At 44.7% G+C, this 144,179-nt stretch overlaps 1 long non-coding RNA gene across 3 annotated transcripts; it reads left to right on the top strand.

The window, feature by feature from the left end:
- Positions 1-70,064: 70,064 nt before the first annotated feature.
- Positions 70,065-142,025, top strand: LOC138831650 (uncharacterized). 3 transcript variants are annotated; one of them, XR_011373412.1, is made up of 6 exons: positions 83,932-84,021; positions 84,656-84,804; positions 84,924-84,983; positions 87,054-87,119; positions 129,387-129,533; positions 141,585-142,025. It is a non-coding gene; the product is annotated as an uncharacterized lncRNA (long non-coding RNA). The 3 variants fall into 3 exon arrangements; XR_011373411.1 differs by lacking the exons at positions 83,932-84,021; positions 84,656-84,804; positions 84,924-84,983 and adding an exon at positions 70,065-70,214; XR_011373410.1 differs by lacking the exons at positions 83,932-84,021; positions 84,656-84,804; positions 84,924-84,983; positions 87,054-87,119 and adding an exon at positions 106,548-106,716.
- Positions 142,026-144,179: the final 2,154 nt, after the last annotated feature.

Here is a 144,179-nt window from a genome sequence, read left to right as displayed (position 1 = left end):
GATCCTTTACTAGAATCATTATCATAGTCTATCTAGATAAGAGCCTGTATATGCTCATCATGGAATTCATGGCCAGGATTTTTGGAGCCTGTAAAGCCCCTGAAATGGAATTTTAAGTTGCATACCTTTAGCAAGAGTCTAATAAATAAATACTTCTCAAATAAATGAACAAATACATCTTCCTCTCTGCTGCCTTTCAATCCATTGTGATACGGTCTACAGCTTTCAGCAGATCCCAGTTTCTGTGTGACCGAAAGGGTTAAGGAAAGCTGATCCAGGCAGTCTGTGCTTCCCCTGAGATGGGAAGGGAACTGGTTCAAGGGTCCATAGCAGCATAAGGTTGGAGATGCCACAATGCCCTGGTCCTCTGGTAGTTTTAGGAAACGGTTTTATAGCTCACTAGCCAACGCCTCCGTTTAAAGTAGAGGCATTAGTAAAGCTAGTTAGAATGATACAACATTATTTGTCTTAATTCAGAGGCACTTGAGCAGTGCTGTGCCCAATGCATGGATGGGGAGAGGGTAAAAATGTCTAGTAGAAAAAAGAATGCTTAGGAACGCTTAGCATTGGCACTCGGTTGCCATGCTGAGGCATTAGAAGCAACTTCAATGCTGCGGCTGCATTCCATCTTCGATAAAAATAAGTTGCCACTTTTGAACAAAACGCCTGGTTGATTCCTAGCCAAGCTAGGAATCGTGCTCAGCAAAGTGGGGGTGGGGTGGAAAGCAGAAGCTTTCAACATTGGCTCCTAGCAGCCTGTGATGCTTCCCACCCCCCAGCACTTGATTGGAGCTGGTGAGCAAGCGAATATGAACTCTACTAATGGGCTCTAAAGGAGGAAGGCTGCCAAGAAAGCCTTATTCAGGCCCAGTGGGGGTGGGGCGCCCTGGAATGGCTGTACTCCCACACGTGGCCAGGCCACAGCAGAGAGGTGAGAAGGCTCTAAATGTGCTCTTAGCTAACCCCCACCTCCCCCTTCCCCAACATCCCAGCAGGGCCTCTGTGATGCAGATCTTCTGGCCTAGGGAGGAGGAGGAGAAGGAGGAGGGTATTCCTTGTGATCACTGGAATGCCAGCTACCTCTGGGCTTTTACAGGAAAGGCTCAGAGCTGTGCTCAGGGCTAGGGCGTGTGAGGGCAGGCCCTGGGGCCAAGGGAAAATTCAGGAATGTGAGGGTGAAGCCTAGTCACTGCAGACTCCCGGCCTGCAATTATGTGGTTTGCTGATAAGCCAATTCAAATTGTGTCATCAGATCAAATTTCTCCAAAATAAAAGCCAAGAAAACATAGCTACTCTAGGGAAATTATTTGAGTAAAACTTAGGGGTTGAAAGTGATATGGGACTGATTGTATGTATATGTATGTATGTATTTATGTATATTTAAATTGCATTCTTCCTCCTCCTTGCATTATCACACAAATTATGAAGAAAAATGGAGGTTGGAGATGTAACCTGAGAGGCTGGAGATGTAACCTGAGAGGTCATACAGCCCACACATTTAATGGGTGGTGAAACTGAGCTTAGGACAAAGTGTCTTATACAAGTCAACGTTTCCCCCTCAGTCAAGCTCCCATTTTTCCACCTGCCAGTCTAGGAGTTTTTCTCCTATATAAGGAGAAAAACATTTTGAAATATAATCTCCAGCAAGTACGACCATTACCATAAAGATGGCTTTGACAGCAGAGAAGCTGAGTTGTCTACTGATGAGGACAGTTCAGTCCCTGATTTGCGGCACTGTAAATCTCTCTAGAATTTCCTTCTCACTCTGTATACTCTGGGAGGGAAGGAATTTTGATTTCTGATTTCCAGGGTATATGAAGCCTTTTGCAGGAGCCACACAGAATAGACAGCCCACCTCCAGGTCTACCACACCAAACCAAGGGACATGTCCTTCCTGCTTTTGTATAATCTCTAGTCATTGGATATGCAGTAAAAAGAAGACCTGGAGAGAATAATTTTAGTTCCTTAATCTGGCTTTGATCTCAGGACCAGAACACTTGATAAGGATTGCAGTGAAAATGTAAGAGCACGAAGACTTGGAGCTGCTGGCTGTCATGTTTAGGAAAGGGAGGGAAGGAAAAGAATTGTTTTCTACTTTCACATCCCTTTTTGCATTTTGTCCTTCAGTGCTACAGCCTATACAACCTGGAGGGATGTGTAGAGTCAGCTGGGGAGGGAGAGTGATTTATATGGTGAGGGTCGAAGACATTTGGTGGTATTATGAGCTGTTGTGAACACAGGATATGGGGCAGACAGGCTTCAGGAAAACGGTACTTCTATGACAAGACAGGGGAGGGATTTGGAGACCAAGCAGTACTGACTTCTTGGTCAGGGAGAACCTTAGGTAAGAGTTAAGGTTTCTAGGATCTGAAACAGAGAAGACAGGAAGATGGTTATCCCTTTGATATAAGATACCAGGAATTCAGAGGATGTCTTCTTTTTAGAGGGGAAAGGCCAAAGAGAAAAAAATATCTTGTGAAAGAAAACTAGAAAGACAACAGGTTCTAGAAATGGCACAGAGAAGTGATGGTCTAGCGTTTCCTGAGCTAAGGATAGACTTTTTTTTTTTTCTTTTTCAAGTCCTGGGGCCTGAACTCAGAGCCTGAGCACTGTCCCCAAGCTTCTTTTGCTCAAGGCTAGCACTCTACCACTCACTTGAGCCACAGTGCCACTTCTGGCTTTTTCTGCTTACATATTACTGAGGAATTACCCCAGGCTTCATACATACTAGGCAAGCACTCTACCACTAGGCCACATTCCCAGCCCAGAGGCTAGACTTTTTAGTTCAGCATCCAGTGCCTTCCAAAGGCTCCCTGGGAAGATGTTAGAAAGGAATACCAGCTTTGGGAGAATTTTAGCCCTGGTATCACTCCTTACTAATTAATTGTTTTGTTCTGTATGTCCTATATTGCTGTAGCTGTAACATAAAAATCCCAGAGACGCCAGGTGCCAGTAAGCTCACACCTCTAATCCTAGCTACTCAGGAGGCTGAGATCTGAGGATCGAGATTCAAAGCCAGCCTACGTAGGAAATTCCCAGTGAGACCCTTATCTCCAATTAACTACCAGAAAACTGGAAGTGGTGCTGTGGCTCAAGTGGTAGAGCACTTACCTTGAGCTGAAGAGCTCAGGGACAGCACCTGGGCCCAGAGTTCAAGCCCCATGACAGACCAAAAAAAAAAAAAAAAAAATCCCAGAGCCTGGAAAAGGTGACATTATGGCAGGGAATGAAGGCAGTTGACAGTCTGAGGGTGGTGGCCCTAGAGAGAAGGTGGTAAGGTGTGGCAGGACTAAGCCTTAATCTCTGTTGTCCCTCAACCACTGTGGGCAGCTGCCTAACATAATTTATTTGGACATTAGACAAAGTAGGGGGAGGAACCTCTCTTTCGAGGACTTGGACTACTACCGTCCAGCTTTGGCTAAAATCTGTAGGGCCTGTTGAAGGTGCTCCCGAAGCACATTGAAGTGCATTAGGCTGGATTGATAAGGCCCTAGTATGTTTGTTGGCTCCTGAGTAAATTGCCAAGCTGTGTACACATCATGCATATATCCAGCTGCTGCGTCAATCTCAACTGGCTTTTACAATCCTGTAGGACCCTGGTCCTCAAGTTTAGTTATTTGATCTCTCTTTCGTGGGTATTTATTCAACCCTTTATACCCTCTTCAAGTCAAAGTCCTGCATGCAGGACAGACTTAGATTTGATGTCTTGAGTCTTCTCTGTCACCCGACAGAGAGGGTAGAGTCCCATTTTGTTTGCTCAGTGTCAAATGAAACCTGTGTTGATGATCATCAGACTATACTGGCAAGGGTTGGAACCATTAAGTTCCAATTGTCTGCTTAATAATATTTTGAGCACCTCCGATGTGCAAGTCAGAGTTATGTACCTGTTTTGACAATTACTTCCACCACTGCCTGTTGTTAAAATGCTACACTCATGTAAGCAGAGCGGTGACATCATAAAAAGGTCCCCCTATGCCTTCTGTATTCCTCATCTCTTGCTTCTCCAATAAAGCTACAACTCTCCTTAGAATGTCTGACAAATAACTTTGACACCCCAAATATTTAAACAATAAATGAATGAACTGGGACTTAGGAAACTAGGTTTTACTTCTGATTCAAGGAACCCTCAGAAGTCAACGTATTTTTTTCTGAATTTTCCTCGATTGCTTAATCAAGGGGTGGGTTTACTTCTGACTACTCTTGGTGACCACCTCTGGGCAGCCAGGTCAGCCCTGCGGACAACTCCTCTCTGTTGCAATCAGGTGAATTTAGAGGAGTTTTCCCAGGCCTATCTTTATTGATGGTTATTAAAGACACACTACCACATGGCAATATGTGAGTACAAAGCAATTCCCAGGGTAAGGTACGTGGGAAGAAGCAAGATACTGTGCTCTCAAACAACCCTACTGTAATCGCAGCCTGCCATATCTATGTATAGTTAATAAGTAAGATTGAAGCAGACAAGTTCCACCACTGGGCAGCAGATGGGAAGGGTAAAAAGGCCAGTAAGCAGGCCATGTCTTTCCTTCTGAGAGACTGGAAAATGAGGAGGACACTTGGACAGGTGACACTGGTGGACTGTTGCCCAGCAAGTGGTCAGAAGGCAAGGCCTGACTTCCTTCTCCTGCTTGAACATGTCTCAGTCATTGTATTCCAGATTCTCATGGAAGATTTTGTGTAACCAAGAAACAAATAGTAATCATGCTCGGACACACTGGGTTAAATAATTGTCAGTAGAGCCCACAAAACACCAGTTTTTATGGAGCACCCCAACACACCTGTTGTTTTATGATGCTGAATGATATCGGTAAAGGGGGCTATAAAGTTGGGGTGCAATGTCCTCTTATATTTAAATACAGCCTTCCTCTGTGAGCGTCAGTGCTTTGCAGCTAAGATTTGACAGACCCAGTGATTATTTCTATTAGGAATGTTGACCACACATCCACATATAGAAAAATGGGATCAAGTGGCTGAGAAGCAGAGTCCGGATCTATACTGCCTTGGTCCGTGTTCCAGATTTTTTTTTTTTTTAGTATCTAGATGTGCATCAACAATTCTGGACTTTTGTTTTCTTTGCCTACTTACTGGGAAGAAATTCACAATACTTATCTTGCAGGACTGTTCTGAGGACTAATACATGTACCTTGCCTAGAATTTGCCTGGCAAACCATGTGTGCAATATAGATTCTTAAACACTTTATTTTTTTTCTTTATGGTAAATCTTGGATATATAACTACTTTCATCTAGCTAAAAATACCCCATAAGATGTAAATATTCTCCAAGTAGATAGGCACAAAGATGGAATATATTTGACCAGCCAAATATATGAATGAATTTGACAAACCAAAGTGTGAATGGCTTCGGCAGTCACGCACTAATTTATGCATTTATTCATTTTTTCCTGCATTGAAGACTGTGGGTCTAGGAGAAACATTAAGAAGTTACCTGACTCCACCTCTTTTTCCAGGGAGGAGGTCTCTACTACTCACACACTGTGGTTAGACTTTGTTTGCCCACAGATATCATCGAGCCCTGAACTTGGTGTGGCCCTGCCATTTAATTGGAATGAGTTTTCAGATTCATGGAAAGGAGAAGTTTGAATGGAACCAAAGACATTAGCACTGATAAGGGCCTAGACTTCAGGATGTGGGGCACTCTTCCTTTGCTCCACCCTGCCTGGGGGGCCAGGAGGGCCTAGAAGGGCTTCAGAGGACTTTCACACCCAAAGGACAACAAGGGAAGATACTGTCTGGATCCTAGTTTTACTTAGTTGGGGTAAGAGTAGTTGGAAAAGCTGAGTGTTGATGGCTGAGATTGGGACATTAGTGGTTTAAGGCTAGCCCAGACTGAAAAGTTTGAGAGTCCCCCTTCTCAAGCCATGCCTAAATGTAGTGGTGTCAGCCTATCATACTTTCCTAAGCTACATGGATGGCTGAGATTGGTAAGATCATAGTTCTAGGCCAGCCTGAGCAGAAGAGTTCTTAGGATTCCCTCTTAACAGAGAAGCTGGTTATGGTAGCAAATGCCTGTTGTCCACAATGGAAAACCTAAAACAGGCAGATTGTGATCCGGGCATGCATCTATGCAAAAGTGAGTCCCTGTCTAAAAATTAACGAATCCAAAGAAATGCAGGGGGGCGGGGAATGGAAGGGTACTGGAGGTATGGCTCAGCAGTAAAGGGCCAGCCTAGCAAGTTTGAGGCCCTGGGTTCACCTGCAGTCCTGCAGCCACAGAATTTATGGCTTCAGCCTAAACACTTTGAAGGTGAAGTTAGTGCTTTTAACAATTACATCAGGAGAAGTGGCGTAACATGGCACTTGACCATCCTAATTCTGTGGCCTGTGACTGCGTGTGCTAGATGGTTCATCTCTTCATTCTGCCCTTTAGATGTCTCCTGAGGGAAAGTAAGGGACCTGTTATGGAGAAGTTATTAATGTTTTAGTGCCTTCACACCTATGGGAGGTCATGTCGTGGATCTACTGATTCTACTACATTCCACACGTACAGGGCAAGGGAGAAGGAGAAAGAAAGGCCATGATAGTTGTACTTAAAATTATTTCACATGATTGCACCCAGGTGTGGTCCTGGTGTCTCAATCCTACCATGTTGTGTATCTACCCAAACATGGTTGAGAACACCCATTTTTCCCTCAGTGTGTGCATGTGGAAAGGCAGGTGCTCCAACTTGAAACCCAGGCCTTTGTTCAGTGGTTGAATGAGACCCCAAAGGAATAAGTACTTTCCCACCTGAAATATTTGTCCTGTTAGTCTTGAATTTGACAAGTCTTCAGTGGTTTAAAAAAAAATGACACTTTTCTCTGAGAAGGTCAGAGTCAAGCTTTATGCTTTGTTAATTTTATTTTAAAAAAATAGACAAGAAAGGAAAGAAAAATGGCTGGCTTCCTTGCCTGAGTGTTCATATGTGTGCCTATTTAATGATTAATAATCCCTTGTGGGCTATTGTTTGATGTGGCCTCTACTGACTTAAACAGGAGAATACTGATTCACTCTTCAGGCATTCTGGAATCACACCTGTTTACCCTGAGACAGTAAATGAAAGGGGGAGATAAAAAAAAAAAAAAAAATCACTCATGCCAAGTTCTTTGAGTAAACCTGGAGCTAAACTCAGATTTTAGTATTTGATACCTTATATAGGGGTGCTGCTTTCTCTCCCACAATGAAATAATGTAGAATGAACCAGCTAGAGGCTCTTGGGTGACACAAATTTTTCCCTTCCACTTGTTTATAGACTAGAGGCGATTTATCACCCCAATTTCTCTATAGGTGATTCCATACCAGTGTCTTTTTAGGGTACCTTCTCCAAAGCCTTCTGCTTTCTCCTTATTCCCAGGAAGGCTCCTGTAGGAAACCACACAGGAAGGTGGAAGCTTGCCTGAAAGTGGGGCTGGTGGGGCTGGAGAGGAGGTGGATCCAAGAGACCAGAAGGTCTGCACTGAACCATGATGGAAAGGGAAGGTCAAAGATGGCACCAGATCTGTCTGAGCAACCAACTTTAGAACCTTCTCCACAGACTACTTTAAATCAAAACTCCTGGGCTATTTCCTTCCTCTCTTCAGAAAGGCCTAAAATTCAGTGAAAGAAGAAGGACAAATTTGCATTTTCCCTGGATGATCCTTTGACAAAAATGTTTTACTTTGAGATAATTCTGGACATACAGGGAAGGTACGGGGACAGCACATAACTCTTATACTCTGTAACCAACTTCTTCTATGTTAACGTCTCAGGTAAGCATAGAAGGATCATTGGGACTAAGAAAATGATCTTGGTAAAGCGCTATAAAATGCAAACTTGATGTGGATTATGCCAGTTTTTCTATTTATGTCTTTTTCTTGTTGGTATAAAAACAGAAGCTACTGCAAAGTTTTGAGCAAAGTTTGCTTTGTGCTTTTTCCTTTCTTTTTCTTCTTCTTATTTTTTTTTAGGAGGTGCTGGAGATTGAACCCAGGGCCTCATGCGTGCTAAGAAATGCACTACCACACTCAATTGCCCCCCCCAGCCCCTGCTTCAGGTTTTTGAAGAATTATTTAGTTTGCTTTGTGACAGAAAGGGAGGGAGGCAAACAAACCAGTTAAGAAATCATAACATTAAGGCTGGGTGTGGTAGTGCATGCCTAAGATCCCAGGTATCCAGGAAGTAGAGTGGGAAGATCAAGGTCTGAGGATAGCCTGGGGAAAAGTGAGACCCTAACCTGAAAAAGAAACTAAAGCAAAAAGGGCTGGGGATGTGGTTTAAGTGGTGAAGCCATTGCCTAGGAAGCACAAAGCCCTGAGCCCAATCCCCAGAACAAGCCCACAGGCAAAGAAGGGAGAGAAGGAGTAGAAAGAAAGAGAAGAGAAAGAAAAAAGGAAAAAAATGGAAGTAAGAAAAGAAAGAGCCTATAACGTTAATCCAGGATAGATATGTAGGTAGTTTGGACCAGAAGAGTAGCAAAGTAGAGGTGGAATTGAGATCTATTGGGAAGATAGAACTACCACTGCTAAGAAAGTTCTCTCAGGTATGTGTCGTGTCCTGCCCTTCCCTGTGGTGTGGACCATAGGAACACAGGTCCTTATGATCAGGCTCAGCTCTGCAGACATTCACTGGGGCTTTCAATAATCTGGGCTACTTGCTTTCTCTCTTTCCCTGGGCCCCTGGGCCAGTGCACCTAACTCTCATAGTTTCCCACCCTGCAGTACTCTCAAGAGCTGGTCAAGATCCTTTCTGCCCTCCAAGGCAGCTCTCTGAACTTACATCCTAGCTGGGGACATTAACTCAACACTGCTCCGTGTTGCTGAAATATCTGTGGGATCTCAGAAACCCTAAACACAGGAAGGGTGTCTGTACACCATCATCTGGGTGTTGGCTTGTGTGTATTCTGCACATTAAGAATTCATTTTGCATTATACTCCATATATGTTCCTATTCCTTTAATATAAAAGTACTTTTCTGCTTCTCTCTTTACCCAACCCTCCAAGTAAAATTAAAACTATCGATTTCCTTTTGTTGGGTCATTTTGTATCCCTTTAGAGGGGCCTCCCTATTTCTTCCTTCCTTCTTCCCTTGTTCCCTTTCTTCCTTCCATCCTTCCTTTTTCTCTGCCTTCCTTCTTTTCTTCTTTTTAATATAGGACCTCATTGTATTGTCCAAGCTAGTGTTGATCTTGAAATACTCCTGGCTTCCTAAGTGCTGGACTATAGGTGTGCATCACTATGCCTGGCTATGTATTCTATTTTAAATATTCTGTATTTAAGTTAAATCCAATGGTTTAACTTAAAATATACGTACACGTTTAAAATTTCAAGCTATACAAAAGATAGATCTTGAAAAATGGTGAAAAGTGCTGCCAGGCGGAAGTCACTTTTCCCCGGCTCTTAGATTCCTATCCAGGAGCTGCCAAGGAGCAGTCTGGTTCCCAGTAGCAGGTAACTACCCACCTAAATTAGACCGAGGCTCCCAGCACCACACTCCCTAGCGTGGCCCATCTGCCCTTTCTCTTGTTATTTTGGCTCAGACCACCTTGGCCTGGGTTTGTAGACTCTACACTCCAGTGGAATTGGGGTATCTGATGCCACCCTCCCTGGCTTTGGTCTGTGTTCTCACAGGGAGATTTGTTGTTAAGATTCCCCAGACTGCCTGTCATCTTCAGTCTCCCTCAAAGCCGGCCCCTGAAAGGAATACAGCCAAAAGCCCCATCGGGAAAGGGAGGCAGGTGGAAGAGAAGGGTGGAGCAGGTGGCCCCTGTTAGAAGTTTCAGAGGGAGCTTTGTCATCCCTTCCCACTCTGTGCACCTGACAGCCCCCAAAGGTTCACCTGAAAGGCAGCACTCCTCATCTACCTTTCCCGTGGGAATTCAGCGCCACCATCGTAACCCCTGAACTCTGCTGGGCCACTGCCAGCAACTCTCAAGCCTTTTCCTTGCCGATTGCAGTGACATGATGTCATTTTTATTGAGGCAAGATTAGATTTTTTTTTTAAGTTTTCAAAAGTGTGGTTCACATGATCTCTAGTATTTTTCCTATTGCTTGAAGACCACAGAGCTGCCAATTTCAATTTGCTCCAGCTTTTATCATCAGAAGAAGCTTAAAAGAAAAAAGAGTGAGAGAGAGAAAGGGTGGATGAAAATATTTCCCTCTACCCTGGCAATCAGCATGAGGGTGGCAGAGGACACCCGCATCGCCACTCTATTTGTGTCGCTTCTGGGCTACAAAGACGTCAGGAAGCTGGGGCCCTGATGTCTGGCCTGGCTGCCCAACAGCACAAGAAACCCAGTAGATCCAAGAGTTCTCATGCCATAGCCTGGGAGAGTGGCCAATCTTGAGCAATTCGGAGCAGTCCCTGGAGTATCCCACAGAATGCTGATCTACAGGGATATGGGCAAAATGAACTCAGAAAATGTCATTCCCTTTGATTCTGGGGGCAAGATTTCCAGTTCATTTGCTTATTATTCATTTGTTCATCCTTTCAATATGAATGCCTGATATGTATTTAGCTACGAAAGGAGAAAAGGCAAAGGTGGTGTCACCTTTGTGTGTGTGTGTGTGTGTGTGTGTGTGTGTGATGTTCTTGCTTTACTTTTTCCACTCAAGGATGGTACTCTACCACTTTAGCTATACCATTTGTGGCCTTTTGATATCCTCATATTACCTTTTAAAGGAAAACTGGAAGATCACCTGTTTGTCTGGATTATGGTTTTCCAGGTGCCAATGTAGCCCTCAAAATTGGTTCTGTGATAGAAAAAAAAAAGTCTCAAAAAAACCCATGAGAGGTAATTTCATGGCTTTAGTAGAAAACGAGACAATGAGTTCCTGAGCACAGAGGGGCCCGGTAAGAAAATGAGTGCTTCCCACTTCGTAGGAGGAGCCTGAAAGTAGAGACAATATTTACACACACACATCACAGCCATTTGAGGGGCCACCTTCAGACTCCTAATGGGCTGATCCTCATAACAGCCCTCACAGTGGGGTGTGGGGCCAGGGCAGAATATACCATTGCTCTGAGCCTGGTATGTGTGTGCTAGGCACTCACTGAGAGCTTGGATGTTGAGTGGGACTGCACTTTACAGCTGTGAAATTGAAGAAGAGCCAGGAGATCACTGTCCAGCAGCTAGTCAGCAACAGCTTCTCTTTGAACTCAGATGTGCTAAACACCATCATCAAGCCCATTATGACTCCTTTAGGCACCCTTCTCCAGCTTTCTCTACCTTATTGTCTTTCCTTTGACTGGCAGGAAGGAGACTCCAGAGCCTACTTCCTTTATGTTTACAGTGAGTCTTTGTTAATCAGTGGAGGTGAAAGTGACCTCAGATGTGGAAGGAGGTCTCTTGCCTTCTCAGAAGGTCCCTCCTTCTGTTGAGATGTGTTGAGTGGGTTGGACTAAAAGCTAGCTAGAGGGTTCACTTTCTCTGGAAATTCTATGCTTCCCCACCGCCCCATCTTCACCTCCCCCCAATGACTTAGCACTGTCACTTATATGGATCAGAAAAGGCTGGCTTCTAAGCAAACTTGTGAAAGAACTTCTCTCTGTTTGCATCTTATGCCCCTGAATTTTTCTGCTCCAGAGTGGGATGGAAAGGTGCCTGCAGGAGTGGGGTAAATCCCAGGGAGTTTAGAAGGTTTCATGAGGATTACAGAGAAAGGAAGCTACAGAATGGAGCCAGCATTTAGAAGCTTATTTGGCCCCACAGCCTCAGTAAGTTGGAAAAGAGCCAGAAAGTCATTGAGTCCATGCACTGCCTCCCAAGGGTGAGAACAACAGCACAAGCTAAAGGTGGAGGGCTGCATCTGAATGGTGTCCCCTGCCAGGAAATGCAACTGGAGAGTTGTTTGTGGAAAAGGGGGAGTAGGAGGCACGGAAGTCTGTCTTCTTGTGCACTTTACCCTAAGAAGTAGTGCAGGATACTACCCCAGTCATCAGAAAGGACCCAAGTTCTAGTTCTGCCTCTGCTGTAGAGTCATTGTGTATACCCTGATGGGTTGATCCTAGGCATCTCTCTGAGCCTTACTTTCCCTGGTGGTAGTCTAAAGATTTTGTACCATGTCTGGAGTTCCCTCTTCCAGGTGTGTGGGGCTAGGTGGTGTTGAATCCCAGGGTGCCTCACAAACTTCTGTCTTCTGCAGAAACCTTTGGGTTTTGTCAGTATATGCATTACATATCCTCATAGATTTGCTCATAGAAAATGTGCCCTTGTGTCATGTCCAGGCAAGTTCTCTATCCCTGAGCCCTACCCTCAGCCATGTGCCATTGATTTTTGTTTCAGTTAGAAAATCCCCAACCAAGGTACTCTCAAAAGTTCTCTCCAGCTTGAGAATCTTTTTTTTTTTTTCAGTCGTGGGGCCTGAACTCAGAGCCTGGGCACTGTCCCTCAGCTCTTCAGTTCAAGGCTAGCGCTTGAGCCATAGCACCACTTCCGGCTTTTTCTGTTTATGTGGTGCTGAGGAATCGAATCCAGAGCCTCATGCATGCAAGGCAAGCACTCTACCTCTGAGCCACCTTCCCAACCCCAAGCTTGAGAATCTTATGGGTCTTCATGACTTTAGGACTTTGTCTCCTCCACCATGTAGCCATTTGTCTTCAGTCATTGTGTGTTTACTTCTCTCTTCACAGAGGCTCCTTTGTATGGCTGACTGGGACTGGGTACTTGGCCCCTTAAACTGCTTCCTTGCTATCTGGATGCAGGTGAGCAAAGAATTATAAAATTAAGGAGTTTTCTAATATTCTTTTCTTTCTTTCTCTGTCTTGTCTATCTGTCTGTAGTTCTGTCTTTCTCAGCAATATTGGGGATTGAACTCAGGACCTTAAACTCTATCATGAGCAGGAGTTTGGTGAATTTTTTATTTTGGGCGGTACAAGACCTGGGGCTTGAACTCAGGGCCTGGGTACTGACCCTGAGCTTTTCTTACTCAAAGCTAGTGTTCTACTACTTGAGCCACAGCTCTGTTTCTAGCTTTTTACTTTTTACTGGCCTGGCCTGGTTTCTAACCATGATCCTCAGATCTCAGCCTTTTGAGTAGCAAGGATTGCAGGCATGAGCCATGAGTGTCTGGTTAATTTGTCTTTGAAAAATTCTCACATTTCCCCCTCCTGGGATTACAAGTGTGTGACATCACCCTTCTAATAATCTTTTTTTTTTTTTTAAGTATTGAAGTTTGAACTTAAGACTCATGCTTCCTAGGAAGGTGTTCTACCTCCTGAGCCATACCTCCAGTCCTTTTTCTTGTTATTTTTGAGATAAGATCTCACCATCTTCCCAGATAGTCTGGACTGTGATTTTTCTATTTATGCTTCCTGCTGTAGCTTTTTCTGTTCAGATGGGATCTTGGAACTTTTTTGCCCAGGCTGGTCTTAAACGATAAACCTTCTTATTTCAGCTCCCAAGTAGCTAAACTTAAAAGCATGTGCTTCTGGGCCTGGCTCCCTCTATTATTTTTAATCAATAACAGGGACATTGTCTTAGAACTCTTACCCACAGCTAGTATACTTACGACACTCAAAAGGTACTTAGGAAATATTTGCTGAAGGAACAGATAAATGATGAATAGTTTATTTTGCTCTTGGCAGTCTCTCATTAGCTTTGTGGATGCAAAAGATCTCCCCAAGGTGGACAGGAGTTAGATGGAGGCTGTAGGTTTGGTGTTTTCTTTTGATCTGGTTCTAGTTATTAGAAGCTGTCACATGTTATGGGTTAAATTGTGTCATGCTAAAGTGATAGTCAATCCTTGACTTCAGCCTTTCAGAATGTGACCCTATTTAGAACTAAGGTCACTGTAGATGTAATTAGTCCTTAGACAAATAGGATTGGTCATACAAATAGAAGCAACACAGAGACAGATGGACACATGAAGGGAGATGGTCCTGTCATGGAGGCAGACATTAGAGTGATGCATCTGTTGGCCAAGGAAAGCCAACAAGTGCTGTCTATCACTAGAAAAGAGAGAGAGGCAAGGTGGGCTCTCCCTGGCAGGTTTCAAAGGATTTGGGATTTCCAGCCTCCAGAACTGTGAGACCACACATTTCCGTCATGTCAAGACACTCAGTTTGTGGTATTGTTATGGTCAATAATCTCTGGCATACTATTAAATCCCCCTGCCTCTAACATTATGCTTAAAAAGAAAGTCATGAACTATTCAAAGGAAAACATGTTTGGCTTGTCCTTACTTTTTTTTTAAGTATTAATTATGATATCTCATGTGGTTAAAGCTGTAAGTCTCTGCATGTTGGGTCACATGTGTGGCAAGTATTGAGTAATAGAAAAATGAAGAAATGCCCTCGTGGAGAAAAAGCTCCAAGAACTCCCTCTGTCTCCCTATCTTTTTGGGGGCTGGGTGTTTGTGCATGAGAATGAACTTGTGTACCACAGAGCTGTACCCCTGAACGCTGCCCTCATCTTTTTAAAAGTAAAATTTCTGAGAATTAGCAGCTTCCTTCCACCTGAGAGTTGGAACACTTATACAGTCTAGGGGAGTTTCTCCTCCCCCACTACATCTCAGGTACTGTAGTCTGTGAAGCTGGATGCAGTCATCTGTCTCTCCACAGGAGCACTGCCACTTGCCTCTGAATGCCTTTCTTGTGTGTTGTTTCAACCACCCATCCTCCTCAGGACAGATTTCCAGGGCTGGTTCTCCTTGGGTGCCTTTGATGAAACCCACAAATCTAGCAGACTGGAAGCGTGGCCCTCCCCCAGCATCCCCCTGGAGATGTAGGAATTTGTAGGGCCCCGCCTCATTTCTGGTTATTGAGTAACTGGCAGGGCATTGAATGTCAGGGCTGAGAAAACATAAGGGCCTACCTGTTGAACCACATGACCTCATAGCCCCGGCTGTTCTCAGGGTGTCGGCTTGCCCTGTCTGTCAGTGACTCTTTCATCATACTATTCTAACCTAACCTGGTCACTGTCACTGAGCTTACAACACTGCCAGTGATAGTGGCTTAAGGCTCTGATTAAGCCAGGGGCAGTCTTGTATGAGGGATAGGGAGGGTCTTTTGTATTGACCCCTAAGAATGGAAGAAGTGAATGAGGAAAGAATGAAGGGGCGTATTGTGTCTGAATTCCAAATTCATCATTACCCTTTCTTCCTGGATTTCCAGCCTAAGGCTTCACTACACAGGAGAGCAACCCAGCTGCCCTCCTTTCCCCCAGATCTCACTGTGGGACCTCCCTGCAGGGAAGGAATAGTCTGGCACTATTTTCCTTGCAAGCATCATTGATTGGAAAAGGCCTTTAGCAGATGACCCAAGGCTCTCACTTCAGTTGCCTTTATGGAACTGAGAATGGGGGGGGGAATATTCTATGTTATATTACATCTATTTATTAGTTCACATGTGTGTGTGTGTGTGTGTGTGTGTGTGTGTGTGTGTGTGTGTGTGTGTGTGTGTGTGTGTGTGAATCCTGGCTTGCACTAAAGACCAGGGTGCTGTCCCTTAGCTTTTTTGCTCAAAGCTAGTGCTCTACCACTGAAGCCACAGCTCTATTTCCAGCTTTTTTGATGATTAATTGGAGATAAGAGTCTTAGGGACTTTTCTGGCTGGGCTGTTTTTGAACCTGAATCTCAGCCTCCTTAGTAGCTAGAATTACAGTGGTGAGCCTCCATTGTCTGGCTGAGCCCAAAGTGCTTGTGAGTAGTGTTACTAAACAGGAAGAGGGAATCTAGGCTCTTGGTCCTAATGTACAAGATTGGAAAAAGCAAACACAAGGAAACATTAAAAGATGAGTAGCTAGGATTACAGCATGAGCTGCTGATGCCCCACTGTAGTCCCTTCTTGCCTTCAGAAACTGCAGCTAGCCAGACTACAGTGGTACTCCGGCTATTTGTCTTGGATTCACTCATTCCTTCCTTCAGTACCATGTACCCTATTATGTGTCATGTTGAATAAATGTGTCCTAGACTTAAAAATATACTTGCTCCAAAATCCCATCCTGGAGTCAAAAGCAGGTAAGAAATTTAGACCTCAAATGATTCACATCCAGGCTGTGATCCTGATTTCCAAAGTCCAAACAGAATCTGATATAGGGGAGAAGTACATGAGGTATTATCTCTGCCACAAGAAGATGAAGGACACAGAAGTCCTATAGGAGACATTAAGGAATGGGGGTGCAAATTGGAGCTATACATTGGGTGTTTTCATTCTTAGTACTTCCCACTCCTACATTAAGTGATATCAAGTTCATCCAAGCATTCAGTAGCTATGTAATTGACTACCTATAGTGTTCTTCAGCTACATAAAGCATTATAGCAACCAGTCTTGGTTGGTCCCCTGACAAGCTATCATCAAGCACTGGTGGGTAAATAGAAATGGGGAACTTGAGAGAACCACAGCTCAATGGTGATGGCTGAAAGTGTCTAGCTGCTTCCAAGGCCCCTTCACTAAGCTCGAGTTTCCCTCTGGGTAGAAATGAGGCATTCCCTCATGCGGGGTGAGGTGTCTCTCATTGGGGTGATATACTTAGTACATGTCTTCATTGTTGTAGTAGAATGTTGGCTTATTGACTCCCAGGCTGGACCCTAAAATATGAGGTAGGATACTTATATACTGAAAAATAAAGTTCATTTTTACTTTGTAACAAGATAATATGTGATCATGGAAAAAAATACAGAAAAAGTAAAAGATAACTAACCACTCATTGTTATTTTTCTTAGTTTTCTTTATGATTTGACATGGTTATGATCATTAGATGTACAATGAATATGTTGATTTTACAATCTGTCACTTGTGTCATAAGAATAAGCTCCTCATAAACTTCATTTCAAATGAGTGCATACGTTTTCATCATTTATGCACCATGATATTCTCAACATATTAAAGCATAAACATTTTTGTTTTGGTAAGTCTGGAGTTGGAACTAAGGCAGGCACTCTACTCTTGAGACATGCCTCTGGTCCAGTTTTTTTTTTTAATTTGTTTTCCTCAGTATAAATTTGTGGAAGTGGAAATTCTAGTTAAGGAGAAGAGCACACATAGTATGGAATTATTTTTCAAAGGGATACATTAGCTTTTGTTGGCATGGTTTATAGGAGGAGCACACAAGATTAATTTTCAATCTTCTGCTTTATTTCCTGTTTAAAAAATGATCAAAACAATGAATTGAAGTCAGGTACCAATGGATTACACTTGTAATCCTAGTTAGTCAGGAAGCTATGATGTGAGGATCACAAATCAAACTCATCTTGAGCAGAAAAGTCCATGACATTCTTGTCTTCAATTAACCAGATAAAAAGCTAGAAGTATGAGGCTTAAGTGGTAGAGATTAATATTTTGTCTTTAGCTTTAATTACGAATCAGTGCAAAACTACTGAACTGTCCTTGGGATTGCCATTGTCACCGTGTGTGTGTGTGTGTGTGTGTGTGTGTGTGTGTGTGTGTGTGTGTGTGTGTGTAACAGGGAGGGGAAGGGGTCTTTATGTTAGGGTGTATTTTTCTATAACACATTTCTGTAATGATGTCTTGCTGCCAAGAAGCTCATAGCTTGGCTATGCTTGACTTGAGGGCCCTGTAGCCTCATTCCTGTTTAGGGGTGACCAAGTATAGTCCAAGACCACTGGTCAAGTGCATATCACCTGTGAGCCTCACCCGTGCATGGCAGGGCAAGCTTCTAAGAATAGAGAGCTCCCTTTTGTCCCCTGCATTGGGGAATAGGTGGGGCCCTGCTGCTCTAGCCTGTTTCTAAAAGGCTAAAGAATTTTCACTGCAGGAGGAAACCATCCTTGTTTGTTGGTGGGGATGTAGTGAAGGTTGACTTTCTGAGGAAGTGTTACTGCAGTACAAGAGGAGACAGACAACAGGATGGACTGCCTTGCTCCAATGAAGTCAAGGGCTCAAAAGGCAGTGACTGCATTGTAGTGTCTCCTTCTCAGTGATCCCCTTCTGGTTAACTCTGTTCATACTCACAGGCTCCTCCTCTTCCCCACAGGGAGAGGGATAAGGCAGTCTCATCCTATTTCTCCTCTCTGTGTGGGCTGAGGAATTGTAGGTATTGCGTTAGTAGAAATATGAAGAATCCTTTGACTTCTGGAACTATAGATGTGCACCACAGTACACATGTGGCTCACTATCTTTAGTGTTCAGTTTTCCTGAAATCTGGTCCATGGTACTTACTTCCAGCATTTCTGCCATACTTGCATCTCAGGGGGCTTCCCTGGCTCTCTCTAGAAGGAGAACTGGGAGGAATCAGTGAACTAAAAGGACCTAGAGTCAGAGCAAACATTGACTTGCCTTTTGTGCTATCCAGTGACTATTTCCTGGCACTGAGCTGAGTCCCTAGGGTGGAGAAGCAGAGAAGACTCAGCTGTACACAGCAGCTTGTTAAGGTGCTTGTGGCGGAGGCTAGAAGTTAGGGCTATAGGTGCTGGGAAAGGGATAGATACTTATGCAGAATGCACAAGAAGATCAGGTATGGGTGGGCCTAGCTAGAGTCCAAGAGACCACTCAACCCTCAACCCCTACCAGACCTGTTCCTGAGGTGCTTGTCTGTTTTGCCCTGGCCTCTGGGCTTCTAAAACAGGTTGCTTTCACACATAGCAAGTTAAGAGCCTGTCTGCTCTCTTTCCCACCGTTGGATGGGCCCCTTGGGGGCTTCAGTGGAGGGCCCCACCCTCCAGGGGGAAGTCTGTGCTGTGAGGTGCAACAGAACACCTGGGCCCTGGTGACAGTGATTCACTGTGCTCTTGGACAAGTTATTTCACCTCTCTGGTTCCTTCCTCTTTCAGAATTGGGGCAGTTCCTTGCGGCTGTAAAGGTCTGATTGTGATTGCAGCAAAACTGCTCTGTGTGTGTGTGTGTGTGTGTGTGTGTGTGTGTGTGTGTGTGTGTGTGTGTGTGTGTGTGACATGCTGTTTAATAGGGTGCTAGGACGGCAGGGAGGCGATCCCTCCTACCTCCAGCCCCACACGTGTGGCTCTCATTACTGTCAGGAGGCGTTAAGTCGGCCCCATGGAGATGAGAAGAGACCCCTTAATTAGGCACCATTCCCATATCCAGAGAGAGAGACCAGCCTGGGCCTGGCTGGCCTGGCCTTGTGGGGAGCCCAGTCGTCAGGGCTAGAGGGGAGTGGAAGGGGGAGGTTGTGGCCAGGGCATCTGAAGGACTCAGCAGGTTTACACTTCGCTGACCTGATGGATGAATGGGGCTCTGTCCACCCACATGGGGCCTGGAATCTTCAATTATGGCAATTACATCAACAGGTCGGAAGGGCAGCACTTTCCACGGAAGAGGTTCAGGGCTTAAAAGGAAAACCCTAAAGCCACTGAGATTCTCCCCCCCCCCCCGCCCCACCCGCCCCCAACTCTTTTCTTTGAAAGGGACTGAGTTGATTCAAGAAGACCCCCTTCTCCAGTTCTAATTGGGGCACAGCTTCGGTGTTTTATCTGGCTGGCCCGTGTTTGCCCACCTGTGGACTTCAGGCTCTTTTCCCATTCAGCTTTGTGTTCTAGTCCCTAGAGCACATGCATCATGCATGTCACCTATCTGAGGACAGGAAATGGTGCCTTCATCTCCGAATCCCCTCCAGCATGCAACAAAGGGGTGCCAGCCTAGGTGACACTGAACTGGGGCCTGAAAGATAGATGCCTGGGAAAAGTCACTTAGTCTAGCTAGCCCTCAGTTTCCTCATCTGTAAGATGGGCGCAATGCTATCCACTCCCCCTCCCTAAAGTTTCAAATACTCCAGTTGTAACCACATACTGAAACTAACTAGGCATTTCTTCAGTCCACCCTGTTTGGTAGGTGGATTGGAAGTGGGGCCCTTGTGCCTGCAGAATGGATGTTAGCTGGTAGTTTGATAAAAATGTGGATCCTAAGCCCCCTTTTGCTCCAGATCAACTGAATGAAAATTTGTATTTTACCATGCTCCACAGGAAATTGATATGCACATTCAAGCCTGAGAAATACTTTCTTTTTTGGCAGTATTGGGTTCTAAACTTGGGGCCTTGAACTTGCTTAAGCAGGTGCTCTATTGCTGAGGCATGTTGCCAGAACTTTATTGTGCTAGTTATTTTTGAGATAGGGTCTTGTTTTGCGCTGGGCACATGCCTGGGCTTTGATTCACCTATTTTCAGGGCTCCTGTACCAGCTGGGATGACAGGCATAAGCCACCACACCCAACTTCTGTTGAGATTCAGTCTTATAAACCTTTTCTGCTTGAGCTGGCCTGCAACTTTGATTTTCTTGATCTCAGCATCCCATATTAACTAGGATGACAGGTGTGTGCCACTACACCTGGCAATTGATTGGGAAGGGGGTCCTTTGAATTTTTCAGCCTAGGCTAGCATCAAACCACAACCTCAGTCTCCTAAGTCCAAGGTGGCCTTGAATTGTGATCATCCCAGTGTAGCTCAGATTATGGATACAAACCACTGGCTCCCAGTGAGAATCTTCTGTTCCAGACTAAACATGAGTGAACCAGTGGGAGGGAGCCTGTGCCTTTGTCCTCATCTGTAAAATGAGGACAGCAATATTTATTCTTTTGAGGATCAAGTAAAGAGGTGGCTTACAGTTGTGAAGGCATTTTACCTAGTCACCCCCTCATGCATTCAAACTGCAGTTGTTGAGCAGCTATTAGAAGGCAGATTTACAGTTTGTAAAATATACTCTCTGCTTAGGAACAGTTAAAGTGTTCAGTAGGATGGATGTTTAACAGAACTAAGTATGTAACATGTAAGTACTGTCAGATTACTGGAGGATAAGGGACCCAACAGCTGATTCTGGTCAGGAAAGGCTTCCCCGACTTGCTGGCATTAGGCTTCTGTAGGAATGAGTGAGGCCAAGACACCCTAGCAGAGTTTAAACAAAGCCTCTGAGCTATGAGAGGCGATGGGGTGGGGCTCCAGTGTTGGCCATTAGTCCCAGATTCTGCAAGAAACAGTGTATTTACAAATGGTGTCATGAGTTAATGAGTAAATACAGACCAGTAAGGCCTCGCTGCCTAGCCAGGCATCTGTCTGGTTTATGTTAGGTTTCAGTCCTGTGTTAGAACCACCTACCAGTCAGAAAGCTACTGTGGTGCCCAAACTGCTAGTTATCTAAGAGGAAGATACCTTTTTCTTTTCTTTTTAATTGTCATGTACTCTAACAAGCAAGGCTTATGGAAGGTACCATGCCCTTCTCCCTGAGGTTATAAAATGAGTACTGGGGTTAAGGCAAGGAAGGGAATAGGTCTCTTGTCAATTATGTGAATAACTCAGTTGGAAAGACAAGAAGATACCCATAGTGTCTGAGAATTGTGCTGTCACCATGTTTTGCTAATGTCCAAAGTCTTCATTCTGCACCACCAGTTCCCCTTAGCCCCCAGAGGATCCAAAGCATCAGTGATGGGCCTGCAGCTGTCAACCAGAGTGCACAGGCCAGGAGTAAAGAGAATGAAAACTAGAATGCTCTGTCAAGAGACCACTCCCATCCGGGACTAGCTAAGGCAATGGGGGTTGTATCTCTGGAAAGGCCACTGTAACATGGAGTCTCTCTTTCTAGTCACAGCCTGCGAGACCTTGAATGAGAGTGGGTAGTACCCTATGGCTATATGCAGATGCATCACTTCTGGGTATGAGAGCCTGAGCAGGTGCAGGAAGCATCCGCCTGCCTGGTGGGGAGCTTTCACCTCACCTTGTGCTGTTACTGCTTCATGGTGAGGGGAGGCACAGTTGGGTAAGGGAGGACCGTACTGGGACACATGCTTAGACTCCCTCTGCTTGGTGCTCAGCAACTGAGCTCAAGACAAGGACTTTTTGTTTTGCTTGTATTGGACAGCACCCTTGGGTGCAGAATTAATCTTTAACCCGACTTGCACATACAGGTTATGTGTGTCTCTGGCAAGGACATGGGGGCAAGAGGCTTTCTGCACCACTGCTCTCAGTATTCATGCTCATTCTGTGTGGGCAAAGAAGCGAGATGATACCTTATCACCAGCCCTTTTCAGTTCCCTATTGATGTAGGTGGACAGTGTTTCAAAAGGTGACCCCAAAAGGGGACTGTTGCTTTGGGTGAATCTCAACTATAAAGAAGGGAAACAATAATATGCAGTGTAAGAGCTTGAGACTGGCAGCCGGGTTGAGCTGGATTTGAATTTAGGCCCCCATCTTACTAGTTGTGACACTTAGCGAAGTGTCTCACCTACTAAAGAGCCTCAGTTTCTGCTGCGGCTTGTGACTCACATCTATAAGCCTAGCTACTCAGGGGGCTGAAATCTGATGATCCAAGTTTGAAGTCAGCTTGGAAAGGAAAGTCTATGAAACTCGAATCTCCAATTAATCACTAAAAAGCCAGCCGTGAAGGTATGGTTCAAGTGGTAGCATATCAGCCTTGAATGAAAAAGTTAAGGGACAGTGCCTAGGCCCTGAGTTCAAGCCCCAGTGCCAGCACAAAAAAAAGAGGAAGCGGAAGAAGAGGAAGAAGAAGAGGAAGAGGAGGAGGAGGAGGAGGAGGAGGAGGAGGAGGAGGAGGAGGAGGAGGAGGAGGAGGAGGAGGGGGGGGGGGGAGGGGGGAAGAGGGAGGAGGAGGAGGGAGGAGAGAGGAGGGAGAAGGAGGAGAAAAGAAAAAGAATCCTAGCTTTCCCATTTGCACTGCAGGAATGAACTCTGGGTCGTGAAGACTAGAGCTAATTGTGTGCTTGCTGGGTAGCTCTGAACCTGGGTGTGATGCAGGCTCTGCAGTCTACAGATGAAGAATTGAAAGGCATTGAGTTCACAAAGCCATGTCAGTGTCAGAACTGGGGACTAGTGAAGGAACTCAGTGTTAACCCCATATCTACCAGAAAGGAAACTGCAGTCCCGAGTACCTACCCTACTGGGCCCTGTGGCCACTAGTGCTATCTTCAGGCCCACACAAACGCCACAGAATAGGGAGCCTTGGCCCTCATGTGTCCTGGACCTGTCCTCACTCCCATCCTAGGATGTGTGTTTGCTCTCCTAACTCCATTTTTGCCTTGCCCTTTGAACTTGGCCCTTGCTAGTCCTGAGCTACACAGTCTAATCAGCAGTGAATTGGAGCCGATCCGAGTCACAGTGACTCTGAGTAGCTTCTCTCTTTGGAGGGATCCAGGATGTCAGAATGCTTTCTTCTACTCCCTTTCTCTGAGTGCTGTGTTAGTTTTTAGAATGACCTGTCTCCCCTACTTTTTCCTCTTATTTATTTGGGGACAGGGTCTCGCTATGTAGGCCTAGTTGATCTCAAAACTGCTCATGCCTCTGATTGCTAGGCCTTTGACAAAAACTCTTTTTTTAAAAAAAAAATTGTGAAAATACTGTACAGAGGGGTTACAATTACATGGGCAAGATAATGAGTACATTTCTTTTTTTTTTTTGGGTCAGGTCGTGGGGCCTGAACTCTGGGCCTGTGTGCTGTCCCTCAGCTCTTCAGCTCAAGGCTAGCACTCTACCACTTGAGCCACAGCGCCACTTCCAGCTTTTTTCTTTTTGCTTATGTGGTGCTAAGGAATCGAACCCAGGGCCTCATGCATGCAAGGCAAGCGCTCTACCACTGAGCCACCTTCCCAGCCCCCATGAGTACATTTCTTATTAAGCGTTGTTGCCTCCTCCTTTGTTTCCCCTTCCCATCCCTTCCCCTCCCCCCCCAAAGTTGTAAAGTTCGTTTTTTGACATAACGACTTATACATCTCATTGTTGCAATGGGTCCACCTGTATCCCTATTTAAATTATTTGTTTTGCTTTTCCCCTCCACAAATTATACCAACATCAAATACAGTGAGAGCAGAGGTTATACCGTGGGGGAGGGACATACAAAGCAACAAAGAAATCATCTTATAAATATGTTAGAAACAATTGCATGAAAGAAAAAAAACACTTGAATACTTATCTTGGGTTTCATTTCACCTAACATCAACTTATCTGACCTTTTCTGCTTGTCTCAGACATATACTATTTATTGCAAATAAGGAAACCATGGGGCCTATTTTTCTTTGGGCCTGGCTTACTTCACTTAATATAATTTTTTCCAAGTCTTCCCATTTCCTAACAAATGGGGCAATGTCATTCTTTCTGATGCTGGAGGGGATATGGGCAGAAGGGAACCTTACTGTATTGTTGGTGGGAGTGTAAACTTGTTCAACCACTTTGGAAAGTAGTATGGCGGTTCCTCAAAAGACTCCACATAGGGGCTGGGAAGGTGGCTCAGTGGTAGAGCGCTTGTCTTGCATGCATGAGGCCCTGGGTTCAATTCCTCAGCACCACATAAGCAAAAAGAAAAAAAGCCAGAAGTGGCGCTGTGGCTCAAGTGGTAGAGTGCTAGCCTTGAGCTGAAGAGCTGAGGGACAGCGCCCAGGCCCAGAGTTCAGGCCCCACGACCGGACACACACACACACAAAAGACTTCACATAGAGCTCCCCTATGACCTAGCAATCCCACTTTGGGGCATTACCCAAATGATCACAAACAAGACCATACTAAAGCTACCAAGACAACTTTGTTTATTGCAGCATTATTTACCATAGCTAAGATATGGAACCAACTCAGATGCCTCTCAGTAGATGAATGGATCAAGAAAATGTGGTATATATAGACAAAAACTCTTTTACAGCTGTAGGGAGCAGTCTTTGAAGATCTTTTGGGAAAAAAGCAAAGTCCCTGCTTCATGGAGTGGTGGGTGTCAGCAGGAGGGAGAGGGGCACCCTAAAAGGAGGGGAAGACCTCACAAAGGACTCTCAGCCTCTCCCACAATGGGGCAAGGGAAAATTCTCATGACTAACTCGTCCTCCTCTATGCAAGGAGAGTCTTGATAATCGTGCCTCCCTGCTTCAAGCCTCTGTTTCCTTCTCTTTAGGATGAGAGTGACAAAATCCAGTAGACTTCAAGTTGTCATCAGGACCAGGATGGACACTGGGCGTGAAAACACTTGGTGAGCTCTGCTTTGGAAGTACTTCCTAGTCCATTTATTTGCTTATATGTCTAAACATTTATTTGTACATTTCTTTAACCATGAAATGTGCATCACATATGTGCTATGTATCAGAGCTGAGCTAAGGGCCCTCCCTGCATGCACTATATCTTGTTTTAGTTGGGATAAGTTAGGTAATGCTGCATTAACAAATAAGTCCCCAAATCGCAATGGCTGGAAGCAATAAATGCCCATTTCTCACAGATATGAGCTTCTCAAAGTTGCTTTTCTGGGTTAGGAATCCCTTCCTGGATGTCAGCCTGACAGTGCTACACCAATGTATGGTACCAGCTTCTCAACACAGTCAGTAGGAGCTATTGCATCAAGGGAAGAGGGTGAGGAGATTTGTGCACCCGCTCAGGCAGAATGCTTCTGCCTGGAAAAGACACCTATCCCTGCTGCTCACCTAGCACTTCTGGCCAGAAGATGATACATCACCACACCCAACTTCAAGTAAGGGCAGACCAGTGGACTCCTTACCTGGGCCTCTAGGGAAGGAAATATGGAAATAATGTGAACCCCATGAAACTACTTCATTGCTAATCCTCAAACTTGCAACAACCCGATTACACACATGAATAAATGAAGGAAAAGCAGCTCCTCTACATTCCTGTGGGAGCTAAGCTGGGAAGTGACTGCAAAGCCTTTGCTCTTTTCTGTGGTCCAGGGCCCCCTCTGTACACAGAAGACCCTTTTTACATGGTAGAGAACTGCAGCTGAGGACCCAGATCTCACTGGAAAAATCCAGTACCCTTCCTTAAAGAGGTGACCCTTGCTTTATCTTGACTAGGCCATAGTTGGACATTTAGAGATGTCTGCTCTTTAAATCTGTGAGGCATTCTGTACCGATGCATATAGCTTTCCTCCCTTTGAGAATCAGCTGTAAAGTGTGTTTAGTTCATATTGCTGGACACATTTGCACACAGGTCCTTCATAAGAGAAGTCTGGGGGAATGGGGGTGGGGTGGGAGGAAGAGTATTTCTGATTGGTTTGAACAAGCAGCTTTCCTGGAATGGTCCCTGGGGAAAAATCTGACGTAGGGCATCAATTAGAAACAGGATTTGATTGCAGCTTTAGTGCAGCCTTCTTTCCTTGGTCCACTCCTGCTCCCTTCTTCCCTCAGCTCCTGAATTCTCTGCCTGAGACAGTGCTGAGCACTAAGGCGGTATGGGGGGAGATGGTTTGTTCTTGGGGAGGGTGGGGGGTAGGAGGGGAGGGGTTGTCTCACAGTGTAAAGATGGGATGGGTAAGGTTGCAGGGCCTTAGGGTCCCAGTGTTTGCCTAGAAATTCAAGAAGAAATCACCAGTGTGAGGTGGAGTGACCCCATAGAGGAATGTGGGTAACCTGAGTGAAAGAAAATAAACTAGCCACACAGAGCCATGGAAAACAGTGTGCGGGCAGCAGGGGTAGTTTGGGTCTGCCACAGAGGGCCTACGGAGTCAGAAACACAGAGTGGCTTCTGAGAGACAGGGCCTGGCCCTGCCCACAGCTCTGTCCACTCACCAAGCTGGAACACCAGCAGTCAGTGCTCCCAAAGCAGCTGTAACAGAAGTTACCACCTGCTTGTCCTGCCCCCCTCCCCTGCCAGACTCTGGAGAACTCTGGGACTGCCTGTGTTCCTGGATGGTCACCTAGGATACTTTTTTAGTTAGTTAGTTTGCTTTACTTTTTCTCCCTCCCTCCCCTCCCTTCCTTTCCCCTCCCCTCCTTTCCATTCCCCTCCCCTCCCTTCCTTTCCCCTCCCCTCCTTTCCATTCCCCTCCCCTCCCTTCCTTTTCCCTCCCCTCCCTTCCCCTCCCCTCCTCTCCCTTCCTTTCCCCTCCCCTCTCTCCCCCTTCCTTCCTTCCTTCCTTCCTTCCTTCCTTCCTTCCTTCCTTCCTTCCTTCCTTCCTTCCTTCCTCTCTCTCTCTCTCTCTCTCTCTCTCTCTCTCTCTCTCTCTCTCTCTCTCTCTCTCTCTCTCTTCTTTCTTTCTTTCTGGCCTTATGTTCTCCCTTAGCTTTTTTGCTTAAGGCTGGTACTCTACCACTTGAACCACACCTCAACTGGCTTTTTGTTGATTAATTGGATATAAAAGTCTCATCGATTTGCTGCCCAGGCTAGCTTCAAACCATAATTCTCAGAGCCCAGCTTCCTGAGTAGCTAGGATCACAGGTATAGTCTACCAGCACCCTAGCTCTAGGAAAACTTTTTTTTGGGGGGGGGGGTTGGTCATGGGTTTGAACTTTGGGCCTGAGCGCTGTCGCTGAGCTATTTAGCTCAAGGCAAGCAATGTACCACTTGAGCCACAGTCCCATTTCCAGTTTTGCAGTGGAGATAAGAGTCTCACTGGGAATTTCCTGCTTGGGCTGGCTTTGAACCATGATCCTCAGATCTCAGCCTCCTGTGAAGCTAGGATTACAGGTATGAGCCACTAGCGCCTGGTTTAGGAAAACTTTTAAGAAGAAGACACATTCTCAAGCCTGGCGCTGGCAGCAAAACCTATAACCCTAGTTACTTAGCAGTCTGAGATGATCTTGGTTCAAAGCCAACTGAGCAGAAAAGCCTATGAGACTATCTCTAATTAACTACCAAAATATCTGGAAGTAAACCTATGGCTCAAATGACAGAGCACTAGCCTTAAGCACAAAAGCTTAGGGACAATGCCCAGTCCCTGAGTTCAAACCCCAGGAATCACACACACACACACACACACACACACACACACACACACACACACACACACACACACACACACACACACACACACACACACCAAACAAACAAACAAACAAACAAACAAACAAACAAACAAAAACTACGGCATTCTCAGGCTCTGAGCTCAGAAGAATTGACTTAGGTCTGAACCTTATCCCTGCCCAGCAATGGATTCCTGAGATCCCATGGTCCCCTCGAGGCCAGTGGAACCTGGGAAGTACATCAGTAATGTTCTTGGCAACCACCTACAAGTCAATGTATCATTCCCAGTACCGGGATGACTCTCAGAGCCTGCAGAGAGGACCAACACCCACTTACCATGCATGGTGAGCTTTGGCCTGCTCCCTGAATATAGGTCCTGCTCCTTGAAGCAAGTTTCTGCCCAGGCCCCCTTCCATCTCATCCAACGAAGAAGCCTTTCCCTGTGGACAACAACTGGCTATAGCAGCAGCCACAGTGGCCTTTGCCATGCCTCTTGGGAGCCATGAGGAGAGCTGGTAAGCCAGAAATGTAGTCTTCAAGGCTCTGGTCTTCTTCCCTGCTGCCTGACAGCAAAGAGGGGCTCCAGGGAAACAAGGCCAGCCCTCTGTACACATACCCTCAGAATACCACAGGCACATTCATGCACTCTGAGCCTGACTGAAGGGCTGGCTGTCTTCAGCAGGGTTTAAAATCTGGAACATCTCTCTGGATGAATATTTGCATTTTGCTTTCTAAATTCCAAGAACAGCTTTACAAAAAGGGCGTAAATGGTTGTGCCCTAGGTGCCCAGGTCTTTGTGACTGCCAGGGAGGAGAGGGTCCAGGGTGGGCCCTCTGCTGTGCCCTCCAGGCATGCTGAGCGTAGAGAGGGCAGTGGTTCTTCAGAGCTAGTGGTACAGGGACATGGCACCTGTAATGGTCCTCAGATTGTGTGTATAATACATGTTATGTGTGTGTGTGTGTGTGTGTGTGTATGTGTATGTGTGTATGTATGTGTGTGTGTGTACTTATGCATGCCTAGGTAGTCAGACCTCCATATCTGCAGGTTCTATACCTCTGGTTTCAACTGCAGATAAAAAATATGTCCCAAAAACTGTATCTGTATTGGACATGTACAGACTTCTTTCCTGTTTTGTTTTTTCTCCTAATGGTTATTTCTAAATATTCACATTGCACCTGGTATTATATATAATCTAGAGATGGTCTAATGTTGTATTATATACCAATACTATGTCAGTTTACATGTTCCTTGTTTTCTGTGTTGCCCCAGACTGGTTTCAAAGACTCAAATTCAAGCCTCAATTTTCTGAATAGTTGGGATTACAGGTGTCTACTGCGTACTTGCTACTATGACATTTTATATGAGATTTTTGTTTTGTTTTGCATCTATGAGGTCTTGGAACCAATCTCCCACAAATACAGAGATGAAGAGAAAAAGCCCTGATAAAGCAACTGTGGTAAAATGTTAACAGTGGATCATCGGAGCAAAACAAACATAGACATTCTTTGCATTGTTTTTATTTCTGCATTTTTTGTTATTTTAAATGTATTTCCAAAAAAAATTAAAGATCTGAGGGTCATGGTTCAAAGCCAGCTCTAGGCAGGAAAGTCCATAAGACTCTTATCTCCAATACTACTCAGAAAAATCTGGAAGTGAAGATGTGGTTCAAGTGGTAGAGTGCTAGCCTTGAACACAAGAAAGTGAAGGAAAGCACCCATGCTCAGAGTTCAAGCCCCAGGATGGTCAAAAAAATAAAAATAAAATAATTCACTTCAAGTTAGGCACTGGTGGCTCACATCTGTAATCCTAGTTACTCAAAAGACTAAGATCTGAGAAATTCCATTGAAGCCAGCCTGGGCAGAAAAGTCCATGAGACCCTTATTTCCAAGTAACCAGATTTGGAAATGGTGATGTGACTCAAGTGTTAGAGCACCAGCCTTGAGTGAAAAGTCATTTGAGAGAGAAAAACCCTAGTACCTTCATGCTTTAAACAAACAACTTCATTTCTACCATTATAAGGAGAAACTGAGGCATGCAAACTAGGAAGTCAGGCAAGGTTGACAACAAGAACTGACATTTAGCTGGGCCCAAGTTGTTCAAGGCTGTAATCCTAGTGGTTTGAGAGACTGAGAGTGGGAAGATCAGGGTTCGAGGCCAAATTGGGCAAGTATATTAATGAGACCTCCTTCCTAAACCATAGCTAGGCACAGTTGCATATACCCATCATTCCAAGCCACAGGGGAGGCTGAGATTGGGAAGGCTGCTGATCTAAGCCAGACTGGGCAGAAATGTCTGAGAGACTGTCTCCACAGAGGGAAGGTATCCATGGTGGTGCATACCTGTGGACTCAACAAGGACAAGAAGCATAAAAGGGGGTGGGTCTCAGCTTAGACCTATCCTAAAATTAAACAGCAAAACCAGGGCTGGAGCCACAGATCAGTGGTATTGTACCAGCCTGGCAAATATGAGGCTCTCAGTTCAAACTCCTCTATAGGTAAAACAAACAAAAACTGGCATTTAAGCTGAGTCTAAAATATATAAATCCAGAGATGACAAGATGGATACAGGACTCTCCCCGATCCGCCAGTGCCCACTTGTGACTTATTTTTAAAGTGTGTTTTTCCTGTGGAACTATAAGCTCTGTGAGGATAGAACCTGGCTAGTATTGTTCATGGCTGAAACACAAGGGCACATGGTGACCAGAATACAGTAAGTATTCAACAAAATATTTGCAGGCAGGCAGGCAGAAAGGGAGGAAGGAAGGAAGAAGGAAGGGAGGAAGGAAGGAAGAAGGAAGAAAGAAGGGAGGAAGGAAGGAAGAAAGGGAGGGAGGAAGGAAGGGAGGAAGGAAGGGAGGGAGAAGGGAGGGAGGGAGGGAGAAGGGAGGGAGGGAGGAAGGATGGATGTAGGTCATAGATGCACACAATTGGCCATACACAAGCCAACATATTTATGCTCTGATTTTTCATTTCTATTCCTCTGTGTGACATGCAGACTGGAGATGTTAGGACATTGACAGCAGATAACAGGGTGGCATCATGCCTCCTCAGTGACATTGTTTGGGAATGGAGGACCAGGGCCTTTTCCTGTCCCCACCTCAATCCCAAAGGCTCCTATCTTCTGGGTGGAGAACCTGCTCTTATAGCAGGTAGCACCAAGACTCCAGAGACCAGGGGTTCGGAGAACAGCAAGGATGCTGGGTTATAACCACTGTCTTTCTCAAACAAACAAACAAAAGTCTGGTCTGTGTTGTTCATGGCTGAACACTGTCGAACCATCTGATATCATGTCTTCCTGCCCTGGGCCTGCAGCTAGCCTCCCTCTTCCTACTTGTAGGCCAGCAGCCACAGCACAGACCTGACCTATGTGGCCCAACCCTGGGGAATGGAGAATACTGGTAAAAATGGAGAATACTGGCTAAAGCATGCCCATTCACCAAGGAGCTTTTATTTTAGCTTTCCAACACAAAATGTATCCACGTATTCAAAATTTTAAAAATGTAAACACACAATGTTCTGAAATGTTCCCCTTTTCCCGGTGCTCTCCATCCATCCACTTACCCTTATTGATGTTCTTAGTTTCTCAAGAATCTTTCATAATCAAGTGGCTTACACCTGTAATTCTGGCTCCTGAGGAAGCTGAGATCTGAGGATGAAAACCAGCCAGGGCAAGAAAGTCCAAGAGCACTCTTACTTCTAATTAACCACCAAAATAAATCAGAAGTAGAGGTGTGGCTCAAGTGGTAAAGAACCGGCTTTTGTTGTTGTTTGTTTGTTTGTTTTTGCCAGTCCTGGGACTTGGGTGCTGTCCCTGAGCTTCTTTTGCTCAACGTAAGCACTCTACCACTTGAGCCACAGTGCCACTGCCAGCTTTTTTGAGTAGTTTATTGGACATAAGAGTCTCACGGAGTTTCTTGCCTGGGCTGGCTTCAAACCAGGATCCTCAGATCTTAGCCTCTTGAGTAGCCAGGATTACAGGTGTGAGTTACTGGCACCTCGCTCAGAGCACCAGTTTTGAGTGAAAAGTGAGGCTCCAAGACCCTGAGCTCAAGCCCCAGTACTGACACACACATACACACAAGCAACACTAAACCAAAAAAACAAGGCTCATAAAGCAGGAGTGACTAGCCCTGCCCCAATGGGTGCTGATGGCAATGCCAGGGCCACTGCCTCTTTCTTCACTCCTCCCTGCAAAGAATCATCCAGAAAACGAAGACTGCAAACTCCTATCCACTCTCAGTAGAGTCTGCTACAAAGCAGAACCTGTCCAGTGCAGCCCTTCTCCTCCTTTCTGTTCTTTGGAGGATAGGCAATGATGTTTGTGAGCAGCCTGAGGAGGAACGGGCCCAACAGGAACCACTCAAACCCACACTGTCCAGGGCTTCTCCGGTGGCAGATCCCTAGACAGGGGCCTGTCATCTCTCTCAACCTCCAGGGCCAGGGGCCTCTTCAGTCCTGGTCTTGAGATTAGAGTCAGCCCAAGGGAGGCCTGCGGAGCCGGCAGCAAGCATTATAAATCATTCATGCTGCGGAGGGAGAGGCCAACGTGGCGGCAGAGGGGATTTTCATAGTTTATATTGAAAGACTTACAATGGTGAGGGAAAGGATCTGAGTTCCCACAGGGTCCGGTCACTCCTGTGGGGGGCTGTGGGAGCTGGGCCTGACTGCCTCTTTCTCTCTAGGCAGCAGCACACACAAGTTTTTAATAATTAAGTAACTTTAATTGTCCTGGGAAAGCTGAGCTTGCCTTGGGGCATGCTGCACAAACTCATAATTAATGTTACCAAGAGAGATTAGCAAAGGAGAACTGAGAAATGATTCACTTTTTAAAAAGAGCCTCACTCTTAAGCCTTATTATTCTAAGTTTAGAACCTCATTTATCTGCGCAGAGAGGGAGAGAAAGAGAACAAGTGCCAAGCTCCAGAAGCAAATACATGTAAAATTAAAACTCAGTGTTTTTTTGGTTGTTGTTTATTTTTTAAAGTCAGGAAAAATTCAGTATTTATTGAGTTCATCCTGGAAGCTGGGGGGAAATGTTCATACAGAAGAGCATAATAAATAATAATACATTAATAAAACCTCATGCTTTTCAGTGTATCTTTGTTGCTTTGAAACAATCTTATGGGGGAATTCTAGGAAGTAACTTTTCCTGTCTGGTTCTTTATGAAAGATATGCCAAATGTTGTATAACTTTCAGTGATCTTCTGTGGAGTGATACTAGAAATGTGATTGGCCCTTGAGTATTCAGTAAATACTTGATGAATTAGCAAGCCTATGAATGAAAGGATGAAACTGGGATAGGAAAGATCCACGGCCAACATGAAAGGCAACCCCAGTGGACTCTGCCTGAGAGAAATATGATGTTGACAAAAGGGGAGCAGATGGAAACTAGGGAAAAAAATTCAGCAGCAATGATACAATTGGGAGAGAGTGGGGGAGGGGAGCCTTGAACATGAAGATGCAGAACTGCGTCCCCTAAACTGTGGTTATGCTTCCTTACCAAGTCCTAGGGTCTCTGCCCTGGCTCCACCTCCCCCTTCAGACAACAAATATTTGTATCCTAAATTATGAATGTCACAATCTTTGCTAGCATCATTGCAGTACCCTGCCTCCCGCCCCCTACCCCACACTTAGTCAACTAACATTGAATGAATGTTTCCTGTACTCCAGGAACTGTTTTGCCTAGATGTAGATAGAGACACTTTGGGTCTAAGCCTGGATTTATGATTTTTCTTCTCTCTGCCTCAGTTTCCTTGTTTGTAAGATGAGGATGGTAGTACAATAATGTGAACTCCTTGGAAGATAAAAAGATGATAGCAGGAGTTCCTGATACCGTTTTTGTTTTGTTAATTTAATTTTTATTATTATTCTCTTTAAGTAGTTGTACAAAGAAGTTCCCATTCTACAAAACAGTATATGAATACAAACTGTCTGACAACATTGTCACCCATCTCTCTTAACCCATCCCTTCTCTCACTTTTTTTTAAAATTGAGATTGTGATTATGTAAATTTCACATATTTCACAGTATTGTGGAATAGTTGTGACAGTTACAGTCACAAGCACATTTTAACCTTCACAAGGCACATTGTCATTAACATGACCTATAGTTTGTGAATTCTATGAGCTTTGACAATTCAAATTATTTTTTCCACATCAAGTGATGTTTACATTTCTTTCCTTTTGCTTAGTGTTGGCTGTTCCCTCTGTCCTTCTCATTCCTCCCTTCCCATCACTGTCTTTGGGTTGCTTAGTTCTTTTTCTTCTATGTCCAATGCAGCTGATGGGCCCCTTTGTTTATGTTGTTCCATCTTCCACTTATTCTGTTCTTCCTTCTGGCTTCCTCCATTGCATGCATATATCTACCATATACACGGTTAAGAACATGGAGTCATTTAGTAATGATAGGACAAAATGAGTGGCTGTACTTTGTTTTTCGAATACTGTTCACTTTGTCATATCTTCTTGCACTTTGGCTTTAATATCCACATACCAGGGAGACCATGTACCATTTGTCTCTTTGTTCTTGGCTTACCTCACTCAAAATAATTTCTCTAGTTCCATCCATTTCCCTGCAAATCCCAGTATTTTGTCTTTTCTAATGGCTGCATAATATTCCATTGTATATGGGTACCACAATTTTTGGATCCACTCATCAGTAGTGGGGTATCTGGGTTGCTGAAACAGTTTTTCAAGAGAACTTGGTGGAGGAAATTTTTCAGTCCTGGGGCTTGAACTCAAGGCTTTGCTCTCTTGCCTGGCTTTTTTTTTTCTCTCTCAAGGCTGACACACTACTACCAGAACCACACCTCTTCTGGCTTTTTGCTGGTTAGTTAGAGATAAGAGTCTCATAGACTTGTCTTCCAGGGCTGGCTTTGTACCTTGATCCTCAGAACTCAGCCTCCTGAATAGGTAGGATTACAGGTGTGAGCCACCAGGGCCTGGATCTGTGGAGGAATTTTTTGAGGAGGAGGGCTGTGTTTCTTTTCTAGCTTCTGTGTAGCTTAGTTTCTGCTCAGGGTTACTATTCTCACCTGGTGACTCCTCCCTCCCATTAGATACGACTTCGAAGACCTCCTATTCCTGAATCCTAGAGTGAGAGGAGGAGAGCAGTTTTGGCCCTTTTCTGAGATTGCTGTCCCACCGTGATCTTGATAAGTTTTATGAAAGGGAAGGGAGGACCTTAAGGATCTGCACCCAGAGCTCTTCTACATGAAGACTCCTGAGCATCTGGAAGCTGAGACAGGCCTTTGCGGTGTCCAATGCCAGAAAAAGCATTCAGAACCCCAGAGGGAGAGGATGGCTGGACTCCGCAACAATGAAGTAGGGTTATTCTTTTATGATGGGAGTTGACTAGTTAGGGTCACCATCAGAGGAAGCAAGCACAGAGTGTCTAGTGTTACCTAGAGTAACCACAACCATTCAGCTTATTCCAAACTCTAGACATCAATATAATACCCACTTGTTTGTTTCCCTTATTCAAAATGGTAGCAAACCACACATGCTATCTTTTTTTGCTCTTCAAAGCATAATATGGGGACTGCTCCATATTGGAAGAGTGGTACCGTCTTGCCCTTACACCCTACCACTTGAACCATGACTCCAGCTTTGCTTTTGGCTGGTTATTGAAGATGGAATCTTGTGGACCTTCCTTTAGGCCTGGCTTAGAATCTTGATCTTCTGGATCTTGGCTTCCTTATGGGAGTTGTAGGGGAACAGAATACTGAGAGATGACAGTTCTGTCGTAGGCTTCTATTCATTACCTAACTATAGGTCTCTGTTTCACCATCTGTCACACAGAGATTTTGGGGTCTATCTAGTATCTAATGTCCCTCAAAGGATGTCTGCCTCTGTTCCCTGTGTCTCCTCCAACCCCAGATGTGCAGCACAAACCCACACAGGTGTCAGCCCCAGCTGCAGTTGTGGGTGGGGCTCTGTGACCCGGTAAGTCACTGGTGTCCATGGTGCAATACTGAACCAAGGCAAGTTTGGCCTTGCTCTCCCTGGGTGCTGTGTGATTCAGGGCCTGTAGCGTGGCTTCCCCACCAGCAAATGAGCTGCAAGACACCTTTCTTGGCAATGCGCTTAACAAGGGTTCCGGGAATGTCTGATTACTCATGTGTTTTGTAAGAGCAGCAAGCTTCCAGCCAGAGGAGGCAGCTAGCGTGGCTTCCTTCCTGAATTAATAACTTCAGCACCGTGAGTGACTCATCAGTTCAATGCCAGGCAGAACTGGGTGGTCGAGTTGAGGTTAGGGATGGGGTGTACTTTGACCTCTTCCCTTCTCTGCTTGATCACCTTTGGGTGCTGCTCTTCTTAAAGGGTCATAACTCTGAGGCCAGACGTCCTTTTCCAGACATAGATCTCCAATGTCTCCCAGGGCTTGTCTGCTAGGTGTTACTGCAGTCAGCTGATAGCCAACTTCCCCTCCAGCCTTAGCTTTGCTCATGTAGACTGAAAGGTAAATGTTTGGAGAGGAATCGAGAGAAGGGAAATTGTGTCATAGACTCTACTTTGTACCTAACCTAAGAAGGGTTTTGAAATTAACCCTTTACTGACAGAAGACAGAAAAGAGGTGGGAATAGGCAGTATCTGGGTCAAGAATTGCAAATCAACGACTTCTTCAAAGGACCTGCCCATACTTTCCTGGCTGGCTGGTTTCTTCATGCTTCATTCATCTCAGAAAGCGTACTGATGAATGCGGACAGAGGGACTACGCTATCATTTAATTTTTTTCTTGTACTATCCGGGAGCTTGAACTATGGGTGCTATTCCTTAATTTTTTCACCCAAGGCTAGCTCACGAGTTCACTTCTACTTCTGAATTTTTTGTGCTTACTTGGAGATAAGAGTCTCACAGACATTCTGCCTGGGCTGGCTTCAAACATCGATCCTCAGATTTCAGCCTACTGGCTCTTGGCTCCCCAATAGATTAATTTTGCCTTTTTACAACTCAGAGCTGGTCAGCATGTGCAGATAAGCCTCGATCCCATTTGTCAAATGCAGCAAAGAGCTACCACCTTTTCTTCCTGCTCTGCCAGTACCTCAGCTCTAGGCCTAGCCAGCTGCCTCTTTCCCTGCTTCCTGTTCCTCACCTGTTGGTCCAGGAAGGCAGTAGCCCTGCACCTCAGTGCAGAGAAAATGCCTTTCTGAGTAACCAATACATTCATTTCCTGAGACTAGAGGTGAAAGCTAATGCATAGGCCACTTAAAGATCAACAATCTGTTTGACTAAAGAGATTTTTTTGTTTTCCACCCATTCCCCTTTCACTTTGGTGTGCTTTTCACACCAACTTACTGGAATCACAGAGCATAGGCAGTATTTTTCTCTTTGGAAATCCTTTTCCAGGCAACCATGTAAAAAAATGTTTTTTATCCTTTGGGCTGGGTAAGAGGGAGGGGAATAAAAAAAGCCCTAATTCCCCCCAAGTTGTATATTTCTCTGAAAACAGATATGCTGATGCTGGGCTTGTCAAACCCTAAAGAGCTCTTTTTATTCTTGAGAAGTTTGGCATCCTTGATGCTGAGCTGGAGCAATGACAAATTGAAGGAGGGAATCCTAGAAATGAGGTAATGGGGCAAGAGACTACCCGTAGCATCGAGTTATTTCATCTTCTAGACCCTGGAGTTAAGGATACAGGGAAAAGCCAACTCTCAGGCATCCCCGGGATAGTGCTATAGGTCAGAGGCCAGCTAGGAGCTTTTGGACCAGTGAAGCTCACTTCTTCCAACCTGACTGTAACCATACTTAGACTTATTCATGTGAGGCATCTGGCAAGTAATCTCTAGGATTCTCCTCCAAAGCAATGAGGTGAAGGGGCAGAGTTAACAGGTATTTTCTGAGAACTACTAAATAATTGCAAAGTACCTTACTAAGTACCTCACTGTGGGGGCCTCCTGAATCTATCCGCTACCCCTTGGTGATGAGTTCACAGCTCTGTGGGAGAGAGAGACAAGAATACACGCATGCTAACAGAAGGTAGCCAGAGATAAATGCAAGAAGAGAACTGTAAATATCTATCCCTTCAGAATAAACACTTAAACATTTATACTAGGTAAGGCTAAGCATGGTGGCTCACATTTGCAATCCAGGCTACTTGGGAAGCAGAGATGGGAGAGACTGTACTTTAATTGTACTCCAAGGTCTATCTCAAAGAACAAACTGAATGTAGTAGATGGACCCCAGTTCTGATTCCAGCCATGTAAGAGGTAATAGGAGGGCTAGCCACTGATGGTTCTTGTTTTAATCCTAGATACTCAGGAGCCTCAGATTTGAGGATCACAGTTTGAAGCCAGACTTAGCAGGAAACTCTGTGAGACTCTTGTTTCTAGTTAACCACCAGAAAACTGGAAGTGGAGCTATGGCTCAAAGTGGTAGAATGCTAGCTTTGAGCAAAAAAGGTCAGGGATAGCCCCCAGGCTCTGAGTTCAAGCCCCAGGACTGACAAAAAAAAAAAAAGATAGTAGGAGGATTATAGTTTGGGGCTGGCCCTGAACAGACCCTCAACTGATAAATAACTAAAGCAAAAAGGACTGAGGGTGGGGAGGGGTGGTGGTTTAAGTGGTAGAGTCCTTGTCCATTGCAAGTACAAGACTCTGAATTCAAAACCCTAGTACTGTCAAAAAAAAAAGTATGCCAACTTGAGACTATGACTTTGTAGCTATTCTATTTCTCTGCAGCTCTAGCAAGAATGATTTCAAGTAATTGATTAATTAGTTAATTAACATTTTTCTTCCTCTTAACCCTTTGCTCTGCCTAAGGACAGGATAGTGACAAGCCACGTGACTTGCTCTGAGAGACTGGGGCTGCTTGTTTTTGGTGTAGGGTATCTCTGGGGCTCTGAGAACCACGGAGCGACAGCTAACTGCCCTGTCTGTCTGGATTGTTACTGTGAAAATCAAATGAGGTAGTGGTTATACTTTCTTTTTGTGGATGATAAATCAGTAAATATCATAAAGTGTTAGTGGCTAGCACTTGTCATCCCAGCTACTTGTCATTCCAGGAGGCTGAGACCAGGACGATCAGAGTCCAAAGCCAACTCAGATAGAAAAGTCCATGAAACTTCATCTCCAAATAACAGAAAAATAATCATGGGCCAGAAGCTAGATGCTGGTGGCCAATGCCTGTAATCCTAGCCGTTCAGGAAGCTGAGATCTGAGGACTGAGGTTTAAAGCCAGCCCAGGCAGGAATATCTGAGACAAGTCTTATGTCAAATTAACCACCAAAAAGCCAGAAATGGAGGTGTGACTCAAGTAGAGCCATGAGAGAAAAATCTGAGTGAAAAATCTGAGTTCAATCCTGGGTACCTAAAAAACAAAATCAATAACATCAAAATGATAAGATGGGGTGTTTCGAGAGCTTCCACAGAGAAAACGCAGCCTGGTTTTACCTGAGTGAGGCCTATTTTGTGGCCCCTGTGCTGTAAGATAACACATGAGTGCTTTTAAGCCACTTTGTTTGTGGTAATTTGTTCTAGCACTGCTAGGAAATGAATACAGAGGTTAGCAATGGCAGGCTTCCAGTAGCCTGTGCCCTGGACTCCAGGCAGCCATGTGTTAAAAGCAGATATAGTATTCCAGCACTTTCTGGAAAACTTTTCCAAGCTTCCTCTCCCTGCAGCTAGGAGGCAACTCCCATGTATTTACAGACCTACAAGGACATGGGCTGTCACTCATGGAGCTACCTACCCTTGACCATCCAAGGCCAGGAAACCGAAGGCAAATGCATTGCTCTCCCTTATGTCTGGTGGGTTTTCCAAAGTTCTTTAGAAGTTCCCAAGGGACTGAGCATGAAGTAGTAATTCCTCTTTATATTGGCAATCCCCTCTCCCTGGTTTCATTCTCCAAGGGTGCTTGGCTCCTGTTCCTTGGGTTCACCCCTGAATAAACACCTGTGTGTGAGCCTTTGTCTCCAGCCTGGATTTGTGGGAAATGGTGGGAAACTGATAGCTTAGTGTGCTGGAATCTAACAGCTGGCCCTGTAGTGCTTTTTTAGAATCCTCTCCCCAGCTCAGTCTCACAGAACAGGGGGATCCCCAGGGATCCCTGATGACATAGATCCCTGAGACTTTCAGAGAGGGACATGGACCAGAATTCTCCTCGGTCCACAGATCCAGGCCAAGGACTAAAAGATGTTCTCTGGTCTAGTTAGATGGTTGATGAAATCTGGAGGCCATTGGCTCCTGGTTGTTTAGTTGCCCGAGTCCCCTTTTTTTCTGGGAAGCCTCCCTTAGAGCATGGTCAGGGGTTTGATCAGTCAGAACAGATGTTTTCCTGATGAACTTAATGGCGTTATTAGCAACTTGGCTACAAAAACGAGTGATTTGAAAGATGCTGGGAAGGGGGGAGCCCCTCCTGGGCAGCTGTTCCCAGGGCTGGCAAAGCATGCCTTCATAGTGGGTCCTTCTTGCTCCCCCCCCACCCCTAACCCCCATGCTGGCCTCTCTGATCCTGAGGCTTTCTCACCAGCCAGGCCCTGAACAGATGGAAACAGATCTCTTGGGTATTTCCAGCTGATGTGGATTTCACAGCAAGCGGAAGAGTGAGAGGAGCAGACAGCCCAGCCCCTTCCCACAGCCACTTGGGAGGCCACACTGGCTGTCCAGCTGTCTACCCTCTTAGACCTTGTGAAAGAGGTGAGACATGAGACTGGGACACATCGCAGTGTGGGTGGGGGTGAAGGGGGGGATGGAGAGAGTATAGACACTAGAGATACAAAATACTTCAGGTCCTTCCGATTTTAGAACTGAGCTCCAAGGAGTGGTGGAGGGCAGGGAATGAGGGCCAGTGCTGTCCAGAGCAGAGCTCCTTTCCACCCACATCATGCAGCTTGCTATGTCCAAAGCTGGACTCGTCTCTAGTTCCCAGCAGTTCCTCTCTGTCCCTCACTTGCCCCGCTCTGATTGATCCTTGGAGCCTGGCTCAGATGCCCCACTTTCTGCAGGAAGCCATCCTTTCCTGTCTCACCTGCCCCCAAAGAAAATTAGTATTGACCTGTTCATCTTTCCTCTGAAGTCTGCATCTATATTGCTCAAATGGAACTGATAGCTTTATGTCTAGGATCACATTTACTTCTTCGTGTGTGCATGCACGTGTATGTGTATGCACACAGGCCCACTAAGGGTAAAACTAAGGGTCTTTGTGTTATTGTTTGGCCTTTTTCTTCATGGCTGTCACTCTATTATTTGAGCCACACCTCCACTTTCAGCTTTTTTTTTCTCCTTAATTGGAAATAATAGTCTTTTGGGTTTGTCTTCTTGGGCTGGCTTTGAACCCTGATCCTCAGCTCTCAGTCTCCTGAGTAGCTACATAATTACTTCTTGATACTTGGTGATTTCTCTAACTGTACTAGGTCTTCCTCTCAGAGCAGGGACTGTTTCTTTCTTGGCTGCTTTGTCCCTGTGTGGAGAATGTTTCAGAAAGGCCTTTTTCTTACTGTATCCTAACATGGCAGACAGAAGAGACTTTGGTCACTTCCTCTCCTTATGAGGGCACTACTAATTCCACCACAGAACCTCTGCCTTCATGCACTCAGCTAAATCTAGGATAACCAAGGTCCCTCTGCAAATGCTACCACATTGGAGATTAGGCATCAACACAAGAGAAACCAATGACCTTTGATTTTGATATTGGGAATTCTGCACAAAGCAACCCTTTATTCTATGTGATAGGCAATTGTCATACTGAGTGAGGCGCTAAAGAGAGGTATTCGATGATGGTTGAGCCCAGTCTCTTTCCTCTGGAAGTTCATGCTCCAGCAAAGTTTCTGCTGCACATGTGGACAGCCATGTGCTGTTTGTGCTAAGATGAGGGTTACTCAGGGGCCTATTGAAGATGGCTGACTCAGGCTCTGCCACCAACTCTGGACAAACCCCTAATTGGACCTTTGTATCTGTATGTTCTGGTACTGAGGCTTGGACTAAGGACCTCTGGCTCTTGCTTGGCTTTTTTTTTGGGGGGGGGTAGGTCATGGGGCTTGAACTCTGGGCTTGGGCGCTGTCCCTGCGCTCTTCAGCTCAAGGCAAGCGCTCTACCACTTGAGCCACAGCACCACTTCTGGTTTTCTAGTGGTTTATTGGAAATAAGAGTCTCACGGACTTTCCTGCCTGGGCTGGCTTTGAACTGTGATCCTCAGATCTCAGCCTCCTGAGTAGCTAGGATTATAGACGTGAGGTGCTGGTGCCTGGTGCTTGGCTTTTTTTTTTTTTTTTTTTGTCAAAGGTTTGTACTTTGCCTGGGTGCTATCCTTGAGCTATTTTACTCAAGGATGGTGCTCAACCACTTTAGCCACAGCTCCACTTCGTATTTTCTGGTGGTTAATTGGAACTTTCCTGCCCAGGCTGGCTTTCAACAGTGAATCTCAGATCTCAGCCTCCGGCATAGTTAGGATTACAGGAATGAGCTACCAGCTCCTGGCCTTGCTTGTATTTTTTGCTTAAAGTTGGCACTTTACCACCTGAGCCACATGTCCACTTTCAGTTTTTCTTCTTTCTTTTCTTTTTTTTTTGGGGGGGGGGAAGAGTTAATTGGAGATGTCTTATGGCTTTTTCTGCCTGGGTTGGCTTTGAACCATGATCCTCAGATCTTAGCCTTCTGAGTGCCTAGGATTACAGCTAGGAACTACCAGCTCCCAGCTTCTTAATTTTGTCTTAGATGGTTTCAAGTGATCAGCAGGTGTGAGGTACCAAGGAAAAGGACGGATTGAAAAAGGCAGGAAGAACAAAAGCAAGCAAAGATACTGACCCCAATGGATCATATCAACTTTAATGAATGTTGAAGAGGGATGCTATGGTAGCCTGAAGGGAGCCTGGAAACAGGAGGCATCGTATGGGCAGGGATAGAGGGACTTAAGTAAGGTCCTAGGTGGGGATAGGGCCAAAGGTAGCTGGAGAATTGCAAGGAGTTTCTGGAACTGCCTTGAGAGTATATGGTAAGGGCCAAAATGGCCTGGTTCCAGGAACCTTTTGTGTAGGTTAATGCCTTGGCCCAGTGTGGCCTCCATGGAGAAACTCAGGTGCCTGACACTGAGGGGCGGGGGTAGAGAAGTGAGCTCTTTCACATTTAGTTTAAGATTCAGTGCTGGGAAATGGGCTGGATATTTCAGGAAGGTCTCCCAGGGGTGCGGGGAGCATAGTCATACTATGGGGGCAACTTTAATTTAGGAGAACAGAGCAGATTCCCATCACTTCCTTTAGCTGATTTCTTTATTGTCATATTTTTTCAAGGCTTTATCAAGCCCATTAATATTTGTGATTTTATAAATTGGGGAGGTATAAGGGTAAGTATAGTGAAGGCTGTCCTGTCCAATATGGTATCTAAATGCAGCCATTGCAGTTCAAGTAAATTAGAATGTAATTAAAAAAATAGCCTGGTACAGGTAGTTGTTGTATTCCTAGATCCTCAGAAGGCTGAGACCTGGAGGATCCAGGCTAGAAGCCTTCTGGAACAGAAAAGTCTGTGAGATTCTATCTCTAATTAACCAGCAAAATGCTGGACTAGAGGAATGGCTCAACTGGTAAAGCACCAGCCATGGACAAGAAAGCCAAGTGACAGTGATAGGATTTCACTCTTCTTCCTTCCTGCTGGATCTTTACATTGGGTTGCTGGCCTCCTCAGCATTCCCTGAGCTCCTCTGGTATGTTCAGCCCAGGCTTGGTTCTAAGGCAGATGCAGAGATAATCATTGTGAGCCTGAGTCAGGAGTTCATAGCCCATGGTGGAAAAGCAGCTTGCATAGATTTACAGAGCAGACGGTGGCCAGCCCTTTCAGTGGGCCCCAGAGTAGAGTGGGAAAGGACATAGATTTATAGGATCTGCAGAGTCAGAGCTGATAAAGTACATTCCCAGCATCCTGTTCTCTAGTGAATTAGCATGACTTTGTCCCAGTGTCTTTACCTTGGGTTTCTTATGGGCTCCAGTAGCCCTGGCAACTGGTGTTTGACAGGTATGAATGAAGATGCTGACTTTTCCCTCCTAGTCTTCTGGTTTTCTGCTTCCTTGACAAGGTCAGCAGACAGAGGACATTTCTCATGGTCTCCGTGAATGGCCAGCCCTGGAAAAGGCTCCAAAGAGGTTGATCCAGTTTCTTTCATTTGGGGAAAACAGGCCTAAGGAAGGGAAGCCACACATTTGGAGTCTCGTGAAGAAAAGCAGGGACTCAGCCTGTCGTTGCTGCAGGGGACTTCAAGCTTGGCATTCTTACTCTCAGAGCATCAGAAGAACAGAGAGAGGGAGGGAGGGGTTGCTGCTGCCTGGGACACATTCACAGAGATGATCTGTCAAGTGGAGGGGGGGTGGGGGGGGAGTGGCGGGAAACAATCCCAATGGTGAACAAGCCATCTATTCTTGTCTCCGCCATTTTCCCATGTCAGGAGCAGACTGTGCCGAAAAATTTAGATTTCTCCTTTCATGTTTCTTTTCACTGCGGTGGGGACAAAATGCCTTTCTTCTTCCCTCTTTCTTTGGCAAGATCCCGACCAAGGCTGTAGAAAAAGAATCTTTTTAAAGGACATATATATCTATCTATCGATATACATTCAGCCCCTGTCAGTGACACGGAACTATAGTGCCTCTTAATTACCCAGGAAGTGACAGGGTCAAGAAGTGTCTGAAAGATGCCTTGTGGTTTGAGCATTGATTTCTCACCATTGTGCTTGCTTCTCAAGCTGGAGTGGGAGCCTCAGCCGCCTAGGTTTTGTCTACTGTTTGGATTTCTTCTTTCTCATTCTTTTTTTTTTTTTTAAAGAAACTTCTGGCATTTTGGGTATTGATTGGAAATTCATAAAAGCAAGCCATGTTTAGGGTTGGTTGACCAGTCATAATTGTCACTTAGGAGCTGGGAGGGGGTAGGGACAGGAAGCCAAGGTCTCTCAGAGATACCTTCCCTGGTTTATAGACTCTTTTCCACTTTCTTCCTATTATCTTTAGATTTTCTAGAGGGAAAATGAAAAGAAAAAATCCTCATGAATCCTCACTGGCTGTATTAGGATGAATACATAAGTTGGACCCTTTGTGATTCACACAGATTTTGGTATTACTAGCTGGGCGCTGGTGGCTCATGCTTGTAATCCTAGTTACTCAGGAGGCTGAGATCTGAGGATCATGATTTGAAGATACATACAGGAAAGTTCGTGATACTCTCATCTCCAGTTAAACACCAGAAAACTAGAAGTGGAGCTGGGGCTCAAAGTGGTAGAACATTAATTTTGAGCAAAAAAAAAAAAAAATGTCTAGGAACAGTGCCCAGGTCCTGAGTTCAAGCCCCATGACTGACAAAAAAAAAAGTTTTGGTATTAGTGATTTGTGTGTGTGTAGTGTGTGTGTGTGTGTGTGTGTGTGTGTGTGTGTGTGTGTGTAGGTGGGTGGGTGGGTGTGGGTGTGCACGTGCAAATGAGCACTGCTATGGGGCTTGAACTCAGAGCTTTGTGCTCTTGCTTGACTTTTTTTTTTTGCTCAAGCTTGGCATTCTATCACTTGAGTCACACCTCCACTTCATATATAGTGGTATTGCTTTATTTATTTCATTTATTTATTTATTTTGTCATTCGTGGTGCCTGAACTTTGGGCCTGGGTGTTGTCCCTCAGCTCTTCAGGTCAAGGCTAGTGTTCTACCATTTGAGCCAGTGCCACTTTCGGCTTTTATTGCTTATGTGGTGCTGAGGAATCAAACCCAGGGTCTCATACATCCAAGGCAAGCACTTCTACCACTAAGCCACCTTCTCAGCCCATGATATTATTTTAAAAGAGAAAACTAAGGTTTTGAACCATGATCAAAAACAGAAGTGAAGATGTTTCTGGAAACTGGATCAAAGTGTTTTGAGGTAAGTGTGGGGGAAGAGGGAATGGCAGAGAACTTAGAAGTCTACACAGGCTCACCTCATTATTTTCTTTTTCAATAAAAACCATAGAAAGTGGTTATATTGCTGAGTAAAGAAATGGTTAATTGTTAGTCTGGGGAACTTCTTGTTATCAAGTCCTAGCAAACAATGGAAGTTCTAAGAAAGTTGGAGCCAATAGCAAGAAGGTCTCCAAAAAATTCTCCATTTTCCATATGTGTTCATTGTACAGACACATTCTGGAGTCAGGACTGTAACCTTTTCTCCTTCATTGTACACATGAGATTTTGAAAATTAAAGTCTCTCAAATCTATTGGCGTTAAACGCACCGCCCCCCGTCTCCCCCTACCCCCATAGTGTGGAAATCTTAACCTCTCTCCAGAGGTTAAAACTCAAAACCTTGAGTTTTCTTCCCAGATCTCCCCACTTTTCATAAATGTTTGAAATACACCTGGAATGGATAAACTAGCCCTTTGGCTTTTGTTCGAAAGGACTGTGCAAGGAGTTGGGCATCTGGGGCTAGAGTTTTAGTTTCACCCTACTTCTGATTTTGTGCAAGCTATTTTTCCTCTCAGACCCCTGACTTTTTCATCTGAAAAGAGATTGGATGGATTGGTTAGCTTACTCAGTTAGAGCTAAAGAGCAGAAAATATGTTGGCATCTACTTTTGAATACTAGCAAAAGTTTGTCAGGTTTCAGTTTGGGAACAAACAAAAATTCATTTAGTTATTTGTTATCTATAAACATTGAGTAAGACTTGGCATCTAGCCTGATCAAATGCTTGTCTCAGACATACATCATGTATGGACCGACATGACATAGAAGCTGTATAGCCAGGTGCTGGAGGCTTGTGTCTGTAATCCTAGCCATTCAGGAGGTTGAGATCTGAGGGTCGTCATTCAAAATCAGCCCAGGCAGGAAAGTCGGTGAGACTCATCTCCAATTAACCACCAGAAAACCAGAAGTGGTACTGTGACTCAAAGTGGTAGAGAGCTAGCCTTAAGTGAAAAAGCTCTGGGACAGTGCCAGGCCCTGAGTTCAAGTTCCACATCTGTAAAAAGAAAAGAAAAAGAAAAGGAATGGAAGCTTGCATGGTATAGACACCCAGGTATGAGATTATAGGATATGTTGCTCATCTGTTTCTCATCCATTTACTCAACCATTCCTGTACATCCCATGCATGCATGCATGCATGCATTCACATGAGTCCACTGACCCACCAAGCCATCCTATCCATCGATCTATCCATTAACTCAGCCACCTCTTGGTCTATTACTAGATTGGCAGGTGCACAGAGACACAGATTATAGGCATGTGCCACCAGTGCCTAGCCACAGGTTCTCATTTATTTCTAAAATAGATCCCTGGGGATTAATCCTGCTTTTATAAAATGAAAAATTGAGACTCTTGAGAGTTTGAGTTACTTAAACTCAACACATTGGGTAACTTTGGCAACTTATCCACTTTGTGCTTGGATGACCAGCAGAAACTCTTGAAGACAGGAATTTCTCACTGCCATGCACTGTTAGGAATTAATGTATGTCTCTGTATGTGTGTTTACGCAGAAGAGGGATGGCAAGTGATACATGGGAGGGAGAACTGGTAAAAAGATTTAAAGAGTGGAGCCAGGTGCTGGCAGCACATGCTTGTAATCCTAGCTACTCAGGAAGCTGAGATCTGAGGATCAAGGTATAAAACCAGCTTGGGCAGGAAAGATTGTGAGACTCTTCTCTCTAATTAAGCACCAAAATTTGGGGTGGAGCAGTGGCTCAATTGGTAGAGTGCTAGCCTTGAATGAAAAAGCTAAGGGCCAAGCACCCAAGCCCTGAGTTCCGTCTCCAGTACACACACACACACACACACACACACACACACACACATTCACACACTCACTCACTCACTCTCACAATGAGGGAGTGGAGAGACCTGGGGATAGAGTTATTTTGCTAGGAAGAGGGATTCCTCAAAAGCGAGGGAGGGAATGGAGGAATGGAGATGAGCTGACCTTTGGCCTTCGGGCTACCTAGCCTGAAAGGAATATGCTTTGCCTTGTGCCTAGCACAGCTAGTAACCACAGAGGGTGGCAGAGCAAATAATGCTTTGTTGGTTTGGCTAAAAGAAAATGAGAAAGCCAGTTTGCCCTCTGAGGCCCATGTGCTGAGCCAGCTGCTTTGTAGCCCCTAAGCTGGTCTGTTGTCCTCTGCTCCTAAGAAGCCTTGAGTGTTCTAAAGGAGGGAAATCAGGTTTTCTAGTTGCGATTGTGATGATGTTTCCTTTAAAAGTGTAACCAATAAATACATAGTGCAATACTCACATCTTAAGAGCTCCATTTTGAATACTTTTTTTTTTTCTTTTTGGCGGCAATAGGGTTTGAACACAAGGCCTTGTGATTGTTTGACTTGGCTAGAGCTCTGCCACTTGAACCAAACAACCAGCCCTGCTTTTTGCAAGTTATTTTACAGATGGAGTCTCACAGACTTTTCTTTCCTAACTGGCTTCAAACCACATTCCTCCAGATCCCAGCTTCTTGAGTAGCTAGGATGACGGCCATGATCCATCAGTACCTGGCTTGTTTGTTGTTGTTGTTGTTGTTGTTGTTGTTGTTGTTGTTGTTTGAGGCAAGGTCTGGACTCAAATTCATGATCTTCTTGTCTCACACTGCTGAGTGTAGGGATTATAGTTTTGCACCACCAAGTTTGACCTTTTCTTTTGTTGTTTCTTCTTTCTTTGTTTCTTCTTTCTTTTTTCCTTTTTGTGGTGCCAAAGATTAAACCCAGGACCTTACAAATAACAAAGAAATGCTTTACCAGGGAGCTACAGCCCTAGCTCAATCAATGCATTTTTTTCCTCTTTCTCTCTTCCTCTTATTTGAGACAAGATCTCGCTATGTAGCTGATGCTGGAGTCAAACTTGAAATCTTACTTCAGTCTCCCGAGTACTCATATTACAGGCACGTACCAGCACATATTACTGAAGGGCCAGATATTTGTCACTCTCTCAAATTCTCCTGGCTAATTTCTTCCACACTAGCAGTAATTGTCATACTGGCTAGTTTCTAGAATATTATAAAATGCAGTCACACAGGATGCTCTTCTCAATGTTTTCCTTCTTTCACTTTATATTTTGCTTTATATTTTTGAGATTTGAACACATGGTTGTATGTCTCAGTAGATTATTCATTTTCATTGCTGAGTAGTATTCCATGGTGTAACAGTAGGGCAGTGACAGCCACCTGGGTTGTTCCCAGGTGTGGGTATAATGAGTAAAAGTATGACAAGCATTCTCATAGGAGACTTTGTGGACACTGGTTGCCATGGCTCTTAGATGAATACCCATGAGTAGGGTTGCTGTCATGGTATAGTTGTGTTGCTGTACTGCAGTGGACTGGGACCAGTGGTAGAGAGCCAAGTGCACTTCATCTCTTCCCAGCTCTGCTTTTATTGCTGTTACACTGGTAAGTCTTGAAATTGGCCCTGGTGGGAGAATTCACACTAGGGAAATCAGCAAATGCTAAAAAAATAGGTTTGTCTTTCTTCTAGACAGGCTGCAGTTAACACATAGCAGTAGACTAGTGAGCCGGGATGTACTGAAACCCTCAGTGTCTCAAAGTGGACCTACTACGTAAGATCACTCTTGCGAGGTACAGGTGCTCTCATTACTCCTTGTCCTCCCCTCCCCAACATCTAGGGTTGTCAGTTTCTAGTTTTAGTCATTCTGGTGGGTGCGTAACAGTATCTCATTTGTTTAATTTTCATTTCTTTGGTGACTGATGACACTGGATACTTTCACAAGTACGTATTAAGATCAATTGTAAATCTTTAAGGTACCCTTAGAGTCTTTGGCTAGGTAAAAAATTGCCTTATTTGTCTTTTTATTATTGATTGAGAGGAGTTCATTGTATGTTGTGCATACAAATTTTTGTCAGACATGGTATAATGTTTTATAAATATTGTCGTGTCTACAGTGTAAGCATTCATTTTCTTGATGGCTTTATTTATTTGTTTGTTTATTTATGCTAATACAGTGGTTTGAACTCAGGGCGTGGCACCTACTCTGCTAATGCACTATGACTTAAACAAGCCATACTGTTGGCCCTGATTTTTTGCTGGTCAATTTGGAGACAGGAGTCTCTTGGATTTCTCTGCTCAGACTGGCTTTGAGCTTTTGGATCTCAGCCTCCGGTGTTGGGATTATAAGCATGAGCCATTGGCACCTGGTTTCTTGATATTTATGTATGTGTGTGTGTATGTGTGTGAGCAGATATATTTAATTTTTATGACATATAATTATTAATTTCCTTAAAAAATTGTGGCTCCTATTTTCTATATCCTGATCTATGGGATCAGGTCATGATCTTTCCCTGGAGGAATGACCTCATCAGGAGAGCTATTCAGGGCAGTGTGTTTGAGTGTACATATTGGAAATGTTGGGGTGCGGCCTAAGGAGGGTGATCAGTCTATGAAAACAGAGTAGGTGGATTAACACTGTAGCTTGGAAGTAAGTTGGTTATAACAGAGGGAGTCCAGCTGGGCGCTTGTGACTCATGCCTATAATCCTAGCTACTCTCAAGGCTGAGATCTAGGGACCAGGGTTTGAAGCCAGTTTGGGAAGAAGAGTCTGTGAGGTTCTTACTCAGTGGAGCAGTGAGTGGCTCAAGTGGCAGAGCACCAGGCTTGAATTAAAAAGCCAAATGAGAGAATTAGGTCTCAATTTCAAGCTTCAGTACCAACCACAATAAATAAGCAAGTAAGTAAATAAACAAATACATCATAGAGGGAATCCAGCTCCTTTTATTGACTATGTATATATCTGTCTTTCTCTTTTAGCCTTTCCACTACAGCCAGCTCAGCAAGAAGGCCCCTAGCAGATATTCTTTTGGCCTTTCCAGTATCTAGAACCCTGAGCCAATGTTCATTATCTGTTACCTCAAGAGCACAAAACAGGACCAATAGCAACGTTGGCAAGCCTCCCTAGGCTTCCCTTAAAACAGCCAAATCTGTTTCCTCACTTATTTGCACCTGGCTTGTCATGCTATGGTATAATAGACTCTGTGAGTCGTCCCCAGCTGCTTGACTGGGAGCCCCAAGTGGGGCCTGCAGGGCTTATGGATTGCTTTACTCCTGTCCATCTCGAGTTTGTGGTCTCCTCAGCCATCTTCATCAGCACCCTAAAAGAAGCCTGGTCCTAGTAGGTTTCTGGTGAATGCTGAGTAAATTAACTTGGAGGTACCCAGTGGGTCCCTCTTAGGTTGACATCTTGGCTCTGTGAATACACTGGAATGAGGGAGAGCTTCCTGGGTGTGGAGTCAGAAGGTGAAGGCAGTTTACTGAGTGAAAAAATGTCACCAGGTTCTATCAGAGTCAGAACCACTTGAAGATCCAAATACATTTCTGTTTGGAAAGGGTACAGGGTGTGTGTGTGTGTCTGTGTGTGTGTGTGTGTGTGTCTGTGTCTGTGTCTGTGGTATGGTATGGAAAGCCGTAATCTGACTTGTATCTTAAACTTTCGAGACCTAGTTGATATCACACTGGCTCATAGTTACACAGGCCTGAGATCAAATACCTTTATAGCCATGTGACCTTTGGCAGGTGCTTTCATCTCTCTTCAATTTCAGAGCCTTTAAGAATAAACTACAGGCTGCAACTCTCCCTCCTTCTCTGGGTTGCCCTTGTGAGAATGAAAGGCACTATGCTTAAGATCTTGCCTCCCCTAGGGTCTGGGCTGGTCCTCTGTGGGGTGCTGGGCAGAACCTTTGCTCTTGTGGGATTTTGACAGCTCCCAGTTTCAGTGTGGTTTCTGCTAGATACTGTCCTAGGTGCAGACAGATACAGGAACAGCTGCAGGGGTCACGTGGAGGTGACACAAAGGCCCCAGGGCAGCCCCACACAGAATGCTCCCCATCCGTCCTGTACCCTGACCATCCCAGGACCCATTTGCTGGGCAGATTCCGAATTCTTTTTCTACTTGTCAGACGGTTGCCAGAACATCAAGGCTCCCAGGGTCCATTAATAAACAGTTAAGGAAGGGGATAGAGAGTGGCCAGACTGTGCCATAAATGCTCATTTTTGTCTGAATCCAAAGGCAAGAGAGTTGCTGCCCACAGTCAATAACCACTCCCCCAGTCCAGTTTGCCACGTGGTAGACTGGGAGTGCAGCCCACCCAGCATCCTCCCTCCCCCCCCCACTTTCTTCTGGGTTCTTTCAAGAATATACAGAAAGCCTAAGAGTCAGATGCTTTGAAAGTGGCAAAAATCCACGCACACCAATTGTAGTGCTGGTACTTGGTGCCTGGGCCGGGAGGGACTGGCTGTCTTTGGCATGCGTGTGCATCCACCCGTGCATCCATGCATGCATGCATGCATGCAACTCGCGAGAGCCACACGCCAGCATGCAAAGCTGAGATGGAGGCCCTGCCTCTCAAAGGGTTAAGCCAGCTCCCAGCCGCCGCCGTGCGTCCCCCCTGCGCCCCCGCCGCGCGCGGGGAAGGCGGGAAGGCAGCGGGGCGGCGGGTGCCAAAGTCGGAACCTGCTTGTCGGCAGCTCCCGGCGCTGCCTTGACTCGCGGCCAGGCCTGGCGCGGCCGCCGCTGTGGAATGTGTGAGCGCCATGTGTCACCGCCCCAGACTGTGGGAAAACGCTGCTCCGCTCCCCTCCCAGCAGCTGCCCTGCGCCCGCCCGGGCGGGAGCCGGGAAACAGGAGCCGCCCGCCGCGGAGGCCGCCCGGGGCCACTTCCGAGCACGCGCGCCGCCGGGGCCGCCCTCCCGCCCACGCGCCCCGGCTGGCCGCGGCCTGCGACCCGGGGGCCACCGCGGCCGCGCGCCACCCGCCCAGCCAGGGCGGGAGGGGGCGGAGGGGACGCATCCGAGAGGGGGGGGCTCCCCACTACCACCAGGTCAGCCTCGGTGATTTGAAAAGCCTGAGGGGGGGCCTCTGCCTGCTCCCCAAATCAGAGGCAGCTTCCCAGGGAGCCAGCCTGGCAAAGAGCCCTGCACCCCACCCACCCTGGGCTATGCATCCACTGCAATCCCCCCTTGCGCCTCTGGTCCGTGTGATTCACGCGTGTTCAGAAGTCACCCAGGTCAAGGGCTTTAAAGCTAGCTGGCAGCCAGTCACTGTTGGAGATAGGGCTCCATGTGCCCTCGGCTCCACCCCAAGTCTCTTCTAAGCATGGTCCTACAGGCCCCTGCCTTGTAGGGAAGCTGGGAGTGGAGCAGATATGGGCAGGGGGGAAAACTGTACATCCTGGGACCCAGTGGCTCTGCCAGAAGACAGACTTGTGCTGCCCAAGGCCCCTGTAACCTCAGAGTGTCTTTCTCAGGGGTGCCACCCATGGACCTTGCACCCCAGCCCTCTACCAGCTCCTTTCCATTTCTGCACCTTGCTCCCTCCTACCCTACAATATCATCCAGCTTTTGTCCTCTGTGTGAACTTCACCCTGGACAGCCTGATTTGGGCACAAGTGTACTTTATTGAAGTCCTATTCAAGGAGTAGGCACTTTTTGCCATGGGCACCAACATTGCTCCTTCCTCTCTTCTGCAAGTTCTGATGGACAGAGATCACATTGTCGACAAACATGTGCTTTTTGCTCATGATAGCTTCTCTGTGTTTGGTTGAATGTAGCAGCAAATGAATATGGGCCCATGTGATTTATCCTCTGTGTGTGTGTCTGTGTCTGTGTGTCTGTGTGCATAATACTGGGCTTTGAATTCAGGACCTGGGCATTCTCCCTTAGCTTTTTTGCTCAACGCTAGTGCTCTACCACTTGAGTCACAGCTCTACATCTGGCTTTTTGGTGGTTAACTTTAGAGTCTCATGGACTATTCTACCTTGGCTGGTTTTGAACCATGAGCCTCAGATCTCAGCCTCCTAGGATTACAGGGGTGAGCCACAGATGCTTGGCTTTATCACTGGTTCTGAATCTTTTTTTTTTTTTTTTTTTTTTTTTGGTCCCGTAGTGGAGCCTGAACTCTGGGCGTGGGAGCTATCCCTCAGCTCTTCAGCTCAAGGCTAGCGCTCTACCACTTGAGCCACAGCGCCACTTCCGGCTTTTTTTCTTATATGGTGCTGAGGAATCGAACCCAGGGCCTCAGGCATGCAAGGCAAGCACTCTACCACTGAGCCACCTTCCCAGCCCCTGGTTCTGAATCTTAACCAGACATTGGACCTTGGGCAGGTTAATCTCCCTAAGTGTCAATTTTCTTACCTGTAAAATAGAGATAAGTTCAATTGGGTTCTGTGACATACATGCCTGTGGCATCAGCACTTGGCAAGTGAAGACAGGAATATGGTAAGTTCAACATCAGCCTGGGCTACATAGTGGTCCCATAAAATTACATCATTTAGTGAGACCATAGGCATCTTATTTCGTGTAAGAATATTCTATGATATTCCTATAATGACAAAATCACTAACATATCCATGTGGCTAATTGACATATGATTGCTAAAATACCATAGCAGTGGCTTAAACAACAGACATACATTTCCTCACAGTTCTGAAGTCTGTGAAGTCCAAGAGCTAGGTGCCAGACAATTTGCTTCCTAGTCAAGCCTCTTTTCCTGGTTTGAAGATGGCTATTTTCTCCCTGTTCCCAGATGGCAGGGAGCTCTTAAGGATACTGGCCCTCTCCAATTAGGGCCCCATCTTTGTGACCCCATTAACCTTAATCATTTCTGCAAAGACCTCATCTCTGAATGCAATCACATTGGAGCTTAGATCTCTGGCTATGGATTTTGGAGGGACACAGTCTAGTCCACATCAGCAGAAAAGGACATGACTTGCGTTTAGACAGACTCTGAGGAGTGATACTTGCATGGGAGCACAGAGGCCCTGCCTGGTGAGGAGAGTAATATAGGCACAGCATGTAGAGGCCAGAGCCGCCAAGCAGTGAGGAGTTGTGCATGGCTGGTATCAAAAGCATGTGCTGCGTGGAAAGTCAGTCTGAGAATTTTGGGGTAGGCCAGATTACAGAGAGAACTTTGAATAATGACTTTGTGATGGATATACCTGGGAATAGCTGAAGAAATGTGGAGAGTGGAGTACATCTTTTTCTTTTTCTTTTTCTTTTTTTTTTTTTTGTCAGTTGTCAGGCTTGAACTTGGGGCCTGCGCACTGTGCTGAGCTCTTTTACTGAAAGCTAGCACTCTACCACTTTGAGCCACAGGTTCACTTCCGGTTTTCTTGAGTAGTTAGTTGGAGATAAGAGTCTCACAGGGACTTTTCTGCTTGGGCCTGCTTCAAACTGAGATCCTCAGATTTCAGGCTCCTGAGTAGCTAGGATTGCAGGAGTGAGCCACTGGTTCAGACGTGGTAACAGTAAGGCTTCCATGGCACAAGATGCAGGAACTCCAACTCTGATCCAGGTGAAGATAGTGAGGTTGGGCAAAGTCAAGTGGTCAGCCAGGCATCACCCCGTAGTTAGTGGGGTACTAATATCAGATACAGCATTTGACTGATGGACACCTCTTCCATGATTCCCCTTGGTGCTTAGTACTGGGTAGGGCCAAGCTCAAGGGAGGTCTCCGCACTGGACTCTAGTCACTGGGCTGTGGAGAGAGTAGAGACAAAAAGCACCTGGTACCTTCAGCAGTGTTCCAGATAAGATATTTATCCTGGCTGGAGCAGGACCAGCCCATGAGAGTTGTTTGGAGCAGTAGCCAGTAGACTCGAATTGAGTCTCAAGGAGTAGAAAGGATTCCAAATGGGTGGGTGGGAAGAAAGGAGAGGATTTTCTGATTGGTTATTTTGGTTGCTGTTCTCACATCTGTTAAAGAAGACACCTTGAATGCTATATTTAAATCATTGCTTTTACTAGTGATGCTTTTACTAGTGACCAGAGAGTAAGGAGCTGCAAACAGCAGAGCAGGAAAAAACAAACAAACAAAAAACAGTAGAGCAGAACTGACCAAAAAGGCAGAAAGATGCTAAGTGTCTGGGAGCAATGATTTTTCTAAGTCAATATGTGATGGGACCAACTTGCAGGGAAACTTAGCTGTTTTCTAGATGAAGAAATAGAGGCTCAGAAAGAACCAAGACTTTCTAAATCTATACAAATAGTAAAGGATAGAGCTGCTTGATCTCAACTTCATCTGGCCTTGGCATTTGTGCTTTTTCCACTCTGTAACACTGGGTCAGTTTGACACTTAGTGTCGGGGATCCATGTGGTAGCTAGATTTTCCAAGTCTCAAATAGGGACACATGGTTGGACAAATGTGAAGGCACTTATGGGGATAAGGGACTAGAAGGTTTTAAATTGGGACCATCCAGCCCATCTGGGCCATCTGGTCATTATGGCTATGTAGGGGCTGCCCACACCCCTGGCACGAGTCAGGATTTGCCACTTAATACTCTTTCCCATCCTGGAGGTCTGAGGTCTATTTTTTGGTTGGAGCACATGCCATAGACAAGTGAAGGACATTAAAAAAAGATCTAACAGCTGAAGAGAGATTGCAATGGACATTCTTTTTAGGGAAGCCTTAAGAGCAGAGGGTAGGAGAAGGCCAGAGAGTGGTGGGTGTTGGAAGCATAACCCAGTGGTGGCCCTGAATCCCAACACTATGAACTGGGGCTCTCCTCTCCTCTCCTCTGCTCCTCTTCTTTCCTCTGTTCTCCCCTTCCTCTCCTCCCCTTCCCATCCAGCTTCATCTCTTTTTGGAATTCAGGCTATTCCCTGAACAGCCTGCTAAATTGAATCTGACAATCTGACAGCTTCTGAAAACCTCTTTGCAAAGGGTTAAATGTCTGTTAGAAATAATGCCATCAGTTGCTCTCTTCTCCTTAACCAGCCCAGGTGTGCAGGAAGGAATGCAGCTACACAGTGACTGGCAAAGGCAATTTGTCATTCTGGTATTTAGGTGTACTTCGCTTTAAAGCATTATTATTCCAAAGTGGTTTAAGGCTTCTTATGTAGCTTCTCTTGAAAAGTACCAACCAGCAAACAGTTTGCACTTGCCATTTGCAATGTGGCACTCTTAAAGGAAACTTATCTAAATTTCCTTTTAATTTGGAAACCAGGGACCTCAGTTTATTCATTCCCACACCATCCATTGGATTCCTTCTTTTTTTCATTATTGAGATTAAGTGATTACATAAATTTCACAAAGAGTGATACTTAGTTAAAGTCACAAAAACATTTTAACCTTCACAAGGTGCATTGTCATTATCATGGTCTATAAAGCTTATGAACTCTACAAACTTTGACACTACAACTATTTTTTCCACATCAGGGGATATGTACATTTCTTTCCTCTTGCTTAGTGTAAGCTGTTCCCTCTTTCCCTTTCATTCCCTCTCTCCCATTGCTGCCCTTGAGTTACTTAGTTCACTTTCCAGTGCAGCTGATGGACCCCTCTGCTGTATTTCTCCCCATTTCCCTCTGATTCTGTGCCCTTCTCCTAGCCTCCTCCAGATGTGCACATGTAAATACCATATGTGGGGTCAAGAACATAGAGTTATCTGATGATGTGACAAATTAAGAAGAGGTCCTTTGTTTCTTGAGTCCTGTTTACTTTGTCATATCTTGTTGCGTTTTGAATTTGACATCTGCATATCAGGGAGACCATGTGCCAATTGTCTCTCTGATCTTAGCTTATTTCACTCAACACGATTTGTTCTAGTCCATCCATTTCCCTGCAAATGCCACTAGAATTCCTTCTTGATTTCTTGCCCAGCCCTAGCTTGGAGGGATCTCTTGTGTATTCAAACAGATGATCATGTCATCTTAATTCCCATTACTGGCCATAAAAGTTGGCTCTATTCTAAATTAGTGGCATGTTCAAATACCCCAACACGTTTGTCTTTCCTCTCAAGTTGAGAGCACTTGGAGTTGTCAGCTGTGAAACTGGTTATATAAAACATCAGATTGGGTCCCATGGTAAGTAAGCTTGTTACCTGGTGAGGGCCTCCTGAGGAAGGTGACAGAGCCCTACTTATTTTGCTAATGTCATGCCAAGTCCAGTGTCTGCCTGGTACATAGTAAGTACTCAATAAATATTTATTGGATTCGTTTCTGTCATTAGACAGAAATGAAATGAATTTTTATCAGGTTACATCTATCATCAGACTCAGACTATATGTTATTATAGAGAAAGGGAAACAAATGATTTCCGGTCTTGGAAACTGCTATTAATAACTCCTTTTTCCAAGACCCACATTTTCGATCTGTTTCCTGTATTTTACACAAGAAGTGACAACTTCTCTGTTACTTTACACTTTATCTTACCTAAACTGATTAAAAATACTTTTTTTGGAATCTAAATCCATCTTTAATCTATGCAGGGCAGTATATTTGTTTTGAAACTAGAGATTTTAGCTTCCAGTTTCATTAGGCAAGTTTTAGTTCTTTCTTCCCTCCCCTCTCCTCCCCTCCCCCCTCCCCTCTCCTCCCCTCTCCACCCTCCCCTCCCCTCCCCTCCTTTTCTCTCCTTTCCTGTCCTCTCCTGTCCTCTCCTCTCCTTTCCTTTCCCTTTTTTGCCAGTCCTGGGGCTTGAACTCAAGGCCTGGGCACTGTCCCTGAGTTGCTTTTGCTCAAAGCTAGCACTCTACCCACTTGAGCCACAGAGCCACTTCTGGCTTTTCCTGTTTATGTGATACCGAGGAATTGAACCCAGTGTTTCATGAATGTTAGGCAAGCACTCCACCACTAAGTCATATTCTCAGCCCTGAGTTTTTCCTTTTTTTTCTTTTTGGGTCCGGTCTTGGGGCCTGAACTCTGGGCCTGGGCGCTGTCCCTCAGCTCTTCAGCTCAAGGCTAGTGCTCTACCACTTGAGCCACAGCGCCACTTCTGGCTTTTTTTTTCTTTTGTGGTGCTGAGGAATTGAACCCAGGGCCTCAAGCATGCAAGGCAAGCAGTCTACCACTGAGCCACCTTCCCAGCCCAAGTTTTTTCTTTTAACATGGAGTTTATCATGGGAAATTCAGATGGGGAATATTCCTGCATTTTCCAGGGATCTTAACATTTAGTTTCTTAGGATTGCTACCTCCTTGATCTTGGGTATGATAATTTGATAATATGATGTTCAAGTTGCTTATCTCTTCAACATTAGGTGAACATTGACTAATCCAGATGTAGATGCTGTTGGAAGGCCAGGATAAAACCATTCCCTGATACAAAAATGTGAATCTTCTTATTGCTAGAGAACATAGCAGTTTAATATAGGAAGGCAACCACAACATTTATTTTTTTGGGGGGGGGTGTCTGGTCGTGGGGCCTGATCTCTGGGCCTGGACGCTGTCCCTCAGCTCTTCAGCTCAAGGCTAGCGCTCTACCACTTGAGCCATAACGCCACTTCCGGTTTTTTTCTTTTTCCTTATGTGGTGCTGGGGGAATCGAACCCAGGGCCTTAGGCATGCAAGGCAAGCGCTCTACCACTGAGCCACCTTCCCAGCCCAGCCACAACATTTCTATGTTAAGTAGAATCTGGTATCTATGTTGTATAGTCAAGGCTGTTGATAACAGGTAAAGGTTAAGGATTCACAGAACAGCTATTCAAGTGCTGTGTTTCATTCACTGTAACTATTTAGCTTAGGTTGAGTAGAACTACATTCTTGCCTCCATGTATGTATGTATGATTGTGTATGTGATTGTGTGTGTGATTGTGTATGGATATTGTATCCATCAGTTTTCCAGAACTATAATGAAATACTGGAGACAAGCTCAGTTTAAAAAGAAGCTTTTGTGTGATTCTGGTCTCTGTCCCTCTTTTAATGAAGCCATCAGGATTCAATTATGGAGTGTACCATCCTAATAATCTTATTTAAACCTAATCACTCCCCAAAGGCCACATCTCTAAACACTACTATGGGATTGTTTCTACCCTCTCAATACCATTAAATATGGCTTTGGGATTACGCTCTTGCATGAATTTGGGGTAGGAAGCAAACCATGTTTAAACTATAACTGCTTGTAAAACAAAGACTTCAATGATTTGTATATGTAGGGTGCATATGTATGTTTGTGTGTGTGATGTGGTATTGGGGTGAATTTTTATGCAAAATAGCATAAAACTTCCTTCCTTTCCCCCTGTCTTTCTTTCTTTCTTCCTTCCTTCCTTCCTTCCTTCCTTCCTTCCTTCCTTCCTTCCTTCCTTCCTTCCTTCCTTCCTTCCTTCCTTCCTTCCTTCCTATGTTCCTTTCCTGTGCTGGGGATCAAGCTCCATGCTAGATAAGCACTGTATCACCTGAGCTACGCTTCTAGAGAGGGAAATTTAAATGTAACCATGTCTTAAAATATTACAGATGTTTACCTAGGAATGAACTCTAGATTTCTTCTATATATCAAGAAATTAATAGTTTCTTCCAAATCCATTTGAATTTTAAGACTGGATCTTTTCTGAGTACTTATGTCACTAAGTCTCATTTAGAGGGAGTGCCTTGGAAAGTTTTCTTCACTAATAGATGTCAAAAATAAGGGCCTAATCTTACACAAAATAGCCTAGGGCCCTTGGAGATTCCAGTGGCTCTGGGCTGGCCTCTTACCCAGATCCATACTTCAACCATCCCTAGCTCAGGCCAGTCTCTTAGGGTAGGTCTAACACAAGCTATTTCCAACGAGCAGGTATTGCCTATGAATTGTCAGTATTTTGTGTGATTTCTTTCACATGGCCAATCAGTTATTGGATCAGATTGATTTTTGAACCTTATTATAGTATTCATTATCTCTATGTAGTATGAGGAAAGAGTCAGCATCTTCATCAACACACACACACACACACACACACACACACACACACACACACACATTAGCTCTCATAACATTTTGAAATTTTGGTGAGCCATTTCAACTTATTTAAGCAAAATACACAAATAAAATGAAAACTCAGATCTGTTTTGAGGTTGACTCTGGTAGCACCAAAGTGACTGTATTTTAGAAGAGAAATCCCAAGCCAGGTGGCTCACACCTGTAATCCTAGTACTTAGGAAGCTGAGATCTGAGGATCATGATAGAAAGCCTGCTGGAGTAGAAAGTCTGTGAGTCTCTTATCTACAAATAATCACCAGAAAGCTGGAAGTGAAGCTATGGCGCAAATGATCCAGCTCTAGCATGATTGGGGTGGTTGAAATTGGTAGTTTGCTGAGTTAGGTCAATATTCAACTCTGTCTACACACTCACCTCAGGTGCTTTAGAGAAGCTTTGCATGAGGCTCACTGCAGATCAGCTAGAGCTCCTTCTGGAACTTCTGATTAGGCAGTCAGTGATAGGAAGCACAAGTTAGAGAAGTACACCAGGGAGTCAGGTGATGACTCCCAAAGCTACCCTAAAAGTCAAAAGAACAGATTCATCAACATGTTCCAACCAATCCTTTGTTTAGAACACTGGGCATGTTAATGATGGTAGAAAGAGCACAACTTTGCACCTTTCAGACCTGAGGGACACAGGCCTAATTACTGGTTGTGTTTCATGAGCCTTTTTCATCTGTCAAATCAGAATTAAGAATCAAGATGTACCACCAGTCAGGTGAGGTAACATATATATACCTGTAATCCCAGAACTCTGGAGACTGAGGCAGGATGATCTGGAGTTAGAAAGTTAGCTTGGGCTGTGTAGGTTGAGACCTTGCCTAATAAAACCAAAAGAAAAGTTCCAATATTATCACAGAAGAGACAACATGGAAATGAGTAGCATGTGTCATGGTGCATGCTCTGAAAATTAAATGGCAATTACAATTACAAACTGCATTTAAAAACCGAGGAGATTAAAAAATGTTTTGGAGCCTCAAAGCATGAAATTACGGTAATCTTGTACAGGTTGTTTTTAGTTTGGCTGATTGAAACACAAATAAACCCCAATGGGGGCCCATCTTCTGAAGGAATGAATGGATTTCCAATCTGTGTTTTCTTGTTTACCATGGAAAATATGCAGTCCAAAGAAAACACAGGTGGAGAAGCTGTTCTGCATCTCTATTTTTATCTCCAGCGGGCTTCAGCATTCAACCCTAAATATTTTACTTAATAGAAAATGAAGCCCAGCTTCTCAAGGTTAAATGACTCCAGGTTTCCTGTGGCAAATTGAGGTTTGTTCTAGGAGACATCCATCGAAAAAGAACTCCAGAGCCAATTGTAGACTGACTTCCCAAGCAATCACACAAAACTCACAATCCAAGCCTTGCTTTAAATTGAGGGTCTCTTTCGGTCTCTGCATCTGTTTCTTGGTGCTGCTTGCTGTTTTCTTTTTGTCAGTCTGTCCTTCACTTGGCCACCCCTCCGGTTTCACAAAAATAGAAAGTTAGTTGGGAAAAGAAAGCCACCTCCCAGTGCTGGGGAACCAGACCCCACTCTGCTCAGGGAAGGCAACTCCCTCCTGCCCAGGCTTGTGTGGGCTTGTCTGGGTCATGGCCTCTAGCAGTTGCCCAGGTGCTGGCCTGGTTGCAAGAGAAACCGGAGCTCCCCAAATGTAGTCCTGCCTCTGGCCAGGCCTTTGATATTTATGTTTCTGGAGCAGCCCAGGGACCTCAGTGAACCAGAGTTATTGCTGGGGTTGGGCCAGGAGGGAACAGAACAAACCTAGGATCAGGATGGGAAGGGAGCTGGGGTCACCTTCCTCCCAGCTGCGCCTCCAAACTTCAACTTTCTTCTTTCTTTGTTCTGCAGATGTTATGTAATCAGCAGAGGTGAGACTATTTTTGGCCCTCATTAGACACAAATCTCATGTTCCATGTTGTGCTTGTGTGCTTTTGGGATTAGACTTGAACTCAAGGTCTCAGGGTCTTCCTTAGCATTTTTTCTTTTCTGGTCCTGGGGCTTGAACTCTGGGCCTGGGCACTGTCCCTGAGCTTCTGTTTTTGTTAAAGGCTAGCACTCTACCACTTGAACCACAGCACCACTTCTAGCTTTTTCTGTTATTCACTGGAGATAAGACTTTCCTGCCGAGGCTGGCTTTGAACCATGATCCTCATATCTCAGCCTCCTGAGTACCTAGGATTATAGGCATGAGCCACCAGTGCCAAGCTTCTTTAGCATTTTCCTTCAAGGAGGTACTCTATCACTTTAGCCATACCTCCACTTCCAACTTTTTGCTGATTAGTTGGAAATAAATGTCTCACAGACATTTTTTTTCTCTGGGCTGGCTTGGAACAGTTATCCCAGATCTCGGCTTCCTGACAGCTGGGATTATAGGTGTAAGCCACTAGCACCCAGCTTAATACTTTTTCTTTTTCTCAACCATGGTAAAAATCCTCACATGATGGAGCTACTTCTGTGTACCTAGGTACTGGGGTGCAAAGCCCAACATGACTCAGTAATGGATCTTGGGATAGAAGAGATTTTATACCAGTAAATAACACTTATTAGTGCATAGGATTCTCTTAACAATCCTAAGAAGTCAGAATTCATATTTGCTCTAAATGACAAGCACCAAAAGTGTCTCAGAGAGGTTTAACTCTGCCCTCTGGGTGGCATAACTAGTATATGGTACGTAGGACTGGGGTTTAAATGTAGGTGGTTTATGATTTATCCCTAGTGCCCGTGTGCTTAGTGCTATACCCCAACTATTGTCCCCTCTAGAAGACTGATGCACTGAAACTTCTTTAGAGCCTCAGACCTAAACCAGGTAGAGAAAGTTCTGGAAAGTCTGGAAGTCAGACACAGCAAGCCAGGAGCTTCTTAAATACTCTTCTTCGGTCAGAAAGAGCTGAAGCTGGGGGGTTGGGTGGGGTGGGGTGGAGGGGGGTGGGCAGCAGGGCCATGGCCTGTTAACTCTTCTCCTGACATTCTCAGGAAGGATACCCTGGTGGTGTGACCTGTTGGGAAGGGATAGGACAGGCAGTGATAGGAAATGAGGACTGCAATCAGCCTGTTACCAGGTGTGGGTCTTAATGGAATAGGGTATAAGTTAGAGCTGCCACCTGGCTGCCTTAGCCTGAGAATGGAGGCTGGGGCCAGGTCTCATCTTTGTCACCATTATAAGGTTCTGGCTGTGCTGTTCCATTAGCCTGAGTCTGGCTGGCCATTTTTTTTTTCCTGATGGACAAGGCTAGTTGGTCTGCCAAGGAAGAAACCAGAAGTCTGTGGCAACCACTCCTTGGTGGGAGGCAGGAAATGAATCATTACAGGTGCGTTGAGATTAAGGTTCTGAGATGCTTTGGGGATTTCTCTGGAGTATAAAGAATACTCACTCTCTTGAGCTAAGTCCTGCTCTGGGATTCCATCACCTCTGTACTAACAACTCCCTTGGTGCCATTTACCAGTGGACAGTATCTAGTACATTTGCGTCCAGGTGGACAAGAAAGGCCTGTCCTCAGCATGAGTGTGCGTGCGCGCGCGCGCGCGCACACACACACACACACACACACATCTGCCTTGAACTGGATCCAAGTCCAGGGCAGTCCTGAGGGCATATTCTCACTGTCCCTGGGTGTTCCCAGGTCAGTCCTCAGATTATGGTTCCTCCAGGCTCTCGCCAGCTCGTCCACTTACTTTCTGTAGGTCCTTGAGCAGTTACTTAACTTTTTTTGTGCTTTGGTCTTATCAACAGAAAAGTGGTAATTTGCCAGCCACTAGTACTCAGGTCTGTAATCTTAGCAACATAAGAGTCAGACCTGAAGACTGTGGTTTAAAGTCAGCCCAGGGAAAAAGTCTGGGAGGTGTGTGTGTGTGTGTGTGTGTGTGTGTGTGTGTGTGTGTGTGTGTGTGTGTGTGTGTGTGTGTGTGTGTGTGTGTGTGTGTGTGTGTGTGTGTGTGTGTGTGTGTGTGTGTGTGTGTGTGTGTGTGTGTGTGTGTGTGTGTGTGTGTGTGTGTGTGTGTGTCCTGTTCTCGGGCTTGATTCAGGGCCTGAACTCAGGGTCTAAGTGCTGTTCCTGAACAATTTTACTCAAGGCTAGTGCCCTAGAACTTAAGCCACTGCTTCACTTCTGGCTTTTTGGTGGCTAATTGGAGATAAGAGTCTCACAGGCTTTTTTACGCAGGCTGGCTTTGAATTGTGATCCTTAGGTTTCAGCCTCCCAAATAGCTAGGATTACAGGTGTGAGTCATTGGCACGGAGCAAGACTCTTATCTCTAACCAGCAAAAAGGAAGAAATGGAGATGTAACTCAAGTGGTTCAATCCCCAGTAACTGCTCAAAAAAAAAAAAAAAAGGAAGGAATAAAGGAAGGAAGGAAGGAAGGAAGGAGTGAGGGATGGAGGGAGGGAGGGAAGGAAGGAAGAAGAAAAAGAATGGTAATACTAAAAATTTAAAAGAGCTGAGAACCAGTGACTCACATCTGTAATCTTAGCTAATGAGGAGGCTGAGATCTGAGGATCATGGTTCAAAGCCAGCTTTGGCAGGAAAGTTCATAAGATTCTTATCTCCAATTAATCACAAAAAAAAAAGCCAGAAGTGGAGTTATGACTCAAAGTAGTAGAGCATTGACCTTGAACAAATGAGGTCAGGGACAGTGTTCAGGCCGGGTGTTCAAGCTCCAATACAGGCAAAAAACCAAAAACAAGAACAACAACAAAACCCTTAAAAATGGGTTCTAAGCATTCAAATGAGTTCCTAAGCATACAATAACATGATGCAGACTCAGTGAATGGGAGCTTCTGTATTGACTGCTATTGAAGACCTTCTGGTGCAAACTTGTACCTTTCTGAATAGCATTGTCCTCACATGTAAGATTGGTACAATACTCTCTGTTTTACAGGGTTGTTGTAAGAACTAAACACTGTTAATTACTACTGTAAATTACTACTGTAAAGTTGCCTGTTTGTTGCTTTTGCTTGGTTTCTCTCTCAGGATATGACTTTATTTCCAAGTGGAAAAGCTTTGGAGCACTGACTGAGTGCAGTCAGCCACAGTACTTAGATACTTTGCTTAATCCCCAGACACTCTCCCTTTTCCCAGCTGTAAACTGGGATGATAATGACCACTCCTGGGAATCCTGAGCATGTTACCAGGGGAAAATACACAATAATACACAAAGCACTCGGGAAGGGGGGCGGGTGGTCCTCTGAAGACAGACGCTTGTAAATGAAAGGTGGTGTTGTGATTGGAGTAATGCCTGCTGACTCCCTGCCTTCCCCCCCCCCCTTTTTTTATTTAATTAGGAGAAAACTAGTAATTAGGAAGCATGGCCTTGTTAAAGCTGTGGCCTGGGAAATAGTTCTCTTGGCACATAATCAGAACTGTGACATGGCACAAGTTTCTGCCAGATGGGGCAGCAGGGGACCTTGCCCCAGGCTCAGAGACAGGTCTGGAGATTATGAGGAATTTGCCTGTCTGGGGCCCAGGGCCTGGGTGGGTGAATGACGCAGAGCTGGCCAGGGAGGCTCCTTGGTCTCCTGCTCTTGGGAGTTCTCCACCCAAGTTAGCAGAAACACTTGGACTGGCCTGGGTTGCCTTCATCTCTGGGGGGCCTCAGAGTTACTCTTATCTGTTTGTTATAGCTGGCTGTGATCCCAGAACCATGCTTCTCCATCATGCATGAATGTAGCGCTCTGAAGAGCACCTCTGGTCGGGTCTGGGCTCTCTCATTCATCCCCAAGACAAAGTTCTCCTTAAAATGGACCCTAACTCATCCCCATTGTGCTTTTGTTCCCCAGTCCCCCTTTCCCTCCTCCCAGCAAGCTCACCAGTCTCTACTGGACATGCGTCAAGGCTGCCAGGGGGCCATCCTAGATCCTTCCAGCTCCATCCTGCTTCTCCCTGCACAGCTGTGAGCTTGGAACAGGGTGGATTTCCCTTAATCTCTTCCCCTTAGTTCACCTCTGACTCTGAGCTGTTGGAAGGCAGAGAAGGAAGGAAGTTAGAGAAGCCAAATGTTCCCGGGGCACTCAGGCTGGGATGCACCTCACTCAGAGGACTGACAGCTGACTTCCTGACCAGGCTGACCAAGAGATGGATTCCTGATAAGCCCCAAGGAGAGAAGGTCTCAGTTATGGGCTGTCTGAAATATACAGAAAATGTTAGGATAGATGCTCATGTATCCATCACTGAGACCACTGATTGTTAATGTTTTACCCTATTTGCTTCCTTCCATCTCCTTCCACGCCCTCCCCCCCCCTTTTTTTTTTTTTTGCCAGTTCTGGGGCTTTAACTCTGGGCCTAGGGTACTGTCCCTGAACTTTTTGCTCAAGGCTAGGGCTCTACCACTTGAGCCATAACACAACTTCTGGCTTTTGTTTGATTAGTTTATTCGAGATAAGAGTCCCACGGACTTTCCTGCCCAGGCTGGCTTTGAACCACAATCCTCAGATCTCAGTCTCCAGAGTAGCTAGGATTACAGGTGTAAACCACCATTTTTTTTTTTTTTTTTTTTTTGCAGTACTAAGGTTTTAAACTTAAGGCCTATGATTGCACAACAGGCTGTTTATCGGAATAATGCCCCAATGCCTCCAGCCTTTCTTATTCTTTCCTTCTTTCCTTTCTTTCCTTCTTTCTTCCATTGTGTGTGTATGTGTGTGTGTGTATGTGTGTGTGTGTTTCTTCGGGGATTTGAACTCAGGGCCTAGACTCTGTCCTTTAGCTTTTTCACTCAAGGCTAGCATTCTACCACTTGGATTACAACTCTACTTCTGGCTTTTTGGTGGTTAATTGAAGGTAAGAGTCTCACAAACTTCTTGCTTGGGCTAGCTTGGAAGTGTAATCCTCAGATCTCAGCCTTCTCAGTAGCTAGGATTCTTATGTATTCTGAAAAACAAACAAAAAATCTTTTAGAAAAATCTAAGATTACCCTGTCACCCACTCCCACCCTTTCTCTCTCCCTGTCTTTTTTTTTTTTTTGTCAGTCATGGGGCTTGAACTCTGGGCTTGGGCACTGTCCCTCAGCTCTTCAGCTCTAGGTAAGCGCAATACGGCTTGAGCCACAGCGCCACTTCCAGTTTTCTAGTGGTTTATTGGAGATAAGAGTCTCACAAACTTTCCTGCCCAGGCTGGCTTTGAACCATGATCCTCAGATCTCAGCCTCCCAAGTAGCTATGATTACAGGTGAGAGCCACCAGTGCCTGGCTCTCTCCCTGTCTACTACTTGCCCTTGTTATTCAGTGTTGTCCTTCTACCTGGACAGGACTCAGGCAACAGAAGGCTGCCAAATTCTGTGCATACCCTCCTTGCACATACTGTATCCTTCTGGAACTTTTTTGATGGGAGAAGTTCTGAGATTTGAACTCTGGTCCTTGAGCTAGGCAGACTGGCACCCTACCACTTGAGCCACACCTCTAGCCCTCTTTTTCACTGGTTATTTTTGGATAGAGTCTCACTTCCTGTCCAGGCATACACGTGGATCTCAAGCAACGTACTTTTAAGCTTCTGGTCATTGCTGGGAGCACAGGTATGAGCCACCATGTTCAAACTCCCTTTGTGGAGATGGACTTTCTTGGACTTTTCTGCCAGGGCTGTCCTAAAACCACAGTCCAGTCTCAGCCTCCTATGTAACCCGGAAGGCTAGATGTGTTCCGCTGCACCCAGCTAGGGGTTGAGAAGGAGTCTAAGAACTTTTCTGTCTATGCTGGTCTTAAACCTCAATTCCCCATCTCAGTTTCCCACGCAGCTAGGCTATGGGAGTGAGCCATCCATGCCAGGCTTAGGACCTCTCCTTAACCCAGCCTCCTGGCAGTCTCTGCTGCTGCTACTGTGGTCCAAGCCACCAAGGCCTCCCACTTGGCCCATTTGGTCCCTTCAGCGGTCACAGTTTAGTTTTAGGCAGAAAAATGTCATGTCTTTGCTTCTGTGATTTCTCGGGCTTCTGGTTTAAGTCAGAGTACAATGCAAGTCTCTGGGGCCTGCAGGGTCCTCCGTGGAATCAACTCCTTTGTCCCTCTGACCCCATTTCCCTGGAGGCAGCCTTCCTTCTCTTCCTGAGGGAGCAGCACTGCACTTCTAACTTTCTTCCTGATACCACATTGTGACTTCAGGTGGCTCCCTCTGGGCTGCCATGTAGATACCTCCATGGTCTCTTATAGTCTCCAGTTTGCTCACATTTCACTCTGCCCTCATGACTATGATGTTCTCCATAAACAGAAGCACACCTGTACTCCCACCAGTCTCTCTCTTGCCTTGGTCTAACTCTTTTCCTATAATACTTATTTATTAGCAAACAGCTTCAGAGCTTTATCATTACATATACTATTTATTTGTGTTTTACATTTACGATTTATTGCTTATTTCTCTTGGTTATAATGTAGGTCTCTGAGAGTAGGAATTTTTGTTGAATTCATGGCTGATGTTCTCTTATCTGCAATAGTGCCCAGAACAGGGCACTCTGCAGTTAACTATTGAATGATTAAGTAAATAAGTGAATGAATTAAGCATTTCTAGCTGGAGAAGTTCTAGAGCTTTCACTGGATTATCCAAGGTGTCTGAGATCCAAAAAAGTATAGTGATTACTAACATAATAACCCATCAAAAAGTTGGAGCTGGGCATTGTAGCTCATGCCTGTAATTCTACCTACACAAGAGGCTGAGATCTAAAAATCACAGTTTCAAGCCAGCCTGGGCTGAAAAGTCTGTGAGATTCATACCTCCAATTAACTACCAAAAGCTGTGAATATGTAGTGAATGAAAAAGCTATGGGTCAGTACCCAGGCCCTGAGTGGAAGTCCTCTGATTGACAGGTAGACTGATGAAGGCCATGAGTTTTTCTCTTCCTACGTTTGTCTCCTTGGAGAAACAGTCCTGGTAGTATTAGGGCCTTCCTGTTTCAGGTCTGGTGGTAAGTCTCCCTGGCCCCAGCCTGGCTGGATTGGGTAGGAAGCTGGGGACACATTGAGTTGGTGGAGGATGTGAGTAGGAGCTGGGGCTGTGGGCTGGCTCCAAAGAAGCTGTAATTTTCCTTTTTCTTCTGTGGAGACTGTCTGAAAGCAGAAGCCTCCTGTATATCCTTAGGGGTGGCCGGGCAAGATGCCCAGACCAACAGGAGCTGCTTCCTGCCTTACAGGCTCCTTGTGTAGGCAAGGAGCAAGACCAGGAACTCTCCAAGGAAGTCCTACCCTGGGGAGAGTAACACAGACACTGGCCTGTGATGCAGAGGGCCATCATAGATGAGTGGGGGAGCCTGGAAGGCAAAGAGACACCAAAGGCCATCTGGAGGTGATAGTGGGAGTGAATTGGAGGTGAGTCAGCCAGCTCATGGGGCAGTTAAAAGACAAGTGGGTAATTGTGGGTGCAGTTGGCGGGTCACACACAGAAAATGAGGAACAAGTGGTTAATTGGGCCCACAAGCCCAGGATCCCGCCTGTAATTAGCAAATTGCAGGGCTTTGATATTTGCTTTGGTAACAACTTGTATAGTAAATTGCAGGGAGGAAAACTGCACCCCTAGCCTGGGAGGTGTCCGTGTCTGTGCTCCCTGAGCCATTCTCTCACATATACCCATGAATGTACACCTAACAATGGGGATAGGCTTGCACCTCTGCTGATTGACCCCGTGCTTGGGTGCTTATCGTATTCCTCTTGGATACCAACTTGGGCCTGAAGCTGAGGCCTGGTGTTCCTGGTGTGTACTCTCATTGTTCACATATGCACATCTATGCTGCCTTAAGCAACAGAACTTGGGACACTGAGACCCTCAGGCCAGAGACATCACCTAGGAGTGGGCTTGAGGAATTCCCATGTAAGTGACAAGGTGGAGAAGCAAGGTGTCCAAAGTTCTGTTGCATCATGGTGGAAATTTTGTTCAAGAAGACAGCTAGTGCTGATCTCTGATCAGGGATTGGCTTTTATAGATTTACAGTCTGTGGCTATCTCTGCAGGCTTCTCAGAAGTTCTTACTGAAGTGTGCATGCAGGCATTTCTATCGAGCATTTGCAAGAGGATGATCATGGAATATCTCTCTATGTTTTCATAAGTACAGACTGGTGAATCCTGGGAAGAGAAAAAAAGGGCTATGTGAAATCCCAGGGATTTTGTAATCTCTACGGACAGGTAGGTTTTGGCTAGTTACTGAACTACTTAAAAAATAGTTGTGTCATTTATAGGTCTGTTTCTACCGGCTGATTTTTCTGTTATTTATAAGTCAACATTTTTCTGCTTATTTATATATCTAGTTATTTTTTATTAGATGGTAGACATTAAGTATTTGGACTCTGCTGTTTTTGTTTTTTTTTTTTTAAAGAGGCATTTGTTTGCTCAGGGATCAGTTTGATCCTTTTTTTTTTTTTTTTGCCAGTTCTAGGGCTTGAACTCAGAGCCTGATGTTGTCTCTATGCATTTTTATGCTCTGCCACTTGAGCTACAGTACCACTTCTGGCTTTTTCTGAGTAGTTTATTAGCGATAAGAGTCTTCTGGACTTTCCTGCCCTAGGTTGGCATTGAACTGTGATCTTCAGATCTCAGCCTCTTGAATAGATAGGATTACAGGAGTGAGCCCCTGGTGCCCAACAGATCTCTTTGAATCTTACCTTCAAGCTTAGCTATGGAGGGTTGAGAGTAGCTTTTACTGTAGGAATAGTTTAAACACTTCATCCACATTTCATTTGTCCAAGATGTGATTGCTCTGGGCGTAGGTTTCCCTAACTGTAAGATAAGTACAATACAATAGACTAGATGACGCAAATGCCCAGCTTAGAGCATTTCTTTCATCTGGAGCACAACAGTAAAGCTGCCCTAGTGATGCTTTGGGGATGGTACTGGGTGTGAGCTGAGAGTGGAGAATGTGGGAGGGCATTCTAAATCATAGATGCATCCTGAATAAAGATGCTGAAGCAAGGGTGTGGCTAAAATGGAACTTGCGATCTGACCCATGCATGAGTGCTTGTCTAAATAAATATCCTTTTTTATGGAAGGGTTGGTCATGGGGCTTAAACTCAGGGCCTGGGCACTGCCCCTGAGCTCTTTTTGCTCAAGGCCAGCATTCTACCACTTTGAGCCACAGCTCTACTTTGAGTGCTTGCCTAATATAACTGGAATGTGGAGAAGAGCTTGAGGAACCACCAGCAAGCATCCTACCCAGGCTCCCAGAGGTTCTGAAGTCCCACTTTGGGAAACTCTGCATGTGAAGTTTAAAATAGTGATTTGGATTATTTAGTTAACATTAGAAGTTATAAATACAAGTGTAAATACCACAAAGTTTTGGGGCAGGATTGAATAGAAAGTAGATATTATGTGTATGTATTATTTTCTTTACCACCAAAACAAAGCCAAAATTAAAAATGTCAAAAGTATTGTTTGGAACTTATCTCCTCTCCAAGAGGAAGGCTCAGAGTTCAAGTCTTACAAAACAACAGTGAATGGGGAGAGTGAGAAATAAGCTGAAAAATGTTGATTGGGAGATCATGAAAACCTTAAACACCACACTTGATGATGTTGGTGGGTGGTTTTGTGTTTTTGAAACAGGATCTTGTTATGTAGCTCAGGTTGGCCTTGAACCGACAATCGCCCAGCCTGAATTTCTAAGTATCAGGATTATATATGTGCATCATTACACCAGTTTTGATGATATATTCTGCAGGATGTGGGCAGGAGTATGTCAGCCTTCTATGTTGCAGTGTAAGGATGGGCCATGGAGTATGAGACAGAAGGATTCACCAAGAGTCTGGCACATTAAGATGAAAGATGGAAGAAGTCTGAGGATGAGGAGGGAAAAGGGCACCTGTTTGTTAGCTGGATGGAGCTATCATGTGAGGGAGGAGCCATATCACTCCTGGGTTTCTAGTTCACCTGATGGGTGTGTGGTGATTGTAGATTCCCTACAGAGGCTAAGCAGCAATAGGAATGGAACTGAGGAGGTAGACACATCTGGGCTTTGCTTGGCTTATTCTGTTTCTTCCATGATAAACAGAGGGTGGATGCATCTGTTCCTTGAGTTGTGTAAAGATGGATGAATTAGTATATGTAACAGATCCGGGCTATATTGGCCTAGTAAATTCTTGGTAAGTGGTCATTTCATCCATCTTTTTATTTATTAATTCTATGTAAATTGAAAGGGGAAATACTTTATTTAAGATTGTATCTAACATTTTATTCTGAGTAAAGAGATTATATCTGAGGACCCTCTGTGGGGTCAGACCACTCTGAGCCACTAGGCTGGGCCAGAAGGTTCCAGCAATATCAAGTCCCTTTCTCTCTCTTCTTCTCCTTATCCACCCTGCCCACAGCAGTCATTTCTAGGTCTCTAACATACTAAATGACAAAACAAGCATGATGTGAAAGCATTCCCTGCTGAATGGATAAGTTTATTTACTCAGCTGACTCTTGCGAAGATATGCCTATACACACTGATACTCAGCTGTGTTCTTCTCTTTGTGTGTGTGTGTGTGTGTGTGTGTGTGTGTGTGTGTGTGTGTGTGTGTGTGTTTGCAAGCATACACACTGAGGCTTGAACTCAGGGCTTTGTGCTCTGACTCATCTTTGTTGCTCACAGCTGTGCTCTACCACTGGAGCCACACCTCCAGATCTGCATGTTTGCTGTTCAATTGAAAAGTATCTCTTGGATTTGTCTACCTAGGCTGGCTTCAAATCTCAATTTTCAGACCTCAGCCTCCTGAGTAGTTAGGATTAAAGCCATGAGCTACTGACACTATTGGCAAGAGATTGGGGAGACACCCTGTCAGGCGCTGTGGGCTCCATGGGACACAGTATCTTTGGTAGGACCCAGTGTGGACTTGATTTGGTTCCCAATGATTTCAGCCCCACTGAATCTCTCCCATTCTGATGATCTTCCTGCTCTGCTCTCTGCACGGCCCTACTCAGAGAAAACCTGTAACTCTGGCTTACCTCTTCTGGTGCTGACCCAAAGTGAACATTGTACTTTTACCCACTCTCTATAGGAGATTGGGTCTAATTGACTTCTACTTACATCCAGGTAAGTTTGGGACTGCTTTGATAAGTATGTTGATGGAAATGACCCTATGTAGCCCCCAAACTAAGTCTTCCTTGTTCATTGTAGACTTGTTCTTGGAGCACTGGACACTGTGTATAAGGTGTAATGACCCAGAGGCCACCTGGAGAGAGCTAGTTCTCTGATCACCGTCCCTATGGAACCCAGTCTTCCAACTGGGTCCACTGATATGCTTGACATGTGAGTGAGGGCATCTCAGACCTTTCAGGCTTGTCCTTGTATCAGCTAAATACCTCCTAGTAATCTTAGTTGGCGCCTTGAGAACCAGACTCAGACCAGTCCTGCCTGCCTGAGTTCCTGACCCACAAAATCATGAGATTTAGGAAGCTGTTGGTGGTTTTAAGCCACTAAGTTAGGGTGAGGGGGGAAGGGGGGAGGGGGCGGTAGTTTGTTATGCAGCCACAGATAACTAGAACACTAGACATAAATAGAAGAAACTTTTGCCATCTGCTTTTGATAAATTTAGGCTGTTTTCATGTGATTTTTCCCCAACCATCTGCTCCTGCCCATGTCAATTCCATTTTGGTCAAAACTGGAATCAACTTTACCTCTTCACTGAACCAAATCTTCACCTGGGTTCACCGACAGCTCTGTGAGCCTTAGTAAATCTTTCAGGCCTCTGAACTTTGGCTTGGTGGTCAGTAAGATTCTACCCATAGCCAAGTACTCCTACTTACCCCAGCACAACAGCTGCAAGCTCCCTTAATCCAATGCTTCATGAAAATTGTCACAAATTGGAACCGTGGCTGCAAAAGCCATTTCCATGAATCTGGATGAACATTGTGCAGATGGCATTTTCCCTGAAACCCCACATACTAGAAAGTGTCCTTCTGTTTCTTGTCTTCCCTGTAGGTAGAGTATGGGATTACTATAGGGCTGGTAAGGGTAGTTTTTGTTGTTGTTTGTTTGTTTGTTTTCTTTTGCCATCATTCTGATTCTTCTTCCACAGAGAGACTTGGGAATGAGACATTTAAAATGAATAGGAAGTCAATCATAATTAGACTGTTTTATCCCCTTTTTTGGTGGTACTGGGTTTATACTCAGGCCCATGGTACAGAAACTTAATAAGAAAGTTACAGTAGAAGGAAATTTAATCCAGAAGACCAGGAGTTCCAATCATGTTCTTTATACCTATATGACTTAAGAAATGATTTCAGTCTCTTACCTGAGAAATGAAGATGGCAGCCCACTCTGCCTTACTCAAAGGGGATGGTACTGCCATCAAACAATATAATGGAATTGCAAATGCATGCCTTTGCAGCCACCCATCACATAACTTCAGGATAATTGAAAGCTGCAGGACATCTCCACACACAACTATAATGACAGGTAGGAGTCGTGGGTCCTCTCTACTGAGAGAGTGACCACTGACCATACCTAAAATCATTCCTAAAAAACTCAGAGAAAATTATATATTAGTTAATAGGAAATATCTGGGCTGGGAAGGTGGCTCAGTGGTAGAGTGCTTGCCTTGCATGCATGAGGCCCTGGGTTTGATTCCTCAGCACCACATAAGCAGAAAAAGCCAGAAGTGGAGCTGTGGCTCAAATGGTAGAGTGCTCACCTTGAGCTGAAGACCTGAAGGACAGCACCCAGGCCCAGAGTTCAGGCCCCACGACCACCACCACCACCAACAACAACAACTACAACAAAGGAAATGTCCAAATTTTTTGGAGAAAAATCACAATTCAAGAATGTGAAATGTTTTCCTTGTGGGCTCCCTCTGTGTTCTTCTAATGTTGCATCTGGAAACAAGGATTCTAATGTCATCTACAATCTTTCATCCCTCCATCTTTCCTCTCACCCTCCCTTCTTCCCTCACTGAGGCCCAGTATCATGCATCAGCTCTGTTGCTTGATGTTAAGCTTTGCTGTGCTCCAGATTCTGGTATAGAGAGACTATCTAGAACACTGAACTCAGCATCACCCATCTGTCTTGTCCAGAACCAGAAATCTGGTGCAGGGCCTTGAGGTCTTCAGTCACATAACTTGAACTTTGTGGATTTCCATGAATCTGAGTCTCTTCCTTCTGAGCTCCAGGGAATGATTGATAGTGGACACTCAGAAAACCCTACAGTGTTGGGTTTCCAGATGAATTTTGTAATTTAGCATACAGAAAAGTCACCTAAAGAGCTTGCCAAAATGCAGTTTTGGGGGCTCTACTCTCCTCGGGATTCAGGATATCACAAGAATCTGGATCTTTAAATATGCTGCTTCATCTACAGGGCCTGTGAGTTATTCCTTATGGAATGACTACTGGGAATTGAATTGCTTTAATTTAAAAAAATAATCAGACTAAACTAAAAATACGTGTCAAGAACTTTTAGACAATGGGAATTTGATCTTTGGTACTTTGCCTTGTTGATTATTGCTGGCAGAGACGGCCAACAGGACTAAATCAAGTTTGGAACTGAAACAAGTTTTGGAGTGTGTTTTATTTTCTGATAGCTTGGATATAGGTAAAATGGAAAAGTGACCCAAGATCTTGGACACTTTTGTTTTTTTTGTTTTGTTTTTTTTTTTTGTTGTTGTTTTTTGGTCCAGTTGTGGGGCCTGAACTCTGGGCCTGGGCGCTGTCCCTCAGCTCTTCAGCTCAGCTTTTTTTCTTTTTGCTTATGTGGTGCTGAGGAATCGAACCCAGGGCCTCAGGCATGCAAAGTAAGCGCTCTACCACTGAGCCATCTTCCCAGCCCGATCTTGGACACTTTTGCAAATATCATCTCCTTGACATACAGGAAAGTGTGACACCTACCCACTTCATGGATGGAATTTGGCTAGGCTCCTTAGTTTAACTAAAACAAAAAAATTGGTGTTATTTCCCTGGCATCAAGTCCCAGCACGTGCTGTATCCCTCACTTGGTCCTGAAGGAACCTCTGTTACAGGTAGTACTGTTGGCTCTCTCCCTCCCGCAAGGAAGCCTCGGCTCAGAAAAGTTCTGGGACTGGTTCCAGGTGTCAGAGTTAGGGTTGGCCCTGAGATGGAGCTGGCTTTTCTGGAGAGAGACACCATTCTTCTTGAGAGAAGGCACAACACAGTGGAAATGAGAACTACTGTTCAAGAGACCAGTGGCTTGACTAGGTCTGGCTATCTCTGCTCACAAGATTTAAGATCCCCTGTGACATTCTGCTGAATACACCTTTTACAACAGCCTTCATCTCCTCCTTGTCCTATAAGGAGTGTGTGGGGCGGGGGTGGGGTACAAAAGGACTAGCTTCCACGGGCTCCCTTAGAACTTTACGGATGAGACAAGGGCAGGTGGCAACTTAATTTAACAGAAATTTGAGGATAGAAGAGGGAAGACTTGGGCATAAAAGTGACAAATAGGCATGGTTGTGCTCTGCGACAGACATGACCTCCTGGCTGCGTACCTGCATCCTGTCACAGCCTCTTCTGTCTCTCACTTCCTTAGCCCCCAGGGAGGGCTGGCTGTGGCCAAGACAGTTGCCTGAATTGATGGGAACCACACAGCCCCCTGTCTACCCTTATGGTAGGAGGGAGAGCATGATGGATCTCCTCCTGGGTAAACATTTCCACAGGAAGCATTTATCAAATGTCAGCATGGGCAGCAGAGAGGGCTGGGATTAGTTCCACAGGAACTGCTCCCCTCCTTCCCCTCCCCCAGGCCAAGGCTGTAAGCTTCTCCTGCATGTTCACACCCCTCTCTTTGCAGCCATCTGAGCCTAGGAGAGGAGGACATATCCCAGGACACCCCCTTCTAATAAACAGGTTCTGTCTAGCTGGGCACCTGTGAATTGCACAGATCCTTTCAGAAGAATTGAGGCTAAGGAAATGTCTGGAGGATCCTCAGATAAATAAATGGTATCAGTCCTCGTGTGCTGGATTTTGGTGGTCTTGGATGCTATAGCTACCCTCTTTTTATGGGGGTACCTGTGACTCCTGCTTGGCTTTTCAGGCTGGGAAAGGCTGGTCTCTAAGTAGCCTTTGCTGACTTGTGCCTCCTATCCCCTCCCCCCTCCCCCAACCTGTCCTCTGTTATGACCTTGGGCAAGTCACTTGCCCTTATTGTGCTGTTTCCTCTTCTACCATTTAACATTTTTACTTGCGGACTGTCTGTTGTATGTACTATGCTAGGTGCTGGATAAACTCCTTACAGATTTGTCTTGACATTTAAATAAGATGGTTCAGTAAAACAGTGAGCATAGAATAAGGGTGTTGATAACTTAGTGAAAACAGTTACTCTTTCTATGATCATTTCTATGTTTGTCTTGGGGGGGGGGGCGTAAAAAGTGGAGGGCTGTTAGAAGGTTTTCATGCCTGGAGCTTCCATGGTGTCTCCTGGACTGTTGTCTGCTCAGGCACTTGTGTGGAATCGCAGCCCAGTCACTCACCCTGGTTTCCAATCTTTCAACAAAACACACCCAGAGGGCTCCTTGTGCTGGTGTGAAGGTTAAGCATCAGAGGAGAAGTAGAGAGGCAGGCAGCCGTTTGGACAGCTCATGGGGAGGGAATGCCTCAATAACTTCAGCTAAATGGAAACTGGAAGAAAGTCACATTTCTTTAGAGGGAAGAGAACTTATTTCCAGGTGAGTGTGGAAGAATGTACCCTGGATGGTGAGGAAGAGGAAGGTTTGGGTGGACCATGCAGAGGTGGTAAGAAGAGCTATCCTGAGCTGTGAGGTTTAACTGCTGAGAAGATACCGAAGGAGTTTGTGAAAATGAAGCTCATGCCCTCCAGGTTATCTTTTATAGTATTATTATTATTATTTGTTGTTGTTGTCATGACTACTACTACTACTATCTTCAAGTAGTTGTTTTCTTTTATTTTTATTTTTTATTGTGAAAATACTGTACAGAGGGGTTACAATTACATGAGCAAGGTAATGAGTACATTTCTTTTTTATTTATTTATTTTTTATGAGTACATTTCTTATCAAGCATTGTAGCCTCCTCCTTTGTTTCCCCTTCCCATCCCTTCCCATCCTCTTCAAGTAGTTGTGCAAAGAGCTGTCAACATATCTATTTATGGGTATGATATATCTTGCTCAGAGTTACCCCTTCCATCATTCTCTCCACCCTCCCATCTATCCTGTGCCCTCCTGCCTCCTAAAGTTTTCTAGTTCCATTTTCACATATGTGCATTGAGAATTATAGCTGTATTTGCCCCTCATTCTTTTTTACCATTTGGCTGCCCCTCCTCCTGAATCCCCATTCCCCTCCAACAAGACATGTTTCATTTTCTTGGTATTCTTTTTGTTGAAACTGCTTGTTAATATTCACAGGATCATTAACAGGCAATCTCACTCTTGTGTATACCATACTTTAGTAGTAAGTCTGACTTCCACATACAGGAGCAAACATACATCCTTTGTCTCCCTGAGCCTGACTTACTTCACCCAATATGCTTTTTTTCCCCTCCAGTGTCTCCAGGCTATCTTGATAGCTTTATAGGTTTATTTTAAGCTTCTATTGTACTGTCAATGACATATGGGAGTTATTTTTCACCTATATTGTTCAGATTTCAGAAAAAAATTGAATGAGTCAGAGAGAGCAAGATGTATCTTGCCCATTTTCCAGATGAGGAAACTGACTCAGAGATGAAGAAATTTAGCTCACAAAGGTGGCCTGTGGGGATGTGATTGTTGAATGCAGGTTCCCTGGCCTAAACCCAGAATGCTTTCTAGGGACACAAAACTGATATCTCCTTTCAGTCATCCCACCTCCATGCTCTTAAGGCTGGTGTTTGGAGCCAGGAAAGCTTCAAGCTGGCCCTTTGGCCTCAGTGGATTAACACTTGCCAGGCCAGTACAGCATCCTTACACGTCCCCTGCTTCCGGCTGATGGCCTCTAATCACTCTTCAGTCGTCACATCTACACAGAGCCACCGTTCTAATCTGACATCTGAGCACGTCCAGCTCTTGCTTTAAAACGGCAGCAAGCTGCCTTACTGAAACTTCTTTTACAAACTACTCTTCTAGGCCCTTCTAAAACTACCCTCCTTTTTGGTGTCTCTTTTGGTCTCCTTCCTTATGGTCTTCTTTTCCGTGTGAGAGACACTGAATGTCTTGCAGTTTCCAGGATGCTTCAAGCTGTCCCCTTTTGGCTTTGTGCCCATGTGGACTCAGGATAGGTTCAGGAGCCAGACTGCCTAGGTTGAGAATTCAGACTCAAGTACCTCAAACTGAGACCAAGTTCCTCAACCTCTCTATGCCCCAGCTGCCTTATCTATAAACAGGGATAAATAATAGGTCCCTATGTGTGATTTCATATGCGAGGCCTAGACTAAGGCCTGGTATGTCATTCAGCACTTAATCAACGCTGTGGCGATTTCACCTGCAGGAGGGATTTGGGCTTTGCCTATGTGGTAATTGGCTCAGGTCTCTTGGCTCCCTTTCTCCGATGCTGCCCAGGGAAGAGTCCTCAAACTGCTCAAGTGAACATCTCCTCCTTTCTCTCATGTTCACAGGTGACTGGGACCCCTCTTACCTGGACACCTCACACTGACATTGTCTGTCTAGGTGTTGGCTAGGGTGAGAGCTGGGCCATGGCTGAGTCATTGTAGAACTGGCCACATCCAGCCTCACGGATGCACACACTGGGTCCTGCCACAGGTGTGAGGGTGTGCCTGGGTACAATGCCACTACTGAGGGCTTTGTTTGAGTCATGACACTACCTTATGGAATGACAGTAAGCCTTCCCTGGATGCCTCTAGAGCAAATTTTCAGCTTGGTAGTCAGTCTCCCTCATCATCTCAGTTTTCCCTCTGGGCCTTGGAGTCAGAGAGCTTCGCCCTCCCTACCCCTCAGCCCCAGATGAGAGTTTCACACTCTGCCCTCTTCTGGCATCTTGGCACTCACAAATGCCTGGAGAGTGGCCGGGCGAGTTGCCTGGTAATGCCAAAATGCATGCATAACACTCCCCACCACTCGTACCCTTTGTTCCTCCCACTTGATTTCTTGGGTCCTTGAAAATTCCCTCTTGCTTTTGGTTGCTTTTGGCTCTGTGCCATGTTCTCCTCACACACCATCCGCCCCCTCTGCCCCTTTTGGTCTGTCTAGCCTCTGGAATGAAATCCTCCCTGTACTTGAGGCATTCAAGCCTCTCCTTTCCAGGACGTGGCCTTCAGCAACACAAACCACAAGTGTGGGAAACTGGCCCTGCCCCAACGGCACAACAGACCCATGGGTCAGAAAGATCAGGCCCATCCCTGACCTGCTCACTTGGGTGAGAGGTGGAGTAGGGTGGGGTGGGGTGGGGTAACGTGTAATACATTCACACCATTTTCTTTCAGAGGAAATGCCATTTTCATACTGTGCTATTTGAGGGCTACGTACACACACGCCCTACAGGGTGCAATCTCAAGCTGCTCTGCACTTTGGAGTCCCTTGGGGAGCTTTCCTCCATCCCACCCTGAGGTTCGGTTGTAATTGGCATGGGTGTGGCTGAGTCAAGGCTCTTCTTAAAGCTCCCAGATGATTCAAATGTACACCATTACTTGAAGGGGCATGTTCTGCAAATGTGAAGGCCATGGAAGGCCCAGACTTGGAGCAAAGTGGTGACATAGCCTGCTTTTATTTTGTTGGCTCTCTGATGGGACTTGAACACAGATCTCTCTCTCTGTTCTGTCCTGCTGCTGAGGCCTGGGTGGGGTGAGAGCCGGAAGGATGGCCTGGTGCATGAAGTCACACTAGTCCAGCTTCCCCTGCCTGCCACCTCCCAAGGGCAGAGGTCTGGGGACACACATACAGTGACTCTTCGGGGAGCAGGTTCAAGTCGTCATTATGCCATGCCTGGCCTGGATCAGAAGTCAGGTTCATTCCAGGAATTTAAGACCAGGTTTAGAGTTCGAGTTCCAGCCCCTGGTGCTACTCCATACAAGACCCTCATCCTATCTCCTCAGCTCAGTGGTCTCTGTTCTCTTGGCCATTTATTCTCTTGAACTCACCCACCCTGGACTCTGCCTCTACTTCCTTTAAAAGCCAGCATGTTGCCACACTCTGAGAATTGACATGCTGCAATCTACCTTCTTCCCCAGTCCAGATGCCCAGGGTCTTGACCACTCTGTTTAATGGAAATCTCTGCATTAGTTTCTGGGATGCTCTGGATTTCTACCCCTCCATCTTCTCCCTTCATACCAGGCCAGTGTCCTGTCTTACTAAAGTTTCTCTGCCTCTGTCTGTCTCTGTTTCTCTGTCTGTCTGTTTGTCTCTCTCTTTCTCTCAGTCCACCACCCTCTTCACTTATGATCAGACTTTATAAGTCAGGTGCCAGTGTCTCACACCTCTAAGTTACTCAGGAGGATCTCAGGATCTTAATTCAAAGCCAGCCCAGGTAGGAGGGTTCATGAGACTCATGTCCAATTAATCATGAAAAATCTGGAAATGGAGGTATGGCCAAGTGGTAGAACCCCAACTTTGAGTGAGAAAAGCTAAGGGATAATGCCCAGAACTTGTGATTAAGTTCCAGCACACACACACAGACACACACACAGACACACACACAGACACACACACACACACAGACACACACACACACACACACACACACACACACACGACTAGACTTTGTGGGATTTCCTTTGTTCCTTTGTCTTGTGCAATTAATGGTCCTTAATCGATGCTCTGAGAACAAGAAGCATCATAATCATTCAGAAACTTGTTAGAGATGCAAATCTTTGGGTACCACCCCAGACCCACTGAGTCAGAAACTCTGCTGGTTGGACCCAGAAATCAGTGCTTCAACAAGCCCTGCAAGCCAATATAATGTATGCTAAAGCTTGAAAGCTGCTGCATGGGTGGTTCACACCAAACTCCTGTGTGACTCTCTAGGCCTGGTTTATCAATTTTCTCCATTTCCCAAAGGTTACATCTCCTTTATGACTTCTATGGGGCACTGATTATAGTGTCTGCTCTCCTGCAAGGGCTTTCTCTCTCCCTCTCCCCCCTCCTTCCCTCCTCTCTCCCTCTCTCTCCCTCTCTCTATTTCTCTCTCTCCCTCTCTCTCATCCTTTCTTTCTTCCTTCCTTCCTTCCTCTCTCTCTCTCTTTCTTTCTTTCTTTCTTTTTTCTTTCTTTCTTTCTTTCTCTCTCTTTCTTTCTCTGTCTCTCTTTTTCTCATTTTACCTTTAAAGCAGGACTTTTTTGGGGGGGTCCAGTCGTGGGGCCTGAACTCTGGGCCTGGACGCTTCCCTCAACTCTTCAGCTCAAGGCTAGCACTCTACCACTTGAGCCACAGTGCCACTTCCGGCTTTTTTTTTTTTTTTTTTTTTTTGTCGGTCATGGGGCTTGAACTCTGGGCCTGGGTGCTGTCCCTCAGCTCTTCAGCTCAAGGCGAGCGCTCTACCACTTGAGCTACAGCGCCACTTCCGGTTTTCTGGTGGTTTATTGGAGATAGGAGTCTCACGGTCTCTCCTGCCCGGGCTGGCTTTGAACCGCGATCCTCAGATCTCAGCCTCCTGAGTAGCTAGGATTACAGGCGTGAGCCACCAGCGCCCGGCAACACTTCCGGCTTTTTTCTTTTTGCTTATGTGGTGCTGAGGAATCGAGCCCAGGGCCTCAGGCAGGCATGCAAGGCAAGCACTCTACCACTGAGCCACCTTCCCAGCCCCTAAAGCAGGGCTTTTCTGTTCTTACACTCAGTAGGTACTCAGCAAATGTTCATTCTATGAACATACATAAGGAGAATGACCACAAAACTGTGCTGAAATTGTACAGGTGAAAGAATAGTGGATGAGCCTGATATGGTGACACACATCTGTAATCCCAGAGTTTGGGCAGCTGAGGCAGGTGGATAGAGAATTTGAGACCAGTCTGGGTAACACAGAGAATTCAAAGCCAGCTTAGGTTATTTATGTTTTTGTTATTTATATTATCTATTTTATTTTTATTATATATTTTATATATTATTTATGTTTAGGTTATTTGTATTTATGTCAAATGAGTGAATGAATGAATGGACAAATAAATAAATAAAATCCTGAGCTAAAAGCCAAAGGTCCTGGGGGGGAAAAAGAGAAGACTTCTTTCAATCATGGCTACACAGCAGAATTACTCAGAGAACTTTACAAATTACATATGCCTAAGCTACCCAGAACAATTTTAATCAGAATTTCAAGGTAAAGCCCACCATGGGATATTTTTAAAGTTCACAGATAATTGTAACATACACTGAGAATAAAATCCTTTTCCCTGAAGCTACCAGGAAGAAAATTATGATGGACAGAAATATGAATTTAAAGTTGGGAAACCCAGGTTCAATCTGAGCCTCTGTCCCAAATGGACAGTTGACTGTGGGCCAGCTATTGCCTCTCTTGTAGCCTAAGTTACCCCAAATGCAAAACGAAGCTTTGTTTTGGATGAATGGCTTTGAAAGTTAGCCAGCTGATGCCTGAGTCCCACCCTTAGAGATTTCTACTTAATCCATTTAGGGAGCAGCCTGGATTTTAATATGTAGCTGTAATGTGCAGGATTTTATTATTCAGTCTAATATAATCCAGAGTCATACAATTGTGTCCAGTGGGAGTGAGGGAATCTGCTGCTTCTCAGGGCTTTTCTTCCCCTTCCTTCCCCCTAACATTCAAACCTCACCTCAGTATTAGAGGTGAGATTAATCGCTTAATATTAAGGTGTCCATGGGCAAATAAAATTTCCTTGTTTTAGGACATGAGAATAGGGATATTATGAACCTTCCAAAGGAAGCCACATTTGGTGGTTGGCCAGAGTGGCAGGAAGTAGATAGAAGACATATGAAAATCCTCACCAGACACCTGACTCATTCTGCAAGTCTCAAGTTCCTACCTTCTGTTTCTGAGCTCCAAATAGATTATGACATCACATAGTTGTGGGAGGCAAGGTTTGCCTCCACAGTTGGGTCAGGGTCCTATGAAAAGGGCAGGTGTAGGAGGAGAAGTCATTAGCAGCAGAAGATGGATGCATTGGTAGTAGCATATACATGGATGGAAGCTGTGTCCTGAAAGTCGATAAGTAGATCTGCAGCCTGGGTGGGCAGGATGATCCAGTGGTGGCAGAGGGGCCAGGGGCCAGGTAGGGGGCGGAGAACTCAGTGGCTGCTTTCCTGAGGAGTGGAAATGGGGGAGGTAAGGAGTGCTTTAGAAAGCCCCTCTGGTGGACCCCAGCAACACCTACCTGCTCTCCACTGTGGGCCTCTTCCATTATCTGCACATGAGGCAGAGCCCAGAGCAGGGACCCTCTCTCCACCTCAGAGATGGGAGAAAAGACTTCCCCAAATCTTCACCTCTCCCCCCACCCCCATTCCAACACACACCTTTGGTTAGGACAGTCTGCCCCAAGATAGGTGAGTTCCAAGTCCAGCCACCCTGGGAGGAGTGAGGAGGCTGTGGTCTGTAGTGACAGGCTGGGGTTGTTTTGCAGACAGGGAAGCTGTCCTGGGGGTGTGGTGTCTGGCCCAGGCCTGACCAAGGTGTCAGGACAGAGGTCAGACCGTCTGTCTGGAGTGTGGGGCACTAGACCTTGCTTCCTGATGACTTTTACAGTCTGAGCCACTGAGGAAGAAAATTGCACATGGGAAAGGGGCTTTGTTCTAACTTCCAGACACTGGCCGAACTGGTTGGCTCTCCCTGCTGGGAGAATGAGAATGTCACAGAGCATCGGGTGTGAAGTGTTTTCACCCTACACCTCTTCCCTAGTGAAGGCTGCAATGAGGTGGTTCCCCGAAGTTGAGACTCCTGGAGTTGTTCCAGGTAAACAAAGTTTTTGAGATGAAATATTAGCAAGTAAAAGCTTACTGGTTCCAAGGAGAAAGAAGTCTTAAAACTCACCTACCCAACTGTGGGTCGGTGGCTCACTTTTGTAATCCTAGCTGCTCAAGAGGCTGAGATCTGAATCTTGAATTTCGAAGCCAACCAACACAAGAGAGTCTGTGAGTATCTTATCTCCACTTAACCATCAGAAGTGGTGGATCATGTGATAGAGTATTCGCCTTGAGCACAAAAGCTCAGGGACAGTGCTTAGGACTGCACAGGGAAAAAAAAATTCTCATCTACCTAGAAGGCGCCTTGTGGCTTTGGAGGAACAGATCATCATTATAAATCCTTGAGGCTGATGAATCAGAACACACTAAATTCCATATGCTTTGACACAGACAGGCTGAGCAGGAGCAAAGGGGCATGTGAAGAAGAGCCAGGCACAGCATTAGAGACTGTGTTGGAGGATGTTTCCCCAACAGTCTGTGATAATGGAAAAAGTAATAGGGAGTGATTTCAGGCTCCCCAGTTATAAAGTAGTTAGGGGGAATCACCAAGTTGGAAGAGGCCTTAGATCAATTCAGTATCTTCCTTGCTTTAGATACCTCAACCTACTAAATTGAGGTAACTACTAGATGAGGAAACTGAGGCCTTGGAATGTGTGGTGGGTGATGTGTTCACTGTCTTCCTGAGAGGTGTCAACAGAGTCCAATCCATGACTTTCCTCTCTGTCTCCCTCTCTCTGTCTTTCTGCCTCTCTCTCTTTCTTTGGTACTGGGGTTTGAACTCAAGGCCAAGGTGCTGTCCTTACCTTTTTTTTCATTAAGGATCCCATTCCACCACTTGAGCCACAGCTCCACTTTTGGCTTTTTTGGTGGTTAACTAGAGATAAGAGTCTCATGGACTTTTCTGCCTGGGCTGGCTGTGAACTAGGATTCTCATATCTCAGTCTCCTCAGTAACTAGGATTATGTGAGTGAAACATAGGCACAGGGCTGATTTTTAGCAAATCTCATAAGCATGCTCTAACTCAGTCCAACCCAGTGGCAAAGCCAGATTCCTATAAAATGAGCTGGCCCTTTTCTGTTAAGTCCTTCATAGCTTAGAAAGAATTGGGGAAGAGTTTGATATGGCTTAATATTATCTCGATAAAATATTGGCTATGCATAAAATCCCCCAAACCAGAAAGAATTTGGAAAAGAAATGAACTAAATGATGAGCCTTCACAAGGAGATCTTCATTGTTTTTTTCCCCCCACATTATGCCATAGGACTTGTTTCCAGAGAAAGATAGAAAGGAAGAAAAGGGTTAAAATGGGACTAGGCATGGTAACTGTCTCTAAGAAACTCCTGCCACCTGCACCAAGTGCACACTCACAGAAACCCAGAGAAATGTTGAGCAGGGTGACCCCTAAGGTCTGTCCTCCCATTCCCATAAGAAGGAGAAGGGAGGGATGCTGCTGAGCAACAGAAGGTCATGTCAGGGTCAAGAGCAAGCCCTAGTCTTTCCTGTCTGGTGCTCAACTTTTGCCTGGGTGAGGATCAAGGATGCACCTCTGCATTGCTCAAGCAGCCATGATGGCAGCCTGCCAGGTAAAAGCAGAAGCCAGACTCTACTCCACACAGGCTAAGAATGAACTCGTGTTCTTGATGGATCTCCTTTTGAGCTCCAGTGGGGAGGCGAGGGGAAATCACAGGTCCTGAGATGTGGCACAGTTCCAGGTGTCTTCAAGAGCCCCCTGCAGTGAGAGAGAGCATTTGTATGCAAGCTCCACTACCCAAGTTTCTCTTAGCATCTGGATCCAGGAAACTGCTGCAGACTCAGGCAGTGCCTGGGACCTGACAGGTTCACAGGAGGGGAGTCATATGGGAGAAGCCAACCTGCTGGACCTACAAGGCAGAGGTAACAGGTCACTGCCAATCCAAAGAGATAAGTGTCAGCTGTGGAGAAGGAGGGTTACAGATACAAAGAGGAAAGCATGCTAGGAGTCTTCTGCCCCATCCACAAACAACCGATGGTGTCAGAGCCACCGAGCTTAGAAGCTAAGTACTTGGGCTTTACAATCAGATAGAAGTCCTGACTCAAGTTCTATCTGTGTGAACATGGGAAAATTACTTAACTCTTTGTTAGGACAGGGATTAAAACACTTAGCTCACAGGTCATTGTGAGACTTCAACAATGTGTGAAATCTTTACTGTGATGCCTGACATGCAATATAGAATTATTGTTGCTTTTTTTTTCTTTCAGGGATTGTTTCTAGATTCCATGAAGCTGGGCCTGTGTGATCCTGTCAGGAGATTCTTGATGCCATAGGTAGGTACCTACTCCAAAACAAGCACCTGTGTATCCCTCCTCAGCCTTTGGGCTGCATGATACTCATGTCATCTGTTCCACAGAAAGATTAAGAAAAGGCTGTTCTGTGAGGCAGCCCTGGGAGGAGACTGGAAATCTTCATCAGATCTAGAGGCAGCATTTAACTCTATCTGCAGAGGTACAGTCCTCTCCCTCACTGTCTCCAACAGATCTCATTGTCCTCAAAATAAGCAAAGAACTCCTGTTCCAGATTACCAAACCCAATGAAAGCCCAAGACTTTTGTCAGTAGTTGGAAGAAAACTTGTGGGAGTTGGGGAAGGTGCTAAGGATCAAACCCAAGACTTTATGCCTGCTGAGTTACACTTCCGGGCCTAACATGGCTCTTTAATGATGCAAAGATATGAGATTAAGAGGCAAGTCTGATGGGAGGGAAAGAGAGTGAAGGAAGGGGTCTGCCCAGTCTCAAATGTAATTCCATTTGAGTCTCTGTCTATGACCCAAAAAAAAAAGGAGGAGGTGGGGTTGGAGCCGGGGTACCTTATACACTTTCTGCTGTCACTGGCCGTTTATGTTCATTTGAGGCCATTGCTTCCTCCCCCTCCTCCTGTTCCTCCTTCTTCCTAAATCTTCATTCTTGGCCTCCGTTTCTTCCTCCTGTTCTACTTATTTCTATCTACCTTTTGGCTAAACTTTTAATCTTGGTGATTTTTTTTTTCTTTTTCTTTCTTTCTTAGATCAGGAAGGATGTGGTTATTCAGTGAGTTTTGTCCCTGAGGGCTACAAGGAGCTGAAAGGATTTGGGATTCTTGTTCTTTTTTTTTTTTAATGAGAAACTTTTTCTTTTCCTCCTGATCACATACTGGGGCAGGTAACCTCTTGCTCTGTGCGCAGGGCTTGAGATTTCCTGTGTACGCCTTAGCAGCGCCTTCTCCGGAATGTGTTCTTGAAATTCTGCAGGGTGGCCTCCCTCCCACAGCGAGGGACCTGTGCTACATGAACCAAAGAGAGGAAGGAAATGTCAGATAGGTAGAGTTATGAGAATAAAACAGAGGAAACAGTCAGAATGTCACTCTATAACTAATTCAAGTGTAATAGAATTTTCATAATATACAAGCCATTTTGCATTTACATACCATCTGGCCATGGGAAATACTAATCTTTTCTGTCTCATAGGTCTTGTTCATACCACAAATTCTTCCTTTGTTCCTTCCTCCCTCCCTCCCTCCCTCCCTTCCTTCTTCCTTTTTCCCTTCCTTCTTTCCTTCCTTCCTTCCTTCCTTCCTTCCTTCCTTCCTTCCTTCCTTCCTTCCTTCCTTCCTTCTTTCCTTCCCTCCTTTCTCTCTGTCTCTGTCTCACCTAAGTCAAAGAAAGAGTAACTGGCTTACTCAGTGTGGTGGAATAGTTCCTCAGATTTGAGAGAACTTGGCACTGGTGTTATTTTCAAGCCCTAAGGACAGGCAGGACAAGGGAAACAAAGATTGCTTTTTTTTCTGGCCAAATGGCCAGTGAAATACCTTCCTGATGAACCAGCTCTTTTAGGTAAATACATAGATTCAGTTAAAAAATATGAAAATGAAACCAAACAAAACCAGTGTGACCTGTCCTGATCAGGAGTTTCTGGTGAGAGGCCAGGGTGTGGCATGGCCTTTGCCCCTATTGATCCCTGTCTGTTTAGGGATTTGTCTGGTTTACTTTACTAGTGCCATGAACACGTAGCAGGACCTATGTCAGGGTCTAAGACAGGTCTATGAAGATAATGCTGTAAGAGCTTGGGAACAACATGACATCAGCAGCATCTCTGTGTGTGTGTGTGTGTGTGTGTGTGTGTGTGTGTGTGGTATATCTTATATATGTTCTTCCTAATCTCAATTGCACTGAACATGAAATGCATCATATGTTTCGGAATTCAGATCACTTATAGATCTCACTTGGTAAGATTTATGGAGATTACATGAACTCTCTATACATTTATTTATAATTTACCTTTCACCATTCCCATAGAGATATTAGGGATCGTCTAACAAATGCTTGAAATAGAAACTGAAGCTCAACAGTAACAGGACAGGAGAGAGGAAAGTATCCCTCAAGTGGCAAACAACCTCTGTAAGACAGTCCCTTTACCTCTAAACTAAAAAAATTAAAAACACGAAACACATGAAGAGAGAAGAGAAACATAGCAGGTTATGTCATGTAATAAATAGAGAAATAATTGATGCTGAAAAACTGCAACACCTAGATCAGGTCCTTTGCCTCTATAGTATCAAATAAAAAATGAGTCTACAGACAGAGGGAGAAATAAAATGGCCAAGATTTATTGAAGAAAAAGATAAGCAGGACTCCCACTAGACAGGAGGGGTCCAAGGAAGGAGAACTACCTGGAATGCATTGTACAGGGGTTAATAAGATATCTCTAGGACGCTATGTGACTGATTGTAAGTAAGATCATTAGACAGCCTGAGGGCCATATTAGTCCCCAGTCCCAATCAGAGGCTCCATGCAGCCTGCATGAACTGGGCATGCATTGCTCTGCCCCTCAGACTAGATGCCCATCTGGCGCACACCTCTGAGGACCAATCATCACGTGCAAGTCTTAGAGGGGAATGGACCTTGACGTGATTCCCTAAGGTCTGCCATGTGCAACTGCTCAAGGCCATGTGAAGAATGAAGCAAGCACCTCCACAGGAGGGGATTTTCACCCTGATTGCCAAGCCAGGCTTACCTGGCTTACCACCTCCCCCACCCACCCCAATAATGGCAGTCATTCAGATGAGAGGACATTTACCTAACACCATTGTCATCTGCAAGATAAAGATCTGCACATAAAGCACATCAAAAGACACAGTGGTCACATTTTTGGCAGTACTACTTCATTGGATGAATCTGTGTGCTTTTGTTTGGGTATCGTTTTGATATTTTGTTGGGAGTCCCCTTATCCTCCCTGTCCCTTTGAGGATGACAGATTGGGAGTTGGGAGATGGGTAGGTGTCTCCATTTTTAGTTACAGGCAATTCAAACTGTTTCTGGTCAATTCAAGCAAAATGGGAAGGCTTGCAGAGAATGCAACTAGTGAAACTGGATTTGGTTTACTCCCAGAGCTCAGGTAGCACAGTCTGGTGCTAGACAGACCCTTCAGGGCTTAAAGTGATGGATGACACTTGGTGCTTCCTTCTGGAATATTTGTGCTCGGAACAAAACCCCAGAAGAAAGTTCAAATGGTCCTACGGAAGGTCCTTGGTTAGGGAATGGCAAGGAAGTTTGACACCTCCGCTCCAAATGCACTTATTTGAGAGAGAAGATTCTCCCCTATGAAAAGTTGGAATGCGCTTATCACAGGAAGGCTGAGCTCCAGGCTGGTTGTGCTTAAGAAAATTTCTCAATTTAACAGCGAAGCTGCTGCTTACAGCTTCTCATGGTGTGAGTTGGCATTGGGTGTTTCCCATACTAAACTGAGCTGACACTTTTCCCATGCTCACTTGAAGAGCCTGCACAGTGTGTTTTCTGTCATCAAGAATCACACTGAGAACTTTCCCAGGGTACCATAATAAATGGTCACAAGCAGGGTGGCTCAGAATGACTGAAATTTGTTGTTTGGGTTCTGGGAGTCGTAAGTTGGAACTAGGTGATCCAACAGGAGAGCCTTATTTTCTCTGAATACTCCAGGGAAGAAAGCTTTCCTTCCATCCTCCTACATTCTTTTTATTTTTTAAAAAATATTTTTATTGTTGTTTTAGAGGAGATATACAGAGGGGTTACCTTTACATATAACGGGTGATATGTACATTTCTTACTTTTTGCTTAGTATCAGCTGTTCCCTCCTTCTCTCTCATTCAGCCATTAGAAAGTATAAAATAATGGCACTCGTGGGGAAATGGAATGAACTAGTACAAATCATATTGAGCAAGGTAAGCCACGATCAGAGAGAACAATGGTACATGTTCTCCCTGACATGCAGATGTTAAATTTAAAATGCAAGGAAATATGACAAAGTAAACAGGATTCAAGATACCTCCCACATTCTTATTGGTCACTGGCAATCTGTGGCCTCCCCTACATCATTCCAGTCTCTTCCTCCATTGTCAAGGGGGTTTCTTCCTGTATATCTGTGACTTCTCATGGTATCTTTCTTCTTCTGTGTTATTCTCTTAAGGAAATTGGTGACTGGATTGAGGACCTTTTCTAGTCCTGTATAGCCACATTTAAAGTCATATTTTATTTACAGGTATACCTGCCCAATTAGGAAATATCCTGATACTTGAGTTTTTTTTTTATTTCAGCTAGACTTTCATGTTGGGGGATAATATTCAACCCAATAATGGCTATATGGAATTTTCTCTGTTAGTGATTAAGAAAGTCAAATGTAGAGTTGAAAAAAAAAAAGGTTTTGATCTGGAACTTATCAAGACAGAGCTTTCCTCAGTGAGATTTAACAGAAATTTCCCCACCACCCCTGACTCGAAACACCTTTTAAAAGTGCTTGGACTTCATAATTAGGAGAAAAAGGTATTGTAAAGTTTTGGACTAGACCACAAGTATATCAAGGCTTAGTTTTTAGTGCGTTTCACATGAATTAGTTTGAAGTTTTTAAGTTTGCTCTGATGAATTCGTGGGATTGGAGCAAAGGTGTTTCTAGACCTTCAAAATCACCCATGAATTCAGTTAGTGTGCAGTCCATTAACTTCAGGGCAACTTTTGGTTCTTCTTTTGCAACTTCCTTTCCCCAGATGTAGACCTGACAAATCCCTTGAGTTACTGTGAGAGGAGAATAAGGGATCTGGTCTCTAAGGGAGACTTGGAAAGAGAACAGGAACTCAGAAACATGGTAGTTTTGCTCCTCTCAGTGTTCATGCTCCCTCTGAGCTAAGTCTCAGAGATGTGGTTTCCATAGTGACTATCAGTTATGACCATAGAGATTTTTCTGGGCATCAGTTCAGTTATTTTTTTTCTAATTTCATATAATATACCAGTCACATGGAGAAGTAGGAGTGGGCTTGATTGAAATGTGGGTGTTTAAAGTTTTATTTCTTTTTTATTTTTATTTTTTATTTTTGGGGTCTGGTCGTGGGGCCTGAACTCTGGGACTGGGGGCTGTCCCTTAGCTCTTCAGCTCAAGGCTAGCGCTCTACCACTTGAACCACAGCACCACTTCTGACTTTTTCTGCTTATGTGGTGCTGAAGAATCGAACCCAGGGCCTCATGCATGCAAGGCAAGCATTCTACCACTAAGCCACCTTCCCAGCCTGTATTTTTTATGTTTTCTTGATGTGGGCCTGGGCCTTGCAGGATTAAGCAGAGGGCCTGAGAACAAGGGTCAGATAACCAGAGTCACTAGATGCTTCTCATATTCCAAAGTCAATATCCTTCAAAGCCTTTGCCTTCTGAAAAATTTCACCAACTATGACTGTTTTTCTGTCTCAGTTAATATTATCTTACTTCACCTTGTCATCACACTCACAATCTGGTCTGCAGAAAAGACATCCGAATCCACTCCTGGCCTTAAAGAAAAGAGAGGGAGGAAAAGTAATATAATCAAAGTTTCTTAGTAGGCCAGTTTGGTTCTCACTATGAGTACGTTGCGACAATTTGGCCTATTGCAGCATAGAAGGCTGAAGTAAGAATTCTTTTGTGGCCCTACTGACCAAGTCAGAGCTAAGTGGAAGGTCAGTGTCTCTCTTTGGGCTGCACAGCAACTGAGTCATGTCCTTGGTTAGCTCATACAGAAGGTCTTGAGTGTGGGAAAGTACCTGTGTACAGGGGCCCCATGCTGTATTCTCTAGGCAGTTTTAGAGATCCACAAAGCCACTGACTGCTCTTAAGAACTCTTTAACTTCAGACCATTTTGCTTATGCTACACTGGAGCACACCGTAGCTCATTTTTCTGGGGTTTCCAGAGAGCTTTACTCCCTAGTTGTACCCTGTGGAGTATCAGCCATGAGCCTCCTGTGGTCATCAAGCACTGAAGAGTCACATTGAGATGGACTCTAAGGGCAAACTAGCACTTCAAGGAACCTGAAGACAGCACTGAAGAAGAATGGAAGATGTGTCTCTAATAATTTTATGATGTTGATTAAATATCAAAATAATATTTTGAGCTGGGGAGCAGTGGCTCACGCCTGTAATCCTAGCTACTAAGAAGGCTGAGATCTGAGATTCAAATCCAGCCTGGGAAGGAAAGTCTGTGAGACTTTTATCTCCAATAAACTACCAGAAAATCAGAAGTGGTGATGTGGCTCAAGTGATAGAGCGCTAGCCTTGAGCTAAAGAGCTGAGGGACATTGCCTAGGCCCAGAGCTCAAGCCCCACGACCGACAAAAAATAATAACAATATTTTGAATATACTGAATTTGATTAAGTATATTTAAAAAATCAATTCATCTATTGGAAATATTCTTTATTTGGTTTGGTTTTTTAAAAAAAATCTTTAGGTAGCTGTGCAAAGGTATTTCAATTCAACATTCAGTTTAAGAGTATAATGCATCTTGATCAATGCTACACTTAAACTTTTCTTTTAATACAGCTGTTAGGACATTTAAAATTCCTCCATTGGCTCAGATTAATCCATGCTGGCCTCTGTTCCCAGGTTGCTATCTAGAGAACTTTCTGGCAAGAAGAGACATGGATATAGTTTTCCTTCAAGGTTATCTTTTGCTTTTAGTTAGCCCTGTTGCTAGGACAATGGTATCAGCTCAATGGTGGTACTTATTTGGCTTTTTGATGATGATGTTGGTGGTGATGGTAGTCTTGGAGCTTGAACTCTGCCTTTGCACTGTCTTTGAGCTTTTTTGCTCAAGGCTAGCACTCTACCACTTTGAGCCGTAGCTCCACTTCCAGTTTTCCAATGGTTAATTGGAAATAAGAGTCTCATGGGTACAAGTGAAGGGGTGTCCAAAAAGAAACATACTCTTTACTTGGTTTATGTAACTATAACCCCTCTGTACATCACCTTTATAATAACAATAAAGAATTTTTTTTTTACAGACTTTCTTGCCTAGGCTGGCTTTGAACTGCAACCTTCAGATCTCTACCTCCTAAGTAACTAGGATAACCGGCATGAGCCACCAGTGACAAGCTGGCTTGTTTCTTAAAAAAAAAAAAAAAAACTCCTAGGAATTTTGGGAAGAGGTTATAAAACCCTATTTTATTTTATTAATTATTTTTAATTGTATTGATGTCAGGGCTTCTGGCTTGCAGGTAGATGCGCTACTGTTTGAGCCATCTCTCCAGCCCCTTTTTCGTGTTGGTTTTGCTTTCAAGGTTTGGTATTGCTTTATGCCTGGGCAGGCCTCACCTTGCTGCTGGACAAGGTGTATGACAGGTGCATGTCACAGTGCCTAGCCATTAGTTGAGATGGAGTCTCATAATTTTTTTTTTTTTCAGTCATGGGGCTTGAACTCTGGGCCTGCGTGCTGTCCCTGATCTCTTCAGGTCAAGGTAAGTGCTCTACCACTTGAGCCACAGCGCCACTTCCAGTTTTCTGGTGGTTTATGGAGATAAGAGTCTCACGGACTTTCCATCCTGAGCTGGCTTTGAACTGTGATCCTCAGATCTTAGCCTCCTGAGTAGCTAGGATTACAGGTGTAGCTACTCTGTGCTCAGCGAGTCTCATAAATTTTTATGTCTAGGTTGGCGTTGAACTGCCAATCTCCTTCTCTACCTCCTTAGTAGCTAGCATTACAGACTTGAGCCACAGTCTCTGACTTAACACCCTATTTTTAACTGTAATAGACTGGATTGCATGCACCAAAAAGTCATATGTTGAAGCCTAATCCACATATTACAGAATATTATTATATATAATAGCTAAATCAAAGCATTTAGGTGGACCCTAATTCAATTTGACTCTTGTTCTTCCTTATAAGAAGTGGGAATTTGGACAAAAAGGATATAGCAGGAAAGTGGCAAGAGAAAAAGGTCATGAGAGGTCATACAAGAAGCAGTCTGTCATCTGCAAACCCAGGAGGGAGGTCTGGGAAGAAGCCACACCTGCCAACTTGATTGTCAATTTCCAGTCTTCAGATCTGGGACAAAACACTTCTGCTGTTTATTCACCCCTCCTTTTGCATGTTAGCAGCCCTAGCAGACTAATTACTAACCTATTTCTTGGTAGAGCTGGAGAAAGGCCTGGTGGCAGGAGAAAGGCAGAAGAGAGCCACCTGAGTTTTTGCTTGGATGTTTGGACCTCAAGATAGCTTTGAGGGATTCCCATGATTCCTCTGCTTCCGTCAGTGTCCCTTCTCCTGTCCTTGGGTCCACAATGTGTGCGCCTTTGTCTCACTTCTTTCCACAATCCTCTTTGTTCTCTGACAAATAATGATTTAAGAAGCAGTTGCAGCCAGGCACTGGTGGCTGACACCTATAATCCTAGCTACTCAGGGGCTGAGATTTGAGATCGTGGTTTGAAGCCAGACTAGCAGATGGTCTGTGATACTCTTCTCTCCAATTAACCAGCAAAATACCTCATGTGGAAGTGTTACTCAACTGGTCAAAGTGTCAGCTTTGAGCAGAAAAGTTAAGGCGCAGTGTCCAGGCCCTGGGTTTAAGCTCTAGTACTGGTACAAAGAAGGAGAAAGAGGAGAAGGAAGAGGAGGAGGAGAAGGAAGAGGGGGAAGAGGTGGTAGAGAAGGAAGAGGAGGCAGAGGAGGAGGAGGCGGAAAAGGAGGAAGAGAAAACTAACATTTGAAGATGTAAGGGACTGACTAGCCTCAAGGTTGTAAATCTAGCTCTGTGTAAACAAGAGAATCCCTACCCACCCCCTCCAAAATCTTTTCATTGAATCCATTTACATGTAAGAAACATATGTATTAAAATAGCCATGATATCCTGAACAGGTACATTGGTAGAAAGAATTTAGTTTTTTGAAACCTTATTGCTGCTGGACAGTGGAGGTAACCCCGTATGTCAGAACTGATTTCCTCTGGCTCTAAGATCAGCAAATCCACAATCACTGTTCAGGGTGTCATCTTTTGAATGGGAGCTATCTCAGCTGGAGAGGGATTCAGACCAGGGTGTCCTGGGAGTGGCAGACTTTAGTCATAGTTTTGTCTCTGTAGACATTTGCCCTCCAGAGATAAGGTGAAGGTTATTCCCTTAACCAAAAAGTTGGAAACTGCCCGTCTCAACTTGTTTTGCCAGGGCATGGATGGCCTGAAGCAATATCACATCTTTTGGGGGCGAACTAACAGAACATGTGTCTAGATACTGGCCTGGACCCAGAATTCCCTGAAGATAGGAAAAAAATGCAAAAGAATATTAGAAACCAAGGCTTCTCTTTTTGGCATTCCCTGGAACAGCTGTCTGGTAAATGTTACACCATGTCTGAGATCATTTTAGAAACTTTGTCTTGAAGAAGAATGTGTAAGGAGAATACCAGACAAATTTGCCCTCATTTGTGTGTGTGTGTGTGTGTGTGTGTGTGTGTGTGTGTGTGTGTGTGTGTGTGTCACAGAATAAGAATTTCAAGGACAGTGTTGCTTTCCATGAGATCATCCTGGCAATGGTCTAATCAGCTTTTGAAAGTTAAATCGTGGCATATCTAGTGAGTCTAGAGCTATGCGCAGCTCCAGCAATGTGCTGAGACCAATAGCTATTTGTGTCTTCTTTTTTTTTCCTTTGCTTCCTTTTTCTCATTATCATGACAAAGAGCATATTCTTAAGATGTTTTAAATAAAGACAGTTCCACCAGGTAGCATGAAATTGCTTGTCCTGAATGAAGAATATATTTAATAGTACAATGGCAAGTGTTATTTTCTGTCCCAATGTCAAATTTTCTGTGTTTAGTACAACATATTGGTGTGTGTGTGTGTGTGTGTGTGTGTGTGTGTGTGTGTGAGTGAGAGAGAGAGAGAGAGAGAGAGAGAGAGAGAGAGAGAGAGAGAGAGAGAGAGAGATAGGAGAGAAACAGGGAGGGAGAGGGAGAGAGAGAGGGAGAGGGACAGACAGGCAGACAGACAAATAGATTAACATTATAGCACACTGATCCAAGTATTATAACTTGGTACAGGCTTGGGTTCCACACTGGGAGACAGAAGGAGACCTTGGCCTTGTATGAACTCCTTACCATATTCTCACTCATATCAGAATTTCAAGAGAAGTCATTCACCAACATGCATTTACAGCATCGTGGTCTCTGAACACTGAGCACCTGACTCACAGACATTACTTGAAAATACCACCTGAGTCCCTTTGATGGTGAAGTTCTCAATTTCATGAGAATGTAAACATTTGCAGGGAAGGCCTTTGTGGGATGGGATTCCTTCACTAATAGGTCCTATGACCTCAGAAGCTGAGGGGGAGCGGCTTTTGTGCTTGTTGAAGAGAGCCTTGCATGAGGAGGCTTGAGAAGTTATGATGGAAAAGAACCTCTGGGATGGGGAAGGATGTATCCAGAGACCTGGGATTCAATCTGCTTTTTCCTAGTGCAGCAAAGCAAAACATTGGTTAGTGTTGAAATTGTTATAGCAAGAGGGGAAGTGGGAAGGGAGAGTGACTGGGGTGGGGGAGATTGATTGAAACATATTGCACATATGCATTTAAATGTCAAAATGAAATTCCCCCTTGCATAGCTAATGTTATAGTTAATGCTAACAAAAAAAAAGTGTTGGTTAGAGTTCCAGGCTAGCCCATAAAAACTTAATGTGCAATTCTAGGAAATGTACTGTTCATTTGTCCCTGCCATTCTTTTCATGTGTGTAGGTGGTATGTATTTGTGAACATTATATATTCATCATAGAGAGTTTTGAGTTGGAGATGGCCTGTGCCATTTAGAGAATGGAGGTCATTACAGCATCATCTGGTATTCTGGGGAAATACTCCACACACTCACTAGGCATTGCATTTCTTTGAGAAAGCAGAATTACAACAGCTGGAGATCCAAGTTAGGACCAGCCTACCGAAGGGTGTTTGCAGACTTTACCCAGCTTTCACTAGAAAATAGATGTGCTAATGGCATGTCTCTTCCGATTCACAGCCTTAATTTTCTTTCCCTTCTGGTTTCCCTGGGTTATATTAAGCTTAATCATAGGTTCAGTAGGTATTGCAGAGTTCCTAAAGTCTGCAAGAAAAACAGACTTTTTGATCGACCCAGACAATGCTGAGTGCATTAAAACAATGAAGAAAGAAGGGAAGGAGGGAAAGTGAGTGGGAGAGCTGGGCACTGGTAGACAGGAAGAGACGTACAGTGAGTAATATTTCACCACTGGGCAGGAAGGTAGAGCAGAGTCCAGGAGAACAGGCCACAGGAAGGTGCATTGTCCTTGGGTGGTAAACTAGTTACTGGCTCTCTTTGTCTTGTACATTGTGGACAACACATTCCTTTCTGCACATTCCCCCATTTAAGAAAACCAGCATTCATACTGCAGAATGAGATCTTTACATATTTTTTAGAAAAGTTTTTTATTTATTGAAGTGTTTTCTTTTAAACTAGGAACCATTATAATACCCTTCCTTTTTTCTCCTTTACAGAAGCTTTTCATTGAGCCAGTCGGAATTTAAGGTGAAAAGAGCTGCTGTTAAGCAAACGTGGGATGCGGCTGAGCTGCTTTGGCTGACAGCTTGCGGCAGCCTAGTTCCAGGAAAAAGTGACCAAATACTATTCATCACTTTGATTTGTTTGTATATGGGCATTTTCTTTAAATAATTAATTTTGCAATAATTTCAGGCTTGTACAAAAGCTGCAAAAATAGTACAAGGAACTTTTGCATCCCAAGTCTAAATCCTTCCTACAAACAAGGGCATCTCTTTCATAATTGCAATGGTGGTTTACTGAATGATTTCCCTACCTCCCTTCCCTTCCCTTCCCCTTCCTTCCTTCCTTCCTTCCTTCCTTCCTTCCTTCCTTCCTTCCTTCCTTCCTGTTGGTATTAGTGTTTGAACTCAAGATTTTGTGCTTGCTCCACTGATGTTCTTCCACTTGAGCCACACCTCTAATCTGGCTTTTTGTTAGTTATTTGGGAGATGGAGTCTAGCAAACTTTTCTGCCCTGGCTGGCCTTAACCACCTCCTCTTAGTAGCTAAGATTTCAGGTGTGGGCCGCCAATAATCGGTTGAAGAGTCATTTTTTCTTATTACATCCCTCTTTGATTATGAGTTAGCATTTTACTGTAATGAAAATCTTTTTGATTCTTTTTATCCTTTCCATTTATTTATTTATATTAGTGTGGACTTATTTTACTCAATGGTTATAATCCATTACTATTGTGGTTGTAATCCTATTATTATCTTTGTTTGTTTTCATAAATAGATTATCCCAGATTTGACCAGTGGAAGCTTCTTTTTGATGTGTTCCTACTATTTCCTGAGAGGCTATGCGTCTCTAGAGTGTTAGTCCTCCTGGGCTTGGCAGACAGAGCTCTTCTGGGTTATAGTTTTCTTAGCTTCCTCCATTCCTAGTTGGGTATCCCTTGGGGAGTGGCCCTTCTGCTTTAAGGCTTAAAAAGACTCCATCTGGAGTTATTGTGAAATTCTGCCTAAAGGAAAAATGATGGTATAGCTGACTTTCACTTAGAGAGACTTCCTAGAATTATTCTATCCACTGATATTTCATGATGGCCTCATCAGTTGGTACCATTTGAAATATGGTGTCATTTGTAACCTGTGAGTTGTTTCAATCAAATAAATATATACTCGAATAGCTCTTTCTTTTCCCAGGTATTTGGTACACTGAGATGGAATTCCATTCCACAGAGGTGCCCTGACCAGGAGGCTGCAGAGATCAAAGCAGCAAAGTCATTTCCTGGGCGCACAAATCCTAGCCAGTGGGGCTCCTGGAATGATGCTGTCTTATCTTCCACCCCCTAGTAAGGCCCTATCTCAGCAGATGGAATGGATGTGTGTAGGCACAGGCCTCCTAGATATGTCCAGGTTGCTGCTTAGAGACAGGAATTCAGTCAAAGGTGTTCCCATGCCTTCCAGGTGAGATGGAAAGTAGAGGTAGGAGAGGCATGAAGTCATTTGTAATCTGATCCTGCCAGACTTTTAAGTCCTAGAGAAGTTTATAAATACTGCAGAGCTGGCCCAGCATCTCCTGCCATTCCCTACTCTACACTCTCCCAGACCCCGAGGAATTTTCTGGATAATGCATGTGCTACTTGATGTGCCTACTTTGCCTCTCATTCCTGTGGCTCCTGCCTCATGTGAAGGGTCTCCCATGACTTCCCAATCCACGAATTAAAAGATAAGCTGGCAAATAATAGGACCTGAAATTGATGCAAAAGGAAGCAATTAACCAGTCGTATGGATCATGAAAACATTCATGAGAAACAAACGTATTGCCTTAGAAAATAGCAAAATCGATTTATTTTTGTTGGTCGTGGGGCTTGAACTCTGGGCTTGGGCTAAAGTTAGATTTCCCCTTATTTTCTACTGATGATTGCTGAACACACTACAGAAACACCTGAAACCAAACAAGCATTCAAAAGAAAAAAAAAACAATTGTATTCAACATAAGAATTTAGAAAAGAACTATGAAAAAATAAAAATGAAAATACTTGATGTGAAATAAACACACATCTTGAGATATTTAAAATGACATGGAACTGGGTGTGTTGGTACATATCTGCAATCTTTGCACTAGGGAGGCTGGGATAGGAGGATCGTGAATTCAAGGTCAGCTGAGGTCTGAGAATCAAGGTTCAAAGCAAGCCCAGACAGGAAAGTCTATGAGATTTTTTTTTTTTTAGTTTTGTATTTATTTTATTTTATTTATTTTATTTTATTTTATTTGTGAACATACTGTACAGAGGGGTTACAATTACATGGGCAGGATAATGCATACATTTCTTACCAAGCATTGCAGCCTCCTCCTTTTGTTTACCCTTCACATCCCTTCCCAGCCTCCCCCTCCCCCCCCAAAGTCTATGAGATTCTTATCTCCAATTAATCATAGAAAAAGTGGAGCTGTGGCTCAACTGATGAGTGTTAGCCTTGAGCAAATGAAGCTCTCAGGGATAGTGCCCATGCCCAGAGTTCAAGCTCCAGGACAAAAAACAATGCAGAGTAGGATCTTAAACAAAGGGAGCTGAGGACTTACCAAGGACCTGACCACATAGATGTAGTAAATCTCTGTTCTTCAGGGAAAACCAGAGGAGCTGAACACCAGAGTTTATGGAGAAGTAAGTCCTCTCATGCCAGAAGTCATTGGCTCATTCCTATAATCTTAGCTACTTGGGAGGTTGAAAACTAGAGTATGGTGGTTTATAGCCAATATGAGCCTTACCTAAGACTGTCTTCACAGCTGTAGTGGTATGTATTTGTGATACCAGTGATCATAGGAAACCCAAAAGTAGGAAAATTGCAGCTCAGGTGCAGCCTGGACAGAATTTGAGACCTTATCCTAAAAATGAGTGAACAATGGGACTGGAGGTTTGGCTCATCAGTATTGTGCTAGCCTAGCAAGAGTAAGGTCCTTAGTTCAAGTTCCAGTATTGATAAAGAATGAAAGAGGGGGTGGGGAAGGAAGGAAGGAAGGAACAAAGGAAAGAAGGTATGAACAAAGGAAGAAAAAGCAAGCAAGCCTGAGCTAGACTGTGGAATCCACCCAGGTACATTTCTTCTCTCTATAGGACTCAGTGTCCTCTATATAACAAAAATTCTTGAAGCTCTCTTATACCTCTAAAAAACTCTGCCTGAAGTTGGATTCCACGGTTAATCTCTATTCTCAGTAGTACAATTCAGTGCTTTCTCCCCAGGGCTTTAATTCCAGGAGCTGTTTATTTTGAGCATCATTTTCTGTATAGTCCATAATCATGAACTCAGCCTGTTTCTAGGCCAGTACCTCTTCTAGAGGGGAAGTAGAGCCGTCAGGTTTTCTGAGCTGGCAATCTCTCCCCTCCAAACATAATTGAGGCCCTGCCCTAGGGACTAGATAGAAAGGTAGGCTTCCTTCCCAGCCCATTAGCCCAATGGTTAGTAGTCCTTGCCTTTGAGACTTTGGTCAAATAGAAGAGTTTAGGAAGGAAAGATACTTTGCTAAGGATCTGCACAGGGACACCTCTCTACCTCTTGGCTAAGTGTCTGCCCAGTATCTGTTACCTAGGTAACTGGCAGACCTGGAAGCAGTCACCTTCTCCTCCAGTTAGGTCACGTCCTGGGCCACCTCTGGTCACATGCGTCCTATCTGAATTTAGGAGGGTACCAGACCCTGAGGTCACATCTGGATTCAGTGTGGCCACACCTTTCCCCCACCTGGCTACACATCTTCCTGTCCCTGGCCTAGATAAGTCTTGGCCCAGGTGGGTTTCCCCTTCCTTTTTCAGCCATGCCTTTCCACCATGCAAGGTGTGCGGTGTGCGCAGCAGTTCGGTAAATAAACTTCTTTTCCTGCCTGAATAGCACGTGGTGTTCTCTTTATCGCCTACCTAACGAAACCTACCTATTTAATATACCTTACACTGTATTAAGGTGCTATGGCTGCTGTGGCAAATTGCTACAAACAAGGTAGCTCAACACAAAAGAAATATATTCAGCGACATGAGGAGCCAGAAGTCTGAATTCAAGTTGTCAGCAGAGCCACAGGCTCCCTCTACCTGGAGCTCCAGGTGATCTTTGTGGCTGCATGGTTTTGGTCTCTGCTTTGTTCTTTTCCCTTCTTTCTCTCTTTTTGGAGACAGAGTCTCATAATGTAGCCTAGGTTGGCTTTGAACTCAACATCTTCCAGGCTTGGCCTCTCAAGTGCTGGGATTATAGGATATGCCACCCTACTGAACAGTCTTCATTTCTTTCATTATTATTTTTGTGGCAATACTGGGGCTTGAACTCAGGGCCTAGGTGCTGTCCCTTAGCTTTTTCATTCAAGACTGGTGATCTATCACTTGAGGTACAGCTCTACTTTAGTATTTTGGCTGATTAATGGGAGTAACACAGAATTTCCTGCTTAAGCTAGCTTTGAACTGCCATCCTCAGATTTCAGGTACCTGATTAGCTAGGATTACAGGGTGTGAGCCACTGGTACAGACTCTCTCTTCATTTCATATAAGAACACTTGTCTTTGGATTTATGGTACACCCTGGTGATTCAGGATGACTTCACCTAGACAGCCTTAATGTAATTACATATGCAAAGACCTTTTTCCAAATAAGGTTACATATATAGACACAAGGGGGTGAGACTTGACATTTATTTTGGGGGACCACTCAGCCCACTACAGGTAGTATAATTGATATGTTAGTGGCTCTTACCTGAGCTGCAGGGAACTTGGATGAGTGGATAGGGAGAGTTCTGGGTATGAGGAAGAGGGAAGGTTGGATAGGAAGGAGTGTGTGCATGGCCCCCTGACTTTCACTGGTGCTGGAATCAGCAGTTCTGTGGGTGAGGGTCACTCTGAGTACCCATGTCTCTCCTCTTTTTCAAGGAGAATGTTCTAACAGAAAGTTATGCTTCATTCTTCTGCAGTAACAAGTAATTCCAGAATCTCAAGGACTGGACTGGAGACATGGTTCACTGGTGGAACACCAGCCTACAAGCATTCTGCCCACACCCTGTGTTTTATCGACACTTTCTAGGGCCTCCCTTTTTTCTCCTTCTCTGTCTCCTGGGGTGTGGAGGGGATTGGGTGAATCATCCAGTTATAGTTTCATGCCATCACTCCAAGTAGCAGCTTCTTTGGGCTGTGATTTCCAAATATAATCTAAATTGGGTGTTTGAAGCAAGATTATTTTTACAATATCTCTATGAGGAATGCTTTACTCCTTTCTCTGCTTGCAGAGGCTCTGGAAGATGGTGAAGGCCATTCCTTAATTGCTGGAGGCTAATTAAGGCAGAAGAGGCCCTAGAGGGTGGGTAGTTAGACTTTCCGTCGACTTAGGGGGTCCATGATGAATGGGCATGGTTCTGTGAATTCCCTAAATTTTAAGGAAAATTACATGAAAGTGATGTGTTTGATACATGCTTTTTTCTTCAGCTAGGAACCGTAGTTTATATCTGATTCTCAAAGGGTTTGTGAACCCAGGGGATGAAGAACCATGAAATCGAATCTAATCCTATTGTTTTACTGGTAATATAAGAAATAAGTTCTAGTTTTCTGGCACCAATAGACTGCCACAGATGATTTTTTTTTTAAGATACCACCTGATAAAATTTACCCAAAGCTTTTCTACTATACCTTATTATTTTTTTTCATTCAGTGAGCTAATTTCTTTAATATTACTACCTATTCTGGGAGAAAGGAGGATGCCTTGGAAAGTTTCATTGATTTTTACAGTCACAAGGGTATCATTTGGTGCATTCCTGCTCCAGCAATTATTACCCTTTGAGAGCCTGCAGTGCTGCCTCCTGCCTTCGCTTTGGTCTCCATGGGGACTCATTACGTTCCTAACAGCCAAGTATGAAAACTTACAGTGCTGGCTTACCAGAAAGGTTTGCTTCAGGAATTTCACAGACAGTGCTGCTCTGTCTTGCAAAGAAATTTACATCTCATGTAGCAGAATGGGGAATGACTGTGCAGATGACGGTAATAGCACTGCATTAATATTACATGTCAACCAGGCAGAGAACGAATAGGTTTTAATAGCACAGATTTATTTGTTCTCTTTCTTCTTTAAAGCTGAGTAGTCAATGGTATTTCCTCTGTACAGATGAGAAAACAGAGGCTAATGATTTTATTGTCCTCCAGAGCTGAAATTTGTGTGTGTGTGTGTGTGTGTGTGTGTGTGTGTGTGTGTTAGCACTGGGTACTGGGAACTGTCCCATAGTTTTTTGTTTTTTGTTTTTTCCCTAAAAGGATGGTTGGTGTTCTACCACTTGAGTCACAACTCTACTTCTGGCTTTTTGGTGGTTAATTTGGAGATAAAAGTCTCACCAAGTTTCTTGCCTTTGCTGGCTTGGAACTGAGATCCTCAGATCTCAGCCTCCAGAGTAGCTTGGTGCCTGGCCCTTAAGAGTTGGGATTCACAAGATCCCTAGGCAGGACTTCAGCAGACAAAATGGGAAACAAAGATGATTTTTGGAGAGTTCAATTTTGATGTTCCCCTTGGTGTTCTCTGTCTGAAAAGTTTAAAATCTTCAACATGTATGTTGGAGTCCCTTTATGCAGAGTACAAAGAAGCTCCCAGAATCCTTAGGTTACATAGATGGAAAAAATAGAGCTGAGGGTCGATCACATGGAGACAATAATAAATCAGTGCTTGAGAGTGCATTTGTCCCTTTTTAAGAAATCAACCCCAGTTGCAGTTGGAACTTCTTGCCAGTATTTCCTCAACAAATGGCAATTCAATGTAACTCATTTTTCTTGACATTATGCAAATGAAGGAAACAAGACTGAGAGGCTTTCTGTCCCAGGAGCAGGAAATGAAGCTTGTCTGGGGCCTCATGTTTGGAGACATGTTGCAGTGTCAGAGATGGGTTTTGGAAAAACCAGTCCTTTGTTCATTTCTGTTTCAAAGATGAGCTTCTCTCCTCAGCCATGCCTAGAGGGGGTTGGCTCTACACTCAGATTCTCAGTGTCAAGCCAAAGAGAATCTTCCCAGGTCCCTTCCTTACATTCTGCTTTCTCTAGAGCTCCAGTCAGGAGTTCCTTCGCTCCCCCCCACCCCCCCACCCACTGAACACAATGTTTGCCTTTTCTGGAAGAGATGTTTTGAGTCAACTGATCCCTCCCACAAGCTCTGAAGACCTTTAGTCACTGTGGAGCTAACAATGCGTAGAGGCAGACAAACACTAAACTGATAATGTTAGACTTTACAGGGTTTTATTTTTAAATCCTTTCCCTTCCAGGATGACTTCATTCTGGCCCCAAGGTCTTGAATCTCTTTAGCCACCACTCAGGACGAGCCTACTCTTAATCTCATCAACCAGGGGTCAGTTTGGAAACTCCCAAGGTCTCAGTTTCTTCCAATGAGACCTCCTAGTATCTCGTTAGAGGAACCTGTGAGGAGACACTTTAGAAACGGAAGGATTTATTCTTCTTTAAGACGGATATTATTTTTTCTAAGGCAGACAGCTGGGGGTAGATGGAGAAACTGAGGCCCATGGAAAAAGCAGTGGCTGCCAGAGGCCACAGGGATGAGGTGCCAGCAGTTAGATCATAGACTACGCCTTGTGACAGAGCTGGTGTGCTCTGGGCTCCTCAATATCTGTCTAGATTTCTTCAGACTCCCTAGTCTTATCTCACACCTGGCCTGCAAATGGTACTTACTTTAGGTTAACTTGGGGCTCAAGTAAAAATGGAAAGAACTAAAGAATATGGATCAAGGGTTCTGAATAACTTCTTAAGGGCTTATGAACACTATCAATCCTATGAGGAGGGAGGGGTCCCCCATCGACTGCCTGCAGTTTGGGTGCTCATGATCCTTTGACCTCTCAATCTTCTGGACCTAGGCTAAACTTAGTACCCAGAGACTCTTAACCTGCTCCTCCCTTCCCTGCTCCCAAGGGTTGTGCAAGGGCTAAGCAGACTCGTGATAAAGGAGCCGCTCACCCAGCCCAGGCCCAACCCTAGCCCACGGAACTTGGCCCAAGGCAGGAGCGGAACTGGGAACTGAAAATTCCGAACTCGAGGCCCGGGAGGGGCGGCTCTGGGCCACCACAGGAAATTCCTGGGCTTTTTCTCAAACTCATCCAATGGAAGGTGGAGGGGCTCCGAGGGAGGAGAGGACGTGGCTGTGTGAGGTGTGTCTGAAGAGCTTGGGAGCCAGGCTCTGGGTTTAGCGGGGTGCAGGATTCATCCCTCCGGTCCCGTCCCCGACCTCGCCCCGGGCGCGCAGGGCGCTGGCGGGGCGCAGGCGGGGCGCGCGGGGCGCAGGGGGGCCGCAGGCAGGGCGCGCGGGGGGCGCAGGCCGGGCGCTTGCGGGGCGCAGGCGCTGGACGCACGCGGGCGCAGGCGGGCGCGCGCCGCAGCCTCCGGGCGGCCCGGCCCCGCACACGCCGCCCGCTGCGCACCCCGCCCGGTCGTTTATTTACGGTGCTTTATCAGGGGTTGTGCTGGGCGGCGGTACGGTTTATGAACAGAGGCGGCGTCTCGGGCGGCCGCCCGGCCCGGCGCGGCGTTCCCACACTGATTAGGATCGGCCGGGCTTTGGAAGAGGCAGTTAAGGATCTGGGTGCCGGGAGCCGGCTCCGCTTCCTGCCCCGCCCGCCCGCGGCCGCCGGCGGCCGGCCTGCGTGGGAGGAGGTCAGGGCTGCAGCCGGGTGTGGGGGCCGGGGGAAGGGGAGGGCAGGGAAAGGGAGGGGGCGGAGGGAGAGGGGAGGGAGGGGACAGAGGAAAAGGGGAGGACAGGGGAGGGGAAAGAGAAGGGCAAGGAAAGGGAGGGGAAGGAAGTGGGAAAGGGGAGGGTAAGGAACGGGAAGGAAGGGGGAGGGAAAGGGGGAGAGGGAAAGGGACGGAAAGGGGGAAAGGGGAAGGTACGGGAGGAGGAGGAGGAAAAGGAAAGACGGAGGGGAAAGGAAGGGGAGGAGGGAAAGGGGAAGGGGCCAGGGGAGGGGAAGGGGAAAGGGGAGGGGAATTGCAAAAAGGGAAGGGGGAGTGGGGGAAGGAAAGGGGCAAATTGCAGGGCCCTGCTGGGAGCCTAGGCTGGGCATGGGCACCCTGGGGAAAGGCTGCATGAAAAGCATTTGTTTCCATGCTCAGTCTCAGTCTCCCCATGAAGAAGTAGAACTGGTAGATGAAGTTTTTGCCTTTGAACCTGAGGCCTATCCTACCTTTCCACATTCCTGTCACGTTCCAATCTGTGTTCCCTTCCCTTCCCTCCCCTCCCCTCAGCTCCCCTGGCCTCCCCTTCCTTGAACCTACTTGTGCTTAGGTCTTGTCCCTTAGCTTTATTCTCTCTAAGATGGTGCTAACGTTAGCCACAGCTCCACTTCCCAATTGTTTCTTTGGTTAATTGAGGTAAGTGTTTCATGGACTTTAATGCCTGGCCTGGATTCAAACTAATCCCTAGATCTCAGCCTCCTGAGTAGCTAGAATAACAGGCGCAAACCACCTAGGCCTTTCCACCTACATTTGCAGTTGGATTGAACTCATCCTCACCCCCTATTCCCATTCTTTCATGACATGTCCCCTTTCATGACAGTCTTTGTTCATTCCTGTGGAGACAGTAATTGAGTCCCTACCTGGGAGACACCTCAGCTCTGTGAAGAGACAGAATCAGAAATGAATAATCTTGACCTTGGCCCTCCAGGTCCTCAAGGTCACAAGGAGGTTAGTGTCTAGAGCTGGAGCAGCCCAGGGGTATAAAAGTGACCAAAGCAGGCAAGGGAGCAGGCTTTTATGTAGGGACGTGGCTGCCTTTAATCTTTACAGTGACCTTAGGGAGGTGCCATTATCAGGCCATTTTACAGATAGTAAAACTGAGCCTAGCCAGGGTAAGTGATTCACTTAGGGTGACTCAGAAAGACACTTGCAAAACCAGGATTTGAACTTAGGGACTGAACTTAAGGACATCTGCCCCCCATGTTCAGTGACTGGGGTTCCATCCTGGACACACAAAAAAATCAACCTGAATTCAGACTGATGGGAGCAGAGCCTGGTTATCTAATCTCTACATTTCCTTGACTCTGGAACAGATGATGGTACTGCAGTGGACAGGACCACTCATGTTGCCTGGGAAAGGCAAGGTGGGCTCCCCAGGGAAGGGTCCCGGATGTTTAAGAGGAGACAGTCAGTCACCAGACTGCTACTGAGGGTGGCAATTTCACTTTTTAAATTAAATCACTTAATTTATGGATGTATGTGTTTATGCTGGTACTAGGGCTTGAGCCTAGGCACTGTCCCTTACCTTTTTCACTCAAGGCTGGGGTTCTATCATTTTGTTCCATACCTCCACTTCCAGCTTCTTCCTAGTTAATTGGAGATAGGAGTCTCATAGACTTTACTGCCTCAGCTAGTTTTGAACCACAGTTCTCAGATTTCAGCCTCCTTGACTAGGCTTACAGGTGTGAGTGACTGGCACCCTGGGCACTCAGCAAAAAGGTGTCAATTTTAAACAGAAAAACATGCATGGTCCTGACTTTTTCCTCTCCTACTTTTCGAAGGAATGAATGAGAGGCCTGAGGGGCAGGGCCTCTCTATTTTGTGAAAATGGGATTGCTTTCACAGGCTGCTTTCAAGATCTGGAAAGCTCCACCCACATCTACTAACATCCCACCAATGTACAGGTGTCAACAGCCCTGCCATCCTCTCCTGAGCACATTTCTGGACTTGCAGTCTCACTGCCTGGGATGGAAATCAGTCCTTCCTCTCACCTGCTTTGCACTGTCTAGCTGCATGAGAGCCCTTGGGGTTGGTTCCACCTTTCTTAGGTGCTAGACTATGAGCTCTAGGGCCCTGCTTGCAGTCCTTCCTTAACCTGCTTTTGCCCCAGACCTAGTTTTTGATATCTTATACCAAGATCATGCTTGGTAACTGCATTTTGTGATTACATGGAACCAGAGGCAGCTTTGGGTCTCACAGGTGCTGTATTTACCCCTTGATGGATTTCATAACCAGGCAGGCTAAAAATGGAGATATGACCCCACCAGAGAAGGTCTGGGCCACTCAGCCAAGAGAACACAAAGACCTGAACATGCTTCATAACTATACTGGCTGAGGTTGAGTAACTCAAGCTGCTAGCCATTAAAATCCCTGCAGACTACTAGTGGGATTAGTCCTGGGGCCTGAGCCTAGCGACAAGAATCAACAAACGGAAGGCATGTTGCCCCAATTATGGGGGAGAGGGTGATAAGGACTGGGAGCCAGGCAGGTTGTTGCATAATCCATCTTGAATTCAGAGGGGAATTCCATGAGGCTAGTAGTATGGTGGACATTTGACACTCCAGGGTATAACAGCTATGCACCTGCCTGCACCACTGTTTACTGGGTCAGGATTGTTGTCTTGTTTCTTGTTGAATTACTACTTGTTTTTTGAGATTTCTTTAGAAACAAAAGAATTATTGGAAAAGTTATGTGCACATAACTTAAAACTTAGAAGGATTCAAAAGGCCATACAATGAAAATTCTGTCTCCAGCCACACACTCTTTTATTCATCATCTTTCCTTAGCTGCCACCAATAAGTATTTATTTTCCCAGAAATGCTACTCACACACATATCTACGATTTTGGATTTTTGTGATGATTTAATGAGGTTACTATGAACTAAAGATGTTTGCAGGTAATGGTGGTGGAATGTTTGTCAATGGCATGGAGAAGAGGATTGGGGCCCATTGACATTAAGAATTAAGTCATTTGTTCTGAATGATATTCAATAATAAAAAGTTCATGGTATGAAAACCTTGAGGGCTGGGAAGGTGGCTCAGTGGTAGAGTGCTTACCTTGCATGCCTGAGGCCCTGGGTTCGATTCCTCAGCACCACATAAGCAAAAAGAAAAAAGCCGGAAGTGGCGCTATGGCTCAAGTGGTAGAGCGCTAGCCTTGAGCTGAAGAGCTGATCCAGAGTTCAGGCCCCATGACTGGACCCCAAAAAAAAAAAAAAAAGAAGAAAAGAAAACCTTGATACCTCAAATACTACCTAGACAAGGCAATCCTGGCAAAGATAATAGAGGAAAGGTCCAAGGAGGCATGTTTAGCTACCGCCTGGACAGATACTATTAGATTCATTTGAGTGTCAATAAACTGTTTAGATGATCCATAAGGGGTGTAATTGGTAAAAATCAGCAATTTATTTGTTGGGAGAGGCTCATTAAAATATTTACAAATGTCCTGTGGTTATCTGCTATACCCTGATGGGAAGAGAAGACACAGAATAAGGTAACTTCTAGTCAACTAAGAGGACCAAAGTACGTACACACACACACACACACACACACACACACACACACACACACACACACACACACACACACACACACACACACACACTCATAAAGGGAGCTCTCAGGCCAGTTCATGCAATGGAGATCAGTTAATCTAGAGAAGAAACACATAAGAGGTGACAATTATTGAAGTACTTGGCAAAGTAAGCTGAGTTCCCTCAGGTCTTACCACTCAACGACCCCATGACCTTCTTAGTAGCACAAGACCCCACAGAGGGCTTTCCACCCTTTGTCTAGAAGTTGTTCCAGGCATGCTCAGTAGCCTGTTTCTATTAGGCTGTCCAACTACTGGGGAATTTGGAAGAATAAAGATTCTTATGTGATACTGTGTGACCTTCCAGCAGCACATCCCCAAGCTCCAGTGTCTATGCTCACCGGCTAGTTTCCCTTTAACAGATACTCATTGCAGTTTCCCCCTCCAGTCTCATCGTGCCTTAGCAGGACCCAGACAGGAATGCAAAGCATGTTGGTCCAAAGAGTACTCAGAATTCATTTTTCTTCTCCTCCAGTGAACAGGACTGTCTTACAAGGGCAACCTGGGCTTCTCATGGAACAAGCTGCCTCCCAGGAGACTGAGGGCCTCCTGCAGCTGTCAGACATGCTCAGACATGTCAGACCCCAGTTCAGGGTCAACCCGGGACCTGACTTCCTGCTAATAATAGCCAGCCAGGGTTCACATGTCTTGGCCAAAGATTCAACCAATTGTTCAATAAGGAAGACCAAAGGGGTGGCTCTGGGTGCAAACTATAGCAGGAAAGGTTTGTAGTGAGTGAAAAGGATGGATTAGGAAGAGACCAAAGCCAGTTACAAAGTCTCCTTAAGAAATCTGTATAGCCTTAAAATTGTAATCCTAGTTTCTTTATTTCTTTTCTTCCTTCTTTCCTCTTCTTTCTTTCTTCCTTTCATTTTTTCTTTCACTCTCTTCCTTTTCTCCCTCCCTCTGTCCCTCCTCTCTTATTCTTTCCTTTCCCTCCCTCCCTCCCTCCTTCCCTCCCTCCCTCCCTCCTTCCCTCCCTCCCTCCCTTCCTTCCTTCCTTCCTTCCTTCCTTCCTTCCTTCCTTCCTTCCTTCCTTCCTTCCTTCCTTCGCCAGTGATATTCCTAAGATGTACTGAAGTACCCAGCTTTACGATCAAATACCAGTGGTCTTTTCTATAATTCAAGTCATAATTTTTCCCATGAAAATATTTTCCGTACATTTTTCTTCAGTCCTACACCTTTACACCTGCAGGCAGTGAAACTAATGAACAAGTAGTAAACAGATATGAATGAGAAAGCTTAGAAACCACGGATCATGCTGAGTTTGTTGCTCTTTTTTTTTTTTTTTTAAAGAACATGTGTGCTTGTGGTTTTATACTGCCTGCCCATAATGTGGCCATATTTTCTGCTATTAAAATGGTTTTTAGTTCACAGGATGGAATGAAACAGACCATTATTCCCTGGTGTTCCCGGAAGGGCCTCATGTTTCAGGAAGCACACGGTGACTTTTAGTTCTCTGTCACCTGAGCACACTTGAGAGCTGCTATTGTAACCTCTGGAGAATTAGTTTCCTTTCCCTCCCCTCTTCTTTCTGTTCTTTACACCATGGCCTGGGCTGACTCTTCACCTCTGCCAGGCTAAAGATAAACTCTCCATCTGGATATCACCTACAGGCTAAATTTGTTCTCAGGGGTGAGTTAGGGTTATTCTGATCAGTGATTCCAGGCAAGCATTTGAGTACCCCCCCCCCCTCTTGCTTTGAGGCATCTCAAGAAGTGGAAGGAGCTTGGGAAGGGGGTGGGGATTGTAGGAAGGGATGGAGAAGGCTAGGGAAGGGGCAGGACCATATTGACAGGAAGCTGTAGAAGGACTTCAGAGACTGGAACACACCTATGACACAGGGAAACTCCAGCTGAGCTGAGCACAGGCCGGAAGGAGTAGACTGCTTCCAGCAAAGATTCCTTTTCTGTCACTTATAATGTGACTGTAACACAAGCCCTAGAGGGGGAAAGCTCAGTGCTAATCAGACCTGCAGAAGTCAGTGGACTTGATGTACAGAATGGGGTATTTAATTTTATGATGTGGCTATGGGTTACATGAGAGGCTAATAAAAGAACTCCATAAAATGTGGCTTGCAGCAATGGGGTTGCAGCCTCTGCCAAAGGGTCAGCCCTGCTCAGAAGTGGTTTCAGAGCAGAGCTGATGTCTGGCTCATATGCGCTGGTGTGGCTACCCTGGTTCTTAAACTATTATATAACTTTTCTACCCTATGTTGAGTGGCTGCTGCTCTGAGCATCCCAAACCCTGCTCTTCCACTTGGCACTTTGCTCTAGGACTAGCCCATGATCCAACAAGCAAAGGCCTAGAAACCTTGCTCTAGTGTCACATCCCTCCTGAGTGGTTAGTGCCCTTTCAGTAGCATTTGGCAATACTCTAAATATCACCCATCTAGGTCAGGTGCTGATGGCTCAGGTCTGTACCTAGCAACTCAGGAGACTGAGATCTGTCGATCACCATTTGAAGCCAGCCTAGGCAGAAGAGGCTTTTATCTCCAATAAATCAGCAAAAATCAGGATGGAGGTGTAGCTCAAGTGGTAGTGTGCCAGCCAAGAGCAAAATTGCTATGGGAGACAGCAAGGTCCTGAGATAAAGTCCCAGTATTGGCCTAAATAAATAAACCAATCAATCAATATCAGTCAATAAATATCACTGCAGCATGTCTACCAGGGGAAACTTGCAGATTCCCGTGGAACAGACCAGTGTTAAAGATCCTTATGACTCCTTCACCAAACCCACAATGCCCATGGGAGGATTACTATGAAGACACACCCAATCTTTCCTTTGAATCATACTTGGCAGACTCAAAGGAGAGCTTTGATAGGTTCAGCAATAACTTCAAAATAGAAGAATATTTTGAAAGAGACATTTGCATAAGATTTCCCAACTAGAGTAGGAGTTAGAGTAGGAGAACACATCCAGCCTCTTCTCGTGGCCAGCACAGACCTTTCAGTGCCACTTTTCAGGAAACAGCTCCTTCTGCCTCACATCTACGAACATGGAATCCAGCTCTTTGAAAGAAAGCCTCCTATGTGAATCAGTAGGATCTGGGATCTCCCTGAGCAAACTCTAAAGGGAATCCCTTTGCAAGTCCAAAGATGGCCACAACACAAGTACTGCTATCTACTAATATGTCCTACCTTGTCAGCTGAGCAGGGAGATCATTGATGCAGTCATTCAGTGTATATCTAGTGGTTACTAAGTGCTAGACAGTATGTCTAGTGTTGTTGATCTGCCTTGACTGCTTTGAGAGAGTGTCCAATCCATTTGGGCCAGTATCAGATGGTCAAAGAGACCTAATGACTCAGAGGTGCCTGATTTTTACCTCTGAACCTCATTCTTAGATAGGGGCTTTTCTGGATGACTTTGGGCAAGAAGTTTCTGTCTCTTGTTCTCCTTTGTTCCCATGGGTTACTCACTGCCTGGTGAGTCCATTGAGAAAAAGGAATCTTGAAGACAGCACTGAGACAGAGAACCAAGTATTGCTTACCAGCTCCCTCCTTCTACCCTCTGAAAACACCCAACATTTTGTTTTGCATCTTGCTGAATGAAGAAGTGAACAAAGAAATTCTTTTTTTTTCTTTCCTAAATAGGAAATATTAGATCTCCTAGGTAAGGTGAAAAGGTAATAAAATGATTTGTAAATATATCACCTAGAGATAACAGTTTGATGTTTACTATACACACATTTTTCCTGGTTTCATTTAATATATTTGCAGATATGGCATAGATAATGCAGACACACACACACACACACACACACACACACACACACACACACACACACACACACACACACACACACACACACCACCACCACCACCACCACCACCACCACCACCACCACCACCACCACCACCACCACCACCACCACCACCACCACCACCACCACCACCACCACCACCACATGCATTGCACACAGATTTTTTCACCCAGTTTATTTTTCCAATGAATGCAATTTTAAAGTTAGTCTAATCAAGATATTTAATTAATACAACTTTGAAGGGCTTCCTTAAAGAAATAAAAAGGAATTAAATTGTCTTAGAAGTAACTGAGACATCAGCAAGGATCTACTGATCAAGTGTGTCCTTTACATTAAATGCTTGGGAACGGGCTAAGTTCTCCTAAGACAGTAGTCTGGCTACCATCTGTAGTCCAGGACTTCTGATTAGAGAGCCTTTGGGAATGTTGGAGATAGAGGCTGGGGAAGCAAGAGTGTGTTAGTCAGACCTTTCTTTCCAGCAGCAAAATGCACACCATGAACAACTTAAGATGGGGGCAGGGATTTACTTTAGCGCATGGTTTCAGAGCTTTCGATCTATCATGCCTGGTTCTGTACATTCTAGGCTCATGGTGAGGCAGAACATCATGGTGGTAGGAGCTGTGCATCTCAAAGGATGCAGAGAAAGAAGGCACCCAGGATAAAGCATAAGCTTCAAAGGCCTACCCTCTAGTGACTGACTTACCCCAGCTTGGGTCTGGTGGAGATCTGATGAGAAGACAACTGGGACAGGGAGTTACAGAAAGCAGTACATGGAAGGCTTGGGGATGAGGCTCTAGCATGTTGGACCTTGAGCTTGGCCCCTTCCATTTGTGGCTCCAGGGTAAAGGATCACTTTGGAATTTCTGCTTAGTCTACCTGGTCAGCTTGCTAAGAAGAAGCTGGACCTGGGGACAGATGAGCTCAGAGGCTTCCTTCCTCCTGCTCCTTGGTTGGGAACCGCCCCTCTGTGCAACCCCTCTCCAACTCCTATGGATTGCCCATGGAATCCCTCCCTTCCAGTACTCCCAGGAGTGATGTTGCCGATGAAACCCTGGGGACTGGCCCCGAGCTGCTAAAGACAGATAGAAAAGTAAGTCTGCCTCTACCAGGCTCAGTCTCAAAGAAATGCTGCTATTGGAGCAGACAACCTGCACAGAAGCAAACAGGTGGACACTCAAACACAGTACCAAACAAACAGACAACAAGAGACATTCTGGAGTTATGGAGCTCCAAAATGTATTCTAAGCAAAAATACTCACTGGATAGCTTAAAGCCAGTTGCAAAGATCGAGTATAAGAGTAAACCCAACATGGAATAAAAACACAAGTAGATGGAAATCAAGAGTATGAAGGAAGAGTCTAGGAGGGTGGATCCAGGAGATCTAAGATGTCAGTAATTAAGACTTGCAGGAGAAATAGAAAAATAAACAGAAGGAAAGGGAATAATTACACAGATGGGAGACTAATATCTGAGTGAAAACAATTTGAGCCTGAGCTTTAAAATAACTTGTAGGTCTCTAAGATAAAATTCACATAATCAAACCCATCCAGAGGGGCTGGGAAGGTGGCTCAGTGGTAGAGTGCTTGCCTTGCATGCATGAGGCCCTGGGTTCGATTCCTCAGCACCACATAAGCAGAAAAAGCCAGAAATGGTGCTGTGGCTCAAGTGGTAGAGCACTAGCCTTGAGCTGAAGAGCTGAGGGATAGTGCCCAGGCCCAGAGTTCAGGCTCCCACAAGCGACAAAAATAAAACCAAAATAGATAGATAAATAGATAGATAGATAGATAGATAGATAGATAGATAGATAGATAGATAGATAGATAGATGATAAACTGGGTTCCAATGACCCACACCTATAATCCTAGCTAATCAGAAGGCTGAGATCAGAGGATCTCAGTTTGAGGCCCACCTGGGCAGAAAAACAAGTCATACTTCATCCCCAATTAAGCAGCAAGAACCTGGACTGGAGGTGCGCCTTAAGTGGTAGAGCGCCAACCTTGAGCAAGAAAGCCCAGTTAAAGCTCAAGGCCTCCAAACCCTGGTACCTGCAAAAGAAAGAGCATCCTCTTCAGTGTAGGACATGATGGTATACATGTGAAAGAGGTTATGTATATGCCATGATGTGCTGGAAATATCCAACTGGCTCTGGGGTGGGAGAGGTAAAAAGAACTCTGGTTAGTAAAATTTGTTCTTTCTTTTTTGTTTGGATTTGTGTGTATGTGTCTGAGCAGGGCAGTGGCACCCCATTGTGTGTGTGTGTGTGTGTGTGTGTGCGCGTGCGCGCGCACGCTCACACTATGTATCTGAGGAAGATTAGGGGAGCTCTAAGTAGGGATGCAGAACATTGAAGCAACAATCCTGTCCCCTGGGCATCTTGTTCCATAGGAGTGCTCTGAGTTCTTTCTGTTTGCCTGATTTTCTTTTCTTGGTCATTTTTCCAACCCTCATGCCTACAGCCTCCATCCCCACCACACAGCCCCTCCATTGACAGGCCCTTCTCGACCTCCAGGTCCAGAAGAAATCTCAAATACACATGCACACAGAGCCAATGAGGCAATCAGAACAGAAAGCCACCGGCGGAGGCCCAGTGTGATAGACATAAGGGAATGGCAAAATGTACGTGAATAGTTCCAGCCAAGAAATAGTTTGGCTTTGTGGGACTTAGGTTTCCATTGCCATTAGAAATCTCCTGCTGGACATAGTTTGCTGACTTTGCTCATAGGTTATACCTTTGTGTCTTTAGCTCCTGCATAAATGTTATTTATGGGTCTTCCAAAGGAAGAAATCCCTCAACACTAGAACTTTCAGAACTTTCAGACCAACAGACTAACTTAGAGGAAGGCAGTAGGCCTTGGGGAGCAGCATTGTAGTTCAGGAGGTCTTGGGAATGAGACTTGCCTTAGAAATGATTTCCTAACTTCTTTTATCCAGGGTTAAATAGAGAACCTCTGGATTAAAAAACAAACAAACAAAAACTAGACAAGCTGGGCACCAGTAGCTCATGCCTGTAATCCTAGCTACTCAGGAGGCTGAGACTTGAGAATTATGGTTTGAAGGCAACCTGAGCAGAAAAGCCCTTGTGAGACTCTTATCTCCAATTAGCCACTGAAAACCAGAAGTGGGTCTGTGGCTCAAGTGGTAGAATGCTAACCTTGAGCACAAAGAGGCTCAGGGATAGTGCCCAGGCCCAAGTTGAAGCCCCACAACCAACCAACAAAACGTAAAAAACCTAAACAAAACCTTAAACTTCAAAGCCAATCTACTGAGAAACTCCTTTCTATATTAGGATCCTGTTAATTCTAAAGTATGGAAAAAAAATAAGTCTGGAAAGGAGGCAAGCAGTCTCCATCTCATTGTTTCTAAAGAAAGATAGAGTAAGTAGATCATCAAGTAGAACAAGTTAGGCAGGCAGAAATGCTGATGTGGCTAAGAAATAAAGGGTTTCTTTGGCTTTCCTGCAAAAAAAGTTTTGGAATGCTCCAATAAAATCCAAGAGTTTTCTAATCATACAAATAGAATGTGCAGAACCCTTCTTGACAATGCTTGTTGATTAGGCTAGTGTGACACTAAAGCTACAGATTCCAAATATGTTGTGACAAATCTCTTTTCTTTGGACTTCAAGTTTTCTGTCTTCAACTGTCTTAGGATTCTTTTTTTCTTGGTCAATCTGTATTTGTATTGAATCTTAAATCTCAATAGAAAAAAAATTAAGACCCCCAATCCTGTCTCTTGACTATCTCTTGTAACTGCACAAGGTGTGACTGTGTATGTCTTTGCTCTTCTCCTGCCCTTTACCTCCTGTCCACCTTAACTCTCCTCCTACCACTCCACCTGAGGACATGGGGATTGAACCCAGGCCCTGGAGATTGAATCCAGGGCCTTGTGCACGACAAGCATGTGCTCTACCACTGAGGCACATCCTTTGTCTGTTAAGAAAATAAAAATGAATACCTTTGCTTTAGATATTCTCTATCTTCCATCTTGACAGCCTTTACTTTAAGCTTCAATTTCAGGTACAAACCCTTCTGTGGATCTTTCCCTTCTCTTCTCCAAGTTATGGTGTTTTGCCTATCAGATTCCAGTGGCATTTACCAATCATTCTATTGACCCATTAGTTTATCCAGTCTTTACTATGTAGAAGGAGTTCTGCTGATCAGAATGATATATTGATTGTCATCATTCATTTTGTGTTCAGGAATCACTTGTGCCACATTCATCCTTCATGCTATCTAGTACATGCACTTGATGGCTAAATGTCCAGACACGAATCATCCCACCACTCCAGAGTTCTGGTATAAATACATAATTATGAAAGTTATATGAATGCAGTTTAAAAGTATGGAAACACATACTTGTGTAAATTTACCTAGAGTTTCACAGTAGTCAATAGTGTAGCATATTTCTTTTATTGTTCTTTTCTCTCATATTTGTTAAAAATCAAACCCAAGGCATTAGGCATGCTACAGAAGCACTCTGTCACTGAGCTACAACCCCAGTTCAACATTTTAGTAGATTTTCTTCTCAAACTTCTTTTATTTATGTTTCTCTTTCTTAGTTTGGAACATTCATATGACAAGTTTTGTGCTTTTTAAAACTTTTATTTGTATATACCTGTGAATTTTTATTTAGTTGTAAAAAGCAATACAGAAATCTTGTAAACTCTTTACCCAGTGTTCCCCACTGGTAACATCTTATATAATACAATATCCTAACCAGGAACTCAACATTGATAAAAATCCAGTGAACCTTGTTCCAATTCTACGTTTTGTTTTTTGTTTGTTTGTTTGTTTTGGTCCATTCTGGGGCTTAAATTCAGGGGCTGGGCCTGTCCTTGAGCTTTTGTGCTCAAGGCTAGTTCTCTATCACTTGAATCCCAGCTCTACTGCTAGCTTTTGGGAGGGAATTGGAGAGAAGAGTCTTATAGACTTTCCTGCCAGGCTGGCTTTGAACTGTGATTCTCAGATTTTAGCCTCCGTAGTAGCTAAGATTATAGATGGTGCCTGGCAGACTTCACTGATTTTATATGTACATGTGGCTGTGTGCATGTGTTTAGTTATTTTTGTGAGATTTATCACATGTGCAGATTCAGGTAAGTAATTCCACCATAGTGATTGAGAGACCTAACGGTGTGATGTCTCATGAGTGTCCCCTGTGAGAGGAGATACCATTTTTTTTTAGCATGGTTGCTTTCTTTAGTTCACCTTGCCTTCCTAACTCCTGCCAACCACTAATATTTTCTAAGAGCATGTGCAATTTACATTTCCTCATGCCATCATCACTTTCCACAGGATAATTTAAGTATTTGTCTAGTATTCCACCATATTGATGAGCTGCCATTCTTCTACCAATTCCCTTATTAGATGTTGATCTTTCCATTATCACAAAATTATTGTAATGATATTTTTATACAATTGTTTACAGATCACCATGACTATATTCCTGATTATTTCTCTCTGATGTATTCATAGAATTTAAATTATCAACCAGAAAGCATGGAACTTGTACAATTGTTGCTTTGTATTAGCCAGTTTGCAGTCAGAAAAGTTTAATCTTCAGGTCCCATCAGCAGAGTCCTGATTGTGATTGCTAAACTCACATTATCTTCATTTTTTGGGGGGGGGGGTCCGTTCATGGGGCCTGAACTCTGGGCCCGAGCACTGTCCCTCAGCTCTTCAGCTCAAGGCTAGCGCTCTACCACTTGAGCCACAGCGCCACTTCCGGCTTTTTTCTTTTTGCTTATGTGGTGCTGAGGAATTGAACCCAGGGCCTCATGCATGCAAGACAAGCACTCTACCACTGAGCCACCTTCCCAGCCCTTATCTTCTTTTTTTGTAATCAATATTTATAAATGTGATTGGGGCATGTTGAGTTTAGTTTTGTACTTCTAAATTTTTTTAATCATGACAATTTTTTAAATCATACACAATTTTGTGTATTTATTGGCAACTTTTATCCATTTTTTCTGAATCTATTTGCATTTTTTACTATTTAAATGTCAGTATTTTGCCCAGTGTGTTCAGGATAAACCAGTGAAGAATCTGAAAACCATCTTGAAATAACTGCATCTATAGACACCTTAGAAGGAAAGCATCCTAGGGTGTGAAGGGCAGTCCTTTGAACAGAAGCTGAGGATCATTGGGCTTTGAGTTATTTCTCTTTGTGGAATGTACAAAGCACTGTGAGTTCAGAGTTGTCTGCAGCTTACTTGTTTCTCATTTAGCATGTCCTTTGTGCTGAAAGGCAGCTGCAGGCCTAGCAAACCAGATGATACTGCCAGCAGATAGATGCTTGGCCTACGTTTGCAAGAGAGTGAGAAGACCAAAGCACAGTTGTAAGTCAATCCAAATGTAGAACTTCCTCCTATCTTCCTCCTTCCCCTCCTTTCTACTTTTTATAGTTCTGAGGTGTCAGGAATGACTTCCCTCCTTGGCCTATGTATATCTTTTGAGAAGTCTCTGTTTTGTATACTTCCCCAGGTAATATAGATTTCTGCAAGAATGGAAGGAATAAAGACTTTTTTTTTTTTTTTAAAAGAAGTCTATCCATCAGATACACACGAAGGACTCATCCCAGAAGGTGTTAGTCAGTCTTTTAAAATAGTAGACTTCAACAATATTCTCCTTGTGGACATTAGCATTATCCTGATTTTACTGACAAAGCTTGCTTTTTTTTTTTTGTGATTGTTGAACAATTTGCTCAAAGTCAACAGCCAGTAATATGTCAGTACTGAAACTTAGGCCAAGTTCTGCTAATACCCAAAGTACATACTCCAGTCTCTACTACTTGGATAGTGAACTAGTTGTAGTCCTTAATCATGCGGCATTGAAAAGCTGTAGTCATATAGTTTTGTGATCAGAAAGCCCACAGCAGACCCAGAAGGCAGGCATGCAGAGGACAGGGACATTTGCCAAAGCATTGGATTATGAGGCTGGGAGAGTCAGCAAATTGTTGAATGATAGATAATCCTTAACAGGGGCCAGGGTGATCATCTCTGAAGCAAAATGGCCAAAGGGAAATTGGGCCGTTGACATAGAAAGACAAAGAAGAAGAGTATCAAAAAGAATTGAGGTAGGGGCTGGGAAGGTGGCTCAGTGGTAGATCGCTTGCCTTGCATGCATGAGGCCCTGGGTTCGATTCCTCGGCACCACATATGCAAAAAGAAAAAAGCCGGAAGTGGCGCTGTGGCTCAAGTGGTAGAGCGCTAGCTTTGAGCTGAAGAGCTGAGGGACAGTGCTCGGGCCCAGAGTTCAGGCCCCACGACTGGATGCCCCCCAAAAAAATTGAGGTGGTGTCTTTCCTTCCTCAAAGTCTTTAGGAACTCTGTGTGTGGTGGTCTGTTTCAAGTTAATTATAAGAGTCTACAGAGTTTTTAAAATGGTTTCAGAAGAGGAAATGTAGGCCCTGAGAGATGGAGGGGTATTGTATGGGAGGCTCCACCAGGATATAGATATGAGGACAGAGGAGTATGGGAAATAAGCCTTTGGCAAGGTGTAGCTTGGCCAACAGGAATCTATATCTATATAGCTGTATCTATATCTCTCTATATATTTTGCTTTCAGGTACCAGCCCTCTCACAAGGTGTATAGGACTGCTTCCTTTCAATTGAGCTCATTCTTACAACTGTACATAGTATTCTTAAGAGCTGGGCCTATAAAGCTGCACAGGAAACTTCATGAGACTCTTATTCCCAATTAATGGGCAGAGAGCCAAAAGTGGAGGTATGGCTTATGTGGTAGAGCACCAGCCTTGGGCAAAGAAGCTAAGGGGGAGAGAGAGAGTGAGGCTTGGAGTTCAAGCTCCAGTGTCAGCATTAAAAGAAAAAAGAACTTGAATCTGGGTGAGGGGACAAGTGCTTTATGGATTTGTGGATCAGACATCAAAGACCATAGCTTTCGTATAAGAGCGAAGCCAAGTTTCAAGGTACAACCTTACTATGAAAGATACACTGAGATATTTCCTATCATCTTCTCTTGGAAGTAAGCACGAAAGGTGATAGCTCTCATTAATTCGATTGCTCAATCTATCAATGAGTCACTTCATTAAGGGGTCATGACTTATTGAATGAAAAATCACTGAGCTGCACCATGAACCAACAGCACAGAGAGCCTGCAGGTGTCATCCCGTGGCCCTCTTAAGGTCCATAGCATGGAAGTGGCAGGGAGAATTGTTTTTCCCTGGAGAAGAGATTTTAACAAAGAAATATTTTAATTCTAGTTAATTTCCACTCTTTTAGCCTGTAAATAACTTCCACTGGGGTGCATATGGGATTGTCTGATATATAACACTAAAAGTACAGGGTGGGAAATCCATGGGGAGTGTGTGTAGAAGTTTCTAGAGTAGCACTTGGAGCTCAGTCTGACTTTGCTTGAGGTAGAGTGTCATCCCTCACCAGCTACCCAGGACCCCTTGGTTGTACACACAGCAAGCACCCGGATTTTCTTGTTTAGACCTTACTCCTTCCTATTTGATTGAATTTTCAGAGGAACTGTTTGCCTTTGGTTGCACATCCTGAATCATAATCAGGATGCTGCTGGCACCGAATATCGGCTCCCACCCTTGCCTGAAATAACTGAACGGGGAAGTAAGGTTCCTCCCGTCTCCAGCCTTAAAGGAAGAGGTTCATAATTTATTGTGTGCTGGCAATACATCAGAAGTCAATGCATTCATTTACAGTAAAATCAAGGAGGGCTGGACAGAGAATATAGTGTGAGATTAAAACACCTCATTAAAAGGAACACATTGTTCCATGATACCAGAACAGTGGCTGATATATTTGGTAGCTAGAGACCAATAGCCTTTTTGTGAGAATGAACAAGGTATACAACCACACCCTCAGCTCTTGTAATTCTTCAATTTGACACAGATTGGTCAAACTGTAACAGGGGCTATGTGATGGGGGCATAGTGGTTTTCTATGACTGCTATAATTATTATGAACTTGGTGGCTTGAAACAGCAGCACTTGATTTCTTCATAGTTCAAAAGACCAGGAATCTGTAGTGGAGGTGTTTGGGGGCAACAGTCCCTCAGAGGGCTCTGAGTGAGAAGAATTCTTCCTTTTCTGTTCTAGCTTCTGGTGGGTCCAGAAGCCAAGGGGCTTAGGAACATGCCACTCCAGTCTCTGCCTCTGCTCTCCCTAAATCTCTCTTCTTTGCATCTTAATACTTGTCATTGGGTTTAGGGCTGATCTAGTTCCAGGCTGATATCTGCAGAAACTTCACTTAATTTCATCTGCAAAGATATTTTTGCCAAATGAGGTCATTACCCATGTACTGGAGTTGGGTCTTGCACAGATTTTTTCACGGGATCAATGCTCAACCAACAACGTGGAAGATACTAAGTAGCAAATGGTCAGGTTCTTGTTCTTCAGGAGCTTAGGATACTCAGAGAGGTAATTAGATAAGGATGTCAAAAAATGTCACAGATGGAGCTTTGTCAGAGAGTTTGTGTTGAGAATTGATACCAAGATTCTAGTGGGGGCAGAAATAGGTGTTTGTTTGTTTTTTAACTGTGATTTCCTGGCACACAGAATGCACCACAGAAAGCCAAGAGGCTAGAACACTTCTGGTCTGAATGGAGGGGGATTAATACCAGCCCAGGCAGATGTGCTGAGTCTGCTTGAGTTCAGCCAATGCTGTCGACAGTCAAGGTTCACGGGAGTTGGCAGGGAACTAAAAAGATGGCTGAAGCCAGGGCTGAGATTTTTTTGGTAGAAATATTGATGGGAGGTGAGGAGCTGGATACCATGACATCGGCCATTCATTGGAGGTCTCTGTGGCAGAGACTGAAAAAGAAGATCATTTGTGTTCTTCTGAGAATCCAGTGGCACAGGTTTTCTGCCCATCTCAAATCACATGCCTCTTTAGTACTGCACAGACCAAGTAAGCCACTATACTGAGGTCTCCCTACACTCAGCCTTCAAGGCACTTTTATTTATTTTGTCATCATCGTTGTTGTTGGTTGTGGGACATGAACTCAGGACCTGGACACTGTCTCTGAGCCTCTTTGTGCTCAAGGATAGTGCTCTACCACTTAAGCCACAGTGCTACTTCCGGTTTGTGAGTAAATTGGAGATAAGAGTCTCATAGGGACTTTTCTGCCTGGGCTGGCTTCGAACCACCATCCTCAGATCTCAGCCTCCTAGAACAGTTAAGATGACAGGCATGAGCCATGGGTGCCTGGCTCAGGCATGTTTTATCTCTGTCTTGGTGTGGTAGGGGAAGGCATCTACTTACTGCCTGAAGATGTGAAAGACAAACAAGATGGAGAAGTTTCACTCAATTCTTTTTGTAGTTTTTACAGAAGATGATTTGAAGCTCCTCACTTTTTAAGGGGAAGCATTCACATTGGTTTCCCAGTCTTTACATTAAATATGGGTGCAGTAGACAAATGATTTTAGGTTTCGGTGATGATGGAGAGATACACTTGCCCTGGAAATCTGAGTTGCTGACAGCCCAAGTTATGCCATTCCTGCTCATGACCCACAGGTGCACACTGTTTGACTCTATTGAACTGTTGCCCTGAAATAGCTGAGAAAACTTTTGTTAAAAGTAGTTTAGTTGGTGAAGAAGAAACTAGGAGAAAGCTAGCCCCAGCCATGCTCAGGGTACATGCTTGACTGGTGCTTCCTTATTCTTTTAAGCTCCCACTGAGCAGGGTTGGTAAGGGGAGAAGAAGGAAGGAAGGAGGGAGAGGAAGAAGAGAATGAGGAAGTGGAGAAGGAGGAGGAACAAAAAGAGGAGGAGGAGAAAGAGGAAGAGGATGAGGGGAAGGAAGAGGAGAAAAAGGAAGGAAACAAAGGAGGAGAAGGAAAGGTAAGAAAGGGGGAGGGAGAGAGACTAGTAAGGCACAGATACATTTATTAACGTGTCCGCAGTCACACAGCTATGATATAGCACTGAAATTTGGACAAAGCTCAGTCCTCTCTCTAGAATCTTGATACTTTGCAATGCCTTTCCCTTAGCAACCCCCTCATCAAATGTTTCTGTGACTACATGTATGAAATGCCTGGGAAACACTTGCTTAATAATGTCCACAGGAGTGTTTGCCCAGGTCATTAGAGGAATATGACACATATAGAATATGTGATGCACTTGTTTAGGAAAAGAGATACACTATACTTGTCGAATCCTTTGAAAGAATAGCTTTAAAATTCATATTTGAATAACCTCATGGAACAAGGCTTGGCCTGGTGAAGATTCCTGCTGTTCATGGTTCCAATCAGCTGCTGAGGCTGGGTTGTAGCCAGATTGATGACTCTGCTGCAAAATGTGAGAGAGTGAAGCAGGAGGGTGTTACCAGGAATTGAGACCTGGATGGGCTTGCAGGCTGGGCATCCAGCCCAGGCACACCCAAGTGGTGGGCGCTTGCCAGCTTCAAGGCTACGCTACTGCCCTGAGAGGCTGGGCAGGGCACGGGCAGCTCTGCGCTTGCTGATTCTCTCCTCTCCCAGGGCAACAGCCTGGAGTCCGACTGTGGTCATCGTGGGAATGCTCTTCCTGAGTCAGCGGGCCTGCAGTGCCCCAGGGTAGGGCTGCCTGATCCTTTGGGCCCCAAACACAGATGTCTCTTCATCTCAGAGGATGCCACTGCATCATCAGGGGCTCAGTGCTGGAGCTGCAGAACAGATACTGTTAAATTCCCAGAAACTCTTGGTTTTGAGGGGATTGTCCACTGGCTCTTGCTGTATGTATTCCTCTTGCTGTAAGTGTTCCAAGAGAGGATATTTTAAGGCTGTTTCTGTGCCAGGACATGACTCAAAAAATAAAGAAGCAAAAAAGATCCAGGGTTTCACTTCTAGAATCAGCTCTTCCTCCTAGTTGTTGTCTAAATTTGATCTTCTTGGGTCTTCTTGCTTTCTTCCAGCTACTTTTCTATCTGAAGGATCTTGTCCAGAGACAGCCTTGGAAGGACAAAGTTTGTTGCTCTTAAGAGAGATGGGTGGATTTTGAGGTACCAGAGTGATCTCCAGAGGTAAGGGAGAGCTTGGGGAGCAGGTAGTGGCAACCTTGTGATTCAGCACCCCGCTTAGTCAGAGAGCTGCCCTCCAGGTCCAAACTTGGGGGGCTACGGCCTCACTGCATTAAGTGGGATGCTAAATCTCAGAGCCCTTGACTTCCATGGTATATTCTCTGCGAGCTCTGCTGCTTTGGGGTGTATCTGGGGGATGAGGAGCTCCTTGGGAGGGTAAAGGGTTGAATATATAGAGAACTAGAGATGAGAGAGAGGCCCTGATGAGGTCACAGTGTGAGCCTATCCAGAATGACAATGGGGGAATGGGGAGGGGCCATGGGTGGGAGGTACCAAGGGTGGTGGGAGGAGCAAACAGTGGTGGGAGGGACAAATAGTGATAAGAGAGGCAAAGGATGGTGAGAGGTACAAAGGATGGTGGGAGGGGCAAAGGAGTGGGAGAGGCAAAGGGTGATGCAAGCCCAGTGGCAGCTGCCTGGGCTTCAGTACCTGCACGGTGGATTCCTGTCAAATCAGGAGCAACACATAGCTTCAGTTGCTTTTGGGAGACAGGAGACAAGAAGTTGGTTTCCATACATCTGAAATACAGACCAGAGTGGAGACATAGCTTTAGTGATGGCTGCCCCATGGAGAGCAGGAGGATGCTTTTCTGCTCTTCATTCCCCCTATAGTATGTTCCCAGCTTGGAAAGCAACAGACTGGAACTCATGTCACAGAAGGTAAAGGGATTAGGGATGTTTACTTTGAGACATTAGGCTTGTCTTCATAACCTGATGGTCTGTCATGAAGAAGAGTTGACATTCTGGTAGATCTTTCCTCCTTCCTCTTGTCCGCCATGATCCCTCCCTCTTCTCCCACTCTCCATGGAAGAGTTTTGCTGAATGTAAGAAAGGACTTTGCGTTAAAGATACCTGAACATGGAGAAGCAGAACCTGGTTGGACACACAACAAAGGCAGTAGGGAGACATTCAGAGATAGGTAGTGGTTGACAGAGATCGCCAAGGCTTAGAGCTGGCCATGTCCAGGTGTGATGTGCTTTCATGCAGTCAGGATGGATTTCTATAGGAGGTTTACTTAGCAAGGTTCTCCGAGAATCCTCAGTGATGAAAATATCCTGTAGGATTGTGCTGGCTCTTTTTCCACCGAAACACACCTTTGGGATGGTGTCAAGTTCTGCTTCCTTCCCAGTTTGCTGGAGGAAAAGAAAGCCCAACCCATTCTGACTAGCTCTTCTTTTCATGTTTCCTCTTCCTTCTTTATTTCAGCTTGTTGCTTTTGGCATGAGAGAGTTTTGTGTGGATTGGTTCATAACAATGACCCTCTGCTTTGGGAAACATGCGGAATGCTCTAGGGATATTTTTTTTTTTTTTATAAATTGTGGGTTGTATTTTTTTGACTGCAAATTAACCATAGCACTGCAATAATACAGCCTAGTTTTTTCAGCTTTCAATCCTGAAGATGCTCTGCCTCATAGACCACTCCTGTTTTCTTGAACCAGATCTTTCCTGGCTGACAGGGACTTTGGGATGACTTACAGCTCTGTGTTTTTATTGTCAAGGCTTTGGTGCCTTCCCTCACCTCCTAAATACTGTCATTCTCCTTTATTTTCTTTTTCTCACTTAAGTCCTCCTCCCTAATTCTTCCTTCTTAGAAGTCCCTAGTTTCCAAGCTGAAAACACTTTTGTCTCCTCCTACTTCTTAAAGGGACCTGTGTAGGACAATGGTATTTGATGTACATATTCAGTTCTTTTGAAAATGGTTTGGCTCTCTTAGGAGAAGAGTAAACAGGATGGTAGATTCCATGCTTTGTCTTGATTCTAAAGTCCTTGTAGATTCCCACATTTTGATAATTCTTTTCAGACTTCAACATAAAGACATTTTCCTGATTTCATTCACTTTCAGTCTTAAGATGCTAGAGATGGAGGAAAACTAAGCCACAAATGAGATTTTGCTATCTGTGCTATGCCATAATTTCACACTGACTACTTGACAGGCTTTGTAGTAGGCACTGAAGGGAAAGAAATTGTTTGAAACATTTAGGCAGTGGAGACTATGCTGTATCTAAACAGTATTGTAGGTAATGGAGGAGTCTTGGCTTGGGCTTGGGTAGAGTTGAGGTGTCTAGGTGTTCTCATCTAGAACAGGGGACATCTCAGAGGGACCTTTGAGTATTTGAGGAAGACCCTGTTGGAGGACAGAGTATTAAGGACAAAACAAGGAGTTAGGAAAAGCAAGGGATCGTGAGAATATAGCCTGTTTAAAAACCAAAGAGAAGCTGGCGTTGGTGTCTCACACCTATAATCCTAGCTGTTCAGGCAGCTGAGACCTGAGGATGGCAGTTCGAAGCAAACCAGGGCAGAAAAGTCTGTGAGACTCTTATTTCCAATGGACCAAAAAGCCAGAAGTAGCTGGCCTTGTGGCTCAAGTGGTAAAGTGCTAGCCTTGAGCACAAAAAGATTCAGGAACAGTACCCAGGCCCTGAGTTCAAGTCCCACGACTGACCCCCCCCCCCAAAAAAAAAGGCTGAGACACAGTGTCCAGGCCCTGAATTTAAGCCCCAATACTGGCACAAAACAAAACAACAACAACAAACAAAGAGCTGTTAAGGGTGAGTAGATGTAGTAGGAATGGTAGGAAGGAGGGAGGGGAAGTAGGTGTCATTTTAGAGCTCACTCAGGAGAGAGCCTTGGGTGTATGAAGTTCAAGCTTTGTGGATGGGAATCATTAAACTCTACCACCTCCTCCCTACACCATGACCTTCTTATAGGACATTTCTGCCCAAGGATGGATTGATTCTCCCTCACTGGAAGATGCTCTGAAAGATCTTTACCTGTCTCTGAAGATATCCAGCAGGTTACAATATGGAAACCAAAGAGACTAGGCCATGCCTTCGGAGGATTTTGTGATAACCCAGGTGAGAACTCGCCACCTGTTTCCTGGAGTGCATGTCTACACTATACTGCTACATCCAGTGACAGATGCTTTACTGGTACCTATGCCGTATATGGCTTGAATCCCAGTGACCTTCCTTACTAGAACTCATGCTCAGGTTTTCAGATAGGCCATGACTACCATGGCAATAGGCAAACTCAATCACGGTGCCCTGGACATGCATGCCACAGAGACGGCACCAGAAGAAAGAATCAGAGGTTCCCCATGTCTTAGCCGAGCTGGGGTTGGGTTTACCATTCCTTTAGTTTGTAGTAGAGTCTTCCCTGCCATGCTCATTGGAGTTCTAGATGAGTTGGACTGGGGAGGCCTGCCCTATGCCAGTGTAAACTCAAAGGCTCCCTGCTTCTCTGTGGGATGGCTGCAGACATGCTTCAGCAGGCCCTGGGCTGCACCTTGGTGGATTCCTGTATTACCTCACCTCGCTAAATATCTGCTGGTGTCATCCCGTGGAGATGAGAAAGCTTTACATGCTCTGCAGGCTTCTAATCCCAGAGACCAAAGCCTGCAACCCAGCCCTGTTCTCTGAGCATTGCTTACAAAAGTTTAGAGCATTGTGGTGTGTATATCCTAGGTGTCTAGAAGAATAAAGATCGCATGAAGGCTGAACACCTCTGGGGAAACCTGAATTGAAAAATACGAACTGGTTTGCTTTCAGGCCTTCTTTCCCTCTTGAAGTTGCTGATAAATCTTGTGACTCTGCAAGACAGGGAAGCTTATGAACAGTCCACACCCCTTCAATCAGGCTACTCTGTTCCTTGTCCTTGTGGCTATTAATCTGCTGGGAAGCAAGAAACACTGCAGGAGTCTAGCCTTGTCTGGAGTTCATTGTGAGGGCAGGTAGACTTTACCTCCTAGACTTTGCAGAGATTTATAATTGGGGACAGCAAAATGTAGGTTAGCCTAGGGCAGCTCCAGATCATGTGTTCCCTAAATGTCTTTCCTTTCTTCCTCTGAAAGAGTTCTGATTAGGGGTATAGTCTCCTGCAGACCCCAGGGTCCAGCCATTTGGCATGTTGAAACTCGAAGGTCAGCTCATTGTTTAGACTTTGCTTTTGTCAGTAACATAGTCTGATGTCACCTCGTGACTCACCGCTTGTTCCCTGACAACCTCTGATATTTGCCACACGGCCCTGAAATCCTTCTTTATTCAGTCACCAGCCAAAATGCCTCACCTTCTCAAAAGTCATTGTGCAAGGGGGCTGAGGGCACCTGTGCTTGCACGGTGGAAGTGCTGCTGGTTTTGTGGAAGGCGTTTCTTCCTAACACTTTCTTTGGCCATGGCATTCCGGAACCTTCTTCGTTCTTGAACTTTTGGGCTCTGAGTCTGCTGCTCTGTTGCTGAACTGTTGCTGCCTTCATTCTCCCCATTCCCTCGTCTCCTTTGTATTTCTGCTTCTGAAACAGCCATCTCCTTCTGGCAGGTGCTTTGAGGAATTTAGCTTAGAAAATATCAGGAAACCATCCTAGTATAGAGAAAAAGCCAAGTGCGCAAGACAGGGGCCAAGGAGAGATGAATGAGAGGACTGTGAGAGTTATGGAGGAAGATAAATGAGTTAGAAAATGTCTTGCTGGTGTCCTTCCCTTCCTTCCTTCACTCCCCTCCCTCCCTCCCTCCTTCCCTTCCTTCCTGACTTCCTTCCTTCCTGCCTTCCTTCCTGCCTTCCTGCCTTCCTTCCTGCCTTCCTGCCTTCCTGCCTTCTTCCCTCCCTTCCTGCTTTCTTCTTTCCCTCCCTCATTTTTCTGTTTTTTTTTTTTGAGGTGCCATGTGTAGCCTCTTGTGTTCAGTTTCAACTGTCATTCATTTGCTTTTTTAAAAAATTCTCCTGATGACAAATTTCTTTTCCTTTCTTTCTTTCTTCCTTCCTTCCTTCCTTCCCTCCTTCCTTCCCTCCCTCCTTTCTTCCTTTCTTTCTTCCTTCCTTTCTTCCTTCCTTTCTTTCTGTCATGGGGCCTGAACTCTGAGCCTGGGCACTGTTCCTCAGCTCTTCAGCTCAAGGCTAGCACTCTACCACTTGAGCTACAACACCACTTCTGGCTTTTTCTGCGTATGTGGTGCTGAGGCATTGAACCCAGGGCCTCATGCATACAAGGCAAACACTCTACCACTGAGCCACCTTCCCAGGCCCAACAAATTTCATTTTTAAAATGTGAATATTTGGCTTCCCAAAATTCTTTACTTGGAGGATTTCTTAGTTTTAGAGTTTTTAAAGTAGAAAGGTTTGCTAATAATATAAATAATAATAATTCTTTTTATTCAACAAGAGTGAACAGTGAGAATTATCTTTTATAGTTGGAAAAACTTCAGAAGAACATTTCAACCCCTTCCAATCGGTTAGAAAACACCAATGAAAACTACTGGTCAGGTTTTTGCATCTGTTTTACTATGGCATGTTTTGGATGTAAACCTGATTCTTATCTGGTTGTAAATGTCTTGGGTAATAGTTTCCAGTGCTTCTTCATGGATGTTTTGTTTTAGATGCTTACATGTGTCTGGAATATACTCAAATCTCTTTCTTACAAATGAACAAAGAAACTGTTTTGCCTTTTAAGCTTAATCATCAAAAAGTTGTTCATATTATAGATCTTAAAACTGCCCCTTTCGTGATTAACCAGTTTGCACGTTTAGCCTTTTCTACCCTCTTCTCTCCCTCTTACTGCATACCTTTGTTTTGCCTATGGAGTTATAATGGCTTCACCTTTAATGGTAGATATTTATATCTACTATGGCAATCTCAAATTTGTTGTTAATACTATAGTTATCAGCTGATTGGCCTATTATAAGGTGTGTGTGTGTGTGTGTGTGTATGGTGTGTAAAATGTATGGTGTGGGTGCTATTTTGCTCGACTGATGCTTTACCATTTGAGCCATACTTCTACTTGAATCTTTTTGGTGGTTAATTGGAGAGTCACAGACTTTCATACCCTGGCTGGCTTTGAACCTTGATCCTCAGATCTCAGCCTCTTGAATAGGGAGAGGATTATAGGTGTGAGCCACCAGCACTGGTTTATAAAGTCTCCATGATGATTTTCCTCTGATAAAATGAAACCTAAACTAAACAAAAACCAAATCAGACCTCCCCCCCTCTCAAAACTACAAAACCTGACCAAACACATTGGCTTCAGAAACCTTATGGTTTCTTTCTTCTTGTTTCTTGTTTAAAACATATATACCTATACCTCTAAATATACACCAGTAGTCTATTTCAAAATGGGTTGCTAATGATGCTTTCAACCCTGGGATGTAATGACTGAAAAATATATTTGTACATAGCCATTAAATCAAATGTTAGTTGTACAAGTTCCACTACCTTTTGTTGACTTTAATTGTGGAGAAAAGGCCATTTAATTAAAAAATTCCCCTTTCTTCCTGGCTCCCCACCCCCATCACTCAATTGTCTCCCAAGACCAGGAAGTTTATATGTAAACAGAAGCTGTAATGGACCCCTGACCTCTGGGGGCTTTCAACCAGGTCAATCTACAGAGGGATTAACCCCAAATACCAACTTGCTCTCAGAGGTAAAATTGTTCCCCAGGAGGCGGGTATCACCAAAGGGTTTTCTTCTCTTTGGGCTTTTCCATTCACCCCACAAATAAGGACTCCTCAAAGAGAAGCCTAAAGGCGGTTCTGGAAAGCAAATTGCTGGGCAGGAAGGGGCTGGGAGAGATACTGTGCCTTTTCTGTGCTTTTATAGCGCTCCCCCCGCCCCCAATCTGTTCTCCCCAGTCTCAAGAGGGGGAATAATTTCCCAATAACCTTCCAGATCTTTGCGTGCTCTGGGGAACGAACAAGCTACTTGGTCTCACAACACATTCTGTCAACGAGTTTCTGAGTGTGTCCACTCCCAGTTTTGGATTTTCCCACTAAGTGTACTGGACTGTGGACCCTGGTCCTGATCACCACTAAGGGCATATCAGGGATGCAACAAGAAGGGGCTGTGGGATGGTTGGGGATTGCATTTCCATTCTTAAGGTAGACAGGAACCGAAGTACTGGCCTGCAAGGGGACCATCTACAACCCTGTTTTGTTCACTGTAGCTCTTCCCCTTGAACTGGGCATCAAGCTCTGGGTTAGATTCCAAGTCAGACTAAAAGCAGTCCTGACTGCCCCCAGTCCTCTGCTTGCTGGGCAGAATGGCTGAGCATGGATTCTCTCTACTTAATGTCACCCATTGCTATTGGATTCCCGGATGGCCTGGACAGCCTGCTCCCAGCCAGGGTACCAACAAGACCAGGAGATTTTCCTAGGGTAAAGCATCCTGTCACCATGTGGACTCCCCAGCCATTTTTCACCAGAGACAAAGTATCTGTATTTTAAAGGCACCGTGTGGTGGCATGTCCAGAAAGTTCCCAGGTTATTAAGAAGGGGGTGGAGTGGGGAGAGGGCCCAATGAGGCTACTTACTTAATAGCTTCTAACAGCTGTGGAAAGTTTGATGCAGCAGGGGCACCCAGACAGAAAATTAAAAAACTAATAAAGTCCTCAGTGTGGGGTGCTGGCATCAGGACAGCTTTACTTCTCCAGACACCTAATAAAGAGACATTCCGGGACACTAACTCATAAGGGAAACCTGCAGGGGTCACGGAGAACAGTGGAAAGTGAGCCATGGAAACATAGCCGTCACTTGCATCCCTGCCGGGAAGCTTCTCCCTCGCTTTTTTTTCAGTTCAGATAAATGGCAGGGTGCTCAGGACGAGAGAAAATGGGGGTGTGTGCTTCCTGGGGTTCTTGATGTACAAATCTCCCTTTCATGGGCAGAAGGACAATGGGGCTGATGTTTGACACTGTAGGCATGAGACATGAAGACCGAAGGTAGGGTGGCTTGTGAAGGTGGCAGAGAAAGGGACTTTTGGGAATTCCAGTTTGTTCAGCTGGGTTTGATGAAGCACCTTCCTTAGCAGGTTTTCTTAGATAGAATTTTTCCATTGGGGTTTCTGGGTCATTTCAGATTAGAGTTTTGTGTTGGCAATTAGGTTTATGGGGTTGCTGATTGAGACTTTTGGGTTTTGAGGGACAATTTTGTTGTTTTGATTTGATTCTCAAATGGAGCTGCATCTCTTTGAAGAGAAGAATTAATGGTGACTTTAGCCATATACGACTATACAGTTTGGTTTCAATCAAACCATGTAGCAGTCTCCCTTTATCCATGGTTTTGTGTTTTGTAGTTTCAGTTACCAACAATCAACCATGGTTCAAAACTATAAGTGGAAAATTCCAGAGATAAATAGTTCATGTTTTATGGTGCACAACACATATATTTATAGTAGTGGGATGAAATCTCTACCAACCTTCTCCATCCTGTCTGGGATCTAAGTCATCTCTCTGTCCAAACTGTATCCACACAATCTCCACACTGCATGCACTCCCGCCCATTCGTATAGTCATTTAGTAGCCATCTCAGTTATCAGTGCTCAAGTTCAACAGGTTGACCCATGGTAACAATGAGATGTACAAGACACTATGTTGAAAACGAACTTACAACTTCAGGTAGGAGGGAGTGATGGTAGTGGGAAAACAAGGGAGGGGGTAACAATGCTCAATAGGAAATGTACTCATTACCTTACTCATGTAACTGTAACCCCTCTGTGCAGTATCTTTACAATAAATAAAAAAATATATTTTAAAAAACTATCCTTTATTTGACTGACTGGTGTCCCTAAAGTGTAAGAGTGCGGAGCCATGGGAGAGACAGAGCATAAAGCAGGAGAGAGGAGAGCAAGTTCTGGTGGCTCATGCCTGTGATCTTAGCTACTTGGGAGGTCGAGATTGGAAGGATTGTGGCTGAAGATCAGCCTGGGCATTAAATTCAATCTTAATCAACATCTGGGAGTGATGATTTGAACCTGTCATCTTAGCTACACAAGAGGCTGAAATTGGGAGGATTGTGGCTTCAGGCCCGACATTTCCCTCCCTCTCCCCAGCCCCCTGCCAAAAAAAAAGAGAAAGTTTGAGACTTCATCTCAATAGGAATATCTGGCTGTGCGTGCATGTGCCTTTTATTTCAAATGTAGCAGAACGCCTAAATAGTAGAACTGTGACAAAAATGGACCCATGCACAAAGTGAGAGCCTGTCCCAAAATTAGCTAGATTAAAAAGTGCTGGAGCCATGGCTTAGGTGATAGAGCACCTGCCTAGCAAGTGCAAAGCCTTGAGTTCAAACCCCAGTACTGCCAAAAACAAAAACAAAAAGCAAAACAAAACCCCAGACAAACCAAAACAAACCAATATAAAAGAGCAAATTAACTCAGATGATCTCTGGCCTTGGGTAGCAGTGGTGCAGAGAACATAGGTAAAAACAGTATATGTGCACCTTTGGGTGTTTCTATGATTTTAGATCTCCACTGGGAGATGTGGAAAGCATCCTTCCTCTGGGGGCAGGGTTAGGAGCTCCTGGTTGAGCTGACAGTCCCTCTCACGCACATTGCCCAGGTCCAAAAGAAGCATCTGGAAAGAAAAGAGTAAAAAAGTTAGCTCTCTTTCTGCCTGTAGTACTGAGTTCAACCCAGTGTTGACAAAGATTCAGGATTGTTCTCATATTCCATGTAACATTCCAGCTGGTTTTGTAATCTGGAGAGCAGCAAGCAGGCCTCTCTTTGGGATTACCTGTCCACACAGGTAGTGACCACAGCATCAGGTTACCTTTGCATTAGAAAAGTACCATTTCATATTGTTTCTGTCTGTGAGATGGCTTTTGCAAGAAGCCTTAGCAGAGCCCTTGCACTGATTCCTTAGGTCTCCTGATGTAATAAAAGGGTATTTGAGATAGGACCTGGGCTCCATCCCAGCCAGCTCTGCCATTAACTAGCTGCCTGGACAAATCACTAGTCTGGTAGGTTGTGATTTCTACCGTACAGTGAAAGGATGGATGGGAAATGACATCTAAGGCCCCTGCTAGCTCCCAAATGCTATAGTTGCATGAAGTTAGAAGGTTGGACTCTAAGCTGGAGCTCCTGGCTTTGCCATGTCAGAGAGAGTGTTTTCCTTCTGGCTTTTCGTTCAGCTGTGGTTTGGCAGAGGCTGAGCTGTACCCCTTGGGTGTGATGCAGAAGTCTGTGGTTTGTGAGCAAAATGAAACATGAGCTATTGAACTTCCCAAGTGCAGAAGTCCTTTCTTGATCATCTCTGTCCTTGTCCCTGTCTCTTGTTTTTCTGTCTCTGCTCCTTCCCTTCTCCTTTCCTTCCTTCCCTCCTTCCTTCCCCTCCTCCCTCCTTCCTTTCTTCCTTCCTCCTTCGTTCCCTCCCTCCCTCTTTCTCTCCTTCCTTTCTTTCCTCTGTCCTTCCTTCACTCCCTCCTTTCTTCTGTTCCTTGCTCCTTTCCTTCCTTCCTTTCTTCTTCCTCCCTTCTTTCTCCTTCCTTCCCTCTTTTCCTCCTTCTTTTCATTCCTTCTTTTCCTTCCTTCTCTCTCCCTCCTTCCCTCTTTTCTTTCCTTCCTTTCTTCCTTCCTCCTTCCATCCCTCCATCCTTCTTTTCCTTCTTCCCTTCCTCTCTCTCTTCCTTCCTTCTTGCCCTCTTTCCTTCCCTCCTTCTTTCCTTCCCTTCTTTCTTTCCTTCTTTCCTTCCTTCCCATTATGGCTTTTCCCTCCCATGACAGCAGCATAGCCACCTTAAGAAAAAAACAAGTTGCCATGGGGTGGCATGTGCTGTTTTCTAGTAGATAAATCTCTCAAAGGAGGCCTGACTCATTCTGGAAGAATCTAGAACAATGTGTTAAAATTCTAAGTGCATAAGGGCCACATGAGAGTCTTGATAAATTCAGATTCTGATTCAGTAGGTTTTGGGTGGAGGCATGAGTTGTGGCTTATCCAGTGAGCTCCTGGCAATGCTGCTGTTGCGGCTGCTGCTGCAGGCTGCCCGAGAACCACTGTTTCTAACTAGGCTAGCTGGTCCCAGCTCAGATGTCTTTTAGACTTCTCTGAGAGCAGAACTCATGGTATAGGGGATTTTGTTACCAGGCTGTCCAGACTGGGGCTCTTTGGATCAGCACAGAATGAGCCTGCCAGGTCAATTTTCCACACAGGAAGGCTGGCTGAATGTAATCTACCTGGGAATCTGACTTTATATATGTGCCTTTGGATATCTGACACGTGTAGTTTGGTTGTTTTCCTCCTCCTCTTCCTCCTCCTCCTCTTCCTCCTCCTCCTCTTCCTCTTTCTCCTCCTCTTCCTCTTTCTCCACCTCTTCCTTCTCCTCCAACTAGCATTCAGAAAAGAAAAAGGTCTCAACTGGCTAAAAAGCTACTGTGTATTTAAATGAGCTGTGTGCTGGTTAACAGCATCTATGACTTAGAAAATTTAGAACAAGGGTTTTGGCTAAATAAAATAAATCATGTAGAACACCTTTTTTTTTTTTTTTTTTTTTTTTTTTTTTTTTGTCGGTTGTGGGGCTTGAACTCTGGGCCTGGGCACTGTCCCTCAGCTCTTCAGCTCAAGTCGAGCGCTCTACCACTTGAGCTACAGCGCCACTTCCGGTTTTCTGGTGGTTTATTGGAGATAGGAGTCTCACGGTCTCTCCTGCCCGGGCTGGCTTTGAACCGCGATCCTCAGATCTCAGCCTCCTGAGTAGCTAGGATTACAGGCGTGAGCCACCAGCGCCCGGCTGAACACCTTTTTTTCTCTTGGTCGGTCGTGGGGTTTGAACTCTGGGCCTGGGCACTGTCCCTCAGCATTTCAGCTCAAGGCGAAAGCTCTACCACTTGAGCTACAGCGCCACTTCTGGTTTTTGGTGGTTTATTGGAGATAGGAGTCTCACGGTCTCTCCTGTCCTCTCTCCTGTCCGGGCTGGCTTTGAACGGCAGTCCTCAGATCTCAGCCTCCTGAGTAGCTAGGATTACAGGCGTGAGCCCGGCAAGGACACTCTCTTAATCTCATGATGACACCAATTGCCACTTTAGGAGACAAGAGCAGCTTTTATGACTGGTTCTGCAAATTAAAATGGTCAAGAGATATCATTCTAGAACAATAATTCTTGACTGTGCTGTACTGAGCAATGCCCCTGTACTGAAATGGTGCATCTGGATTGGAGGCAGGCTGCTGGTCCTGGTCTGACCCCTGACTCCTGGGCATTGATCTAGATCCACACTGTATGTTGTCTGTCAAGAATGTTGGTTTTCTGGCTCCTAAATTCTAGTGTGTGTTAAGACCAGAGGAGATGTGTGAGAAGTTCAGGTTCCAGGGCCCCACCTTGAGATTCTGTCGTAGGAAGTCTGGGCTGGGCTCCAGGCAAATTACACTTATGATAAAATAACTGGGCAACTCCCACATGGGAGCTCAGAGATACTGCTTGGAGACAATTTTAGAGAACTTCCCAAGGACTTCAAATATCCCCTGCTGGATACATTCAGCTTCTTCCATCTTGGAGGTTTTTAATCTTTGCAAAGGATAAATCACCTTCGACTTTTGTCCTTTACTTCTTTCAGCAGATCACAGTACACTTTCTCCCTCCCTACTAGGTCTGCTCTGGCTGGCTTACATGGTTGAATAGTGGAGGCAAAAGTGGGTCTGTTCATTTGGATGTTCATTTGCTGTTGATAATATGTTCTGGAGACTGCAGGTCCCTTCACTTGAAATGTGCAGTCATGTGGGAATGGCAAAGGCTATGGACTCAAACTTCATCAGACTTGGTCATTTTTGCATCTCAGTTTCCTTATCTGTAAAGTGAGAATGTTGCACTGAAATATGACTTGTGTGAGTCTAGGGCTTCTCTTTCTGGCAGCTTTCCATGTTTTTCTTGTCTGCAGCAACAGGAATTTCAACCTCCAGATTTTGTGTAAATATTGAATATACAGCAAAGGTTGTGTAGAGTGTTGCTGTTTCCTGGGTTGATGATTAATGTGGTTTTCTCACAGCGCGTGATGCCTTCTCCAAAACCTTCTCCTGCCAGTCTGATGAACATCACCAAGGCTGTGTTGTTTTGCTTTTCTCTCTGTTGTCATGCTGAAGAGGAAACATACATTCTATGTTGCCCACAGGGCAGAAATATCCACTCTGTGATATGGGGAAGATGTAAAAGTGGGCTTTCCTATTAGAAGACCTCCTTTATTCCATCTTCTTCTTCCTCCTCCTCCTCTATCTCCCCCTCGCCTCCCTCCCTTCTCCTCCTCCCCCCCTCCTCCCCCCTCCTCTCCCCTCCTCCCCCCTCCTCCTCCTCCTCCTCCTCCTCTTCCTCCTCCTCCTCCTTCTTCTTCTCCTTCTTCTTACTTGCCTATCACATTATGCATAGATTTCTCTGTCCAGTGTCCACTGCCCCCATACTACAGCTTTAGCACACTTTACTAATCTCATTTCCTCGCTATAAGTAACTTGCACTCGCTTTTGTGGTAGTAACTCTCCAACCCACATTAGAAATGTCCGGTTCTGCATTTACAACAGCCTACAGAACATCTCTAATGGGCTGTCTCGTCATTAGGGCAAATTCAAAATGACCTCAAGCTTGTCTATCAGCTTTCCCTTAACCTACTGCTGTCCCCCTCTCTCATTCCTGTTTGTGGAAGCAAGCTGTAGCTTTAGGTAATGAAAATTAGCTGGGGAGATCTTGAACTTCTTCATGCTGTTACCTGATCTTTCACTAAGACCCATTGGTTTGAAATATCTCAGACCGTGTGTGTGTGCGCGCGCGCGCGCGTGCGCGCGCGTGCATGCATGGGTGCACACGCACTCGCACCAATCCTAGGGCTTAAATTCAGGGCCTTGCACTCTTGCTCAGCTTTCTGTTCTACCACCTGAACTATATCTTCACTTCTGTCTTTGTGCTAGTTAGAGATACATATCTCCTGGTTTTGTCTGCCCTAATTGGTTCTGGATTATGATCCTCAGATCTCAGCCTCCTGAGTAGCTAGGATTATAGGCATAAGCCACAGAAGCCCAGCAAAATATCTCAGACTTTAATAGCCAAATCTCTTTTCGTCCTTATATTCCATACAGTTTCTTCTTCCTTCAAAGCAACAATAAAAGCTGTCTAGGTTCTACTCTGTCTAGGTTTAACCTCTGGTTAAATCTTGTGTGTAAAGGAGATTGGTTTGTTAGCAGCATACATGCAAGTGACGCTTGCAGACATCATAAACCAAGTTTAAACCCATGGTATATGGGTGCCAAAGAAGCTCATGTACATATGCTTTCATTAAGCAAAATGTACACTGATTGTCCTGATCAGAAGATCTTTCTGCTGTGTACTGTTTGTGTATTTCTTTTCTGGGTTATCAAAGACAAGGACTTAAAAATCTCTCATTAAGGGCTGGGGGTTTAGCCCAGTGGAAGGGTGCCCGCCTGGCGCGCGTGCAAGGCCCTGGGTTCGGTTCTCAGCCCTGGGTGTGTGTGGGGGAAATCTCTCTCATTACTATTTCATTTCTATCAATTTCCTTGGCTTTCTGGGGACTCCTACTTCTTTATCTTTATTCTGTGTGAAGTGTGTGATGAGGTTTGTGAGGATTTGGTGTGTGTGTGTGTGTGTGTGTACTGTGCACATGCATGAGCATGTACAAGTCCTGGGGCTTAAACTCAGGGCCTGAACACTGCCCCTGGGTTTCTTGCTCAAGGGTGGCAAAACCTGAAAAGCTTCAGGTGTCAGTGGCTTATGGCTCCTCAGAAAGCTATGATCCTGAGGATTGGGGTTCAAATCCAACTTAGGCAGGAAAGTTCATGAGACTTTTTCCCCCCAACTGACCACCAAAAAGCTGGAAGTGGAGCCATGACTCAAGCAATAAAGTGGTAGACTTGAGAAAAATAAAGAATGAAAATAAAAAGCTAAGCTACAGTGCCCAGGCCCTGAGTTCAAGTTCCAGGACTAACATACACAGAGAGAGAGGAGAGAGAGAGAGAGAAAGAGAGAGAGAGAGAGAGAGAGAGAGAGAGAGAGAGAGAGAGAGAGAGAGAGAGAGAGGAGAGAGAGAGAAGCATAGGTCCTACTTAAAACTTCTGTTTATACTGATTTGAAAAATTTATATATATATATATATATATATATATATATATATATATATATATATATGAATGAATATTCTTTTTCTTTTTCTCGTTCTAGGATTTGAACTAAGGGCCTGATTGCTTGCCTGGCTGGCACTCCACTACTCAAGCCATACTGAGCATGTTGAAGGTAGAACCTCTGAGACTTTTCTACTTGGACTGGCTTAACAGCATATCCCATGGATCTCAGCTTCCTAGTAGCTAGGATTAGAGATGTGAATCACCCATATATTTCCTTTTTCTTTTGTTTTAAACTTTAACTAGGGTGCAGAAAGGGAGGGAGGAAGGGTGAACAAATGCAGTCATGGTATTCACTATACACTATGTGAAAAATGAACTCTGCAACCTCTGGTCAGGGATGAGAGAGGGAAATTGGGGAAAGCAAAGGAAGAGTTGACATTGTCCAAGAAGAATTGTACTCCTTACCTGACTTATGAAATGGTGACCCTTCTGTACAACGCCTTAATAATAACAATAAAGTTATATTTAAACATTTTAACTAGAGTACATTGATAGTATATGTGGTTTTCATTGCGCTAATTCCATAAATAGGTATAGTATCGTTTGCAAAGGGTTTATATTCTATTATCCTCTCCTCCTCCTCCTTTCACAAATAATGTTTGCTAGGTTACTTTATATTATCTTGAAATATATATATATATATATATATATATGTATGTGTGTCCATCATCATCATCATCATCATCACCATCATCTTAAGTCTTACCCCCAAATAAGCAAAAACATGTTTTGTTAGGCATGTATCTATTCATCCTTCTATCCATACATCAACTCATTTAAAAAATACATTGCAAAATAAATTAAAGATAGGACAAGCATCCCTAAGAAATTCAGGACAAATGCTAACTAAAGTTTAGTATTTGCTTATAATTATTTTCCTTTGAGGCACATTTTACAAAATAAAAAAGAAATGCACAAGTCTAAGCATATGTAAGTATATACCAGATATTGTTTTTGTATGAATACTGGGGCTTGAACTCACTGGCTAGACTTTGTCCTTTAGCTTTTTTAGTCAAGGCTGACACTCTACTACTTCAGTCACATTCTACTTCTGAATTGTTGCCGCTTATTGGCAATGGGAGTCTCCTGGACTTTCCTGTCTGGGTTGACTTTCAACCATAGTCCTCATATCTCAGCTTCCCCAGTAGCTAGGATTGCAGGCATGAGCCATAGGCACCTGGACCAGCTATTATTTTAATGTCATTTTCTCTTTCTTGTAACCACCACTGTTTCTCAAGAAGATCTGTCTACAATGTCCGCCTTCATCTGGTCCCTTTCTGAACCATACTGAATAGGACAGCAGCAAATTTTGGACCATATAGAAGGCACCTTTGGTCCAGGTTCCAAAGTTATTTTCAAACTTGTACTTCCTCTCCTTCTCCACTGCACTTTTTCTTTCCTTTGTGTTTTGTGGAGTTTTTTCTTTCTTTTTTTTTGTGGGGGTGGGGTCTGGGTTATTTCAGAGGGGATCTCTGAAGTTAGCATTTGTCTCCAGAAATACACTATGAGACTGTAGTTTGCATGGTATAAATTGATTAAACACGACCTGAGTCTTTGTAGTAGAAGGATAGAGATGTAAGATCACAGGACTTGGATCCAGAAGTCCTGAACTTTTGCCTTAACTCAGTCACTTATAATTCATGTGACCTTGGCTATCTAATCTTTAAAAAAAAAAAAATGGTGCCGGGCGTTGGTGGCTCACGCCTGTAATCCTAGCTACTCAGGAGACTAAGATCTGAGGATCATGGTTCAAAGCCAGCCGGGGCAGAAAAGTCCATGAGACTCTTATCTCCAATAAACCACTAGAAAGCTGGAAGTGGCACTGTGGCTCAAGAGGTAGAGCGCTCGCTTGAGCTGAAGAGCACAGGGACAACGCCCAAGCCCAGAGTTCAAGCCCCACGACCGACCAAAAAACAAAAACAAAAAATTTGGCCAGTAACTAAGGTTTGAACTCAGGACCTTACACTTTATTTGGCTTGCTCCTGGCTGGCACACTACTACTTGAGCCATACCTCCAGCCCTGCTTTTTTGCTGGTTAGTTGGTGATGGAGGCTTAGCAGATTTTTCTTCCTGGGATGGCTCTGAACTGTGATCCTTCAGAACTCAGCCCCCTGGGACTACAGGTGTGAACATGATCTTCAGTTTGCCAATCTGTAGTGAGAGATACCTTGCACTGAATAAAATAGACTATGGTAAAACACTTTTTTTGTGTGCAGGTCCTGGGGCTTGAACTAAGGGCCTAGGCACTGTCCCTGAGCTTTTTTGCTCAAGGCTAGCACTCTTCCACCTGAGCCACACTTCTAGCTTTTTGCTGGTTAATTGGAGGTAAGAGTCTCACAGATTTCCTGCCTAGGAATGGCTTTAAAACATGATCCTCAGATCTTAGCCTCCTGAATAGCTAGGATTACAGGAATGAGCCACCAGTGCTCTGTTGTAAAGGCCCTTTTAAGTTTTTGTTTTGGTCAGAGAATGGGACTTGAATTCAGTACCTGATGTTTTTGCTCATTGGCTAGCACTCCACTAACGGAGCCATGCCCCCAACCCCTCAAGCTCTTAAAAGGTAAACAAATATCTAAGAAATGACAGTCATCCAGTTGGTTTTCTTTCTCTTTCTGCCTCTAATAGGGTTAGT

Source organism: Dipodomys merriami, unplaced genomic scaffold (genome assembly GCF_024711535.1).
Source record: "Dipodomys merriami isolate MVZ:Mamm:240054 unplaced genomic scaffold, mDipMer1.0.p SCAF_2, whole genome shotgun sequence".
NCBI lineage: Eukaryota > Metazoa > Chordata > Mammalia > Rodentia > Heteromyidae > Dipodomys > Dipodomys merriami.
The sequence above is the reverse complement of the archived record's forward strand: the minus strand, read 5'-3'. Positions and strand labels throughout refer to the sequence as shown.